This window comes from Amblyomma americanum, chromosome 2, assembly GCF_052857255.1.
Source record: "Amblyomma americanum isolate KBUSLIRL-KWMA chromosome 2, ASM5285725v1, whole genome shotgun sequence".
Lineage (NCBI taxonomy): Eukaryota > Metazoa > Arthropoda > Arachnida > Ixodida > Ixodidae > Amblyomma > Amblyomma americanum.
The window spans coordinates 52,618,618-52,752,484 of NC_135498.1; the positions used below are offsets into that span (position 1 = coordinate 52,618,618).

The following is a 133,867-nucleotide window of genomic DNA, read 5'->3' on the forward strand; positions in this document are numbered from 1 at the left end:
CTAAATCGCGCACAGAGGTCAGCCGACGACGGTACGTTCCTGGGCAAGCTATCCGAGTGGGCCTGCTTGGGTCGAACTGTGAATGGCGAGACTGTGTATTGTGATAGCATTCTCGACTACGCTCGGCTGGTGGCTGTTCTGGGGACGGCCACAATCGTCGTGACAATCATCTTTGTGCTGCTTATCCATGGCTGGGCGAGAAAGGATGACGACGAGGCGTCCAGAAAAAAAGCTCCCGCTGACGCCCCGGCGGACGATGAAGAGAGGACTCCGCTGAGAGCCAGGAATGACGAGGGCGCCGATGATATGGATTACGACTTTAGGGCTGACAAATCCAAACGCCTTCTTGTTGAGTTTCTTAAACGGGACATACGAAGAAAACCACTGTAGGCAGGTGAAATCGCACTTTTGTCTTCCTGTTCATAACCATTAATCACCACCCTGCTTCCGGTATCAGCCCCCAATGAAAGCTAACCACGCTTCTGGACTAGACCTTCCACCTCAGTATAGCGCATAAAAACGATGGCCATGAGCTTCATTGTATGAATGCCGAGGATGAACTGATGTTTCAGTTTGTACTGTGGGCGTAACACGTTTGTTTTGAAGAGCAGAAAGATTTGTCTTTTTTTCTCTCTTCTTCTACTTGCATACACACACAATCGCTTGCGGCGTGCACTGCTCGGGCGGAGCGATGAATAGCGGCACAAAGACCACACATATTCCCTTAGAGTGGTGGCGCCAGCAGGTTACCACCACATGTTCCGCGCGCCTTGTTTGCGTGATTGGAGTCCAGAAACATCCCCGGAGGACGCATTCCGTTTCTTTGGCAAGTCTCTCTTATGACACTATGCCAGGTACAAGCCAAATGGATCTGTGCAGTGCGTGCAACTCACGCTATCTTCAGGCAGGCATGCTCTTGGCTAGTCGGAGCACTGCTATCTCCTTCCGTGTAGAATACCGCGCCGGGATAATAGCTTGCGCCCCGCCGCGGTGGCTCAGTGGTTAGGGCGCTCGACTACTGATCCGGAGTTCCCGGGTTCGAACCCGACCGCGGCGGCTGCGTTTTTGTGGAGGAAAAACGCCAAGGCGCCCGTGTGCTGTGCGATGTCAGTGCACGTTAAAGATCCCCAGGTGGTCGAAATTATTCCGGAGCCCTCCACTACGGCACCTCTTCTTCCTTTCTTCTTTCACTCCCTCCTTTATCCCTTCCCTTACGGCGCGGTTCAGGTGTCCAACGATATATGAGACAGATACTGTGCCAGTTCCTTTCCCCCAAAAACCAATTATTATTATTATTATTAATAGCTTGCATATCGTTACTTGAGCAGAGCCCTTAGGAAGACATAATGGAGACAAGTTTCGCAGCATGAATAAAACCCACGCAGAAGACAAGGAACAAACAAGACAGGACTGTGCTGCACTTCCAACTGATTTTATTTGAAAAGGCTCGACGTTTAAATACATTCAGTTATCATGAGGTGAAACCTAATCACAATCATCCAAAAAAGCCGTTTCATTCTCCAGCAATGACAGTGAAGGCGTGCTGACGCAATTGTCACCGGCTTTCCTAATAAAAAAAGGCTTCGATAATTTCACGCTGAAGCTTGTCCTTGGCGTGACCCAGAAACTGCGCCTTCTTAAACATAGGGTTGCATTTGCACGACCGGGAGTGTACGGCAAGATGGCCGCTGATACCATCTTTTACAAGATTGAAGTGTTCTAGCGCTCTTTCATTAAAACAACGCCCCGTTTGGCCAATGTACACTTTTTTATTCATGCTGCGAAACTTGTCTCCATTATGAACTGCAACCAACTAGCCCAAACCACCGTGTTACCTTAGGAAGAGGTCCCGGCAAACTAAGCAGCATCTGGCCATGCTCTCGCATATCATGAATTTGGTCTGCTCAAGTAACGATAGCAAGCTATATATTATCCCGCCGCGGTATTCTACACGAAAGGAGATAGCAGTGCTCCGACTAGCTAAGAGCATGCCTGCCTGAAGATAGCGTGAGTTGCACGTACTGCACAGATCCATTTGGCTTGTACCTGGCATAGTGCCAAAAGAGAGACTTGCCAAAGAAACGGAATGTGTCCTCCGCGGATGTTTCTGGACCCCAATCACGCAGACAAGGCGCGCGAAACATGTGGTGGTAACCTGCTGGCGCCACCACTCTAAGGGAATCGTCATTTCTCTTAAGAAAAATTTCTTTAAGAATTTAGCAATCGTGCTGCTGTGACAGATATTATGACCCTCGCCAAATTTCGGATGGTTGTTTTAGAGTCGCTGAAAATCCGGTTAGCACTAGTATTAGCTATAGCTAGCGCTATCGCCGCCTCCTCTGCAGTTTCTGAGGAGCGGGTCTTGACTGATCCACAGGTGACCAAGCGTCCCTGCCCGTCCACCACCGAAACTGAAAACGCGGTGCGTCGTCGACAGAGGCCAGCTTCTATTTGCCCTCACTGCAGCCAAAAGCAAAAATGAACACTTGACCTTGGGTGCGTTAAAACTACGAAATTCACTGAAATAAAATCATCATCAAACATTGTTTTTTTTCCTTCTGAGCATTTTGACACATTTGAACCTGCTTTTTCCATTTTTTTCATTTTTTCAATTCTTTTTTTAATCAATTAATTACAATTATTTCATGAACTCATCATCGCCGATCACACACCAATCAATCGTCAATCACTAGAATCACAAATTAATAATAATAATTGGTATTTTGGAGGAAGGAAATGGCGCAGTATCCGTCTCATATATCAGCGGACACCTGAACCGCGCCGTAAGGGAAGGGTTAAAGGAGGGAGTGAAAGAAGAAAGGAAGAAAGAGGTGCCGTAGTGGAGGGCTCCGGAATAATTTCGACCACCTGGGTACCTTTAACGTGCACTGACATCGCACAGCACACGGGCGCCTTAGCGTTTTGCCTCCATAGAAAACGCAGCCGCCGCGGTCGGGTTAGAACCCGGGAACTCCGGATCAGTAGCCGAGCGCCCTCACCACTGAGCCACCGCGGCGGGGCAATCACAAATTACCATGATACCATTTTGATACGATTTTTTATACGCAGCTTCCAATTATTTCCGACATGCGGTGCCGACTACTACTATACGTCGACAGCTTTTCGACCGAACAAGCTGCACACGCTTTCGAGTAAAGTCAGCGCTTTAGATTGCTCCGAACAGCAAAAATAACCGAAAGAAGCACACAAAAATATATCAGGTCAAAAAAAAAAAAACTTCGACGCAAAAATGCGCGCCTTCGGCGCTCTTCCTTAGAACATATGTGCAGACCAATTGTAGCATCGCTTATCGCACAACAGGTATATCTCTCTTAATGGCTGAGGGTTATTGACGGGGCACTGACACAGTCCCTTTCCAGACCTGACATCATTCCGAACGCTCCAATAATATCGTGTATTAGCCCATCTTTATCACGCGCCACTACGCATGCAGTTTTCCATTCGACGAAAGCATCACGACGCGCGTCTAGCATTTGTTCGCCACGTTTCCAGATCCCTGCAGGGAACAGCTCCTCATTTCTGTGCTTCTTGGGTTCTGACGTTTTTTTGTAAACAGACCGAAATTTTGGCGTGCGCGAAAGACAAGATAAAACGCGTAGGTATGGACGCGATCCGAATGACCTCGAGACTGGAAGGGGATTGTGCCAATGCTCCTTCGACAGCTCTCAGACATAAAGAGATAGACCTGTTACAGGATGATAAGCGATGCTGCAGTTGACGTCCTCGTGCGCAGCAGAAAGTTGTCTGGGAGGTGCTTGTTCTTGTAAGAGCCTTTTTTTTTCTGAGGTGCTGCATCCTTCCTGCATGTATTTTTTGCAATTATTCTTATGTTTCGAGGCAATCTACGGTCAGGAAGTGGTTTTTCTATCTTTTTTTTCTTTGAATCTCTTTTTTTACCACACCCAAGATCACGCCTTTCTTTAATTTTTTTTCTGGTTGCTGCAGCCGTATAAATACTACAGCTGGCAGATGCGCTCAGCTGCACCTGATTGTTTCAAACCCTTGCCTGTGTCTGACTTTTGTAATCTTTTGTAGTTTTGTGATTTAAAGACACTGAATTGCACGAGACATTCCGGAATCCGAAATTTCTACTGGTAAAAACTCGCCCTACTCCATTGAGAAAACAAAAAACAAAAAAATTGTCCATTGCGTATAGACAGACACCCATATTGGGCGTTTTTTTTTCGGAAACTGCTCCTTTCTTTTCCGCGCTAATAATAATAATAATAATAGGTTCTTGTGGAAAGGAAATGGCGCAGTATCTGTCTCATATATCATTGGACACCTGAACCGTGCCGTAAGGGAAGGTATAAAGAGGGGCTAAGAGAAGAAAGGAAGAAAGAAGTGCCGTAGTGGGGGCTCCGGATTAATTTCGACCACCTGGGGATCTTTAGCGTGCACTGACATCGCACAGCACACCGACGCCTTAGCGTTTTTTCTGCATAAAAACGCAGCCGCCGCGGTCGGGTTCGAACCCGGGAACTGAGAATTGAGTCCGAGGCTTACAGTGAGAATTTCACTGGCGGCTTCTGATTATTTCATAGCATTCCCAAGAAAAGTACTAATTGCACACAACTTCGAGTAAGGCTCACAGGACTGCCTGAAATGCAAAAGCATTGCATTCTTATAAAAGGCTGAGTACCTCAGCGGTGGCCTATACACGATTTTACCGAGGGCTGCTGGGAGAGGGAGAAAATACTCTCGAACCGCGCGCTTCTCCAGCCTGCCACGGTGGCCAACTGGCTGCGGGCTGTTACATCGCCGGCTCTTACCTTCTCGGCGTAGCTTGTTTACAGATATCCGTACCTTATCGTGATTTTCTCGCCTTTCGCAACTAATGCCGCGATGCCGTACTCGGCGCGAACTTCAACTGGTCAGCACTGCGTAGTCATCGGCTGTGGCAACAACCAGCGTAAAAGGAAAAACATCGCCGATAGCACTTGCGCCAAGCATGCTGTGTCCAGGTCTCAGTGCGGGTGTGACATGTTCATGTTGCACCGACTTCTCGTCGACCCCGAGTTGAATCGTCAGTGGACGTCGCTGGTTAACAGAAAGGACTTTGCCCCGACTACAAACTCGCGCGTCTGTTCTCTGCATTTCGTCGATGGCAAGCGAACGGAGCAAAACCCACTGCCCATGCTGAATCTCGGCTACGAGCGAAAGGCAAGTACAATTATTGTCGTTTTACGTATAGTAAACATGCAATTTGCTTGCTGCAGAGCCTAAATGTTTATTATGCTGCATTTTGCATGCGTAAAAGCACGGACAGCATTTGTCACTTTTTTTTTCCATTGCTTGCTCCATCACCGGGCACGTTTCGCGACAGCGGTGCGATATGCGCTGGTTGGCCGCAGATTGAACTTAAAACGTTGTCGATAACGTAAATGTGCAGCTTTACAACTTCACCACCGCCATATGTGATGTACAGGAGCGCTTTTTGTTTCCGTTAGTAGAAATAATAATCGCTTCAGGTCATCCACGGCCGCAGATGCCTGATGCGCGATGACTGTGGTCCACCACCTGTCAAACGAAAGGTCAGATTGTTGAATCTGTACATGGAAATGCTGGAACTCACGTTACATTTGATGGGAATAACGCGCTGCACACGGAAAAACAACTGAAACGACGGCGCTTGCACAAGCGCCCTCGTTTCAGTTGTCGTTTTTCCTCGTGTAGCGGGTTATTCCCACCAAAGTCCAAGCGCCGTCGTTTCAGTTGCTGTTTTTCCTTGTGTAGCGCGTTATTCCCATCAAATGTACAACCAACTAGCCCACATTGCTGCCTTGCTAGCTGTTGCTCACGTTACACTTGTTTCGCATTTTAGAGACAAGAAAGCCCAAGTGACGAGTCCGAAGCATCTGATGCAGTTCAGCAGACGCCACCGCACAATGTAAGAAATGCGCATTTATTATTTCACAATATTGTTAGCATTTATCGGGCTTCTACAGGAGCGGGCTGAAGTACAGACAGGTGGCAAGGTGTTTCAAAGCAATAAAAACACAGCAGTCTCAAATATTCGGTTCAGACGAATGCACAGCTGTGAAACTCGAGCAAGAAATGAGACTCGTGTACAAAAAATATACAGAACAGCAATTTCACAAACGCGAGTCTTCTAGAAAGATCATACAGTGCAACAAAGGCATCAAGTACCATATCTAGTTATACATTGGTAGGCAGATGGCTTTAGGCACGTATCTATGCTGATGCCACCATGTAAAGCAGAGAAAAGGAATTGTGCAGTGCACTGGCTTTCAGAGCTCATGATTTTGAGTATTGTGCAATTTGTTGCCTAAACAGAGTGTAGCACTGTGAGGGAAATTTTCCCAAAATATTTGAGCATGCAAGAGGTCCTATGCAGAGTGACGTCTGGAGCAACACACTCACGTATAGCACACAAAAGGTGCGAGGCATTTGTCATGTCATTTGCACTGAATCTGTCTCGACAAGCTATGACTGTTCTAGTGAAGCCAGAGTTATTGTACGGAGAAGCTTGTTAAGCATCATCACATGCTAGATAATTTGAGATCAGGGTTATTTGCACTGTTTCATAACATGTCTCATCCAACACAGAAGATTCCACAGCAAGCCTGTCCTCAATCAGCAAACACAGTGTTAGTGTGCATTCACTATTTGATGCTTTGCAATGTGCTGAGAAAGTAGACTCACAGCTAATGTACTTCTCTGTTGGCAGGTTGTTTGTATCGGACATCACTCGGTCAGCCTGCCTTTCAGCCACGGAGTGAGTGTAAGTATGCATGCTCTCATCATTCCTTTGTTGCTGAAGCTAAATTGCAGCCATCTGTTGCACTTTCTTTCACAGGTTATCAGTAATGTTTAAGATGTATTTGCAACCAGCAACAAACTAGATGTAAGCATGCATGCACATACAGGTCCACTACATACTGAAATAGGCCGTTTTTGCCATTCTTGTGTTTGTCTGCCAGCAAGTTGTTAACCCTCATGGCTATAACTATCAAATCTGTATTAATTTCCAAAAACGAGCTTGCTATGCACCAGTAAACTGGATATAAGCTTGCATGCTGTCCGAGCTTCCAGACGGTCGTTTCTGATGTTGCCTCTTTTTTTCTAGCAGGTCTCATTGAAAACTGATGCTGCTTCGTCTCGCCTAGACGCTAGCTTTGAAGAAACAACTGTGAGTGCTCATACAAAGTTCACTTTTCCAACCAAGACAACCTGCATTGCCTTCATGTTTTTCTTTTCCTGCATTTTTCCGACAGATGGCCCCTGACCAACAAAACAGCAGTTTGTCAAGGGAGGAAACAGAAATGAAGGTAATTTATAAGAAAATGGATTCTCAAAACAATATAAAAGATTGTTTATTATTTCAGGTGGAGAAGAAAGACAACTCTACACAGTGGGAATTGGAGGAACCAGTCCCAGACCACACATATGCAGACACAAATGACAGTTCAAACACTCCTCTTACAATGAGAAGCATTCACTTTCAGTACTTAACGCCACAAGACGTACACTTCTACACTGGCCTCCCGTTTGATGCTTTTAATAAGCTCATTCTTTTACTGAGGGCCAATGGCACAAAAGTAGGGGGAATATTGGGTTTAGAACAACAGCTGTTGCTCACACTTATGAGACTAAGACTTGGGCTCCTCTGTGGGGACCTTGCAAGAAGATTCAGCATTTCAATTGCGACAGTGTCAACAATATTCTCAAGTATGATGTCCACCTTAGCTAAAGTAATGGAAGACATAGTGGTGTGGCTGCCTCGGTCAGTAGTTTATGACAGTATGCCGTACACCTTTGTCAAGAATGGCTACGACCGCACAACATGCATATTTGACTGCACAGAGGCGTGGTTGCAAAGACCCAAGAAATTAATGGCAAGGGCACAGAGCTACAGCGCATACAAAGGGTCAAATACTATCAAGTTTTTGACAGTCATAGCGCCCAACGGGCTAATCATGTTTGTATCAGATGTATATGGTGGAAGGGCCTCCGATAAATACATAGTTCGGACATGTGGTGTGGAGGACTATTTACTCCCAGGCGACGAAATTATGGCAGATCGTGGATTTAAGCTTGAGCCACATCTTGAAGCACAAGGAATCCGCATGAATGTACCGGCCTTCACCAGAGGTATGTAGACTGTTCTCTACATTGCAAGCTTTCATGCACCTCTGGGTTTGAAATGCTCATATTTGTTGTCTTTTAGGAAAGAGTCAACTGTCTGAAAAAGAAGTGACAAAAACCAGGCGAATCGCTTCACTGCGCATCCATGTGGAACGCGCTATCAATCGGATAAAGACTTATCGAATTTTTAAGCAGGCTTTGCCTATCAAGTGAAGGAAGCATATCAACACGATTATTTTCGTTTGTGCTGGCCTATGCAATCTGAAGGGCCCTCTGATCAAAGAGCAGCAAGAACAATAAAGGTTCAGCTTCAATCCCAGTACTGTTAGGGCTTGACTCATTTATTTCAAATGCGAACGTGCGATTAACACTCTAAGAAAGCAAAAAATGCAGAACACAGGCATCACTAACAGTGCACTCTATGGCCGCTGCGTCTTCAGGAGACAGCTGTGCAAGGAGGAGGAAGTTCCTGCTGTGCATCATCAGCCTTGGTTATATCCACTGCACCATAAAGGCATCATCCAGCTGAGACTTATGTTATCCTCGTAAATTTAGCAACCAACTCCCTTCACAGCCTAGGCAATATTATGCTCTCAAAAAAGCTTTCAAGATTATTAATGTGGGTTTCCATGAATCCTTCATCTCTCTTGACTGGAATCAATGCTCCCCCTTGGTCTACATGCAAGTATAGGTAGCAAACAGTGCTCCCTACCAGGTTCAGGTGCAGCTGTGCCTGAACTTGGTAGTAGTATTTATGTGCTGCCTTTAGTACACCTGCAGAATCTAAGCAAAAATCTGCCTTGCACTGCCCCTCCTTAATTAATTCGTCCGGATGTACATGCCGCAAGCTATATAGGCATTTAACCTCTAAAAGTGCTGGGGGGTGGCAATCGCAGACAAGCAAACCGTCTGGACTACACCCAAGATACGGATACCTTGGATGAATCATCAAACCGCAATCTTCGAGTCTGCAATTTGTATGCTTTGTTTGAAAAGCAGCAAGAGCACGCTGTTTCGCTAACTGCTCATAATTTATGCCACACTGCACGGCAAGGCTGGTAATGCAGTTGTCATTAAGTATTCTCTTCATTAATGACTCGCAATTCAATCGTTTGGAACGGCAAACATCTTTGAACAATGAAGCAGTTATCCTGCCCTTGCGGTGGGAAAACCACTCGGCACAGTTTCTTTGCTCCCTTGTGGCAGCTTCAATTTTTTTTGCAGAGGTCATGGTAAGGCTGAGCTTATCCACTGCTCGCTCACTTCCAAGCAGCTTTCCGAAGTTGAGGTTGCACAGAGGTCTTTCGAGAGTAATCTCGAAGTCGTCCACTGGTGGCTCCACTTTGTTCAGCTGCCTTTCTTTGCACTTCGGTGACTGGAAGGCAACCTGAAAAAAATGTCTTCATTAGTCTAGTTATAAATTTTTATTAAGGGCAAGGATGTTAAGAAGTCTGACTATAACAGTTTAAGCAACAATAAAAGGGCGGCAACACTGCCTTGTCAGCAAGATTACATTGAGCATGGCTGTGGGTTCAGGTCATTCCTAAAGCTTGCACTCATATTCAAGATAAATGAGTCAAGTTATGTTCATGCATGACAAAGGCTTATGCATTTTTGTCGCTACCTTCTCTGAGTGATGTGTCGCTTGTTGCCTCTGGACACTTGCTGGTGCCTGAGAAGGTTGCTGGATCTCCCTTCTCGTCATCAATGTGTTGTGGAGAAGGGTGCCTGCAAATGAAAAGCATCACCACAATGCCTAACAGCCAATTTCATTCCATGAAAGGCACTCAAACTCGCACCTACATATAGTAGTCAATGTACTACCTACATTTTCAAAAATATGACAGTGCAATCAGGACAAGAGTGAATAAATGGATGGATCAGCCCAGTGTTCACGTGCAACTGCATTCATCAAAAAAGTAGAAAATATGTTCTACAATGAAAATTTTTCATATGTGGCTAGCACATGTGCTCCGAGGAATTGTCAATGCTTGGCAAAGTCTTTCCACAAACTAACATTCAAAGATATAGACCCCTTTTACACTTACACTCTATTTTTCTCCTTACAGTGTTCCATTTCAGTTTATCCTCACAGCACATAACTGCACTGAATATGCAGCTCTAACTAAGAAAGAAATCATCTCTTTCATACGGAACACTGCAAAACGGGACTAAACACATACAGCGGTGAACTTTTTTTTACATTAAACGCAGCATTCATTCTCTCCCAGATACACGTGTCAATAAGCAAATTTTTTTTCTTATGAGCCGGAGTTCTCAAAAATGGCTTCTCTTCCCTTGGAAAGAAATGAAGCTCTCATTATTCGTGTTCTGTGTTACCGACAATACGAAAATTTGTCGTCCAGCCAGCCATTACACAGAATTCAAACAGGTTCATGATTTTTCTCATTCACATATGCTTGCAAACAGATTTTTCTTGGAATGTGAAATATCTTCAAAATGTGACAATTGTTTTCTCCTCTGTCTGCGAAAATGACTGGCTTCCAAAATGAGCTGCATGTGTATTCCATATAAAGTACATAAGCTCTATATCTTAGATCAGTTTTTACTCATGAGTGTCCATGGTCCTCATTGTGCTACTGAACTTCTAGAAACTAATGACTTTGATCACTTGCCACTTCCTTGTTGTAGAGCCTTACTCGTACTATATGCAGCAAGTGACAATGTTATCTGACACTGAATACCAGCAAAGCACACTCATATTACTACACCGGCAACCAGCTTGTTTAATAGATGTGTGTCATCTCAGCAATACTCACCAGGAATATTGAAGAGCTCGCCATAAGGTGACTTCTTGATGTGGTCTGCGAGTTCTTCTTTGCTTGCAAAATGCTTGACCTTTCGGGTCGGCCTTGGGTGCTGCGTGCTTGCGGTGTCCACCGTTGACCTCTTAAGATTGAAGGACATGGAATTGAGAAGGGCCGGCTCAACATTTCTCTTTGTACCCCGATTCCAAGCTGCCGTCTTGTCGGTACATGAGATGCCAGTGATGCCTAGCTGGACGCCCATTTCTAGCTTCCACAACAGGGCACCAATATGGCTACAAACACGTGCTTTTCCAGCCATGCAAGAACAACCAGCAGTCACCACTTGACCATTCTTCCGCACACAGGCCCATGGCGACCATGGTTTTTTGTTTGCTGCCTGAGAGGGTCGCACATCGGCCTTCACATACACAATATCAGCAGCTGCTTCGTGACTCAGCACCCGGGCCACCCAACCGCACTGCAGCTGGTTATAAGAGTCCAGGCTTTTGTACGCCTCTGCCTCTTTAAGATCACAGGCCTTTGATCTAATCAAGTAGCATACAATATGAGCACTTGTTATGCTTGGCCAGGGTTTGGTGTCATCTGTCCACTGCTGCACGAGCAGGGGATGAGCATGGATGTCACCATCTGAAAAAAAAAAGACGGCATGAAAAGGACATTACAATAAAGAAAGATACCTCCAAAGGCCGGCAAAAGTGCATTGGGCGCTACAGCTCTTAAGGAGATATGTACGATCATGAGTTCACTGTAGTGCTGCCATAATATGGATCCCACAGTTGCTTCTGCCTTCTTGAAATTTGAGCAGTGCAAAACAGATGCGATAATGCTGGTTAACTGCCCGAATACAAGGCACACAAGTCCGATCGCAAAGCACATATAATTGCGCAAAATACTCTGACGCAACAGGAGTTGGCGACCTTACACATATTTCGGCAACTGGGCAGACTATCAACTAACACTGCCTCGCACATAATCAAATTGCGCTCTCACGGCTGCGTGCGCTCGTGCAGCCTACGTACGAGGCGTGAAGGGTATACCAATCTCGTTCTTTCCAACTTTCTGTTTCGTGACGCATCGAGCGAGTTCCACATTGCAGTGGTGTGGCTATGTGGGACGCGGCCGACAACGGGAAAGAGCACGCGTACTGACGAAGCTAATTCGAAGAATTTACATGTAGTAGAACGTACGGTACACGTCAGATGCGGCCAAAGACGAACTGTGCGGGATTGCCGGAGCCCTCGCGAGTAATTTCGGAACGCCAGCCCATCGGTGGCAGAAGGCAGCGCAGATCGACGACTCCGCAGTCAGCGGACTGCCGGCCCTTCATTCCGCTGAATGTCAGGTGGCCCGCGGTAACTTACAAAGACTGTAACACGCTACGCAGCCGTTAAAAAACGATATTTATTTGTTTACTACGGTTATTCATTATTTTAGTAGTAAGTAGCACAGACACTCACCTATCGTGATCGTTTGCTCCGTCGATGCAATAACGGGCGGTTGGTTGCCTTGACCACCAGCGCTTCCAGCCGCTTGCGCCTTTCAAAATGCACACGTATACGGCTTCAAGCTCACCACTGCTACGTTTCGGCAGATTTATTTTGCGAGCGGGTGCCGGCAGAACGAGGAGCTGCACTCCAAAACACGCTGAGACGCAACGCAGCCCGAGCAGCCCAAGCCAAAAGTAACAGCCCGTAACGGCAACGCCGCTACGCGGCGCTGGGTTCTAGCAATATGGCAGTCCCCAGGTATCGAAACTGAAATCGTGTATAGTCGTTGAGAATCTGCCTTGCATGCGGGAGGTGCGGGGTTCGATTATTAGTGCCGCCGGGAACCCAGTGGTGATATGATGTCTACAAGCATCCACTCCCGCAGAGGATGTGCGCTGCACTCTGCCTGGGATGTGTGCGGCGGTTCCCGAAAAGGGAGTGAAATTTGGGACATATACTTACTCCATCGAAAGGCATTTGTAACACTCCCATCGTAGAGCACGTACGGGCGTCATTCGCATTTCGCCCTCATCTAAATTGACCCGCCGCGGTGGCTCAGTGGTTAGGACGCTCGGCTGCTGATCCGGAGTTCCCGGGATCGAACCCGACCGCGGCGGCTGCGTTTTTATGGAGGAAAAAACGCTAAGGCGCCCGTGTGCTGTGCGATGTCAGTGCACGTTAAAGATCCCCATGTGGTCGAAATTATTCCGGATCCCTCCACTACGGCACCTCCTTCTTCCTTTCTTCGTTCACTCCCTCTTTTATCCCTTCCCTTACAGCGCGCTTCAGGTGTCCAACGATATATGAGACAGATACTGCGCAATTTCCTTTCCCCAGAAACCAATTACCTTCATCTAAATGCTGGCGGCGTGGAGGGGATTCGATCCCACGACCTACTGCGTCGGAAGGGAATTTCAAAGGGAAAGCGAAGATTGAGAATAAGTGGTGGTGAAGAAGGAATAATAATAATAATAATTGGTTTTTGGGGGGAAAGGAAATGGCGCAGTATCTGTCTCATATATCGTTGGACACCTGAACCGCGCCGTAAGGGAAGAAGGAAAGAAGCGTGCATCGCGTACGACGAGGGCAGCACGCTGGGCATTTTCTTCCGAACCTCTTCTCCCCGCTTCTTCATAGCTGAACTTTGCGGTACGACCGCCGAAGGTGTAGAATGTGTTAGGGCACAGAAGGCTTATCCGGCGAGGTGACTCAGTGGTTAAGGCGCCCGGCTACTGAGCCGGAGTTCCCTGGCTCGAACCATGCCGTGGCGGCCGTGTTTCGATGGAGGCGAAACGCAAACGTGCCCGTGTGCTGTGCGATGTCAGTGCTCGTTAAAGATCCCCATGTGGTCGAAATTATACCGGAGCCATCCACCACGGCACCTCTTTCTTCCTTTGTTCTTTCGCTCCCTCCTTTATCCATTGCCTTACGCCGCGGTTCGGGTGTGCACCGAGATAAGTGAGACAGTTACTGGGCATTTCCTTTCCTAAAAAAAAAATTACAGAAGGCTTCGCCGGGTTCGAACCCGACCGCGGCGGCTGCGTTTTTATGGAGCCGAAACGCAAAGGCGCCCGTGTGCTGTGCGATGTCAGTGCACGTTAAAGATCCCCAGGTGGTCGAAATTATTCCGGAGCCCTCCACTACGGCACCTATTCTTCCTTTCTTCTTTCACTCCGTCCCTTATCCCTTCCCTTACGACGCGGTTCAGGTGTCCAACGATATATGAGACAGATACTGCGCCATTTCCTTTCCCCAAAAACCAATTATTATTATTATTATTAAGGCTTCGCAGTGAACCAGAGCGACGGGGATGCAGTTGGGAACGGCAACGCTCAGCGACCGCGCAGTTCTCTCTCGCTGCCTTTTTAATAATAATAATAATAATAATAATAATTGGTTTTTGGTGGAAAGGAAATGGCGCAGTATCTGTCTCATATATCTTTGGACACGTGAACCGCGCCGTAAGGGTAGGGATAAAGGAGGGAGTGAAAGAAGAAAGGAAGAAAGAGGTGCCGAAGTGGAGGGCTCCGGAATAATTTCGACCACCTGGGGATCTTTAACGTGCACTTACATCGCACAGCACACGGGCGCCTTAGCGTTTTTCCTCCATAAAAACGCAGCCGCCGCGGTCGGGTTCGAACCCGGGAACTCCGGATCAGTAGTCGAGCGCCCTAATCACTGAGCCACCGCGGCGGGGGCTGCCTTTTTCCGCATTCACCCATTCTGGCATGCCACTAAACATGGCCAGAGGATGCAGCAGTGGCACCTTCAGCCTACTCTAACCTAACCTTGCGCCATTGCACTGAAATCACCAGTTCATCCAACGCGGAGCTCAGGATAAGGCTCTATATATGCTGGGGAGCCCAAGGTCGCAGCTTTGACGTCTCATAGGGGAGCCCACATTTTGATGGCTCGTGTACACTCTGAGTTAAAAGGGAGTGTCCTCCACAGGGCACTCCGTTTTATAAAAAAAAAAGGATCGAGTGCTCTAGAGGACAGCTCACTCCCTTTTTAGTACTTTCTGTTTACAGTGTATAGTTAACACACGCAGACACGTCCGCGTGGTCGAAGAGCTCGGCGCCCACTGAAGAAACCGTCGGCAGTGGCGTCCAAGACAGCGTCCTTCACAGCCCATGTATGCGCACTATACGTGGCTCCTGGCGACGTGGAAGCTAATTCACTTTGCTTGCTCACTCGATCATTCAATATGGCGCGACCGCCGCGGCGCGCTTCGTGGCAAGAGGAGAGGGGGGGGGGGGGTGCTGCAGAGGGTGGAAACAGCAGCCCGGGCCTCGATCCGCGCGCGGGGAGACTGCCGCGAACTCCGCGGCCTCAAACAATGCGCGGGAGGAGAGAGGACGCGGAAACGGGCAACGGCCGAGATAGCGCGCATCCTTTTCCTTTGTCCCGAGGTCGTTTCGCATTTTGCCCATCGCAGTCGGGCGGCAGCAGCGGATGTCCGCCGCTGGTATTTTATTTCCACCGACGGCATATAACATGCACACGCGGGCGTTGCCGCAACAGCGACCACTGTCGTAACGACGTTTCTTTGGAGGCGACGCGCACCTTTACGCGAGCGTTCTAACGAAAGTGCCGATTTAAGTGGGGAAGGAGGGGAAGCGGGATAAGCTTAGACATTTTTCAGGTGAAAACTGCATTAACTATAATTTTTTTTCGACACAGGAAGCTCAAGAAATGAATTGAGTAAATACATGCCCAACATTGTTGGACAAAAATTGTGATTATTGCAAAATTGTCAGGTACTTTTATGGAAATATTGGATATAATTATCTAAGGCAAAACAGCGCTAAGTTAACAGCTTTGTGCTAAATTAGAGCTGTTTTTACTTTTTTTAGAGAGTGCTCCACCAACTATTCCCGCAAAATGCACTGTTAAACGAATTTGGAGGTAATGGTCCATTTTTCAGATGTGTAGCAAAATATTTCTTTATTTTCCCATCGTTTCCCTGTCGCTCACATCGAGCAGTTAAGATTGCCATATAGAAAACCAATGGGGAGCGCTTCTGACGATAGCAAGAACGTTAATAGAAAAAAATTCAAGTCTGCCGACTGGAGATCCGCGGATATATAGATTGTTTTGCTGAAATATCGCAATATATGAAAAAAATTGCATTCATAAACGCTTTCTCGCTCAAAAATGCTTTTGTCCAGAATTGTTGAGTGTGAGACGCCTCACTCTCCCACCTCCACTTAGCTGTTCCCCAATCGCGATTGAATCTGGAGTTCAGTAGTGGTGGCTGCAGTGGAAACAGACACCCGATTGAGTGATTTTTTTATTCTTGTTTGATGAATTGCGCAAAATTTCCCAAAATTCTAAAACTTGGATTCTATAAAAAAAATGAGATTTATTACGTCAGGGCATCAGTGGGTGCAGGTGTGATGAAGAATGCAGTAATGATTAAAGGAATGGAAAAAGCTAAGGGGACCATACCTTCATAAAATCAAGTTGGATTCTTACCTGCTGGTTTTTCGGGGTTGACGTATATGAATCAAAGCTTCCCCGTATGACCGCGCGTCTGTGTGAGCCACAGTGCGTTGTACTCTTTACACAGAGTGCAAACAGGCGAAGCGCTCGTGCTGCTGATAACAGTTGCACTCGGGCTTTAAACGAGTTCCTCGAACCGTGCGCAGCTCCGAGTGCGTCGAACCTTCGACCAACATCCGGGGATGCCGCACGCACTGAACAACAAAGAAACGCGTTTAACACACAAACTGCGTGCGCAGTACGTTTGATACAGTTGTTGGACAGATGGATGGGTGGATCAATGAGTGGATGGAAATAACGTCCCCTGCCGCCAAGCTCAGTAATTTCTCCTGTTTCTTCGAACATTCCTTTCAATACTATCTCAGAATTCAACCATGCTTCAATTACACATTCCAAGCGCTTTCAGGACAAACTTGACAACAATCGCATCTACCCGTCTACATATTTTGGGCGAACAATTCTTCAACCGTCTTTTAACGATTGAATCGGGAGAGGATAGGCGCTGGCTTTCTGCCAGCCGCATAACCGTCAGGCCAACACGCGCAATCAACACCAATACTTTCTGATGAAAATGATTATGATTTTTATGACGCAAGGGCATCTGTGGCCAAAGAGCATCATGGCACAGGGTTTTTTTCATCTACTCAAGGTGGGTTTTCATCTACTCAAAGACCCGCTTCTCAAGCATTTCACCCTAAAGAAGCCGAGCACCAGGCCAGGGGAAAGCTTGTACCCATTTTATCACTGGTGGGTATACCCGGCGGCACTGGGGATCGAAACCGGAACTGTATGCCCGAACCTCCATCCCGCATGCGAGGCGGATGCTCAAACAACTAGGGCACCGCTGCGGTATCATGCCAACACTTTCTCTCCTGCCCTTCAGTTCTTCCATGACTTGTCGCTTTCTCATTTCCTTCGTTTGCCCTTCACTCTCCATTCTCAAGCCTACACCACTTCGCACGTATGGAGCCGGTAAACCCAGCCGCGGTCCAAGTTACGAAAGGGCATTTCGATTTTCAAGAAAACCAATGAACAGTGTTGGCGGAATCGGGCATTTCGATCGACAGAAGCAGAATAGTTCGGTGTTTGATTTCATTCTGGCTTCCGAAACATCGAATCACAATATAGCGCTAAAACAGCGCTAAACGAGAGAAACTATAAGCCGGGGTTTAACTTTGTTATACCTAGTGAGACGAGAGAAGCTCAGACCCGCTGCGCCGGCAGGCGGCGAGGCGAGCGGCGCTGCTGTGGCGAGTCACGTGGTATGACGTCATGCCACACCTCCGGTTTAGAGGTCACAGCGCGATGCCAGTGACCTTCAGAGTTGCGGCTAGGAAAGTAAAAGCTTCCGCTCTTTGTAGCGTATTCTGAACTTTTAATAGAGGCTTGTTGCATACCCGACACGTATTAGCATAGACGTATATCAGTTTACCCGACGCCGGCTGCGCACGCGCAGTAGGCATCCGGTAAACCGGTATTCGTCTACGCTAGGGCATCTCCGCTGTACAAGAAGTTTCTCTTCGCCGACGTGATGGAGAAGGCTCCGGCATTTGAAACTGCCGCACATGCGCCATTTTGAGGCCCACCCGGAACTCATCTCCCAATGTCCTGTCAGATGCCGAACTTTTCGAGGTGAGAAGGTGAAGCAAGCAGTGATTCCAAATTTTCGTCCTTTGGCTCCGGCAAGCAGCGAGCGCTGAGTGGTTCATAGCCAGTTGTATATGATGTACTCAGTGCCCTCGGCGGGCCTTTGACCTCTCACATTTCCACAATCCTGATGAGGTTTTCTCTACGAGAGTGAGGGCGACCTTTATTGCAACGTACTGTGCATGAAATTTCGCACTGATTTGCAAGTTTCCAGTGCCTCGTATGGCTCCATTCGTAAAAAGCGACGAACCTCTAATTAAAGCAGATAGACGCGCATGTTCTGATTGCGCTAAAGCATTAACATCCACTAGCATACTGTTCACATGTAAGGAACCCGAGGAGTTCCGGCAACACCACCTAGAAGACGTCTAGGTGGTGTTGGTACAGGACAAGGCAATAGAGGATGTGCCAACTCCCCCTCCCTCCCCGCAAATGACATCCTGGTCGAAATCAAGAGGAATAAATGGGCTTGGGCAGGGCATGTGATGCGAAGGCAAGATAACCACTGGTCCTTAACGGTAACGGAGTAGATTCCAAGAGAAGGCAAGAGTAGCAGGGGGCAGCAGAAGGTTAGGGGGCGGATGAGATTAAGAAATTCGCAGGCATAGGTTTGGCGCAGCTGGCAAAGGACAGGGTTAATTGGGGAGACATGGGAGAGGCCTTTGCCCTGCAGTAGATGTAGTCAGAATCCTCCCTACAAATCAATTAATCCTCTCTCAGAACCCTCATTGGTCAATGAGAATCAATTAATCCTCACTGACTCGCACGTAAATGCGGGAGTTTTCAATTACAACTTACTACGTTGATAGCGAAGCTGTTTCCATATACAGATATATCGCTGTAAAACAGAACGATGTCGCATACAGTACATTGGGAAAGCAATCGATTGCTGAAAGGTATACAGGGGGTCGGACCAATATCGCGTGTGTAATCACACGCACGCTATTGGTCCGACCCCCTGCATATACCCTTCGGCACGCTACCTGAACGGCAAGGTTCCAAGGAATAAAAACACCGCGGACAAAGTAACAGCAGATCGGACCGAAAGTATCCCATAGTAACGGGTGCTATGCCGGTATCATCATCATCGCCTTCGTTGACGTCACCACCGTCATCAGAGTAGAGCTCACTGCAGGACGAAGGCCTCTCCCAGTGACCTCCAGATACTTCTGGTGCTGCTGGCTTGCACCAGCGGGAACCACGTTAATTGTTACAGTAAGTTTTATCATCTAACATTGAAAAAACCAGTCACAGAAGACAAGGGACAAGAGAAGGAGTGTTCACGCCACAACGACTGGACTGTCAACTGAGATTTAGTAGACAAAACATAGTCCGAGCAAGGCCAGCAGAGTATGCGCAACAGCCGCATCGCAACTCACAGCGCGTAGGGCGCACAAGATACACATCTATCGTGACCGCCCTAAAAAAGCGAATTCCTTCTCGAGTAAGCGCACCGAGGTTGTGCTAATGCAATCTTGGCCTGACAAACTGATATGGTATGCTTCCAAGATTTCTCGCTCTTGCTTTCCCTTGCCTCTACCAAGTATCATTACATTGCTGTATATGTATACTAGGTATACTATTTCGCATGTGAGGGGGAACTTGTACACTACCTGATCGACACACGCCGTGAAGCGAAAGAGTATACATAGGCCACATGTGAAAGAGTATACATAGGCCAAACAGGTCGATGTATTAATGACCGGCTGCGTGAGCACCACTCCTCCCTGGGGTCTGATGACGGTGCCTACTTGCCTCGTCATTGCAATGAATGTGGGTGTTATCCACTGTTCAGCAACGTAATGATTCTTGGTAGAGGCAAGGGCAAGCAAGAGCGAGAAATCTTGGAGGCATACCTTATCAGTTTGTCAGGCCAAGATTGCATTAGCACAACCTCGGTGCGCTTACTCGAGAAGGAATTCGCTTTTTTAGGCCGGTCACGATAGATGTGTATCTTGTGCGCCCTACGCGCTGTGAGTTGTGATGCGGCTGTTGCGCATGCTCTGCTGGCCTTGCTCGGACTATGTTTTGTCTAATAAATCTCAGTTGATAGTCCAGTCGTTGTGGCGTGAACAGCCCTTCTCTTGTCCCTTGTCTTTTGTGACTGGTTTTTTTCAAGTTACTATGAACCAACTGGCCCGCATTTCAACCCTTTTTTATCACCTAGTCACTAGTCTTTTTTTCTGGGGGGGGGGGGGGGGGGGGGTAACTTTAACGTCCCAAAGCGACTCAGGCGGAATCAGGCTACGAGGGTCGTCGTAGTGGAGGGCTCCGGATAATTTCGACCACCTGGAGTTCTTTAGAGTGCACTGACGTCGTGCAGTACGCGGGCCTGCAGCATTTCCTCCATCGAAATGCTGCCGCCGCAGCTATAGGGTAGAGCCCGCGTCTTTCGGGTCAGCAATCGAGCATCATAACCACTGAGCCACCACGGCTTTGACTCTCGGCCGCTCCCGATTATCCGGTTTTCTTTTCTTGGCATCCACGCTAACGCTAGGACTTTTCACCGTGTTCACGCAGGTGCCAGCACACCTGCTCTTTCAGCTGCTGCGTACAGGTGCAGAACGCTCGCGCTACCAGTCCCTCCATCTCTGCACACAGCAGTCCAACGAGGTACATGGCGGCGCCCAGGAAGCGCTTATTGGAAAGCTCCGATTCGGCCAGTAACGCACGTCTGAGTCGATCGAGCCGTCCGTATATAAAAAGGTTAAACTCCAGATGGATTGCTCGCTGCTCCTGAAGAACGCGCCCCGCGTGCTTCATGACGCGATGCGGCTCCTTTCGCGGTACACACCGAGTGCTCATTTGCATCGGCGCGCCGCGCGGTCACGGTCTGTCAGCCCTCCCGGAGTTGCAGCGGTGACGGGGAAGGGGGGAGACAGGCTCCGACGACGTCGCACGACCGACACGACGCCGCGACGGGGCGTGCCTCGTCGTCGCTCGGGGATAAGTTCAAATGCAGACGCGCGGGTCGGATATTCGTTCTTCGCATGCCGAGCCAAATATGCACTGGCCGCTGTGCACGGCTGCTGCGGGAGACGTGTGTTCCGAAATATGCGGTGGTGAACGCCGCTTTCGTGGTACGTGTCTGTACACGATGTCCACGCGTTGTTCCCGGGGTATGCACCTTTTGTGGGAAAGACGTCAGCTTTGTACGGGGCAGGTATACGACCGGCGTTCAAGAAGGAACAATTAAACTGTCACTTATTTAGCGGTCTTTATTTTGCTTGAAGACACGAAGACATGCACAGAATAAGGGAGGAAGGAGCCTGCCAGGAACTCCAACTAGAAGGGACACACGGTCTACCTGATGCAGAGAGGAGACGAAGACGATGTATGGAAATAAGTGTAATTTGGCAAATGTGGCATGCATGCAACAGATAGTGACCGTTATATAGCACCAATGGAGGAGCTGCAACTTAGCCCTTGTAAGCTATGAGCAGGGTCACCATCATCATCCCATATATGTAACTATACAGGACAAGGACCCCTCTGACTGATCTCCAATTAACCCTGTCCTGTAGCAGCTGAGACCACCCTATCCCCGTAAACTTCCGAATCTCGTCTGCTCTCAGTCGCACCCTGCTCCATTCACCATCTTTTGGGATCTGCTCTGTTACCCCGTGGCCGTCTACTGTCTGCTGGCATTGTTGTTGTTGCCTTCGTGACATGGCACACATACCCTTTCCGCCCATGCACTTCCTCTTCTTCATTTCATCTCGCATATCATTAACTTCAATCATTAGCCTGGCACCAATTTACCCTGTTCTTTGGGCTCTCCTCGATGAACCCTGGCCAATACCCCGTCGTGGGTATGTGCCATGTGATGAAGGCAACAACAACAACTCATGTTTAACCCATCAGCTCTCTGTGTTTCCTAATGTTGCCCCTATCATTTTCCTTTTTTCGCTGCACTGTTCTCAGTTTCATTCCTGTTTATTACCATGATGTCCAACTTACACTACCTCTTCAGCAGTGTTGTAAGCATGCATACTGCAAGGTAAATACGTCTTTCGGGGGCTGCATCATGCGAACTTCTTGGCATGGCACAGTACCATACCGGACGCTGCAGGCGCATGGATTTTCTTATGCGTTATTTCCATCGTCGCAAAAATTGACCGTCGTATTTTTGAAGCCTGGAGTGGATTCGGAAAGGCCCAAGTGCGACCGCTTCCAAACGCAAGGGCGCATGAGCACTGGCACGTGCAAGCTCGCCTTCGAACGCGTCCGGGGGACCCGGGTTCGAACCTGGCCGCGGCGGCCGGGCTTCGATTGAAGCGAAACGCAAAAGGTGCCCGTATGCTGTGCGATGTCAGCGCACGTTAAAGATTCCCTGGTGCTCTAAATTACTCTGGAGCCTTAAGCTATAGCACCTCTTTCTCTATTTCCCCCTTCTTTCACTCCCACCTTCCTCCCTTCCTTCATGGCACGGTTGAGGTGTTCAGCAAGAAGTGTGGCAGTTACTACGTCTTTCGTTTCCTGCACCAATCATTTTCTAAAACCTGGTGTAGTTTCGATTGATCACTGACCGTTTAAACCTGCACCGATAAGGAGGCGACAATTGATGGATTCTGCCCTTTCGGTTTTCGTGCTGCGAGGTAATTCGACACATATTGGCAACAAAATTGGAGCCCCTTATGCCAACGTTTGCCCTTTCGCGTCACTCTGATTGGTCGCCTGTCACTTTTTGAACTTCTGTGGTGTGACAGAGTAACTACGACGCCTATACTGGTGCTGTTAAGCCTCATACTGAAGTTAATTCTTCTGTACAGTGAGACTGGAAAACTTCGAAATTAGTTTTCAGGCTGGCTCAGTGAGACTGGCGTTCTACTGCTTCGGCGAAGTATTGGAGGGTTCGACATCCGGCCGATTCGGCTTCATTTCGATGCCAGTGAAATGTTGAAGTCCCCTCGTGCTGCGATTTTGGCGGCAGTTAACAGACACTGCATGCGGCTGGTTGAGATCGTTCGGGAACTCTCGACAATGCACGGCGTCCCTCTAATTTATGGCAAGATTTACTGAAAAGATCCAACACATACTTGCTGAATGAATGTGCACAGTGCTTAAAGCCTGGCTCCATCTAAGGAAGGTCTCCGTGATTCGAGAACAGGTGGAGAGGGAAAGGAGAGAGGGAGAAAGCGGCTGGCGGCCGATTTTACACATCGTTTTATGTATACAAAGGGGAGATACGATTTTTAACGGTCGTTGTTTGCTCACATTATCTCACAGACCTGAAACAAGTGATCTCCACGCTCTGCCAGTGTGCTTGTTATTGATGGGTAGCCTTGGAGCTGAGTGGTCAGTTCTGGATTGACTCGTGGTGTGAGGGCACGAGTTTCCCTTTTTCTCCCACCCTCTGTGTAGCGCTGCCAGCTTTGTATTTTTCTCCGTCTAGGGTTTTAGAAAAGGTGTTAATGATTCATACTGGAAATATGGGCGAAATTTTCGAAATGATAGAGAAGAAATGTTCCGACAACCACTGAAAGAATAAAAAATGGTTGCTTGCTTCAAATTCGTGCAGTCTCTATATTCTAATACGGGGTGCCTCGGATCCCTTGTCATTACTGGGGGGGGGAGTCTGAGATCTCTCCGAGATCTCTCCGACTTTAAGCACTTATCGACATTAGGACACGGTTGATTAAACATAACATTGCAAGAGAGCAAAAATTTACAATTCGCGTTGTTTGAAAACGAAATGCTACTGACAAAAGCTTCTTCACGACGTTGTAGGTATTTGTTTTTGCCGCATGCCAAACAGGAAGGAAATAAGGAACATATATTGTAATCCAGTGTAACGTAGCCTCAAACAGACGAGGGAAGCAAATAAAACTGTGAAACAATGGGGTTCAAAACCAGCCAAAATGTGCTGGTTAATTCGCAGAATGTCATAAAAAAATAGACAAAGTAAAAGGCTGGAAGATTGGTGGAGGGAAATAATTGGATTTAGAGACCAGCCGTTCAGCGAGAAAGAGAAGGAAAATGAAACAAAGGTTCAGAACGAAGGAAATTCAGGAATTTATATACTTACTGACAGGTTGATAGCATGTTTCTGACAAAAGGCAAGTTGACAAATGTCAACCAATATTTATTTAGAAGAAGCAGAGCATGCAAAAAGAGGCACGTTTCCATACCCCTTCTACGCGAGACTGTGCGGTACACTGCAGCACGCCTGTAACAATAACAGCAGCTCTAAACAATCCTGCGCCACTTGCGAACGCGCGAAACGGCATGGTGGCGGGCGACACATCAGTGACACTCAACCGCGGCAACGGCTGTCAAGCAAGTGCAGCAGAGGTCACCAGTGCTCCTTCTTCACTGCTCTCTGATGACGCACCGACGGCGATTGGACGCCTGCCCTAAATGAGTGTAGGTGGAACGCGCTCGCCCGACCCGCCCGCGCCAAGAGCGAGGCCGATATTTTTGGAAGGCCCCGCGCCGCGCGCAAGATGTATTTCTTTTTCCTGCGAGGCGGATTTTCGGTCGCTTGCGCGCCGTGTGCACCTCAAGGATCCCCAGCGCGGTGACGTGTCGTGCGCGTTGACACTCGAGCACCCTGCCCGCGAGCGCTCAACCCATTTCTTGCCGCGCCGCCCCTCGGCGCCCGATGAGGGGACGCATCGTCGCGCGTGCAATTAGCAGCTCCTCGCCAGTCAGCGATGGGCATCCATTCGCGCTGGATCGCCGCCCGCGAAGCGGTTCTAACGAGCTCGCACGCGCGTGCGTATTAACGTGCCTTACACGCGTGCATCCACAAACACCTGTGCATCAAGGCTGAGACGCGGCCATTGTTTTGGTGTAACCATACGTTTCGCTATGACCGCACGGTGGTCATGTCGCAGCAAGAAGAAACTGCAGCGAATGTGTGATATCGGGCATTGCTTGATGTTTACCAAAGTTAATTAAGATCACGTTTGCAGTATCGCTTTTGCAGTGCATATCATACACGTCTTACATTTTGTGTGTACACCAGTGCGTGTTTGCATTGATGATTTTTAGTGTTTTATTCTTCTTGCGTGTACTCTCTACTATAGTCTTACAGCGTTCATTTGAAACCGTTGAAGCAGGCGTATTATTATTTCGTCCTTTCTATTCTTCCTGAAACTGAAATTTGTTAAATACCATAGGAACAAAACAAAAAAAACCTGTGTGTGTAAGGGTGGGAATTGTATCGAAAAAGAGTGGGAGAAGAAGGGAAAAAGAGGACTTAATAATAAAAAAGACCTCTTATTTATTGAGACGACGGGAAGATGAAGAGAAGGGAAACGCAAAAATATGTCTAAAAATTTGTCAGGCGACGCGCGTTACGTTAGAGTGTGCGAGAATTTTCGCTTACAGGAGTCTAGATTTGTCTACTTCAAGTGCTCCTTATACTCCCGTCAGCTAGGAAATTATATCCGAAGAATGTTTTAAGAGTACCTGTTTTATTTTAGGTGTTAAAATGCCAGATATTTGCTGTGCGACTTTGTCGGCAGCAGTTGCAAATCTAGCCATTTCAAACTGGGCGCGCAAACTTCGTTAAAAAAAGAGAAAAGAAACCACGAGCCCCATAAATGGCAGCGCCCGCTCCCGCCCGTGTGCGCATGCGCAACCCCCACACCCGCGTTGCTGCTTCCATTTTGTGTGGTTATCAAATCGTAGTCGCCGATTATCGACTTCTACGGACGTACTCGCTATGTTATGCTACTTTTGAGCGTGCGACATCGAAACATCTGACGCCCACGGCCACAACTTTAGCTGAAATGTGAGTAGAAAGCGCGTTCTTAGGCTTTTGCGAGGTGCTTCGTGTGCGGCGGTCCGGCGAGCTAGGGACGACGGGCGCTCAGGTATCGAGCCTGGCTTGCCGCTTCCGATCGTGCGCGTGTTTCTTGATCGGCGTGGCGAGCGTCAATAAACATCTAAAACATGTGCGCGCATACTGAAAATGCGCATTACTTCGCAACTAATCAGTGCACTACTTTGCCGCTCATATCAGCCCCGCACAACTGGGCGTAACTGTTCAGTGGGTCAAGACTACGCTAAGGCGCATCGTCTCAGAAGAAATCGCCGGGCAGAAACACTCCGTGCATTTGATGCTTTAACTGGCGGGTTAAAGCGGGTTAAAACATATGGCTTTTGTGTGCGAGGGCCATCTTATCTGGATCTTCGCAACGTTGAGGCAGCGAATGGGCATCACCGTAACGTAGGCTGTGGCGAAGCTGCTCTTTCTGATCGTTGACATCTCGTGGCGCTTCGCCTTTTAATCGTTATCGCTTTTCCCTGCCAGCTTTGAAAAGTTCTGGAATAAAAGCTGAATGCATAGCTCACAGCAGTACTTGTGAGTGTTATGCCAAGTCATTTCTTTGGCGCCTCGTCGGCACGATACTCGCTCGCACCGTTTACTCAGCGCATTACGCGTGAGCAGAGTCATATCTCTAAATATGCCAACTAGGCGCAGGGGCATTACCTGACCCACCGTGACGCTTCCTTTCCGCCGTTATAACCGTGATAAGCATCTGGACCGCTTAGCGCCAAGAACAGCCCATCTTGCTCGGCACAGTGCAACCAGAAATTAGCAAGCTGTCTGGTGACGGCGACTTGTTTTCATTTGGGAGTGAAAAGAATAAAAAGATTTGAAACACACATTTAGGTAATCTTGAAAGCCGCACTGTCTGGCGGGCATAACCGCGGGTGTGACGGTAGCTCGAAGTCACTGAACAAAATATGCTGTGGCGTTAGCCTTTGCAGAAACAGAACAATATGCAAGGGGCAAGTACTTAGACAAGAGTTCAGTGACTCATAACTTAATTGCCTTCCTATTGTACTTGGAGACACTGCTCAGATAACATTGTGTATTAAAGGGCTCACATGTTCTGAATATCATCTTTTCTTCAGGCACTTTTAGTTTGTGGAAACACAGTGTGGACTTTTCTTTGGACGTTTCTGTAGTGGAGGTTTTGTGCACTGAGAATAGCCCATTTTTGTTGAATTCAGTGTTGCACATGCTGTGAGGATTTGTGACAGTGACAGATTGCTGGCATTGTTGGGCTTCAGATGGCGCATCGGAGCATTGTGCGAACGAGCAAGTTTCGCCACGTGTTTGGCCAGGCACTGAAGAGGGAACAGTGCTATGACAACATCAGGATCACGAAACAGTCATGGGATTCCAACTTCTGTGCGGTCAATCCCAAGTTCCTGGCAATTATCATAGAAGCTGCGGGTGGTGGGGCGTTTATGGTGCTTCCATTAAACAAGGTGAGATGCTGCTTCGCCTACTTTGCTCTTTCCTGGTTATTTGTTTTTTTGCACTATTCATATAAGCCTTTCCTTTCTCAAATCTTACAGTTAGCTGAGCTTGGCTCCCACTGAGTTCCCAATGACGACCTTTTTATGCAGAACATAAGGCAAAGATTTTACGGGAAATATTCTTTAACAACTGACAACAACTCCCCCCATTTTTCATTGTCAGTAAAATTGGACTGGCTGCTTGTGGCTACGTTGCGGTTTGTTTGGTAGCAAAAGACAAATTTACTTAGAAATTTAGAGCCGAAGGTGGAGTATATTTTCCCCCCTACAGTAACTTCTGAAGATGATGACATTGAAAAGATTAGAGACTATGTGATCTGTGGTTTGAAATAGATAGCAGTGGGGTCTAGCCTCAGAGATGTGCATACAAAAAATATATTGATGTCATAGCAGTTTTCCTAGTGAAAACGGTTGGTAAGCGGCATTGACTGTATTTATTTGCTGTTTTCTTTTTGCCTTTTCTAGCTCATAAGAGGTTCATTCTCAGCGAAAGTATCCTATTTGTAATTAGAACATGTTCAATAGAGGCCAGTGTCAGGTTCTCCTTGATGTCTGCCAACACTGTTAAAGCATTTGTCAGCTTTTTTCTTCGTTTTTGTGGTTTGACATATATTCCAGCTGTCTCCCTGTTCATATACCATAGTTCTCACTGTGCTGAAACAGTTCCAGATGTGATACCCGAGAGTTCTTGCATTAACATTTAGATGGCATGTGGTTGAGACATGCTACCTCCTAAGAGAGGAAAAAAAAAAAATTGAAGGCAGGGCAGGATATGAGCAGATAATTGAAATTAAGCTTTTATTGGAGCCTTGACCTCTTATGTAAGTAAGTGCAGAAAGGAGTTTAATTCCCCGCCGTAGAGATGCCTCTGAGAATAAAGGTTATATTAACTTTTGCATGAAGCTTACATAAATTGAAACTGCTGCCTATCTGCACACTGTAAAAGTTAAAAATGGCATGAGACAGTATATTTAGAACAGTAGTGCATATAGATTGCATGTCTTCTTGACTGTATTGATTATATATTATTGTACTGCCCTGTGAGGACCACAATTTGATTTTTATGCCCTGCTCTTATCATAGTTTAAGTTGGACTGATAGTTTTTATAAATAAATAAGGAACACGGAAGACAAATCTCACAAAATAGGGTGTATGGGCCTATTCAGTAGCTAACAATAAAGCATTATTGTCTTAATGGATTCTTTGTTTTTGGTTGTTAACTGTAATGGTGCTGCCTAAAATACAATGTCTTGCTAGCTATAAAAGTGTCGACATTAGTAAAGTTTCAGAGGTCATGTAACGAGTATGACCTGTGCTTTCTTCTGATTGAAACCTGATAAATATATTTATTTGCTTTGTAGATAAGCATATTTTATACTATGCAATGTTTATAAATTCCCCAGGTAATTTATTTAACAGCCTTCACCTATTGGCTTGCGTCATCTACGAAAAAAAAAGGGATGAAGCAGTGTTGCAATTCATTATGTTCACTATATCAAAAAACAACTTGGGGGAGAAAAACTCCAGACATTTCACCTTCCCAAAGGTGAAGAAACGACTATAATAGCTGTGCTGATGTAGAAATGCCGGTCTCTAAGCTTATAAATCTCTGTCTGTGTGTTAACCCATAATCAGAGACTGCGTGCTGATTGTTGATTTTTGATGCATGTGCTGCGTCAGTGTTAAAAGGCAACTTTGGAGGATTCTCGAACATCTTGTGTTTCTATCGCATTGATGTTTCTGGGACGTCCCTGTCTTAGTTGCGATAAAAAGTTTGCAAAATAATGCAGAAAACATTCATAAAAGTAGCAAGAATGAGGAAACGAAAACTGAAACTGGGTTTTGACCTAAGTGTGACGTCACAATAGACTAACAAATGACGTCCCAGACACTATCACAAAGCCTTTCGTTTGTGTGTTGAATGGCTGACTGGCAACTCGTTAAGTGGTAGCTTCAATCGTTACTTGTCTGCGGCGACCAAAAACAAGCTCGAAATTGTTTCATCAAATGCAGAGCAAATATCGACGGACATGCAACCTATGACAGCTCCAATTGAGACCACAGAGTGAGAAATTTTAAAATTCATTTGTGCTGAAACAAAATGTCAGCTAGAAATTTAGCTAAAAGGATCAGAAGACCCTGAAGAACCAACCATGAAAGTTTCTGTAAAATGTGTGGAGGTTAAAAAAACTCTAGAGTTGCCCTTGCAGGGCTAAAAAGTCACTCATTAATGTAGACCTAGGCTGTTTTGCTGAGCAGTGTTTATGGGCCTTTATTTTAAAAGTGGATGTTAGTTCTGTGTTTCAAGGGCACATAATAGCATGCTGTGAAATGTTAGTGCACTCTAGAGAACTCCGTGTGGTTCCCCCCCCCCCCACGGGGAACCCTCCACTACAGCATTCCTCATGGCACACTTGCAGCTTTGGGGTGTTAAATCGTATGTGTCATGCCATTTCAGGGACTTTCATAAGTGTGATAAAAGGTAGAAAATGGTCTGTGATCTGAAAAATTCATGCTTTTTAACTTTGCCTAGCGTAATTTAGCAGCTGCTTTTTTAGTGTTGTCATGTATGTGAGGCAGTTGAGGCTTCTTTCAATTGTGGTGCACTCGAATTTAGCAATTCTGGGTTTTGTTATGCGAAATGGAATTGTTATGCGAAATGGCGAAATTCTGTCGAAAATGAATGCTTGTGGTCATAGTGACTAGAAAACCACTGTACTATTGGCGTAGTGTTTCCTGTGTGCTTTACAGGCAACAGCACCATCTGAACTCATGTTGCTGCATACTTGCATTAATTGTGCTAACTTATGCAAATTGTCTCAGAAAGTTAGTACTCCTGCAGCTGAGAGTGAAGCGCGTTATGTATTTTTCTTCTGGGCATGTGAAGTTTTGGAACGACGATGAACTGCTGTTCTCACAGCTGTTTTTTATTTTAGCATGTAGGATAGCATGAATGAATGGTAGAAACAAGTCTGAATGACCCTTTCTCTGCACAGACGGGTCGAGTGGATGTGAATCAGCCACTGGTTGCTGGGCACAAGGGACCTGTGCTGGATATCGCCTGGTGCCCTTTCAACGACAACATAATTGCCAGTGCTTCAGATGATGCCGTGGTTCGAGTGTGGCAGATCCCCAACTTGGGCCTCGTTCGTCCCCTTGTTGACCCTGTGGTTGAGCTGCCCGGACACGAGCGCCGTGTGGGGCAGATCCTTTGGCACCCATCGGCCAACAATGTCTTGCTCAGTGTTGGTGAGGAGTCAGTTCAGTTGCCCGTGAGGTCTTGACTTTGTAAGGTATAGTGGATGCGCATTAGTTGCAGCTCGTTTGATTCAAACTGATGCTTTAACTTGCCTTTATTCGAATAAAGTTTCAGTTACTTTTGAATTTGAATTATACTGGACTGTGTAATTATATTGTTACGTGGCCCGAAGTCTAGGCAGGCACAAGAACGACCGGAGCACAAGGCACAGATCACAGCGAACACTGAGCGGATAGCGCGCACACACCGGACACTTCCTCCACGTCATCTTTACAAAGATTATCCGTTGAAATATTTATAGTAAACTGTTTTACAGACACTGTAGAAAAACAGCACCGCAGATGTGGCAATGTCTGTAAAAAAAAAAAAAAAAGCTTGGCTGAGAGTGCTGTTTTTATTTTTTGTTTAATTTTCTGTTGCTACCATAAAGTTGCTTTCCATCTGCAAAACAAGTGAGAAATTTGGAGTGCACCCATTGGAGTTGTTATTTCGTCTTGCTTTATGAGCACTGTGATTACAGCTGGTGAATCACTTGATGAGTAACAAGGCTTAATGAAGCTCTCAGCAGAACTCTTTTCAGGACTACTAGGTGTGAACTCAAATTGGGTAAATTGTACTGCAGAGACACTACAGACTTAAACGAGCAAGGGAAGACATAATACTCAGATGCGTGTATCTTTGAATATTATGATTTTCCTTCTCCCTCCTTCTCTTAACTCCTGTAATGTCTCTGCAGTGCATCTTGTCCAAGATCGGCTTTACTATAAGGATAGTGCAAGTTGGGCTAGTTGGCAGCTTTTATGTTGACAAATAGATTATGCATGATGTGTTGTGCAAGAAGGAAAAGGTTGTGCCGTATTCACTGAATTCTGACAGGATATATGTTCAAAAGCTGTAGAGATGGTGACAGTGGCCTTTTTTTTTTTTTAAGTAATGCTATTAGTACAAATTAGCCATCAGAGGTGTTCCCCAGCAGTGTGGAAGGCTTTTGCTAGTTAATGAGTTATGTGGTTCTTGTGTAAAAATGCTGTCAATGTCTTCATGAAAAAAAAAAAAAAAACGCTTTCATTTGCACGTTTTACAGTGCCGAACTAGATTGGGCTAAAATTTTTGACAAATACACCATGCTCTCAGGTGTAGCTTAACTTGTTCACAAATCCTTCTTGTGCACACAGGGGCCGACTGCAAGATCATCATCTGGAATGTGGGCACAGGGGAAATCCTGTCATGTATTGACCACCCAGACATGGTGTTCAGCTGTTGTTGGAACTGGGATGGCAGCCGCATTGTCACCACCTGCAAGGACCGCAAGATTCGTGTCTACAACCCAAGGTCGGGGGAAATAGAAGTGGTAAGGATGGCCTTCAATGTATCCTTACATTTTTAGGCTTGGAAGCAGATAGTCCAATCTGCCATAACACCTTGCCTGCTTTGCCAAAAAATGGATGGCAGTTTAGCATTGCTAAGCACGAAATATTGTGCGAAAGCACTGTTTTCCGCAGATGGACAACACCACCTCATACCTGAAAGCGCTATTGAAGCTGTCCAGTTTTGCGTGCCTTCAACTTTTTATTTGTCAGTGCCAATTTACCCAATGTACGCCAGCGGCCTATGCTCTAGTGCTGTGTTTCTGCAGCAATGTTGTCAATGCCAACATGTATTGCTCTAGTGCCGTGTTTCTTCCACAATGTTATCCACGCCATTGCATGCGGCGCACATCTCTCTGTCACTGCCGCCGTATAGCTCCAAGCGCGAATATTAGTTTGATAGTAGTATTAGTTGATGAAGAAGACGATGTGCAATGCACAGCGCAAGAGTGTGTTGCGGTTTGACACGAGGCATGTTTGGCTGCGGCAATAGCCGTAGTGCTCTCACACAGTGGCCAGCGAAGCTGGTCTGTTCGCACCGCCGCAGATTCGAATCCCATGCGCGGATATTTACTTCATTTATTTTTATTTATTTATTTCACTTGGCGCAAACTTACAAACCCACAAACATTGCAAGATCTTGCTCAGGGTTCACTCATGGGAATAGTGCTTTCGCACTAGAACATGCGAGGGAAATCCCCGGGAATGAGGTGTCGTTAAGGTACTGTACCATATTTACTCGCAATATGAACCGACCCCCTACTTTTTTGGCGTTGAGAATTTATTTTTTTTAACCTCGCATAAAAAAAGTGCACCTGACGTTCAGTGCTACTGTTCAGCATGTTTTCTTCATCTTGCTGCGATTGGGCGGCGCTATCGACTATCACAAAATCATCACATTGTGCCGTGATGTCGTAAACACGTTTTGAAGCGAACGATGCTTAACACCGGCAGCACGAGCACTGGTGACATGGGTACGCAACTTGTTGACTGCACGCTTTTTTTGTTGATGATGGACGGACAGGCGGGCAGGCGGACACGCATTTTTGTTGACGATGGATGGATGGGCGGGCAGGCGGACGCACGCTTTTGTTGAGGACAAAGAGATGGATGGATGGGTGGGCGGCTGTGGATGGACAGGTGGACGGATGCATGCTTTTGTTTATGTGGGATGGGTGGGCGGTGGATGTGAGCTTTTATTGACGGATGGATGTGGACGGACGGAGGTATATGAAATTTCCACTCTTACAAAAAACTTTCTCGAAACTTTTTTTTCCTACGTAATGAACTCTCCCCCAAAATGATGTCAATTTTTGTGAATAAAAAAATAAATGGGTTTATTATGCGAGTAAATACGGTATGTATGAAAGAACCCAACGGTTGTTGAAAACCAAGGAAAGCATAGGGGAATGATTTCTAAAGTGGGTAACTAGTATTCTTCAGACAAAAGATAGAAGTAGAAAAAAAGACCACACGCGGTCGATGGGATCAGAACCTACGACCTCCGCATGTAGTGTATGGTGCCTCTGCCAACTGAGCTATGGCGGTGGCTTTCTAGCCTTCTGCTTTCGAATGTACCTGTGTTGCGTCCAGCCTAACCTTGAAATTGTTCACCAGCGCCAGCTTCAACCATAGTGGTGGGCATGGAGTGTCCTGTCGTACTGCAAGTGCCACGTAGAGTGTGACCGAATGGGGAAGGCAGCAGCTGTGTGAGAATTTTCTTAAAATTTTCCTACCATTGAAACAAAACATTCTGCTCTGCTTTCCTTAGTTTCAATTTTCTAGAATTGAAAGTTTGGCACTAAGGATGAGGACAAAGAACACTTAATACGAGACTGATGCCAACAGCCTGCTGACGTATATTGCCTTTTTAGTGACTTCAGTGGCCGCAGCGCTTTCTTTTCTCCTCTTTGTTTTTTCTTTGTGTGTGTGTGTAATTTCTGATTTTCGTTGCATTTTTCAATTTACCGGGTGGAGCGACAGCGTAACTGTGCTGTCTCTAGTTGTATGGAAAAAAGATTGTTATCGATTTAATCCTCACGTACGTGTCTCTGCTTGATGCGTGCATGCTTGATGAAGTGTCAGATATGTGTAATGCTGTGCATTGAATGCCCTACAGGCATTTTGGTGACACATTAGCTGTACAAAAATGTGTGGCTTGTCAATAAGTGTCGGTAGTCAGTGTCAGTCCTGTGTTGAGTGTCTTTTGTCCCTGCCCTTTGCGCCGAACTTTCAAATCTGGAAAAATGTACCAGGTAGCCCAACTCAAAGCACTTCCGGTTTCAATGACTGTTAGGGTTCTTTCATATGTTGGACAGGGATACGATCACAATTACATAGTGCCTGGGACAGTATACATTGAAGAGGTTAAATTTCATTGCACTCGGTTTCACTTGTGCGCTGTGTCTCTTTCCATGCAGGAGGATTTTGGCCACGAGGGTGCCAAGCCGCAGAAGGCCATCTACCTGAGGGACGGCCTCATCTTCACAACAGGTTTTTCAAGGATGAGCGAAAGGCAGTACGCTCTTCGTGTGGAGGTCAGTAGGTGTAATCAAAGGTTCTAGTTGGGCTCCTCAGTGTTTGTTTGTGTGGGGAACATGTGATCTGTATCGTGATAGTTATAACAACAACATGGCAAATAAAACTAGGACTAGCCATACATTAGTAACTATAATGTGCCTATGTTTGCCTAAGTCACAGGTTACGAGTGATTATTCACTTCCTTTTTCCAGTAGATGAAGTTGGTGAAGGTAAATGAGAGCGTAGTGCAGGAGAGTTGTACAAAGTTAAGCTATCAACTGAAAATGCTCTTTGGGTCTTCTTTCCCATGGGTATTTATTTTATTTAACATACTGTTAGTCCCACTGGAACTCTTACAGGAGTGGATTTAGGAGCAAGGAGATACAAATTAACAAACAATAACACAAAGGCCTGCAATCAGGTTTAAAGAGACAAGATATTAAAGCATTCATAAGCGGTCACATCGAGTGCGGCATATTTGACGGAAGATAGTCGACAACTCTGGTCTTCAAAGCATAAAAGGTTGGGGTGAATTACTTATCTATTGAAAGCTGTACAGCCATTTTAGATACAAGGACTCCTTAGTTAATAAATTTAGTTCCAAAGATGCCCTATCACAATGTTTTCATCTACGAAATCTTTTACTTGTTTCATCTTCACCTTCTGCCAGCACTCTGTTGTTCCAAATGCTGCTTTTTCTTTGCTTGACTAAAGCTTTATGTTATAACATGCTTCAGCACATTGTGAGAGCTTCTGTCTAAAGAAGTTAACTTCCCGAGCTAAAAACAAAATGGCGTTATACTTTGGGACCAATGCAGATGCAGTGGGTGGAATGTGGAAAAATTTTGCTTGGTTGGGATTGATGCAAAATTCTGAAAAGAAAGGCTGAATTTAGGCTTTGGAATTTGGGGGCATTTGTGCTGTTCTTGATAGCGTCACCAGAAGGCGGTAAAGGCCAGTTTAGATGACATGAAATTTTAATACCGATTTCAAATGTGCTCTTAGAGAATTTTGTACCCTCCAAAACTTCGGTTGATGTCTGCAGGTGTGGGTGTCATTTCTGGAGTATTTGAATCTGCAATTTTGTGTTAAGTTGGTTCCGTTTCTTGAGTATTTGTAAGTGGTAGCTATTTCTCAGTTTAACCCGCAGAGAAAATTTGTGCCTTTTCTTGCTTCTGAAGTCGAGAGGAAAGCATAGCGCAAATACGAAAACAGGATGGCAGAAGAGAGGATGTAGGACAAGCGCTAGCTTTCAACCAAACCAGGTTTATCAACTAAAACTATAAGGTTTTTCTACTAAAACTGGTTTTCCTCTTTACTGTGGATCACCAACTCACCCAAACTCATTCTCTTCTCAAGTTGTTTTGGAAAACAGCCGACTTCTTTTATTGCAGTCGGAACTTGCCCAACCAGTAGTCTTGGAGGAGCTGGACACAAGCAACGGCACCCTGCAACCTTTCTACGATCCGGATGTGAATCTGCTTTATCTTGCTGCAAAGGTATGTTTTGCTGTATTAGCTGGTATAAAAAGTGGCATTATTTAACTCTTTAACCACCAACCACGAGCAGTACTCGTCATGGGAGATTGCACCAATATCGCAAGTGACGAGTCAGACTCGTCGAGCTCGATGGTGTGCTGCTCCCATGCCAAAGACAAGGTATGGCCGGCAGTTGCATTATTTGTAATTTTCAACACTAGAGGGTGGTAGTTGTGTATGAAAAAACGCGATTTGCACCTTTAGCGTGCGTCTCAAGCCTGATAATAGCCATTTCATAATGGTGTCACACATGAAAAATGCTGATGGCAGTGATGTCCCGAGAAAAAGGAGCTGCTTCTTGGAGTTGTTCTGACAGCAGTGTCACTGACGATCTATAATTTGTTTTCGACTGTGACTCTGACTTCGTTTGCGAGCTGGAAACTGTTTCAGATGACAACAAAAGCGATGGTGAGGACCATGAATGTGGCAGGCTGCGTAGTCCACGCGCTAACTACTAATGATGAAGTCTTGCTTTTGTTAGGATGAAGCAATGTCTATGCACATTTCAGTATGTTGTAACGCATTACTAAGGCATGCACTGAGGGAAAGCCACCTCAAGAGCAGCTTTTTCTTTTTAAATTTTTGTGTTAATTCTAACCAGAAACCAATGAAGTAATAGATTTTCAAAATGAGAATTGCATAGAAAAAGTTATGACCTCATTAAAAAAAATCGGCGATTTTGGTACGTTTTTGGGGAATTATTTCGGCGGTTGAAGGGTTAAGTCGTTCTTTTAAAGCTGTGCATCTTCGCAGGGAAGCTTGCCTTGACTGCAGCATTAAATGTCTGCCGCCTTCTTAATGCTTGTCTGTGCCGTTGCAGTTGCAACGATTTTAGTGACAGAATGATCACTTATGACAGTCATGGTATTTAATTAATAGAGCTTACTGTTGTGACACATGTTCATAATTCTTCTGTAGCCTACATGCTGTATTACATAGTTAGTGCCCACCATGGAAAGCATGCGACTTCAGTGGACACTTGCTAAATTTGATCGTCTCTTTCACTGTGCATGCTCAAATACAGCAGAGGTATTTATTCGTTCTTTTTTTTTTACTTTCAGTTTTAGGAGGTCCACTGCTCTTTATCTGGTACTGTGCTAGAAGGTCTTAAATTTGTGCCGTTCATTATTAACCATTATTATTAATGCAAACAGACTACTAGAGCTCAAGCTTGAGTCACTGATGAGCTAGGAGCACAGACAAGCAGTGCAAAATGAGAAGTAGTTTTGACTCATTTAAGTTCAGGCGTGCAGCCAGTATTGAGACAGCCTAGATAAGCTTGTCAACTGTTTGGTATGGTTTGAAGAACACACCCTGATTTCTTAACAAGTTGAAGGCATTGTTTCTGTGAATCTGCCATTATGTTGGTGCAAGCTGAATGCTGTGCGTTGATGCTGGCTGAAGCCTGGTGCGCTGGTGCTGAGTGTAACTCCTTGGGTTGCAGGGTGACAGCAACATCCGCTACTTTGAGGTGACGGACGAGCCTCCGTTTGTGCACTACATCAGCACGTACCAGTCGAGTGAACCTCAGAGGGGAATGTGTGCCATGCCCAAGCGTGGTTGTGATGTCCACCAGTGCGAGATTGCCAGGCAGGTTTTCCTTTTATTGCTACTTCTCACTTGGTTTTTTCTCTTTTTGCCATTCTCCTGTCATTGGACTCTTGATTTTTACCGTCATTTGTTTTTTGAATAAATAAATATTCATGTTCTGCTGTTTTTCTATATTGGCGGTGATTAAACTGTATGGAAGTCCTGCCTACTTGCTGGGGATATGGTGGAGGAGGAAGCAGTGGGTGAGGTATGAGACGAACCATAAAGCTGAGCCGGACCATGTCGTACTCAAATAAAAGCACTTGCCAGTTCAGTGTGAACTGCTAATAAAGTGCGTAAGAATGATGAAACAGTCTGACAGCTGACATAATACTTTGAGGTTTGTTCAATACGAAGGTAACGTTGAAATGTTTTGTCATGTAATCTTCTTCCACTGTATGTGAGTCAGTTTGTTTTTCTGATTGTTGTTTCTCTTTCTGCCTTTTGTTTAAAGGGAACAGATGTCTTGGGAAAATGGATTAATTGAGCAGTATTATGGTTTTGTTTGTAGGTAGTGTGTGAATGCAATCATGGCCTCATGCCCTGTAGAATAGATGACAGAAAGGTGACACAAACGTGGCAGTGCATTCATATCCCTAACATGCCTCTAGATGGATGAAAGTGTAAGGGCAAAGCTTCCCGTTAAACATTTACTGTACTTATAATTTGGATTTAATCAGCAAGGTGTTACCTTGCTACAAGGGCATTTTATGTCTTGACTTTTTAACCGTCTGAGTACATTCTGAGTTAACATTCTTAGTACTGATGTTTCCGGTCTGTGTGCCTCCTTTCATAGGTTTTACAAGCTGCACTCTAAAGGCCTTTGTGAAGTGATTTCTTTCACGGTACCACGCAAGGTTAGTACTTGTGCATTCTGGAGAAATTATGTGTGGTTCGCTTACAGTGGGCCTGTTCTGGTTTAAATATGTTCAGTGTGCTTAGAGCACATAGTATGCTTTTCCCCAAGCAACAGCATCCCATCTAAAATGTAGGCACATGCTGCAGTGCAGACTGCTTAACTACCAGTGTACAGGAGTAGATAGTGTGAAATTTTTCTATCCACCTGACCACCTTTCAACAAAAAACTTAATGTTTTGACATATAATTTGACCATCATTTGTAGAGAAAAATACTGTTTAGGGTGTCCTTTCTAGTCTAGCTTGCCAGCTGCCTGGTTAATCCTGCACAATGAGGATATGTGAGAGCATGGAATGAATAAACGAAAAAAAATGGCCGATTTGCACAGTTAGGCCAAAGACGAATTAGGTATGCTAGCACTTCGGTTTTCACTTCGGTTCTGGTGTTCAGATCCATTGTTCACGGATAGGAGTTGTTCGGGTAGTGATTATGGGTTAATGCCCATATGTGCAGAATTGGTCATTCCTACTTTATGTGCATAGATCCCTGGGAGTCCTCATACCACTCCTGCTACAGTGGTGCAGGGGCTTAAGTAATGCGGCATTGCGCTGCGATGGCAGGTGCTGCCATCAGTGGGGCATGTGAGACGCAACCTCTCGTGGCCAATCATTAATTGAACTGCCACCTGTCACGATGGGCAGTGGCAAGAGGGCAACCGCCAGGTGTATATACTTACATACACACCCGGGCAGGTTGCCCATAATCTACTGGGCAGTAGGCAGCCTGCAACAAAGCAGGCTTGAGACGCAGACAGATACGGACTTAACGGCTAAATGCGGAGAATGTCCACTATAAGTGGCACAGCACTAAAAAAAGTGAATTTTTGAGTTGTACCTTTTTATGGGGTGGCCCACAGTGCGAGCAACTTAACCAGCATGTGAAAAGGAGAAGGCAGGGGTTGTTAAGTTAATCTGAAACCACTGGAGCTGGAGCAATTCCTGCCTTTTGAAGAGCGAGCATGCCCAGCTTGATGCTCATGTTTTTGGTCACTTATCGGAGGTTTTAAATTTCATTTCTTTTTTTCTGTAGTCTTTGAATCTCATTTTGTACATTCAGTTAAAGGTTAGCCACCTGGAATGTACACAGACTTTAACCCATATATGCTGAAACTCAGAAATTCGAAAAATATGAAAATATTTTTCGATATAAAATGTTTATTTAACTTCATAATTCAGAATCATCTTTTTATTGGTTGAAATATTTTTCTCAACACCGACTTTTGAGCCATCCTGCAATATAGGATGCTAAGAAAATTTGCTACCTGTTACGTGTAGTAAAGCTTCAGGCATTTGACATCGACTTTAAGGTCATATTTAATATCATGCACTTGGTTACTTTATGACAATGCGCAAAAATTATTTGTTTTTTTGGCAGAATTACAATGTAGTCGATGGGGTCGAATTTCAGTAACGGCGTCCAGAGAACACTGGCGGATCTTTCTGAATGCACACAACACAACCCTTGCACAGGAAAAGTTTAGGTACCCTTGAACCTATGTTAACGGGTGCAAGCTTTTAAACAATAAATTTTTAGAGTTACTGCTCAAAAAAGTTGTGTCCTACATACAGGACGTAGGCATATATGGGTTAAAATGGGATGTTTCATCGAGTGTGGTACTGCCCATATAGCAAATTGTTGTTACTGCTACGTGCTTCATTTGTAATTTATGCTGCAGAAGCACTAAGAAGTGGGAAAGTTTGTATTTTGTTATAAAACCTGTAAAAAAGAGTTGCTTGAGTACCAGAAGCATCAGCAGGGATTGGCTTGTTTGCTTAGTTCAGCCCTTGACCCAGCAGGAGTGCACCTGCTGAGGCTGCCGTACTGCCCTTAATTCTTGACACTGGTGCTTTTTTGACATTTACTGTGACATGTAAAATATATATTCATTGCTACATGTATGCTAAGGAAAGGAGGGCAGAGCCTTGACTACCTGCTCTCATCGGCGGTTTTATTTCTGTCCTAGTATCTTTTTTTTTTTTGTAGGTAACATTAAACAAAGTCATTTTCAGTGTGAATCAGCGAGTATTCCGGCAAAGCATACCGTTGGGCTAGTTGGTGCATAACTGTTGGGAGAAAAGCACGACACAAGATGAGGACGTAAGAAAGGGATGAACGAGACGGGTGCGCTGATTTGCAACTACTGTATATTGTCGCTTATAGGTCTACTTTTTTTTCTAAAAACGGCCATCTGAAATAGGGGGTTGACATATATGTGGAGCCGTGGGTAGTACATGCCTCATGCCGGTACCTGTTCCTGGCAGGACGCATTGAACGCCATGTGTAAAAAAAAAAGTGAAATAGCTTATTTATCTACTGATTGGTTCCGCTACCAAAATTCTAATTGAGTTCCATTTATCCGGGTCGCTTGCCTTGGTGGTCGCTTTCTGTGACAGCGTTAAACAGTGTGAGAGCTGACTTCCGGTATCCCCTGAAGCACGCGTGCATGATCTGAAACCACAGGACTGTTGGCAGTTCGGTTTGTCATCAGTCATTTGCGCACACACAAGTACAGCTGCCGACCGATTTTGCGTACTCGAAGGGACACGAAAAATGGTCCGAATAATCGAACAGTCCGAAAAATCTGTGAAGTACAAAAAAAACACTTTATTGAGATGAAATCGGTTCAAAAATGTCACTGATTTTACCTTGCGGAAAATTTTTCTTGCTGGCGAAGAGTTGCGCCTGTATTTGCGCCAAAGTTGTGCTTTCACTGTACGCGCTAGACAGCAGGGTCGCTGCATTTAGTTGGAATACTTCCCACGCTTCTTTGACGGACCCGGCAGGGCCATGTTGTCCACAACCCGAGTGTGCACCGCACCGCTCGTCAAACACATGCAAAGATAAGGCACTTTTCGTTCAAAGCGGTGGAACAGCCAGACGCAATAACAAAACGGCGAACGGATGTTACTTCGTTAAGGCTGAGTGCCACTCGGTCGACGGGGTCAGAGAAGCCCTAGTGACGAAATGGCAAATGGCGAATGCATGAGACCCGCCGCGCTGGCTCAGTGATTAGGGCGCTCGGCTACTGATCCGGAGCACCCAGGTTGGAACCCGACCGCGGAGGCCGCGTTTCCATGGAAGCGAAACGCAAGTGCTGTGCGATGTCAGTGCATGCACATTAAAGATCCCCGTGTGGTCGAAATTATTCCGGAGCCCTCCATTACGGCACCTCTTTCTTCCTCTCTCAGTCCCTCATTTATCCCTTCCCGCCGAGATGCGAGATAGCTCCTGCACAATTTCCTTCCCCCGACCAATTTTCAACGTATGGAACAAGCAATAACTGCCCGCGACAACGTCGGTGACAAAAGCTACTTGACGGCGATGACAATCTGGCTGCCACCTCGAAGTGTTAGAGACCGCAGGGACCTCTACTGGCAACAATGAGGTACCGAAAGTATGTCAAGCCAATCAAACTGCAGCGTAAATCCACCTCAATCCAAGATGGCTCCTTTTGCGCCGGCGAAAAGCTGATAAAATAAGATGACCGATTTTGGCCCGCAAGCGACTGAAATAAGACTGAAATAAGTCTGAAAAATCGAACTTTCAGACTGTTGGAGTCCGAAATATCCGTCGCGAATATGTATGCGCTTCTATGGGGCGACTGACGGTGCCTCATCGAGGTCCGAAATATCCTGCAAGTCCGAATTACCCGTTGGCTATTGTCTTGAAGGCAGGATGGGGCACCATTTTATTGCCTTTGGTTTCCATTGGCCTCTGACTGCTAGCCTTGCTTTGGGCCCACTGTGGTGTCATCTTGCGAAAGCATGGAAAAGGGGGGAGGGTTGAGTTACAGTTCAACGGTCGGCTTACGCATGGCATTATACTATAATTTATTTGGAAGACGGGCTCGGCAAATCATTGAAAGTGGGATTAATTTCGGACTGTTTGTTTCCTCAGTCTGCTCAACCCAGTACTCTCTTCTCTTTTTGTAAAACCAGCTTCATCTTATCTTTCTGCTGTTCATTGAGGCAGTGCGGATTGAAATCAGACATTTGAATTGTGCACCGACTTTGCTTGTTCTGTGCATTAATCATCTGTCCTTGGTTGCACCTTTGCAGTCGGATCTGTTCCAGCAGGATCTCTACCCCGAGACGCCTGGTGACACACCAGCCATTTCAGCTGAAGAGTGGGCAGAGGGGAAGGATGCTGACCCAGTCCTTGTAAGAATTAATACCCAGCTCAAACAGGCATTTTACTCAAGGTTTCAGTGGGGCAGTGTTGAACTCTGTGTTGTCTTGTTTGTAAAGAGGTGTTAATTTGTCTGGTTTTCCAAAAGGCCTTTTGGCTTGGGGTGGGAAGTCTCATACCTGCTTCCCCTGTATTCCTGTGGAAGATCTTAATGTGAAGCTAATCTGTTGCAGATCAACTTAAAGGAAGGCTACACAGCAAGCACGAAGCAGGACTTTGCGGTCACGAGGAAGCCCAACATTCTGAACAAGATGCCTGAGAAGCAAGCGGCATCTGCCAAGACGAGCGAACATTCGGTGTCCTCTGCAGTGTCTGTGAGTGCACCTTGTGCTGCTTGGGCATTCTCCTGAACTGCGACCCCTGTGGTGTGAATGAATCTGTGCCTTTTTGTGACTGTGAGATTGCTGCATGCTACAAAGCTAGTGAGCCGCACCTGTGAGTATGAGCAAAGCAGGCCATACGAGGTTGACATTCCTCTGCTAGTGTGGGGAGTTCTGCTGACGACTGAAGTTGCTTACTTCATTTCTGCCAGTCCGGTGTGAAACAAATGCCGTGCTGCAAGTGTGGTGTGGCATTTGGAGCATGATGCAGAACAAATGTCAGAACAGATGCATATCCTCATTGTGAGCACACCCCATAGATGTGACATATTGGCGCATTCATAATCTGATCGAGTGTAGGCTACGGCTGCTGTGTTTCGAAGTCAACATGAAGTTATTGCGGTGTTTGGATGTACCTGATAATTAATTATCCTACGCATATAAAGTACAGGGACATCCTCCATTCATATCTGAACAGTGATGGGCGTTCTTTGAAATGGTGGCCTCTTTACAGCTGTCTTATTTTGCAGCTGTTTTTAGTTCCTGGAGCTGAATGCTGCTTTTATTTTTGTCCTCTGCATTAGTCACCATCTGCTCCAAAGGTTAAAGGAAGGAAAGACGCAAATCTCGCGGTGTTTTGCTCTAACTTTGCAGGATTCAAAGCTGGAGGAGCTGCTTGAAGAAATAAAGAAGCTCAAGTCAGTTGTGATAAAGCACGAGAAACGCATCAAAGAGCTTGAGTCCCGCCTAGATGTCGCCAAGCAGGATGCTTCTGCCATCGAGCGCCCCAGCACGCCTCCGACACCTCCACCCGGCGAGCAGAAGCAGAGCAACAACCACGAAGTAGGCATCTAGTTAGGGCCTCTGGCTCACAGTGTTGCATCTGTGTACAAGGTGGCAGCACCGAGTTTTGCTGGTACCTTGGACACGAGCGAGTATAGTGCCTTGTTGGCATAGGTCGAGACGAGCAAGGTGGTGCCGATGAATGTTGCGCTGAGTTGATGATGAAAGTTACTTAGACCCATGACCTCTATATTGAATGGGAAGGAATTGAGCGGCAGAGATAGGCCCGCAAGAGGCTTGCGGCTGTGTAATGTTAAAGACGCGCGTGCCTTATTACTCTCATGAGCATTTGTTTTGCACGGCACAACTGCACCACTGCCGACACCTTTACTCTTTGGAGCAAATGTGGCAGCCCGTGCAACTTGAATCACAGTTGCTGCAGCACAAAGCATGCAGGCAGGTAGGTGGTTAGTGTACCAATGGGTGGTCTACAGTTAAGATGCGCAGATTGGTGTTTACCTTTCGTCACTTGCAAGTGACTGCTCTTCAAGTGGCACCTTAAAAGCCCGTAACAGTGCACTGCTCAGAGGAAAGCTTATGTGCTATCAGTACAAAAGCATGTTCTTTTGCTGATCGTTGTCCACGCAGTGGTACATGTGTGCCTTTTTTTGCCAAAGATTTGCTTTGTAACTTGTGGACGTTAGCATTACATTGCCCTCACTTCATCATCAGTTGGCCACATCTTTGGTTGCCGCCCCTATTTCCTCTTCTTCCAGTTGTTAATGCAACCCTCTCTGCGCTTCAATGTGCCAAGCGCTTTTTATGCTACATTGAGCAGTCCTTGTTGGTGATGCAAGGTGTCTGGTTTTAGCAATAGCACCTGTGAATAGGGTGTTTTTATGCAGTTGTGAAGTTGCAAGTGCCGCTGAAATGTCAGCCAACATTTTGATATGGTGAACCTGTTTTTGTCAAGTTGAGGTTTGATGAGCTTTTATGTGCCTTTGGGTTGAAAGTGCCTTCTCCATCCTCTCCAGGGGTGTCCTATCTTGTGGCATGAGTCAGATAATTTTATTTGTTCTTCTGTTTTGAAGAATACTTTATCACATGGTTTCTGGAAATGATTAAGGAAGACTTCATAGGGCAATCAGAACAGTGGTTTTAAGGTAACAAAGTTGCATTTCTACCATTTTTGGCCTGTGAGTTATGTGTGGTGCAACTCGGGTGAAAATCGTAGCGAAAGTGTATTTGAGCAGCAATTAGGAACCCTAGTGTCTTGAATCTGTGGTTTCCTTCGTTTAGAAACACTGAATGATGGTTAAAAAGCAATGTTTTTTTTAGACAACTTTACTCTTCTCGCACTTTGTGTGATTGCTCGTATGACACATATGTAAAGCTGCCTTTTTCCAAAACTGCCTGCTTGATATTCTTGGCAAAATTTTTAGGTAAAAAATCTCCCTTAGGAATATCATTTAAGTGTATCACAAATCAAATTTCTTCATGAAGTGTGAATGTAAATGAACTGTAACTGAAGTCTCTTTTTGTGCACAGGTCACATTATAACTACAATGCTCAGCTAGTATTCGAATCACTGCCAAAGTGTCGAAGTGTCGGCTATGTCAAGAAGACTGTCTGACACTGCGGAAGTATGGCCATAATAGTATAATGTTTTGGGGAATTATTTCGAGGCCACGTACGATGTTAATAAGCACAGTTTTGTACCTTACTGCAGCACTGACAATGGCAGTGAACATCATAAAAAGTAGTAGTTTGGGCAGTGCAATAATACTAAACAAAGCAGTGCAAACATTTCACCAGACCTGAATTTTTGGGGTTACTTGAAACCAGGTAGAATGACGTGTCCTTAGTATGGCTGTCTGACGTCTACTTGCAGCTTGCTTTACATTTGTCATTATTTTCTGGGCATTCTTTTAATTAAGCTGCTGCTCTGGCCAGAATCATTGCTTCTCAGTTTTCACTCTTCTTTGAGAAACTGGATTGATACAAGATTTCTTGCCAGAGGCTAGGTTTTCTAGACTGTTTTATGGTTCGTATCTTTCCTTTGCATGTGTGCTGAAAAAGGCATTTTAATAACAATATAGCCTTCATATTTCTCTGTTGCATGGTCCCCAAGAGCAGAGATCTTTTACAATTGACTCATTTTTATGCCTGAATTCAGCTTGAACCTTTGTTGTGTGCATTTTTGTTGTTTTAATCGCTATGTGTGCTTCTCTGTGGATGTACAGAAGCAGTGACTGTTAAGGACGTGTTGAAATTTTAAGCCCTGTTGCGTCGAGATAATGTGAAGGCAACCATGCTCAAGTATTTTTGTGTGCCGACTGCAGCATCGCAAATTCTTCTGCTCCCTCTCTCTCAAGCCCACCGTTAACAGGTTTATCAAAGATAGCTCGCTATGATGTGTGCTGTTTTGTTGAAGGGTTTTCTTTTTATTTTTTTTGCTATCACCCCATAGCCCAGGTGCATTCTTAGGCCAGTGTCAATTCACCATCCTCAAACCTGGCACCTTGGAAACAGGTGTATTGCGATTTGCATGCTGCCTCAAGGGCTCTGAACAGCCATGTTCAGCTGTGATACTTCCTTGTGCCTTCATTCTGACGTCTCAAATACTAACAATATGCACAGATATTAGTAACACTGGTACACCCAGTATTTTTCAAGTTGTGATGCATATTGGCTCCTATTCTTGCTCTGGTGCACGACGTGTCTCGGGAACTGCGAATGAGATTAGTCAGTGTAATTGTTTGACACAGTTGAACATTTTGTGCGACTGTAACTTGAGAGTGGATGCACATACTTTTCAGAAATAGGCTGCCTTTGCAAAAGCCTGTCAGCAGTAGCTACTTGAGGCAGAAACTTCGTGGCAGGCTTAGGGATTGCTTGTTAAATACCATCCTGAGTGTATTGTAGCAGAGTGTATAGTTTTTTTTTGTGTGTGAGTGTGCTTTACTATTGCCATGGGAGCCTCCTGGTTGACCGAGGTGTTCCAGTTGTCTTGTAAACTGACAATTTGGTGGAACAGTTTCAGTGCAGACAAATGTCACTGTGCACATACTGCAAACGTTTGTGTTTGGTTTTAGACATTTTTTTCTTGTGTACATGACAGAGTTGCCATTGTTGCTGCGGTGCTTGCTGTTTTTTTTTTGTCCTAGTTTTCTTTTTAATGTGGTAAAAAAGCGACCACGCTTGTCTCCAATTGTTTCGGCAGTATGATTCCTTGCCGAGAGTTATATCATTCACTGTCAGGCTTTTACAAATATTTTTTATTGTATTGAGCTGTGAACTGATGCAGATTTACAGTGATATGCGAACATGGCACGTGCACGTCTTTTTGGGCAAGCTGCATGCTAGTGTCCTATACTTAGTGCAGTGGAGGAAAAGAAATTCAAAGTGCTTCTCGCTATTGTGGAAAATGAACCCACATGCTTGCGGTGGTTGAAGCAAACAGTCCTTCCACCTCTGCACTGAAAACCATGAAGGATTAAGAAGCATGTGTCGATCAATACAAGCATGAATGCGAGGCTTTGTTTTTCACCATTGTCGTAGAGGCAAGTGCCAATTTTTAGTGAGGCTGGCTTATCAAGCTGTTGAGACCTACTTGACAGTCTGGAGTAATTACGCACCTTTTTTCTGAAGTAGCGTGAAGCATTGCAGTTTTATGCTACTATGTGCTAATGTTGTAAACAGTAAGCTGGGTCCTACGTTTCATGCTTTAAAATGTAGTCCTGCAGTTCAGAGTATGGTTCAGAAAAAAAGACAGGTGCTCCAAGAGGACACCAATGCAATTAGTAATGGGTGGATGATTAACCACAGAGGTTCACATTTTTTCCGATGCATAGAAGCACTTCCTTTAGTTTCCCTTCATTACATGCCAGTTCGTGTGGGTTTCCATTGAGCTCAAAATCAGCCCACTCGAAATTCTAGTAGTAGCCCATGTTTTCGTACCTCAGCATTATTAAAGCTTTGATATTCCAAAAGCATGCTTCTACATCTGCTCCTCTTATGTGTGCTTGAATATTTGAGAGACGCACCTTTGAAATATTCAGGCAGGATGTGAAGAGTATGTAGAAATAATGATGGTATGTTAAAATGATCAAATGTAGTTACATATTTGGACTACTATATACCAAAACAAAAGCTTTCATTCATAGTGTTGGCCTCCAAAATGTTTTTGCTATGCTCCCATGGCAATGAGCAGTAGTGGAATGTGCCTGCGGTTGTTGTTGAGCGGTTGTCTTTTTTCTGCTCTTGGTTGTAGGTGGCCTTGTTGGACAAGCTGCTTTGCCAGTTTCTTTTTTTTTTTTTTTGTGTTTGCCAAACATGTATTAGACCCAACAATACACAACCCGATATCTGCACATGCCTAAAGTGCCTCATGCCAACTTGTGGCATTGGTTGTGAACATCCTTATCTTAAGAGTTTGAAATGGCAAACTGGAAAAGAAATTTCAACTCCCGTCTTTCGGTGCTGTAAAATGTTGACTGCTGTGCCAACAAGGGTGATTTTTACTGACTTCTTGAACAGTGCATTAAGCATAAATATTTATTACACAAGTGCCTTTCGTTTATTTTTTATTTTTTTGGAGAGACTGGGTCTGCCATCTAGTCTTGCGAGTGTGCATTGTTCATCCAGAATGAACTCCTGAGGTGTTTTGATTTTTCTTTTATGCCTTTGTACACGCAACTGACTGTGCATAGGATATCGTGAAGCCCTGGCTGATTTCAGTGAAATAAAAATTATACAGTTTTATGACTTTAACCTTAATTCTCAATCTTCACTCAAAGCATTTCACTTATGCATGTGGTGGAAAAGGAGGAGTCATGTGCCTTATTGCGGTGTACATTGTTTCCAGGTCCATGCTGAAAATGCTATGGTTGCCCAAACACTAGTAAACTTCTATTAAGCCATGTGCAGTAATGATGTTTTGATTCGAAGTGAATAGCAGTTTTCTTCGATAACTTCAAAGTGAACGTTTCGAATACTTATGGCGCACAAAAAAGGTAAAAGTTTGAACGGTACAATAAGTGTTTTCAAAATCATAATTTTTGGACACACAAGGCCGTTACGTAAAAAAAAAAAAAAACTGAAGCTGTCTGGACTTCCTACAAAAACAGCCATTGAAAATTGGCGGAGCAGTGCTGACGAATCTGTGGGGTGTGAGACCTATTGTTGGGCCCCCCTTCATTGAGATTGTGTTGTTGCGCAGCTGTTGCTTTCAAGCGGCAACTCCATGACACCTGCTAGGCATACACACCGCGTGCCCGGCGCCACCCCGCGTCTGGCGTTGGAGAGGGGTACCCATTTCCACGTGTCTCGTGCCAACTCCCTTCCGTGTTCGTGCCGTCGCACTTGTTTTACAAATTTCACGCGAAGAGCAGCTGTGGCAGCTGCAGTCAGCTCAAACTCGTTCCGCGTAAGTTGGGGGAGGTGCGCATCCAACGGTTTCAGAGAGTTAGCATAGCGCGATCCGCTCCCCCCGCGGGGAGCCACTGCTCATGCACAGATCGCCCTAAGGATGCCAGAAGGCACCGGCCAGGTTTGCAGGTACAGATGGAAGCCGCGCTTCAGCCTGCTTGCGTCTATTGTCGTGAGCATGTGTAGACCAGCTCCGGCATGTGCGCGAGAGTGCAGGCATCTGGCACAGAGTCAGGGCTGTGGTTGTGTGCGCACCACGGAGTCATCCCAGAGGAGGTACGCTGAACCGAAACCGCACGTAGCAAGAGTTCCAGAAGCATTATCCACTCGAGATGAATACTTCCAAATTTCGAACACTAAACATTCGGATCGAACCAAATGTCGACTACTTTACTATCTGACCGAATATTCAAAATTATCGAATATTCGCACATGCGTGCTTCTAATGTACGAGACAATGCACACTCAGTTATGAACTGCTCGTATTGGGCCAGCTGAATGAACTGAAAGCATACAGTCGTGCTCCGTTAATACGACCCCCGTTAATATCGACGATTCGAATTATGGACAGCTTTTCTGTGGACCAAACATATTCAATGTATTTACGCCTCCGGACAATGGACAAGGCGAAAATGCGCGGAGCCCATTGGGACTCAAGTATTTTTGTCCGGTTAATATGGACAGTGATGAGAACAAAATCGGAGGGCCTCTACCTGTTTTCCACTCCTTGCATTTTGAGTGCAGAACACCAGCAAAAGGCAGTGCGAAGGGCAAATGCCGTCGTAATGGCCTTTTTTTATGTGTGTGGTTTCATGCTTTATTGTGGCAAGGTGCCCGGTCAACGCACCTTACCATTTCCCACATTACATAAATGACTGAAAAACATTCTCTCCGTACGCTGTGCTGCGTTGAAAACCACATTCAGCGGCTGTCAACTGAGCGAGTACAGCGTTCTTGAGATGTGAACAGTCGTAGCAGAAGATACCTCATCACACCAAGAGCCGCCGTCACGTGTCTCATGGGCCCCTAGGGGATTTAAACGTGCTGTAAACCTGCACCGCATGATTTTAAAGATAATGGTGATCAGAATAATATGCCTGAAGCTTCTAAGCTTGCCCAGTTTTAACTTCACTGCCTGTCACAATGCACAGAGGCAACCCGTAATCATAAAGGCTTTTTTTCCCCACTATTTCTTTTTGCTTTTCTATATGATTCGTTATTATGGACGACTCGCTTTATGGACACTTTTCCTCGGGAACCAAAGTGTCTATATTAACGAGGTACGACTGTGCTTCAAATAAACTGGCATCCTTTTTTTTTTTTTCTGCTCTTAATGAACACATCTGAAGCAGGATAATTCCAACACGGCCTTTATTTAATACATGCACTGCTTGTGCAAGTGTGAAACTCTGGTCCTGTACATGAATATGATATTTAAAAGTGATTACATATTTTTTTTGACAAAGCTGTACAACTGGCTACACTGAGAAAAAAAAAAAAAAAACTGCAGCGCAAATGTGCAGCGTTTTTAAATCTGTGGAGAGGTCCAAGTCTCCTCCACTGTCACAAGCCACCATCATCAAGGCTGATGTACACACAATAATACTGAAGAACATAAATGCACAGTGCTTCAGGTATGCACACACAGCTTCTTAGAGCACATACTCATGACATTAGAAAGCTCCAAAACTTTGGGTAAACGACACACATATGAAGTAAACGTGTATTATGAAAAAAATCTTTGGAAATGGGTTACGCTTTCATGAGTACAATGCATAGCCAAAGACTAAATACAGAAGGGCGAACTTCCACTCTGCTGCCCCGAACTAAATTTGGTGCATGTAACTGTACCCACCAGAATTTCAGGGGGCATTCTTGTATCGTGCCAATGACAGTCTAGGTTTCATGCATTGTAAATTTTGGGAAAAGAAGGGTGACGGTGGCCATGCTGCAATCACGGTAAAAAGTGCACAGTTATAAATAAAATAGATAATAAATCTCCAATGCACTAGGTCATAAAATGCAGGCTACATATCTGAAGCTTGTGGAAGTATAGGGATTATCAAATTTCCTGCAACAGTTTTCGGTGGCACAAATGACCACTAGTGTCCGGTATGTAGTGTCGCCCGTGTTAAATAACAATGGTTTTGTCACTAACAGAGTATGGTTTTTAGTCGCCATACCCAGGTGTGCATTCGCTTTGTCATTAATGCACGCCACTGAGAAAATAGTTGTAAACTGTGCTAAAAAGAAGCTGCTCTCCAAGCTGTAATAAATCAGCAAAGATATGTTTCTTCTCTGCTTAATGTTTTTTGTTGCACAAAAGTTCGAGAAAGCGGAAAACCTAAAAAGGGTACTACATCAGCTTAACAAATGAACTTGAAATAATACAAAGAAGTAAGATTAACAAACACTTTCCAACATAAAACCAGCATGGAGGTAAAGTGCAAAAAGTTCCAAGTGGTGTACAAGAGGCCTGATGTCTTGAAAGGAAAAATTGAGGAGCTCTGCAAGCATGTTAAGACACGTACTTGTGCTAGACTCTAGGTACTTTGATAAATATGTGGAGAGCACAAAGGTGTGTGTAACTTTGCATTGCACAAAATTCACCCACTAGTACACAGTTGCATCACCTCTGCCAGCTGCAACAGCCATTGCTGTGCACAGTATCCATATGGTGATGTTTGACCATCTACAAATGTGGAGTGCAAAGCCCTGCTGATCTATGACGCTCACCTGAGCGACATTAAATTCTGAATATGTGGCGAAAAGGAGGCCACATTCACCACAGTTTACCAGATTTGTAGTTTTCATTTCACTCTTAGGGACTAAAAATAACACTGCAGAGCTGAATTCTATTACAATAAAAACAAAGCAGTTTAAAATAAAAAATTTTAAAATGCAGTGCAGTTTAGCTTTTCACTGCACTATTTTTCACCAGCATGCTAAAAATTTGCCACTTTGCAGATGCTACGAACTAGAAGCTAATTCTGACAAGCCTAAACTCCTGAAGCAGTGATTTTTGCTCACTAGAGTAGACTACACATTGCGAAAGTTAACAATAAAATCTTGTCAAGCATGGAAGAGCTGTATCTCAATAATTCTTTAGCACTCAGGTTCAAGAATTTGGCGATGTTGATCATGTTCTAGTGTAACAAGCTGCTCAAGAGCATTTTCATTAGCATTCCGAACATCTTATAAAGTCACAGTTATAAAATAGGCACAGTGTCCAAATCCAAGAAGAATACCAAAGCAAGCAATCTATCAAAAATGCAAGCCTGGTATAGATATTATGCGATCAGCTATTGGTGCCGCTGCTTGTTTAACTTTTTTGTATAGTTGATAGCTTGCATGCAACTGTGATTCATTGCAGGAAGACGGTACCAAGACAGCCTGTACCGTGCACAAATCTGAGACAACTTCGAGCCTGTACTACCCACCACCACGAGGCATACCCTGCAAGGCACCACTGCAAAGCGTGGTCAAGACAGACAATGTGCCCTATGGCGACCACTGCAGAGGTGGTGGCAGCGGCAAGGTGATGCTGTTCTTGCACAGCATGAATCGGGCTTGGAACAATTTTGTGTCCAGACCGCTGGTGCGCAGCAGAGAGCGCGGCACCAAGTCCCAACAGAGTTTGCATGAAGGTACTTCCTAAGGGCATATCATGCGGCAGCGAAAGGTTGACAAGTGCCTTGATTTGATCACCTCAATCTGCTCGACCTCTGCGGTAAATCTTGGAACTAAAGCTTTGGCACCACAGCAAGAAGTGTATAAAGTTATTTTTCTCAACAGCCCCTCAACAGCTATCTTTGTCATCCTGTTCTGAGAAGAGTGACTGTACATAGACACTAAACTTTTGCGTGCGTGTTTTTTTCTTTCGAATGACACTTTCAACATAGTAGTACAATATATGGATGACCCTATGGTATTCCCATGCAACTGCTAAATAATTTCAATTCAATTTCTTCTTGATGCTGGTTCGGTTGCGTTTCAACAACTAAACGATGGCAGTGGTGCGTAAGGTGTGTTTAAGTCATGTAGGGCATGTAAAAAAGTGCAATATAGTCACGGATACACAGTTTTAATTCACTACAATACTTAAGCCAGCCTGCTTCAAGAGCAGGAATGACGACAAACAATGTATCGGCGATTATGTTGCATCTTTTTCGTGCCTCACATGATGCACACACCTTACATTTCGCAGCCATTGTCCAGTTATGATATCGAAACCGTTACAGCATGAGAAAAGAAATTCAATTATCAATTATTTAACAGTCGTAGCTGCCACGAGATGATCCATGTATACTAATGTCTTATGTATCATTATAGAAAAGAAAACTTGCAATTAAAATTAGGTGCTTAGAGTCCTTTAAGGTGGTTGCTCTGGTACAAACAAAGAGGCAGATGGGAATACGATAAGAAAAGTACAGACTAGCCCAAAATCAATCTTTCAGTTGAACTATCACTATCCACTACCATCTGTTAGTATAGCCTACTAGTAGTACCATTCATTCATTACTTTTTGAGCAGCAGCTGCGTGGCACAAGATTTGTGTCTGCATGCTTCTTGCTTTAGTGGCACTGAACGCAGAACCAGGCTATTTGTTCACTGTGCATGCCAAATGTGAACAATGAGGAAAGTTTTACTGGCATAAAGTATAACACAACAAAGAAATACAGCCCTATAACTGGCTAAAACCAATGCTGATAGCTTACGGGCTTCATCTAGATGTTCCTATCCAGTAACTATTAATGCACACACATATATTTGCATGGCTCAGCGAATTTCAAGGTCATTTCACTGACCCGTTACAATGCCCGCTCAGGCATTAAGTTGCTCTGCAGAGGTAGAGATAAATGCATAGTTGACAGACATGACAATCAAGCACACATGACCACCATCATCCCCTCTTGTTGACAATTTGCTGTACATTTATCTGAAAGTACCTGGCCATGCTGCAGTACTGTCGTATCCTACTGCATCAAGTTTCACTCCATGTAGTGACCAAAGGAGTGGTGAAGGTTTATTACCGACAATATGAAGTAGCATTTCTTGCGTGTGCTACTCATAAATATTTAGTTTCGCCACTGCCATTGCAATTACTATCTTGGTAGACAATCCTATTTTATGAAAGATGCTAATAACAGCAACAGTGATGATGTTATAGATAAGAAAGACCTGCTAAGCTTTGGGTAGGCAACATAAATGATGTGAAGGGCACAAATATAAAGCAGACCTTTCATGGAAGTGAACAATGCTTGCAAGAGTTTGCAAGAGACTGGAAGCTCCATTCCTCTTTCTGGTAGTACAGTACACATGAACCAATTGAGCAGCCCAACTTCACATCAAGTCTTGCCATACAAAAATGAAAAGAGAATATAAAGGTCTTTTTTACATAAACTGAACAGCTATAAGTAAAGAAATGGCCATGATGCGATGCCCAGATAACACTTAGCAGGTTGAGATAACCTCCCATAATCAAATAAACATAAGATGATAAGAAATGAGCGTTGCAAATCTAGGCACTCAAGTAGTGGCCTCAAACAACTACACACATTATTATTTCAGGTAATTTCACTTTGATAAAGTCCCACCACTGCCACTTCAGTAAGCTGTGCAAAAGCAAGAATGTAGTTACATCTGGTTACATCTAGAGTTTCGGGATTTAGAAGTACCCAAAATGCAGAAAATGCGATACCAGAAGTGGCAACTTTGGTCACAGGTACATAATCTCATCAGACAGCAGGAGTTCAGTGACAGCATAATCTTACACTACTTACCCATTGAACACAACAGTATACTGTAGCTTGACATGTACACATCACAAATGGACTAGTGGTTTTCACACAAACTGTTAGCAACATAGTTGATACAGAAGCCTCCAGAAGCAATAACAGGCTTCATAAAATATGATGCAGCTGTAACAATGGCAAGAGCTCTTCATGCAACTCACCACAGCTTCACAGGTCCTTTCTAAAAATTGCACCATGGGCAGAAAAATAAATACGACAAGGCATTTACACTGCTGCCCTACATCTTTGAGTGACAATTTAGATTTATAATTTGTTTACAACTCTCAACCACCTCTTGGCAAGACAAGTTTCTTATATACAAGATATGTTACAAGCGCACCACGTATATACGAAATGACAGAAAGGCTACTGTACAATATGAAAGAATAATGTTGCTACTTGAAATTAAACAACGTAGTACACACTACTGTTGTAAGTAAGCATATGGTATCAGAATGCCACCTGCAGCAAATCAGCAATGCGTCCAGTTTCGGAGCATCAGGCTTTCAGAGAGAACCACTTTGCAACCTATACAACACCAGAGATTCGATCCGAACTGAGATAAATTTTCGTAAAAAGGGAAAAGAAGGTCGGCAACTATGAGACAGGACTACACACCATAAGCACATAAGACCTTTACAGCTTTGAATGATGCACTGATTCATGTAAACGCTGGAAAACTAGTCACATAAACTTTTAAAGCCTGAATGCACAATTTGTGATGTTCGACCAGTACTCTTATAATGAAAGCATCACTACACATAGTGTCAGGATGACTGTTAGTGCATCTGCATTGCGAAAATGGGACCAAGAATAAATGGGACCAAGCTTTGAGGTTTAACTGCACTGATGAGGGATAACCCCATCAGAACCGTGCTTGTAGTCAAGCATGTGGTGCCCGCTTCCACAGGGTCGTGTGCAATTACAGTGAACTCAAACGACCGCGTGCCATTTAGTTCCCATTACATTTACATACTTGTGCACATAGAGGCAAAAAGTAGAGCTTGTGTTCAGGCTAGTAGGTTGTGCACCTAACCATGTTGCTCGTCCTTTTTGTGCCTTCCCGACCTGTATTAAGTTGTTACTATGCAGCGCAAGCAAATGCTTCCAACTGAGGCCAACAAAAGGATGCTAGAAGTTACTAGATATTTTCCCCTTTGGCATTGACAAGCAGTGTTTCAACAACACGCATCATTTCCAGGATTTTTTTTTTGGGGGGGGGGGGGGGGGGGGCAGGCACTGTGGCGCCAAGACATCACCAAAAGTACAAAACTCGACTGCATATTTCCTGTTAAAAACCAACATTAATCTTCCTTAAACTAGCAATCACACAGATTCTGATGATTTTTTTTTTATTTTCCTTCCCTGGACAGTATTAAAAGTATATGCTGGTTTTCAGAGACCCACCAAACTATGGTATGTCACAAAAAGAAGGGCTAAAAACAAGCTCAGACTGTCCAAGCTGACCATTTGACTACATATACAGCCTTTCTCAAGGACGTAAAATGCACTTCCTGGTAAATGCTCATTAACCAGGAAACTCTAAACTTAAGAGTTTTGCAACTAAAAAATTTTCATAAACATTGAGGTTAGTGCAAAACAACGAAGGTAAATTAAAACTGTCATACAGTTGCATCAATAAAAATGAACACTGAAGTACCTTGCATGACAGCCAAAAGAAAAGGAGGCCACACACTGAAATGCGACCTGTATGTCCACAACAAACAAAACAGGAACTCGGAGCGTGAACAATGTTAGCCAGTCAAATAACTACCTCATCAGTTGGCCACTTGATCAAGGAAACATTATAGCGACTTTTGTGACCACCAGCATTCATCTGTTCAGGTCATATCTGAGGGTGCTGCACCACCACGCAGTATACCCAAGCCTAGCAAATGCCGACCTGGCAGTAGATGTTTCTGAGCATCTCAAATGGAATGTACATTGCCCCGTGTACTTTCCTCTGGTCACATCATACACCCAAAACTCTCAACATACCTAGTAAGGTTATGCAGTGAGATGCTTTGAATACATGTAAAGTGCACAAATTATCGTTAGCAACACAAAACGTCGTAGAAGACAGAGTTGTGCTTTACACCCATTTCTCATTCCTTTACAACTTCAGCTTGCAAAGAAAAAGGCACACAAAAAGAAGCTCTACAAATAAGTGATGGTACGTTTTATCCATCTCTCCAATACACACTCGCACTGGCACTACCGACCCAAAAACTCTGAATATTGAAACAGCTCCAAAATAACCTTAATCTAATTTAAATTAAGCTTAAAAAAATGGTAGGGTTTTAAAGCAGTTAAACGAAGTAGGACATGAAAAAGCACTTGAGGCAACACCACCTCAAAGGCAGCCACATGAAAGATCTTATCATCAGCTCCTATTGGCAGCTGCCAATAGCAGCTTTTGGCTTGTCTCTTGGCTTTAGCAGAGGCAATAGCGGGTTTTTCAGATTTTCTAGTGAAGTAGTGCTTTCGCACAGCTCCTTTGAGAATCAAGGATCTTGCATTGGCCAGTTCTTACTGGCATGGTAAATAATGGATTTCAAAATAATAAGAGCTCTTGCAAAAACAACAAATGTGAATTGCCAAGTTTTGCTGACAAACTGCTTCATTTATCACTTGTGTAGGCCTACTATAATGTTTAACGCAGTGGCAACAGAGTGGCACATCTAATTATGACACAAGCAAGCCATAACACTTATTTGGCCATGGAATAAAACAAACCTAAGCAAGTAATTACGCCTGCCTTGGGGACGAGGAGTACATATTTAGAAAAAAGACACACGCTCAAATAGCATTGCACACATGCTGCCACAGGCAACTGAAGCTTGTCTTTCGTGATGAGAGGAGAAGCACTCAGGATGAACTCGGGTTACCTGTAGTAGGGCGGACCCCGAGGCAAAAGCGCCTAGAAATGAGAGAATAAAAAAACGATAGCTGTTAACATTTACAGTCCGTCTCAAAAATTTCACAGAATACTATGGTAGAAGAATGAGAAAAAGCACACATGGTCCCACATGCAACAAGACAGTTCAGAAAGGAAGTCATTCTGGGCTTAATGACGATGCATTAAGCAAGGTTTTATGTTCAACACTTACTCCACAATGTCAGGGTAAAATATTGCTTCCATGAACCCACAATACATTGACTAACTGGCCCCTTTCCTGAGCATTCTCCACAATAGTATTTGCACTGCACAGCGGGCATTGACAGCATTTCATTGTAAAATATAGGCACAAGGCAAGAAGAAACAGAGCTGGGTTTGTTTTTTCTGGCTTCAAGAATGAAAACGGCATGATGAACAAAAAAAAATACTTGCTCGAAAATACCCGAGCAGTATTCCATTCAGGTAGGAAGACAAAACTCTATCATCTACATGTCAATGTAAATGGGTATACTACCTCTAAGCAACAGTCAAGAATATTGCAGCTTTTGAAAGCAAGAAATATGAAAGCATTTAAAAATGAAAATGGCTGATATCAACTTACACAAACATTATATTACTGTTTCAGTGTATGACATAAGAACGTAACATAAGAAGGCATTTTTGCCAGAACGCTCTTATACCATTCATGAAACTTTAGTTGATGCTTATGAGCGTCACAGGCAGCCTTTAGAGGCTAGCAGTAGGAAGTGCCACCTGTGGTGTGGTGACTGCTGTTGGTGGGAGGTTTTTCTTCGTGTTTCAATACATCCTGTGCAATTCATTTGCCTCTTGCAGGTAGTGCAGAAGCCTGTCAACCCCTTAATTGTAGACCAATCATCTTCCCAAATTTCAACCCTTTGGGCCTATGTAAGATGGCTTGCACTAATGTCACACTGGCTGCCACACTGGCGGATCAGCAGTGCAGCAAAAGTCTGTTCACTTGTCTAGGGCCACTCAGGCATGAGAGAGTGTGCATTCCCGCACGCCATGCTTCCCTCAAGCCACCTGGCAGCAATAAACTTCCCTGCACAGGAGGGTGGCAAACACAAGCGGCGCATGACTGGGCTTACGCATGACAAGTGCGCAACTTCCGACGCCATGGCAAAGGTAGGGTAGCGAAGCTAGCGAAGGTCTCCGCATTTTTGTGGGTATTGTGGGTTCGGAGGGGGTCAAGAGATAAGGGGGTAACTAACGCGGCGAAGGTCAGAACAACACACAGCACTGTCAGCCAACGAGCATCTTTCCGCGTTGGATGACTTGGTCCAACGAGATGTGTTGGAGCCACTTACACGTTAAACAAATTACAAGTGCTTTCACCCAACGACGCGACTACCAACAGCCACTGCAATAATAGTTTCTGGTGCCGAAGCTAGGAGCAGATTTTCGGAGACCATCAACTGTACCTGAAGACATCCGAGATGGATGCTCTGAAGAAAAAAAATAAAAGCCAACAAGATTCTGGCCAACGAACAAGTACTCAACATAGCAGAGGTAAGCCCCTCACCGAATGTTGCCATGTCCAGACATAGAAGTTAACGCAGTCATAGAAAAAGATGTAGCGAACTCAAACGTATTCTTGAATATGATAACAGTAGTTCTAAGGGTCAAAAATTCTCTGATCAGGCAAACAAGTAAGATACCAATCTGATCATCGTGATGGCTGCCAAGCATATACCTCAAAATATCAAGCTTTCTGAGGTGGGAGCTATCTAAATTCGATGGCAGGAGTAAAAAACCAGCAGTCGTTTTTGCACAATTTGAAATTTTTTTTTTTTTTTGCAAAAACCTGAAGCTATCTGGCACCATACACTTCGACCACCTGAATTCACTGCTCTAAGTAGCTGAAGTTTAGAATGTGTAGTTTAGACAGGTATCATGTAATCAGGAGACTAAGTAGGAAGAAAACGACGAACTCCGACCAAAACACGTTTAGCTATGCGACATCTCGGCGCCGATTCAGCTTGAGCTACTTCATCGGTGACAAGATTGGGACAAGAGAAAGCAGTCGACTGCCAAATTTCCGGGAAGGCCATCGGCATTGTCCAAGCCGCCCAAGTGGGTCGGGTGGAGCAAGTAACTTGCGCATGACACCTGTTCACGTCATGGGGCATGGGGCAGATAACTCTCTTGCAGCATAGCAAAGGCAGAGTAAGAAACCTGGATGTCTGGTGACATTTCCAGGTGTGTTCAGCATGTACCAGGGGCTCTGAAAGCTTTTGCTCTGTCAACGACCTTGGTGTTCTCAAATTTGATGCGGTAGTCAGTACCTGGAACGCTCCTTAAACGCACTGCGCCGTTTTAGTTTTAGTACTTTAGTCCTTTAGTTTTAGTGGATGCCGTTTTAGCTTTAGTGGTGGAGGAGTCTTAAATTTTTGTCTCACCAATATGACATGTGCAATGGAGCAGCCAACACAACAGACTTTGTAAACGATCCCAGGCTTCAGTGCACGGTCTTTCAATTGGCAGTGGCGCTGGCGAGTTTACAGGAGTGAAATCAGTTGTTTGAGGAAACCTTGCATGGTATATTTCTTCAGGATGGAAAAAAAATCACTCACATCCGGGAAGCATTACCTTAGACACATAGGCGTGAATACACAAATGGACAGTGGGGTGGCAAAGGGGGCATTTATCATTCCCCACTGCCTAGAAGACACAAACATGCGCTACCACGAATGAAGGTCACAAGCCCAGACAGCGAACAAAGGCAGTCCTCGCCGCGCCGCCCTGCAGTGCCGTGTCGCTCTTTTTAAAGTGAAAGCTTTACTACGCCAGACAGCGAGCCATTTTGGCTCGTTGCGTGCCGTGGCCGACGAACGACCTTGAGCCGCCGTTGCCTAGCAACGCCGCAGCATTGCTCCAGCAGATGGCGCCACCGCCGCTGCCCACTCCACCAAATGTGCTCCGCTTGGTTAGAGGGAGAGGAATGTCGCCTCGCGGGGGGTATATATAATGCGCTTTGCCTCAGTGTATTGTAGTTATTATGCAAAAGAGACGCAACAACGACAGAACGAAGCGAGGAAGACAAAACACGCTCAAGAGACGCCAGAAGAAGCGCCGCAAGACTCGAGAAACGTCATAACGAAGATGCGGCTAGAAGTCGTGCCATGTCCCGAAGTGGCTCTTCAACTGCGGAAGAGACCGGTTTGAGTTCTCGAGAAAGTGGGAATGAGACGCTGCGTAGACGACGCGCCGAGGAAACGAAGCTTTCGCAATTCAACTAGGGTTAACCAGAGCTAAACCACAGCCATTTCTTTTTAATTTTTCACTTTTATGCAGCTCATTCTCATGCGCTGGCTTTCAATCAAGTCCGCGGAGATGGATTCGCACAATGAGCAGAGGGCCACTGAGCCGCTGCTGCTCAGGTTCTGGGTTTGCAGAAAATTTCACCCATCGCCTGGAAGTGGCTCCAAATTTTGGCCCATAGCAAAATGCACCACGGGTGCGTAATTTCTGATCTACTTTGAGGGCGTTCAAGTTTCAGCGAAAGAGCTTCCAATGCTTGCTTCATCGTCACCCATGCATCAAAACAGCTCACTGAAAGGCTGGTAGGAGTTGTGCAACAGAAAAGGGTGTTGTAGGGTATGTCTCCCATCATTACTGCTCTCAGCAGCTCAGAAATGTAGTTAAGCGCTAGTGCGTAGTACTCCTTGAATCATCGCTTTTCTTGTGTTTCATACTGTTTAAACGAACAATGAGGACAAATCGAAGTTGGCCTGTATTACACCAGCAGGCTATTGTTCAAGTGCCACGTTTCAGCAACAATGTCAACACCAACGTGTTTTGCTCCAGTGCCATGTTTCTGCCAACGCAGGCAGTGCACATCTCTCTGTCAATACCCCCACACAGCTCAAAGAGCGAATCGGGTGTCCACCCACTCGGGGAGCCAGTTATGTGCATTTCTTTTTTTCTCGTGACTGTCTCAAAGGCTTCACGTCTACTTGCGAATTTTGCAGGGCACAAGGCTAATAGCGCTTTTTGCGCACGGAAGGAAGTCAATGAAGATGACGACGTGCAATGCACAGCGTGAAAGTGTGGTCGTTTCACACGAGGCGTGATCGGCTGTGGCGATAGCATAGTGCTCTCGTGCAGTGGCCAGCGAAGTTGATCTGTTCGCGCCGCCGCAGGATCGAAACTCATCCACAGCAATATTTATCTTATTTCTGCAGGTATCTCGCAGGCTTCAGACAAATCCCAGCTTTTTCAGGATTGCTAGTGAAGAAGTGCTTTCGTAATAGCAAAAAAAAGACCCAAAGCTGAAATACAGGTGCCGCCATAATCAGCTGATTTTGCAAGTAAGCTACGTGACCGTGTTTTGAGCATAGATCCCAGAGTCTATGCTATGTCGCCACTCACTTAGAACGGCAGCAACCAAACCTCAGTTTAAACGTCGCATGTGTCAGTCGAGTGGCGAGAAAATTTTAAAATTCAATTTTCTCCGCTTTTGCTGTAGGACAAACATTAACACACCCATGAAGAGCCGGAGAATCAATTTTTATTGAGACCAGAGAGTGGAGCTGTCCTTAAGCGTCCCTTTAAAGGGACACTGAGGAGAAATTGAAGTTGGCTTGTATCCATAGAATACCAGCTCCTGATCACAAAAACGCCACTCTTCCTGAAAACAAAGCTCTTGTAATGTAGAAAATAGCAAGAACCAAAATACAGGTATCGCCGCCACAGGCCAATCTCGCAAGTACAAGCGTGATGACTTCCTAGGACAAGAGGCACCACCATAGAGGAATTTTCCTTACTTCATGGACGTCACGAATCTCTGAGGCTTGCAAAGGAAGGTTGCGCACCGCACCGCTAGCTGCCAGAAATCACGGAGTGTCCGTTTACGTCACGTTTCACGTCACTCCGTTCTGTGTCGTCATAAGAGTTCTCCGTGTCGTCATAAGAGTTCTCGAGTTTGAATTGGAGCGGCGGGAAAAAATTTTTCAACTTCGAATCCAAATTTCTTTGAAATAAATGCATCTTTCGCTCCCGGACAAGCGTCAACAAAGCCATGAAATGCTGAACTATCAGATATTGCTAACAAAAAAATTTTGATATGGTTCTCCTCAGTGTCCCTTTAAAGTGGTAAAACTGGGTACTAGCATAGTTTTACTCATCTGATAATACAAAGTGACAGAACACTGAAGTGGCCACAACCAAGAAACACTGCTGGAATGCATCGCTCTGCTGCCAACTCTTGTCCTTTTAAGTGGGCATACCAGTGGCACTGATAGGCAATGTCTGTTGCCATCGCACGTCGTGTCGCGAGGAGCATAGCCTCCGACAGCCCAACACTCTGAAATGAGAGGCGCTTCGCATTGGGGCATAAATAGAAATCCATTGTTAACCATGCGGTGTTATCGACAGGTCGAGGCAGTGATAAGTTCCAAAATGACACGACTCCCTGCTCACACCAGTAAATTTTCCTTCACGGAATGGAATCTTCATGGAACCTTCCTTCCGAACGCAGCAGAGGAAACGGAGGCGATGCTTTGACTGTCAGGTCGGCTGTTTGGAATTAGTAGGCTATCAAACCTTCCTAACCTTTAATGTTTCTAAGACCCTCCCCCCACCCTTTTAATATGACAGGTAATTGGTGGGCTGATTTGAAGGAAATGCATACCATTAGACTTTCATTCTCTTTTGTATGAGATGACACATGAGATGGCACATTTCTTTACATCGACCTTTATTGTACATTTAGTCGTCTTTGTACTTTTGTACAGTTGACTGCCTTGTGCACTTGGTCTTCTTCTATTCCACATCTCATATCCAGTATCCATCGACACTCCACTCTGGAGATGGCTCGAACGCACTTAAGCACTTCAATGGAAGAGTGCAATCCGGCATGCATACGCCGTTCTGCTACCTCCGCTCCTCTTTTCCTCCTCACACTCCACCTTCCATAGTTGCTCCCTTGGCAACCAGCCTCAGGTTGTGGATTCCTCCGCCTGTGTCAGAACCTTCTTCGTCCACGGTAGCCACCCTCTTGTCAGTTGTTCCCATGGCAGCCACCTTGCAGCCTCTCCCCTACAAGTGGAGAGGGGGATTTCCCTCCACTTTGCCACCTGCCATCCATAGCAGGTGGAGGCTTTAGAGAATACCAGACGCTCGACAGTTTTTCCAGACATGGGGGTTCTAATGCTATCACATTAAAAAGTCCATCAATTCTGAGAGGCCAGACAGTACACAAAAGATGGCCTGTCTTCATAAGCCTGAGATTTGCGAGGCGTGCTGGCATCAACGTGCTCATCAAGTGAAGCCTTCTCAGTAGCCTCTGCAAAAATGTAAAAAACTGCGAAACACCGGAATCATTTTACTGTGTGCCAGGTCAACGCTGCTTATGAGATTTCTTCAAGCTATATGGGTAGGTGGGTAAGTGACCGGCGTTGTGGGAATGCCAGCAATGCTAGATGATGCAGAAAAAGAAATGGAAGGACACCAGCGCTGGTGTGCGCAGATGTGATTCATCCTTTTTTGCCATGCATTGCATTTCTGCTGGTTCCATTCCTCTTCAGGCAGTGTTCCTTGCAGGTGTGTTGCATTTTTAAAACGAAAACATTATACTGCTCATTGGCAGTGAAACCTGGCGTCGGTTTTGACCAGCTGCAGTGGTAAATCCCAGATGACGTCACTGTGGTATTAAAAAAGATAAATAAAAGTCATTCCGAACATGCAGGAACTTTCAGATTGCGAGGCAAGCAAGCAACCCATGCATGCAACAAAGGTGAACCCAGCATATGCGTTGCCTTACAACTGTATGCTAATGAGTAGGTGTGTCATTGGAAAGGAAGAAAGGAAATTAAAAATACTTTTACATTCAAAGCATGCGAGTAGTCTTAGTGCTCTCCCTAATACTTTTCTGTCACCATTAGGAAGGGCCTAAAGCGTTTCCGTGGTTAGAATAGTCATTGCAACTTCTGTAAAGAGAAAGGTGGATTTCTGTGCTAGTGTTGGTTCTGTTAACCTTTTGCAAAAGGAAATCTGATATTCAGGTTTTAATACACAGCCATCTTGTCCCCTGGATGCAGCGTATACTCTATCTTCGAAGCCTCAGCATGACTCTTGGTATGCTAGTACGTCACTTTTTCTTATTTGTTGTTTCTCTTTACCAAGAATTTTCTGATGAGTGCATGCACCTGTTTTTATGTAGGCTGACTTTGGCCACCATGATCAGTGAAAGTGATGGTGATTGCATGTTGGCAGACGTGATGTACCAAACACTAATATCTCAGCCCCCCAGACAGTAATTAGACATTTTCAATACGCAGCAGCATCCATTTCAGTTTCCACATCCAAAGCTGTTACGGCATAGTGATGCACGCCTCGTCAACGAAATATTTAGTGGATTATGGTTCCCACTTGATCCAAGCAATGCAAAACACAGTGGCGCCATCTAGAGATAAAATCTAAAAGCACATCTTCGGCAATGTGAAGAGAAGAGTTGCTTTTCTTCGAAGAGTGCACTAGAGAGAGCGTAAAATTTTTAAAACATAAGCAACACTCGTAAACGAAAAAACACTGTGGATTAAAAACAAATCTGTGATATTTTACAGAGAAGTGGCGGCGTGGTGCACTACGACGATAATGGTGAGGTTTCACTGCAAGATAGGCCTTCAGTTTCCTTTATGAGATTTTCGATGCCAAATTAATATCATAAATCCTTGTTTCTTTGATACTACAGTGCTCAATTTTTGCAATATGAGGCGCAATCTTTTAATTTCCATCACAAACTCGTTGACACATTTTGGTCAGTGGTTGGCCCCTTAAGCGAAGTTACCTCATTTAACCCTTTCACTGTCATTGGTGTGCCTGTGCGTTCTCCACTCTGTGTTCAAAAATGTGCGCTGGACTGCAAAGCTAGTTTGGTGCCACCATCTGTAGCATACAGTCGAGCCCACTTATAACGAACTGTCAGTGACAATAATGTGTATTCCATTCGTTATATCCAAATTTTGCAGTAGGTGGACTCTCCATATTACAGCCAAAAATACTAAGTCCACCAAACGTGCCATTTATTTCTTAAAAAAACTGCATTATGCGCATCTACTTGTTCAAAAGTTGCCGTACTGTGGCTTTTTCCAGGCTCTCCTGGGCGGTCATGATCTCCTCGCCGAGGTCCTTGCTGCCAGCAATCAACTTTAGAGACGAGTGGACGAGATAGAACTAATCGTGATTGAAGCATCCACAGCAGCTGGTGACAGGTCGGTCTCAGTGGTGTGGCCAAAGTTGTCTGTTGTGTATGAGATGAATTGCCATTGCCCTGATGCATGTTTTGATGGTAGCACCGCACTCGTTTGTAATAAGCAAGTGTTCGTTATATCTGTGGCTGTTACAACTGGGCTCGACTGTACTTCTAGAAGCTTGTATTACCATCTCTTTGCTGGATATGTCAGTTGCAGGTTGCAGATCGTGAAGCAACCGTGCCTCCCCCCCCCGCCCCCCTCCCGAATAGGTGTGATTGCTCGGTGCTAACACCACATGCTTAACTTATTAAAGGAGTGGAGGTTTCTCTGTGTGTGAGCACCCCTACGCTTGTAATTCTTTGCTCAAACATTTGTGAGGGTGGTTCTGCCATCTGTTGTAACTTTGTAGAAGTTTTTTTTTTGTCATTCTGTCGTCATTCCTGCTACGGGGCGTCAAGTTTACGGGGCGCGCGTCGCCAATTCCATGGGCTCGCGCACCGCCATTAGCGCTAAGCCATGGTCGTTGCATCACTCTTCCATCTCTCTCTTTCATGCTTCATTTGCAAGTTGCCGTTTTTACTTCGTCCGAACCGCTGAAACTGCTTCCTCCTTGTGGAGGTGTGTCACTCCCAGAAAAGAACCCAACGGTGAAAGGGTTATCAAATGCCTGCAGTGATGGTGCAAATGATGAAAACTTTTCGAAAGATTAAGCAGCTAACATTCTCGTTTACAAGAATCTTATTACTTGATTGTTCTGTATTTACAGAGACCAATATGCTAAGCTCTGTCAAGGACATCATTGACTTCCAGTTGCACTTTCCAATTGGAAAATCCTTGAAACCAATTGAAGCTTTCAAATGGAACCATTTGGAACCAATTGGAACCCAGGAAACCATTGGTCAATGCAACTGGAAGTGAAATTAGAACCTCGGTAACCAGTTGGATGGTCCAAACGGTATGGCAGAACCAACTGCAATGTCCAAATAGGGAAATCAAATGGACTACACAATTGGATGCATGAAACCAACTGACTGACCTATTGGGTCAAACTGGTTCCAATTGGACCCATTAGTTCGTTTTTTTTTTTACTGGGCAGGAAGGACTTATTGGTTTTGATCAGCAAAATGATTGCATACTCTCACTGAGCTAAGTTGTAGAATCCCACGTCATGTTAATCACCATCGCCACACTACGTGAACCCCCACCCCCCTAAAAAAGGCCAAAATCATCATCGCACAAAGTGTAGGTCTTAAAACTCTTCCACGATTCAATTTAACATATTGACGTAAATGTCACTATCCATATTTTAACAATACACATTGCTGACCTAGTTGGTTGACCATGGTTGCAATGAAAAGAAATTCACACCTGTTTTTTCTAACAGTCAGATATAAAAACACAGCACCCATCCCGTCATGTGTGTCTTTGTGTCCGTCCATTAAAGGGCAACTATGGCGATTCAGATGTAAATGGAATGTGTACTGTATGTTCTTCTCGAAGTCAATATTGTGTGTGCTAAGTGAAACGGCTGAGACAGTTTAGTTTTCTAGCAAAAGATTTTAAAAATCGTCCGCATCCTCCTGATTCATGCTTTCAGATAGGCAAGACTTCTGTCAATAGGCATGGAATAAGAAAGGAGATGTCAAGGACTTCAAAAATTACGGCCCCCAACAGCTTAATGTTTGCTGCCTACAAGGTATTTGCTAAGGTGATCGCTAATAGAATAAGGACAAATTTAGACTTCAATCAACCAAATGATCAAACAAGTATTCGTAAAGGCTACTCGACAATAAATCATATTCACACTATCAATCAGGTGATAGAGCCAGACTGTGAAATTCTTCAAATTAGGTGTCTTCTTGTAGGCGGTAGCCCTTGCTTGACCCACTAAGCATGAGTAGGGCCCTACTAACAAAACAGAAATCTTGGCAAAATGTCAGGATGGCTTTGGCAGGTCCATGTTAACTCCTCTAGTTTTGTTCTTAGGAGACCCAAACACTGAATGTGGTCTATGAGTCCCTCAAAAACCCATCATGGGAGGATGACCACTTTAGCCTTTTAAACAGACCGCATAATATGAGCAACTACCTTGCTCAGAGACAAAGTTGGTAGCGTTAATGAAGATTGCTTCAGGGCCCCTTTAAATCATGGTCCTCAGTACTCACCAGTCCAACGATAAAAAACGCCCCCCACTAGTGAAGCATGCGGCAAACAAGGCGGTGCGCAAGCCGGGTTCATCATCAGTCTTGCTGCTTCATGGTTTTGTGTTGCATATGCAAAGTGGGTGAAACCGTTCTGGCCAACTAATTAATAAAAAAATGTCATGACATTGGGCCAGTTGAAAAATATTGAATTTTTTTTTTGGGGGGGGGGGGGGGGGGGGGAATGAAAGGTGCAGTAACTGCCTCACTTCTCAAAGGACACCTCCACTGCACCGTAAGGGAAGGGAAAAAGGAAGGAAGGAGGTGAAAGTTCATGCATGCTTGCAGCAAAAGGCTGTTCTCTAAGTTGGTGCTTTACTCTAACAGCTTTTGTGGTAACTATGCTGTCAGGTGAAACCAGAAAAAACTTTTGTGAAATTTTACTACCACAGTCATTTCGGACACTAGCAACACTGGTTCCTCCTCAAAATTTTAAGGACATGCTGAACATATCCCTTGCATATCCTTAATTCTAACCCGTTAAACCCTCTGAGGGACAGCACTAGGCAGTTCAATATGGCTATACTTAAGTGCACTAACTAAACATTGCTGGTTTATTTTGATAAATGTACCACTGCTTCTGTTTCACAAATGAAGCTGTAGAAATTGGAACACTTGGCATTACAAAACTCTGGAGGTTCTCAGCATAACAATGTTGCAGCATCAATCTAAATAGATGACAGGCATAGATTGGTCCACGAAGGACCCATAGTAATAGCTTAAATTATTTGACAGATTTGGAGATAGTAGTAAGCCAGGCATTTTGATGCGTGCCAAAACCTTTACCCATGATTGAATTAAACATGTCAAATAATTTAAAATTGAATTAATGAACACAAGTTCTGTAATTTGTGCTGCTCTTGCTGCACAGCAGAATGTATTTTTTATTCAGGTACATTTCGCTCTCCTTGGGCACTTCCACATTGATCTTGATTACAGTTGGACCAAAGCCAGACATTGCCCATTTTTCATGCACAGTTGCATGCTTGAGTAAATAAATATAAACACTCCTCAATTTGAGTGCACTTTCTGCACCAGTTCAGGCAGCGCAGCACTTTCGCACTTGATTTGTCAGAGCAGCTAGCGCCACCTGCACTTCAGCACTCGATCTGACGTCGTGTCGCACAAGTTCTGCACTTCTGCACTAGCCTCCCAGCGAGTTCTCTTCCTGTGCAAGTAGTAGTGGAAGGTGCTTGGCGCGCTTGGTAGCAGACAGTTCGACGGTAATGCTTGTTTTAGTGACCCGGCATTGATATGGCTGCATACCAATGCCAGACACGGAAATTGCGCTGTGCCCTCACCAAACAGTTGATATGACATTGCGTGTGCGAGTGTGTGCGTGTCTGTGTACGCGCATGTAAGTAACTGGCTGGCAGACACATTGCATATGGGTTCTCCCCTTTCTGTCTAGCCTCGCACGCGGCGTTGCACCATTTCTCTTTTGTGTGTGCAAAAATTATTACATGCAGCACAATGAAACATTTGTATAAGAGACAGAAGGTGAGATGTTGTTGTTAATACACGAGTAATCACGTTTGTGATGACTCATTGCGACACCATCAGCACCTCTGCTGTACAGTAGCGACTGGCTTTGAGGTCGCCAGACAGTCCATGCCTTTGCCTGCCAGTTAGTTCCGCACCGCCGCCACCATCCGCCGACAGTGAACGCGAGTTGCGGAGTGCAAATAAATCCAAGTTATCAGGCACAACTGTTTTCTGCTGTAATTGGCAGACAACAGCAGACACTTTCCAGATAGAACGGCGACAGCCTGAACCACACATACAGTCTGTCCAAGGTGATCTTGAGCGGCATTCCGAATAACCTATTGAATTCAAAGTCAAAGAATTTCGTTTGTTGCGTCTTCAGAGTACCCGCTGACTCAGCGATAGTCGAACCGCACCAGTTTGCACAATGCAACGGAAAGGGCGGTGTAAAATTCATCATTTTTGAAATTAACAAATTTTATGGCCACTCCACGAGATGTGCCACTTCGAGCAAATGCGCAGCATTCAATACAACTAGCACAATCCCGCGCACATGTTAAACCATTGGCATAGTAGTTTTGTGAACTAGTGCAGAAAGTGCAGCCAAATTGAAGAAACCTATAACCACATGGATTACATGTAATGGAATACTGCTGGTTTTCACACTAGCTAAATGGGACTCGTGCTGGCTATCAGCCATGAGTATAAAAGCACGCACGCTTATCTTTGTACTGTCTTTAGTTTCCACAGTGAAACCTGAAATTTAACTGTATGCCAGAAAAGAAACAACAAAGGCTTCTTAAATGGCACACAGAGCAACAGGCAACATCACTGAGTTGAGAAGACAACAAGACTGCCGACAGACACCTGTTGTGTCGCCATGGCTTGCCCAGGCAGTGGCTGTGGTCCGCTGAGGGGCACGGCGCTTACGAACCGAGGGTTCTGCGGTGCAAAGCCACCCCATGGAAACGGAGGAACGGCGGCAGGTGGCTGCAAGACCGTGCCGGCAACAGGGCGCCCCACGGCCAAGGTGGGACTGCATAACTGCAGCGGAGGTGGTGCTGCCATTCTGCTCTGGAAGCTGGAGGTCTGAACCACACGGAACCCTGGCACTGCCACACACAATTGCTGATTTGGCTGCTGAGACCACTGGACTTCCTGCAGCGTTGTGGCCACGAACAAGAACTGGTGCCATGTTGCTTGTGGGAACCTGTCAGGAAGACACAAATGCGCGGCATAAATGATTTCATATTAACCCACCCTTTTTAGGTGCAAGTTTCTAGTTCACTCTAAGAACTGCTGCATTCTAACGACTGACGAAAAAACAAGACAATGGCATTGGGGATAGAATCCTGATTGGTAGTAAATGTAGTAAATTAGTAAATGCAGTAAATGTAACATTTGTAAATGTAGTAAATTTCCCAGGAAAATGCATTTTCACATGGTTAAAGCATTTTATCTTTAGCGTTCTCTGTCAATTTCTTCCAGTAGGAGTCCAGTATGGTGACGCAAGACAGTGCTGAAGTGTATGTGTGGTGCTCATTGTCTTAAAAACTGATTGCTTATCACATCATTGAGAGTAGATGTAAGCATGAAATATATTGCAGGAATGATGTAGCATTTTTTAGGTTGGCTCACATTTGTACTCGGGTACTGGTAAGGTCTTCTGGCTGCCAAACATGCCCTGCCCCCCCCCCCCCCCCCCCCCCCCCCCCCCCAACTCACTTTTGTTCTTTGTGCTGGGCAATGCGCAACGCCTCCCTGGCTGCTTTCGCGGCTTGAGGAGCCTTCACCATCAGCCACTTTTATTAGATGAACAGCACGCTTGGCATCTGGTGTTACTTTTGTGTGTGCGTCATTGCTTCTGTGTGAAAGGTATACAGTGGAATTTCATTATTTTGAGCTTGCTTAACTGAGACTATCAATTTATTCAAACTGATGCTTTGGCCCCATCAGCCTCAAGTGTACTAAAAGGCTTGGCTTAATTCAAACTCCAATTCAGATACATTTTAACGTGAAAGCGTTAAAGGCCCCACAGAAAATCCGGTGTCGGTGTTGTGAGCGAAAAATTGTGGGCATGGCTCTGGCAGGTGGTCCTCAGAGAGCAACATAGGAGGCTGGTGCACACCTAGGTCATGTGACCTTGCAGCCTCACCACAACCTGCCCACCGGGTAGTAAACAAACTGCCCACCGTGGCAGATGGCAGTTAAATTAATGATTGGTTGCTCAGGAAGAGCAACCTGAGCCGCACAAGGCCCACCGCCGGGAGCATACGTCATTACGTGGCAGTGGTGCATTGCTTAATCACTGCACCGCTGCCCGAGGAGGGGTATGAGGACTCCCAGGGATCTATAAACGTAGAGAATGACCAATTTTTCATATAAGGAAATTAACAAATTACGCTATTGCGTCATACCGTTAAGGCGGAGCTTAAGTGTCCCTTGCAATTTTTTTATTCTCCCTGAGTTCGAATTTTCCAGTGTCGACTGCATAATAATACTGCATTAGGTAGATTGGTGAAACAATATTCTGTCTCTGGCCGATTTCATCTTGGCACTTCACTACCACTCCTACGCTCCCTTTTGTCTCTTGCGGCAACAACCAAGCAATCGTTTATGCGCCCTGCCTGCTCAGCTGAAATTCAAGCAAACAGATGTAGTTGAAGGCCCTTAATGATGCCCAACAGACAACCAGCAATCTTTCACTCGCAAACAATGAAGCATTACCAGCACAACCCTACCAGTGTGGCACGCATGGCGATAGAAAGCTAGTATGACACTTGGAGGGTTATGCATTGGAGCTGCAGAAAGAAAGAAAAAAAAGACAACCCCTGCACAAAGAATCAGCTGCCTTCACATGTGTCCGCTTTACCTTGCCTATTCACTAACCAGGCGACATGTGGCAAACTGCTTTCCATGACAACCTGATACAATACAGACAGACAATTTCTGGATTTGTGCGTTCCTTACAAATGCATACTACATTAAACGTGAGCTATCAAAGGTGTAGCTACAGCAACATTTAGGATGACACCAAAGGCAAGTATGTACAATGTTGGGTTACACTCGTAAATTAATTTTCAGGAACTCTTCCAGTGTTTTGGCTATGCAAAACAATGACCTTCTATTTACTTGAAATATCTTTAGGCCCAAAAGTCATTACAAAAGTGAATGGTTATCATAAAGAAACAATGAAAAATAACAAATACAAAGTAAAAGTATAGAGACTGTTCTTGAATATAAAATTTTGCTAGTTATTAAGGCAGTGTAAACTGTTCTGAAATAAAGAAATATTTAACACTAATTACTAACAGTAACAGAGCAGTCCATATTTGCTAGTAGTGAACATAAACATAAAACAGAAGCAGAGCAGATTGTGGGGTTTTAGCACTCTGAAGCGACTCCTGCTATGACGGATGCCGTAGTGGAGGGCTCTGGATTGATTTAGACCAACAGGTGCTCTTTAATGTGAGCTGACATCACACGGCACATGGGCGTTTTTGTGGTTTGGTTTGGTTTGGTTTATGGGAGTTTAACGTCCCCAAACGACTCAGGCTATGAGGGACGCTGTAGTGAAGGTCTCTGGAAATTTCGGCCACCTGGGGTTCTTTAACGTGTACTGACATTGCACAGTACACGGGCCTCTAGAATTTCGCCTCCATCGAACCTCGACCGCCACGGCCGGGATCGAACCCACGTCTTTCAAGTCAGCAGCCGAGCGCCATAACCACGGAGCCATTCTGCCTCCATCAAAATACGGCTGAAGGAGTCGGGATCGAACCCGTGACCTTGGGATCAGTAGCCGAATGACACAGCTACTAAGCCATTGTGGCCAGTCATAAAAAGAACTTCTCAGTTGTATTACTCCAGATCACTCCCCAGCGCAATGTAGAAGTAACAATGCACATTAAAAAAAACAATAGCCTTCACTGTTCTCAGTGAACCAGAAGCTTACAGTTGGAGAGGGGAAGGCACTCGAAGACAGTGCCAACAAAGAAATGAAAATTCAAAAAACAAACAGCGATAGTCCCCTCAGTTGCCCTGCCTTTTTCATTAAGACACATTCTTGATGTAGTGCACTCCACTGATGCTCCTGACAATGGAACACTAGCTAGAGATGCTGGGCTGCAGCCAAGTGATTTGTGCTTAGCAAAAGAAAGTACTTGTGAGAGCTGACACTTCAAAGCTACTGCGTATGGCAGGTCGTCACAGGCCTAGTCAATGAAATACAACAGTGATGAACAATCACACTAGCTGATGTGGTGAAGCTGTGACAGCAGAAGGCCTTTCACTTTTACTCTTTTGCTGTCTTTTTTTTTTCACTTTACAACAAATGATTTGCCTTTTGACTGGCACAGCATGTTTGTGACAAGAGGCTTTTAAGTTTGCTGCAACTTCGTGCGTGAACTTTAGGTCAATGATGAAGGCTTTGCTTTTGATCATAGACGATTTTACATTGGACTGGTGCAGTGCGTTCCTCTCGACGCTTACACTTCTTTGCCTCAGTGTCCCCTTTTTTAAGTTTGGCATTCTCCTGGCGCCTATGCCTAATCACCACAGCGTTGACCTCTTGGCAGCGTTGGGGAGCGGGACCTCCAGTTTCTTGTTGCCGCCACTGTTCAGTCAGCCGAGTGTGTCGGGCTGCCTTAGTCACTCACCGAAGGACTGGCCGCCACTACTTTCTCGCCTTGCTCTTGTTTCTCCACCCTTTGTTGCTGTTGTCGTGAGAGGGTGGTGACAGGGGAATGGTGGTTGGGTGGTGGATGGCGCATCTGGAGGGTGGAGGTGGGTTGGAAAGGTGGGTGGAGGTGGGCGGGATAAGTCTTTGCTTTCCCATGCCAACACTGGGTTTTTGTGGAATGAGCCTATTACTAATATCACAGTTAAATCTGGCGGGGCTTTGCACCCTTGTAGCTTTGCGCTGTTTTTGTGGGCCCATTGAACCCAGTGTCTGTGATAACATAAATATTGGGCAATATCAGCCTTGGAATCAAAAGAGATTTTTTTTTTCACTGCAGGGTTTTTCTTGTACCAAACCTACTGCCAGACTGCCTGCAAAGTTTGACAGGTGTGACATGGGATATTGTAGCTTAGTAAGTCAGCTTCACCTCAATGAGGCATGCCCTACTAACGGTGGCACAGTAAATTTTTAAAACCATATGCAGTACAACTTAGTGAGCTTTGCAAAATGGAATCTGTTCATATGGTTCCCATGGCAACACCAGGTGCACCTGGTGTTGTCGTAATGTGCCATGGCTCCACCGCCTGCTTTTAGCCTTTGCACTCTTTTCCGGCTTTTCAAAGTTGTGTTTTCTGCAAAAGTAACGTAACTGTCAACACACAATACTAACCTGTCAGTGCGGCGCTATTCACCATATTATTCCCTTTAGTGTTCTTATAATGCAAGCACCACTACCTGCAGCTGCTGAAACTAAAAATTCCACACGAGTTGTGTTCTTGAGATATGATGTCTTGCTCATAAAGAGAATCGAGCATTCAGTTTTTTCATTTTGTGTACATGTGAGCGTGTGCTTGGATCGTGTGTGAGATCAATATGATTAAATCAGTAATTTTTTAAATTTTGTAATTCTCTCATTATATCAAGCTATGTCGGATGTACTGGCACAACTCAGCAAAATGTATTCTTTGAAAACGCCTTTACCGATTTTCTACAGGGAATTTAAACATGCCTCTGATAGTCGGTGCTTTAATCACTGCACTGCTTCAACATCTCTAAAGAAAACAATATGAAACGGGCAGCTCACAGGCAAACGCTAATAGTATGGCTTGTCCCACACTTTCCTTCTTTTGAAACAGCTGATTATTGATATGTTAGAAGAAATAAGGTAATGCTGCTCCTGCTAAGAATATGAACAAAAAAAGTGACAGGACGCTGACTCTTGCAGTACCACCCACTGTGCAACGCAAGATTCAACAATGGCTGTTAAAGAATTGTTATTTCACTATAAGCTGAGGCAGAGAATATAAGAGCACTATGTTAAGGCAGACACTTGGGAAAATTTGTACATATTTACGAATGGATTCACAGCTCAAGACATAGAGTGCTCAATTCACAGTGAGTTGTTCTGTCTGTTCTTTCCTTGTCCCATGTGTTATGCTTTGGATACTCTAGTAAATATGAGAGCGACTTCAAATCTGTATGGTTTTCCACCACGTTTTTCCACATTTGTTTTTCAACTAGCTCTCCTCACTAGTCCATCAATCTAGTTGCCAACGCCAGCGATGACCCTCTCCTCAGGCAGTGCATTTTGCAGCAGGCGTCACAGATGATCTGTGCTACATTCCTCCGCTTTCACCATACTCTCCCTCCTCCTTCAACTGTAACCACAGTCTGGTTATGCTTTCTGATGCTCTCACCATAGCCTCCTCCTTCTACAATAACCCTCCTCCTCTTTCCAGGGTAGCTACCCTCTAGGTGGTTCCTATGGCAACCACCCATCCGCTGCACCTTCTTACGCTCTCACCATACCTCCTCTTTTATAATCTTTTTTTCCAAGGACAATTACTGAATGGAATAAACTTAATAGCGAGACTGTTAATCATAATTCTCTATTGACGTTTGAAAAGTGCCTGCAAATGTTATGAATTTGAGTGTTCATATGCTTGTATTTTTTTTTCCACCCTGCTATGATCTGTACTAGATCGCAGTATCTATAAATAAATAAATAAATAAATAAATAAATAAATAAATAAATAAATAAATAAATAAATAAAACCACCTTTCGTGGATGGTTCCCATGGTAACCAGTAACCACCATCCGGTTACATCTTGCTACACTGTCGCCATACCCTACCCCTTCCAGGGTAACTATCGTCCAGGTGGTTACTGTGTCAACCACCTAACCAGTTTCGCCTTCTTATGCTCTTGCCATACCCTCCTCCTCCCATGGTAACCATGGCAATGCACCCACTAGTTATGCCTACTACAACACGAAAACCAGGAACAAGCGCTTAACAGCTATTGCTGTAAAACCAGCCTATAAGGCATAGTATTGTACCACGCACACTAATGTAAATTTTTGAAGTCCACGAGTTTGAAACTGTGGATACCATACAGTAGCTTGTTTCAGCTCCTATACAGTATCAGTCATGTTCATACCTGTACTGGTTGTGGTCCAGCAGCACTGCTTGCAGGTGGATGCATTGCTGTGGGCAGCCGTGGCAGCAAAGGCCGGTGGGCACTCGTTGTCATAGTCATGGGTCTAAGTGCAGGCACTGCAGTCCTTGACACAGCAGCAGAAGAGTATACCGACATTTGCTGAGGCCTTGGATCGACCACATGCCTGCTGTAGGCAACTGGCCGCTGTTGCTGTTGCTGCTGATGCTGCTGCTGCTGCTGCAGCTGCTGTTGCTGTTGTTGCTGCTGCTGCTGCAGCTGCTGCTGTTGTTGCTGCTGTTGCTGTTGTTGCTGCTTTTGCTGCTGTTGCTGCTGTTGCTGATGTTGTTTCTGTTGCTGATGATGTTGCTGTTGCTGATGCCGAGGCAGCAGCAAAGTCTTGGGAGCTACGCTGTTTGGAATAGTTGCTCTCTGAGCCATAGCTTGCACTGCTGGGGCACTGGCAGGCTGATGTGACACGGGCGGATGGCTTCGTCCAGCAGCCGGGGTGCTCACTGTTGATGCTGCTGGCTTTGTAGTGGGAATGTGTGGCTGGTGCTGGCTGGCCTTGCCTATCTGTATAACTGCCACCTGTTCAGATGTCTTGGTCACAGCCTTATCACCCGCAGGTGCTCTGGGAAGTGCACTCGTTATGCTCAGGCCCGAAGGAACTGCAATTGCACCATCTTTACAGATCAATGCCGTTTCACCTTTAGACACAGTGCTGTCTCCAGCAGACGTGTTCTTGCGCAGCGTGCCATCTGCAGCAGTGTCCTCCTTGCTCAGTTTTTCCTTCTGTTGAACTGGCACCACTGTGAGACCCGTGTTTAGCTGGAGCTTCTGCAGGATGCTGTGTGGGCTAGACTGAACAGAGGAAGCCCGGGGGGTTGAAATGTTTCCACCTGCAACTGGTGAGCTGGTGGTGGTGGTAACAGACGGTGCAGGGGCAGAGGCCGCAGTCACAGGCAAAACAGTCAGACTCACAGGAAGTGCTGTAACCTTGCTGCTGCTGCTGCTGCTGCTGCTGCTGCTGCTCACAGTGGACACGGGCAAGAGTGAGATCTGACAACTGAGGGAAGCTGACGAGGCTGGCAATAAAGGAGTTGTAGTGACACTGGTGGATGTTCCAGCAGCTGTCCTTGAAGGCTGCACTTGTTTGGTGTCAGGTGCAACAGGCTTCTCCCTTGTATCAGCACATGTGCTCGGCACAGCAAAACTCCCGTCTGCAATTTGTTGCAACTCTCTCAGTAACATGGAGAGAGGATGGTTAGTGCTTTGCTTACGCAGAGGTTGATCATGGTGCATTTGCCTCTGCGTGACAGGCTGCAAGTTCCTGTAAAAAAAAAAAAAGAGTGATGAATTAATTAACCAGGTACAAGCAATTAAATACATTTTAGATTTTCCTACCACTTCAGTTTAGCTAAGTATTGAATGTTTAATGTGCTACTGTGCATGCATGCCCAAGCTGCACAATCGCCTCCAGTGTGCTAAAGGAGGCTTAATATAATTCATTTTGCAAGTGCCCACCCAGCGTCTATTTTGGCAACTATTCTTTATGAATGACTCGTATGCCTAATGTGCGCAACCTACTTAAAATAACAATACAAAGGAGAAGAAGCAAGTAAACCGTATTTCTTACAACCACAAAAATCAAGGCACGAATGTACGAAAATTTGGAACAAAAGAAAGGGCTGCACTACTGAGCCTGAGCTTCACCACTCTATAGACTAGCACTGCCATCAGTGTGATGCAATATGTAAGATCATGAACTTCACTCCTCTGCCCCCCATTTATGCGACGTTGGACTCGGACCAGATAATTTTGCGATCGCAGTGCATTGCATTTCCAATTTTTTTCCTTTCTGAAGCACCATTTTCTGTTGGTTACATATTAATGACACTGTCAGTCACAAATGCCTTTTGAAGCCTATATGCTACAAGATACGCACATGCAAATTATACAACCAAGTTAGCTTCCTCTCTTCAGTTGCAGCGGTTGATTAAAATAAAAGAGGCTGCATGTTTTCATCCAAAGCCCTTTATGTATTAGTATCACGAAAACCATTTCATGCATTTTTGCTTGCAGTTGGGATTTATTCTCCTTCCTTTTTGCACTTATCATCAGAAATCAAAATGTGATGCAATAGAAAGCTTAAATTGATGTCCAATGTTTCAGAAATCATACATATTTCGTGCCACCTTCAGCATTTGATCAAATAAAAGTCATTATGAGTACAAATCAGCATACACAGTGCCTGAATCCTCTACACGCATCTCACATGCCATACTATCGCACTCAACATAACCTGCAATGCGTCCAGAGTGAATCAATTGAGGTTTCCGCTTCATAGCAAGTCAATGTGCAATCACACACAGCACTGAAATTTCACAAATCTTCAGCATACTTTGCTCATTGCACTGACAGCTAAGTGCATAAATTTGCAATAACTGCTGGGTTTGCACTCCTTTGGGAACTGAGCTCATACCAAATGTTGTGTGCTGCAGCTGATATTCAGTGTGATTTAGACGTGTCATGTAGTCAATTCGTTATGCACATGAAAGTTGCCAGGTTTCATACGCTTTCTTTTTGCGCTGCGCTGCACTGTATTAAAGGCAGGAAACCATAATAAGACTGCTTTTTTACATCATTAAGGCATATTTAAATGAGACATCACTGTACAGGAGAGGCGTGCCACTTAATAACAATATAACCAAACACCGATCAATAGGTCCTGCCCAAACTACACAGCGCTGAATCTACAGATGATAAAGGTAAACATAACTAGAATTAATTTATGACAAACAATTACACGCATGAACACAGCAAGAAAAGTTCCTTTTATTAAAGGATCCTCAAAAACGCAAATAGCAGTACCGGCTACACCAGCAGAAAGCCAAAGATAGTAGTGATGCCTGAAGTTTACACGTGCGATTAAGTATTGCTGAAAAATTTTGTTTGTTTTTCATGTTATTTTATTCATTAGTGCCGACAGCCACCTTAGCATTTTGTCTGCCAAGTAAGATGCGACCAGTTCGCTATGGAACCACTGCGACCGTGCGCACCAGCTTCTATGATGTCTGAGATTGTTTTTTGTAAGAAGCTAAAGCCTTATGCCGAACATTCACTTTGAGACTTTGAAACTGAGCCTAAATAAAAGAAAACGCAGGTGCTTCCCCTGTTGTGTTCTGATAAAACGTTTGCATGCAAAGCACTTTCTATGAAAACTTTTGGCTACGCATTCATACTGTGAAGGTGACACAGAATCAAACAATAAAAGGTGAACATCATTGCGACATTCTCTATGGATGACTAGTAGAGAAGCATTACAACTTTGGCATTTTCAGCAATGTGCTAATCAATGAATAGATGATAAATGATAAGGAGCAACAGCTAGGAAACTTCACAGAAATCCTTTTTACCTAACAATATTCATGTAGTTAAAAATTTATCTCATTTTCATACTGTACCCTTACATAAGGCTTCAATATATAATTCAGTAAATGGTTAACAAATAAATAACTAATCTAGCTTCATTAAGTGGTGACTAAGCACTATAACAGATGTTAAACTATTACATTCTGCTTGAACTGCATAGACATTCATTCCATGGCTCAATCCCATATCATGGTCAGAACAGCTCCTCAGGAGTCTAAACAGTACACAGCAGAAAGCAACAAAGGCTGAAGGCAAGGTATGATAATTCATACTTTGCATTCTTTCCAGAAACAGCCCCACAGGAACAAAATAGATTAAACGGGACAACTGTGATCAGGGGGACATTTGTCAAGGAATGGCTAGAAAAATAAAAAAAAGGCTAATTTCACCATGGAGCACGAAAACAACACCATAAATGGGGAACAAGACTCCAATGCTATTTTAATTCCCTAACACTTCATAACTAGCTGCTGACTGACAATCGCATCAGCCGTATCTACTGCATTATTCAGTATGATCACGCTCTTGAATTTTCACCATTTCCTTGTCAAGAACTCTTCACAGGAAGTATATAAAGCATGCTCTATTGTTCTAGATTCAGTTTGTGACAGACCACTTGGATTATGTACAAAACAGTCCTATAATAGATGCCTTATGTGTGTTAATACCACAATGCATCATACTGGCCAAAACAATCAGCAGATATAAATCTCAGATAACTATAACAAATATATGAGCGCCTGCATCAGTTCAAATTAATTGGAGTCTACAGTGTGATGCTGTCCTAACCCTTTTGCACTAACTTGTACTCTGGACACAAGTTGCAGTAGACCTATGATGGGCAAGGGCAATAGTTACCAGCTAAACTATCTATTTCAAAGGTGGCACAGAATAAGATAATAAAATTGTAACAAAGTGCTTGAATTCCTTTGACATTATTGGTCTTCTCACAAAGAAAACCTGAATACAAAAGAGGAGATAAAAATAAATGTACGTCTTGTGCATCTTAATGAAATCAAAATGATAGGCAGAGCAACAAACTATACTTACGACACCACAGCAGTCCTCGGCTTGGGCTGCACTTTCTGGAGGCCGCACGTTGGCAGCTGCATCAAAGATGCCTTGTCACGCTGAAGACTGTCCCGGCTCTCCAGGTTTGTATGGACCGCCGATGTGACTGCTATCCTGCCAGTCTGAATGACTGACAATCCCAGCGATGACCTTTTTTCATTAGCCTGCGACACTGGTGGCACTATGGTAACGACACCTTGGCCCCCAGTATATCCACGTCCTCTTCTATTGGCAACAGCCACCAAGTGCCTCCAGGTTGTCCTTGCACGATTGGCTGATGGGTCGCAAGCTGGTTTCCAGCGCTTCTCATCAGCATTATGTGCATTCAAACCAACACGCTGCTCAGGACAGAGTGTCCCCTGTGAAGCTTTGTGCTCAACAGAAGGTACTTCATGGGCAATGCTAGTCTTTTGGGGCGGGACTCTGCTGGGACCATCATTCACTCCAGCCGACAGGCGTCGCATAAGTGCTCTAGTGGCACTGTTTGGCTCCTTCACCTCTTTTCCAGGGGTTCGATGATTGCTGAAAACCTGCGATGCATTGTCGATGCCCAGAAGAGCACAAAACCCATTTTCTACGGAGAAAACTCTGTTCAGTTGTTCAGGGTGAAACAGCAGTGCTTTCAACTGACCAAAGATCTTCTTGAGCACCATGCCCTTCTCCTGCAGTGCTGTGACAAGCATGGCTCTAGATGCTTCCTCCATCAGGTCCAGGCTTGTCAAGCATTTTTCCAAGTGGCCCAAGTACTCCTGAACACAAGCAAGGATAGCTTCAGCCTCTACATCCCAACTTTCCAAGATGGTCATATTGGCAAACAGGTCGAGTTCTTTGGCTGCTGCCATGCACACCCCTGTCATGCTTGAGACCACAGCCACATCCTCTTTGTTCACAGGACTGACAACATAGCAGTCCACATCATCATTTGTAAGATCCACAACATCCACAGTGCGTGCAGTTTTGACGTCTTGTTCGTCTGTCGATGAATCAGGTGGCACAATAGTCCTTATACACTGACTGGCTTCTTCAGTCACTACTAAGTCTGAAACAACTGCATCATCTGTTATGTCAATAATGTTTATAGGAGATGTGGTTGGCTTTGGCTTATTAACACAGCCCTTATCTGGTAAACTGCACTCTGTATGCGGGCTTTCATCGTCAAGTACTTCGGCCATGATCGCCTGCGCTGCAGTTTCCTCAGGCTGGGGAGATACATCTTTGGTTTCTGTGGCAACTAATGGCAAATTACAAGCCATTACTTCTAGTCTCATGTCGTCAACATAATCATTGCCAGAGTTGCTCTCTTCTTTCGACAGTACTTCATTTTCAGCACACACTTCAGATACAATATGCTGTAATGCAGTGAAGCACTCCTGCAGCACATTTCCATGGCTAGAAGCTTCAGCTGCTGTCACAGCTGAGACCTCCACTTCACCAGAGTTCGCCACTTTCGTTTCGTCCTCCTGTGACTCATCAATCTCAGTGTCTGAGCTTGTGCAGTTGGTGGCGTCAATCTCCGTCCTCTGAGAACCATCACTTTCAAGGTCTACATCATCACTTGAATCGTATGACTCTGTGTCCTGGCTCACAGATGAACCACCACAGCTGCTCGCTTCTTTAATAGTTGACCCCTCTGACACACTGACTGCTTCACCTTTCATTTCTTCACTCGACTGGCTCACAAGATCTCTAAGCCAGGCTTCAACATTGTCTTTAATCTCAGTGTCCTGCTCAACAATCACAGCTTCTGTATTAGTGGCACCAATTTCTTCACAATGCAAGCTTGTGTCAGTTGCCTTTCCAGATGATGAAACGATCTCATACTTCTCTGATGGCTGTTTGGTACTACCCTCTTGAGCACATTCCTTGATAACGAGGCCTTCATTATTACTGTCCGCAGCATTTGGTGGTGGGTCGGAAGATACCGCTTCTTTGGAAACCTTGCGTATCTTGATTTTTTGCAATACTCTGTTGGATCCAGGAGCCCCCTCTTCTTTGTTCGTTCTGATCTTAACCTTCATTCTAGGCTTTACTTTGACCTTGACTTTCAAACTTTCAGTTGTAGCCACTGCTTCTTTAGCATGAGGTGGCTGCAAAGACACAGTTCTGTTGTACATTGGCAGTGACATTGGGAGATGAGGCGGGGACACAGGGATGTGGTTGCCAGTCTCCCGTGCCGCTGGGGACGCCGATGCCCCATCACTTTCTTTGCACTCCTCATCTTTGTCTTTCAGCTTGCGGTGCTTGAATGAGTTTGTGTGTTGCGAAGACTTCTTTCTTTTGGTTTGGCTGTAGACTTGCGCGATTTCATCAGGCAGCCTCTCAACCATGATGAGCAAATGCCGCTCGTCAGTGGACATGTTCTGCATAAATAGCGGGAATGCAATTTCCACACATGCATAGCGAAACTTAAAATCAACACAAATTGAAAATCCGTTAAAAGCACAAGCTGCTTAGGCATATTTATGAGCATAGTGAACAACAATGCACAATGCATGCAATAAACAACACAAAGAACAAGTTGTTGCGCGTTTCCTAACGCCAATTTCAAAACTATGCATAACCCACTTTATTTATTCTTCGCAAATTTCGGTAACCGAGATTATGAATGCACCATCCTCTATTTCAATGGCATGATAGTGATTTTGCAACATTGTACTTTGAAGGTACAAACGCAGGAAAGTCAATAACACGCGCGTAAGAAAAAAGCGGACTACCTCGCTGAGTGGAATGGAGGTGCATTTTCAATAATCAGCAAACATACTCTTTATTTTTTTGCTCCATTGGTCTTGTTCTTGAAACGAACGGTCACAGCAGAGAAATTTCATTATCTTGTAAGCAAGCCAGTGTCGACACCTCTATTCCGAGCATCGGCCAATTCGTGTTAGGTATAAAAATCACAGCTTACATTCTTCCAGTAAAATAGTATGGAGTCGCGTTTACCCCTCTTCAGAGAAAAACCACTCTCCAGTGTTCATACTCCTCTTTTCGGTGCAATAAAATAAGAGCATATTAAATACTTTCACTTTGTTCGTCGGTAAAAACAAACTTCAGGGCGCGCACAACGAGCGGGAAAGACAAGTTCACAGACGCACGTCTCTAGTATATGGTACCAGAATCAGAGCATGTAAATGTGGCAATACAAGTCGTGCAGTTCTGAATGATAAAGCGCAATACCTTTGTAGAAAACAGTTCGTTCCCACGGCTAAAACTAATTCAAGCTGCAATCCGATGACAGAAAAACTGGATTGCCAACCGACTGGATTCACAAACGTTGGATTTGTTGCGCAAACACGTTGCGAACTTGTTATACCTGCAGCGCCAATGTGCTCAAAATAGTTCTGTCTGCTTCTGTCGCTTATTTCTGCTCTAATACCGTCTAAGTTGTTTACCGACTTCTGTAAAGTCTTTTGAGCTCGAACTTTGGAATTTTTAAAGTTCTGTAGAGAGCGAATAAAGAACGTGACGTAATTTATGACGTCATCCTGCGCGCATCCATGAGTGCATCCTGATGAAAGAAAAGACCAAAATAACGCCGAGGGGGGCCAACTTTGCGGAGCCCCAGTGAAATGTCTGGGAAGCCAAATTTCACCATCGACGATGCCTTTGAGCCAGACGACGACGACATCGTCCGCACGTATGGTTCTACAACTGAGAGCACACCGCTGAAACCAAGGCAAGACATGACGGCCCCCGACAGCGTTGCCGTCCGGGTCGAAGAACCCAAGGACCGAAACAATCGCAGTGGCTGCGGCAAACCTCTCAGGCTGAAGCTTCCCGAGGATGTGAGTCATCGGCACTGACAAATGATTTGGACTGCCTTTAATGACAGCCGACTCACGCATCTGTATACGCGACGTAACGTATGTACTATCCGTTCGCTATCAACTTGCAGAACCTGTCAAAGGATAGTGACTCCTTGATCCAGTGTGACCCGAACTGCCACAAGTACGACGCCCGAGATGGGTACGTAGTTCCCTGGTGGCTTTGCTCGCTTACCTAATGCGAAATATTTTTTTTTGTTGACTTGCTGTTACGGACAGGTGGTGGACGCACCCAAAAGTGCGCGAGAACTGGAAAGTGATGTTGGCCGCCTTTGGTCTGTTGCTCACTGGCCTAGGTGAGTTTACACGTGCTATCTCGTGCAGAACTTTTCCCGCGTATTGAGATTTTAATCTTACTTGGCAGCTAATTAGATACTCAATTAGCTGGGCTTAACTTTTTCAGCTGATTTAAAGAGCTAGTCGGGTCACTAGGTCACGACGATCATACCACGTTTATCATAAATTCTTGCGTTCTTGAAGACGTATTTTATTTGAACTGCTGCCGAAGTGCCATATCTGTGCCATGACGACGTCGTGGATGGCGCGACATTTTTTTATTATTATTATTATTGAAACTGTCGACATATACGATGGGGGTTTTAGTAGTAGTGCTAGTAGTTATGCACAAAACCAGCATTATGACATTTCAGTAAGCACTCTTGTGGGGGTAGAATTGTTCCGAGGTATGACAAAAAAAAAAAAAACGTATGTCACAGTTACAAAGGTTAGAAATGGAATAGCATCATAGCTATACATCTACATGAAATTGCTTAATACAGTGTCACTAATTCCAATCACTGTAGTGATTGCTTGGCTTTTGTCACTGAAAAATCTTTCTATGTTCTAAGTATTTCATGTTAAAAACAACGTTCACATACAAGATGCTGCAAACGACTTAGTTTTCACGTTTTCCACGAGTCACGTCTAACTTGCGATAAATTGGTAACCCAAATAGTTTAGCCGAGATGTGCACTTATAATTCTGCTCAAGACTGTATCTGAGATCAGCTTTTGTGTAGGCAAAATATTTCATGCAGATGAAGCCGAATTCATGCTTACTGGAAGACATTAATGTCACATATTTACACAATACTTGCTGAAACGTCCATTTTGCACGGTATCTGTGTACCGTTCAAATTCACAGTACACATCTTTTAGCCATATGCTGCATGAATGGGCTTCATCATTCTTGTTCTGATATCCGTTTTATATGCACTGCACTTTGTCTTTGCTCCAACACAATGTGTATGTGTGCAAGGTACTACTCGTAATACATTCCCCTTTGGTGCCCTTGAAATGGTGATGTTCAGTAGGAAGAGGGAAGCACTGAAGGGTCTGCTACTCAGACCTCACAAAATATTGAGCAAAAAAAAAAAAAACAGTTGTTCATAGTAGCAACTGTAAATTCTACTCTGTTCACCATGATGCGAATTTGGCTTTTGCCATGCAGTCATTTGCAAGGTACATGGTGGTGTGAATTTCCTTTTATACTCTCTGCAGGCCTCATTGCCACTGGGATAGTGGTGCAGATTTTGCCAAGGGTTGGTGAGTGAATGCCGCAGTGTGCATGGATTTGCAGTTGTTTGCTGTGATCTTGTGAGGCTATCAAGAGATGTGCCACAATAGCACTGACATGGTTGCATTGCCTTTGCAGGTGTTCAGGGTCTGGTCTTTTTTATTGCTGGTGCCATCTGTTTCATTCCTGGAGGCAAGTTGGCTTTTGATTTGAGCTCAACAGGCTAACACAAACTTTCTGGGTTTTAGATATTAATGTAAATACAGTCTCACTTCCTGCCCTGCTGTTACTTGTGCAGTCTTGATCAAAAGACTTCAGGGCAGAAAGGTTACTTTCGAGTGGTGTAGTTAGGAAGTTACAGTAAATCTGAAGTTGCAAATCTTTGCAGAGGGACGAAGATTCTTGTCTTCACCCCTCCAAAATTTTCGAGCTTCAGGGCTTCCATGCATTTCCGACTATACTGCCCAAAAACTAGCCCTGTGGCCTCAAGATTTTTTACCAAGGATGTACTTTTATGACATGAATGAGTATTTCTTGGCTGAATATCTTTCACTTTCTTTTTCTATTTTTTTTTAACCAACAAGTTGGATTTGTCTCATAACTTTCGGTGGTGTGTTACCCCGTGCACAAAGTGCATGACACAGACTCTGAATCTAGCACTGGGCGTACGTGAGCTATGTAGCACAAGACGAGGAGCGAAATGATAAAAATGGGTATTTTTCTGTACCTCATCACAGGACTAGTTCTTTTATTGCCATAGCTGTGTGGGGACTCTTTGGTACAAACAGCCTTGCTGTTGGTGCAGTGTATTGTAACTAAAAGCTTCCCACATTATTCTGTTAGCTAAAGCTAATCTTGTTCAGATAAGGAGTGTGAGCTGTAAAGGACATGTGGACTAGAGACTGTGTGCTTGCAAAAATGTGCCTTCTGTAGTTGTCTTTTTTTGTGTGTGTGTGGCAATTTCTTTTTGTGGTCCTAACATGTCTTTGTGCACCTTTCTTAACAGCGTACCATGTGGTGTATGTATACTGTGCTGTGAAGGGGTGCCGTGGCTATGATTTCTACAATCTACCACTCTTCAACTAGACTGTGATTGGAGGTGTGCCGCAAGCGGTGACCCGTGTTGACCAAAGTGGACCAGACTGTTCGCTGTGCTGTGGAACACCGTCCGCTGTTCTCCTCGCTCTGTTGTTTCCTCCATTTTTGGAGACAGCGTGAAGACGAGCACGAGTGAAATGCCGAAGAGTTTCAAGCCAAAGGAACTGTATCGCGTGTGTGTTTCAGTGTTGAGGGTATTTATTACAAGTTGAATAGGGTACTCTGAATATCATGTCACTGTCGGGGAAAAGCCAATGGAACAAGATTTTGAGTGACTTGCTATACTGTGTTGCACACAAAGATCAGGCCGACAGTAGTACCCATGGTTCCTAGCATCGTGGATCACTGCACCCTTGAACATTCTCGCTTCATGTGTGATGTACTATTGTCTTTATTGGAGTTCTTTTGATGCAGCTACTAATACGCCTTAAGACAGTTGTTCATTCGAGTTGTGCAAATTTAGTTCAAGAGCCAAGAACCTCCTGCTGCAAAAGGAGCTGGTGAAATGTGTTGGGGTTTGTTTTGTGTCAATGGCACGCTAGTGGCAGTGGGTACTTTTTGCAGCTAATTCATGATGTTGTGGAGCAACTCTGCTGCAGCTTAGCTGGTATTCGCAGAGTCCATGCTTGAGCATGAATTCCTGTCATGTATAGCTATCCTTACTGTTGCCGTTATCTAAAAACACAGCAGCTATGACCCCAGCCTTGCAGTCTATAGTGACCACCTGTTTGTTTTACCCACTGCCAAACAACTGGCGTAGCCTTAACCACTTCTTGTGCTAAGCCGACGTGGTGAATGCCTTGGGTCTCCGAACCCCTTAGACTGCTTTACACACTCCAACTGATAATACTCCCAGCTGCACAGTTACATTTAAATGCAGCACACCACTTTGAAGCAGAAGAACGTTCTGCAGGAATTGCACTGTGTTTGTTGCATCCATCATTTACTTTCGTCATGTTGTGGTAGCAGTGCTGTAATTAGCAGTGTGCCCCATGCCAGAAGTAGGCTGATCTGTGTAAGCTGCATTGGCTGCAGCTGGGACAAAAAAAAAAAAGCCATCTGGAAAATAGTGTTGGTGCAATTTCGTACATACTTATTGCACCACAATGTTGCAGGGCCAGGTGTTTTTGCTGGAGAGTTCTGGTTGTGTGCCAACATTTACCTCCTCAGTGTTCCTGGGCTGACAGTTATGTAGCTGCCTAACATCCACAGCATGGGTAGTGCTGCCATTTATACAAGTTTTCTTCGTAATTTGTATATACTTGAATGGTGTGTGGTAGTTTTATCAGGTGTGTGGTAGATTTATCAGAGTACTACATCTGCCCATACTATTGTCCTACAATTGCGTCAGTCTAGTCTTACCTCAGTTGCAACCTATGTACCGTGGTTTTAAGGTTTCACATCTTGTGTTGCCACACCATCTGGCACAGTATGCATGCTCCTGCTTTCGTGCTCGATATATTTAGAGCAAGTCCTTGTATAGAGGGCAAGAGTTCGCATCCTAGTATCATGCAATGTTTACAACTTTTATAACATTTTAAAGTGGAAAATTAAGATGCAGCAGGTGGTGCACTCGTGTCATCCCTGAGCCTAGTTTCATTTCTGAAATGAAGGTGTGGGAGCCGCTTTAAAATCAAGTGCAATTTCCACACATAGTTTTATCATCCTAAGAGTGATGGCTATTAAGCTGTCTGACAAGTTTACTTTTACACCTGGTTTGCATTTGTAATTTTTCTCTATAAATTTACTTATATTTAGTGCTGCTGTGTAGGGAAGCACTGTGTTATGTGTTCTATGCCCTTTTACACCATATGGCTGGGACAGTGAATGCTGGGCTATTAGATGAAGGAATTCAGAGCCACTTTTATTTTTGTGTGCATCTATGTCTGCTCTGTACATTGCAGTGTGAAGTTTTCAGGCCGCTTCACACCTGAGCGTTATTCGAAGCATGCGCACACTGTGTGCCAGCCACTCACATTATACGTCCCTAAATGGAGAGCAGTAGTTACTCTATCAGATGGTGAGTGGATGCTTTGTTTGCGGCAGCCTTATGAAGTCTTATACACTCCTCTTGAGACTCTTTTAAAAAAATCACTTGAACTTGGAGACTTCCTTGTGGCCAAATATCACAGAGTCTGGTGCATTCCAGTCGTATTATTTTAATAAAAATGCTCACTGTTCTTCAGACCGCAAAGTTTATTGAACTTGCTTCACATGCAATAAGTCACTTGTCTAGCGGCCCAAACACGATGTCGACAACTAGAGGTTCAGCCGGGTAAGTATGTGGACGGTAAATGAACGCATTGGTCAAATAGTCGCAGGTCTGGAGGGGTCGGCATTGCTGTGCAGCTGCCTTGTGCCATACCATGTAAAATGGAATATGAGCTTGTGGATTCCATTCTGAGCAGCATAGTTTATCTGGTCATTTGCAAGTCGTTTTGAATTGGATGCCAAAACGAAATGCACGGCAAGAGATGCTGTGTGTTTTTTTTGCCCTGTGTGCATGCAGAGCCTATCGAATGTCGGCTTGCACTGTTCCAAAAGGTGCACCAGGCGCTCGCATGTCAACGGAGACTGTCGCCTTAAATCTGCGAATTTGGCATTCCTTGCTGCCATTCCTCTAAATGGTTCAAAAGCCATAATTTGGGCGAAGTGCTGTTGGCAGCCTTGCTGTCCCGATAACCCTGCACACTGCCAAAATCCTGAACGATGCTGTTGGGAAACTTCTCGTTTTGTTGCATCGCAGTCGCCACCGTGTATGGGGCCGACAGAGCTGACGGGAGCTTTTGGCAAGCCACTCTTGAACAAGCTGCTGTGGGCTTCCCTTAGCACATGGTTTTTCACAATGGCAACGCAACCGCGTCATCATTATCTATGTGCACACAGTAAGGGCACAGAAAGACTCTTTCCATTTAACTACCGCACCAGCCATGGTGACCATCCCAGAAACCACATGATATCTGCTGTGTATTACATGTCGCGCCAGAGTTCGTTTCGTCCTCTCAATTTGTGCTAGGATATCGTTAACTTGAGTTTGTTTCCCAATTCGTGCTGGTCTCTATCGTTCTTGTCACCCCTGCTGTCTGTATTCCTTTCCGCAGCTCGCTACACTGTACTCAGTTCAGTTTCAAGCCTTTTGCTAGCCTCCATGTTTCGGCCTTATAGGTGAATACTGGCATACACTTTTTTTAATGGATATTGGTAAACCTTCTGTCCAAAAAAGGCTCTCAAGGTCTACATCAATTAGCGACCATTCAGATATTGCTATGGCACTGCCAGCGAACATGTACTCTTTATTTTTAATGCCAGTCCTGTCGTGCGTTTCGCAGTGGGATCCTTTTGGATGGCCCTGTTCATTTACTCACTGCCATGCAGCAGAATTTAGAGAGTTGTAGCAAACATCAAGCTGCAGTTAGAGGGCACTTGCCCACGAGCTGATGAAAAAGAGCTTAAGCAATCCGAACAGAACAAATGCTCTAGCAGAGGGAAAAGACACTTGCCAGAGACGCATGGACTCTCTGTGTACAAGTAGGAACTTGATAAAGGAAGAGGCAGATGCCACAAGTGTTGACCAGCAGCTTGGGCATAAGCACTCGTATAGCCTGCTTTTTCGTCATTTAAAACTTTGCACTGTTTTCATTTTGCTGTGGCTGGTCCAATTCAAAATCTTGTCGTTATTGACACCGCGGGTATCAATGCCAGAAATTCTGACTCTGAAAAGAGTGAGCAAAATACAGTGGCAATATCGGCGAAAATAAAATCTGAACTTTATTTTCCAACATGCAAAGTAATTGCAACCTAGTCACAATTACACACTATGCGTCAAAAAGAGCAGTATGCTATAAAATGAGCTCTCAATTTAGCTTTGGTATGTGCATGTGACAAGTACAGCTGCCCATAAATTTTTGGAACCCAGGAACCTGAAAAAGCAAACTTTCCTAGCGGTCAAAGCATGTACTGAGTTAAGGTTGCATTAGGCACTGCATATCTGGGCAATAAAAAAATTTAGCTTTCTTGCAGTCTCTGTTTTTGAAAGCTTATGCCAGCACTTGTGTAGCAGCTACAAATTAAAAGTGATAAAAATCAAGGATAAAAATTTGATTATTCCTGGGATATCCGGTAGAAGCTGTGACACACAGTGAGCAGGAATGGATCTGGAAATCCTGGAAAAAAAACAGCGAGCAGCAAGTAAAAGGATTAAGGAAGGCAGTTATTACGTCAACTCCTGTAAACCAAGCACTCCTGTAATTTGGAGGCTTTTGACAACAATAAATTCGGTTTAAAATGAGCCAACATTTGTGAACTAGCCAAAGGATTGCTCCGACTCTAACAGCCATTTCCAAAATGAAGCATGGCCTTCCAACACAGCAAAAAGTGCTAATTTAAACTAGTGAGAAGTTGGAACTTACGGCACTCGAGAAATATTAAAGGTAAAAGTAGGCACAGAACTAGTCTAATATGTACTTCAAAATCTCGCAACGCAATGTTTCCTCCACTAGCCTATGCTGGCACACAGGCAATGGGTGCGGATCATGCAGGGGCTAGGGAGAGAACACAATCGCCTATTCCAACACCTGCACGACAGCATGAAGGTTGTGGTTACATTTTGCCTTGCTTGTGTTTGCTTTCTTTGCTAAAGAAATTTTAACAATTCGGACTTCGTGCTGCAGAAGCTGCACAAACCATTTTGGTAACTGCACATGTCAGCCTTGTGGTACCCACAGTGAAAACAAAATTGCTTGGCTGATTCACTTTTTCACATTCTTCCTGGTTTTCCACAAAGCTAAGCACTGCACTTGGTTAGCTTAGACAGCACTCGCTAGCAGCAGCTAATGTATCCAGTGACAACAGAGACATGGGTGATTGCACTGCTGAAGCCTTCCCTGATGCTTTCCAACTGTCTTGAGCAACTCAATGTGGGAAATGCGACATCCGGTAAGTGTACACAACACTTTCATTCCGACAATCACAAATCAACTATGGTAACTGGCAGGGACAATGTGATGGTGCGCTATTGCAAAGCTAAGGTAATGCTGCATTTCAGATGAAATAGAAGCAAAAAGATGCAGTGCATCATCTGCTGTGCTAGATGAAATCACAGGCAGGTGTGCCTTTAACGGAGTCGCATATGCCACCAGACAGACACACCCAACCCCCCAGTCTTTCGAGCACAGTTGCCCTCATGCCCACGAAAACCACATAACCAGAGAAAAAGACACACTCCACCACACTGTAACTGCTATGACATGTGCACCAAACATCTCTCAAGAGCAAATATAGTCACACAATTCCGAGGACAAAAAAAAATGTATTAATGCAGCCATTAAAGGACCACCTGCCTTGAAACAGCCCAGCATATACCTCGTTGCAGAGAACAAGAAAGCATGAAGTGCTTTGCATTTGTTAACATAGCACCATCATAAACGGTGCAAGAATTTTGCAGTACAGCCGCACCTAATGCCAAGTGAAATTTGGTTTGGTTTATGGGGGTGTAATGTCCCAAAGCGACTCAGGCTATGAGAGACGCCGTAGTGAAGGGCTCCGGAAATTTCGACCACCTGGGGTTCTTTAACGTGCACTGACATCGCACAGTACACGGGCCTCTAGAATTTCGCCTTCATCGAAATTCGACCGCCGCGGCCGGGATCGAACCCGCGTCTTTCGGGCCAGCAGCCGAGCGCCATAACCACTCGGCCACCGCGGCGGCCCCCCAAGTGAAATGCTTTAGCCATGCCATATTTGACATACTTATATGTACTCTGCAAGAGCTTTTCTTGGCAATGAATGGAAGGCTACAGGGGGGAGCATCTGTAGCTTTGTCATTCCACCAAATAGTTTGGCTGCACAACAGCGCGCCTGGCACACTGCTCTCCTTGTGGCAACTTCATTCCATCACTGAAGCAGCTGGCGCTATCTATTGAAGCTTCTTGTAACTAGACGTGCCAAACAAGTTACAAGCGTTTTTAAGAGTGCAGGTGCACAGTTCGACGAGGTCCATCTTGGCGGGAAAAAATATACTGAGAAACTGTAGACCTTTTGAGCCTTTCCCATCAATCAACTAACAACCTCATATGGTACTTCTTGAAGCAATTTTAAATTCTAATTCAAGCTGCCTCAGAAATCCAAAAGTTCGAGGTACAGAGACTTATCAAATCTGAGGTATTTTTACGAAGTAATTGGTGCAACTGTGTAACTCTTTTTTTCTACGTAACTAGTGGTCGAAATGGCTTGAAAGTGATGTCATGAAGTTCCTAGAAACATCCTGGAGGCAATTTTGCCATTTGTACGTGTGTGACACATGCATGAAGCTGTGCATTATAAAGGGTTAAATTATGAATGCAGCAGCCGACCGATTTTTCGGACACTAGTAATTCAACTTCTGCGCTATTTCGGACTTCGTTGAGGAAACATCACACACCTTATAGGAACGTGTTCATATTCACAACCAATATTTCGGCCAATATTTCGGACTCTATGGAGTCCAAAAATTCAACTTTTTGGACTGGAGTAGATGTCAGCAATACTGTAGTGCTCATTTCTCAAACGAAAATCTGCCTTTTCGGCCAAATAGAGATGCGGGCAGCCATCGAGGTGTCCTAAAGAACAACATATGAGCTAGGGCACGTGATCGCACCGAAAACGGGACAGCTGCAGCTTCCGCCATGGACCGACGACGCCCATAGTGTGGGGCAAATGGAGAATGGGGGGTTCAGTCGGAGGCAGTCGATTCCAGTGGCTCCTTTTCATGGATTCCCTCCCTCAGTCTTCGCGACCGTCGTTGCTAATAAAAGCAGATGTTCTTGCTTTGTGCACATTGTGACGCGCCAGCACCGTGACCTGTAGCTGCATCGCACATTCTGGTATTAGAGACGTGAGGTGGTGCAGACTTGATGAAAACACGACTATAGGTCAAATACAATCTAATATCACTTGCAGACGGTGCATGGGAAACATAGAAGTTCGCAATTTTTAAAGCCAGTTTCCTGCAAAGTCATCCTTTTTTAAGTTCACGAGTTCTTTGGACTGTGATTATTTGGACGATTTTTCAGGTCCCTTGAAGTCCGAAAAATAAGGCAGCGACTGTACTAGCAATACAATATGTTTTGTGAGAAACTAATGCAGTAGAATCTCGCTCACACGAATCTCAAGGGGTCACAAAAAATATTTGTATCGTCCAAAACAAAAAAAAATTGTGTGCAGAAGTTACGGACATCTGCTTTCAGTTGACGGGGTTTACTTATGGCTGTGCGACATCGCTGACTTGCGATTTTGGCTCTGTGCTGGTCGCACGCCACTGCTCACAACTAAAAAATTTATGTGCAGAAGTTACAGACATCTGTTTTCGGCTGACGGGGTTTACACCATGCAAGATTGCTGACTTGTGATGCTGGCTCTGTGTTGGTCGCATGCCACTGCTCAAAACTAGCAGTGCCTGCCGTGCGACTGGTGGTCCTAGCATTGGTGATGTACAGGCAGCAAGTGCCTGGTGCTCAATGGTGCGGTTGCGTTTTGCGCATTCGTATCATCCGCAGTTGGGTGGGGGGCTGTTCATAACACCTGAATTTTGGCCACCTGCGGACAATGTACTCTGGCCAGGGCATTTTACGAACTCGTATCAAGTGGGATTGGTATCAGTACAATCACGACAATATGAACACGGCTCATACAAATTTCGGGTTGATATGAATTCGTAAAATACCCTAGTGGAGTGCGTTGAGTAGAATGTGCCGAATTTCGGATGTTCCGAACACTCTCCCGCACCACTACAGATGGCATGAAAGCATGAACTGCGACTGCACCCTCAAGCACTAAGTGCTGCCCATACATCGTCGGTGTCATGATCACTAATGGTGCGGCACACGGCCTGTATTGCCTCGCACATCTCCAACTCTGTGACCACTCGTCGCGCTGCACACACAGGGTGCAGTGAATGGCAGTGCACGACCTGCACACTGTCGAATTCGCCATCGCCAGTCGTTGCTGTATGCAATGAGAGCAGTGCGCTGTTCCCGTGCGGTTGTGAATAAATCCCGTGCACCATAAACAGATACGCATGAATGCATTTCCTGTGCTTTTGCATAATGGATCTTGTTCGTTTTGGATGATATGAAATCTTAGATGATACGAGTTTCTTCGAGACTCTGCAAGGTTTGTATCATCAAGATTCTACTGTAACTGCAAGCAGACTAAAGATTCCATTGCATAGGAGAAGGGGGCATGTTCCGGCTCCGTAGCTCCCGCTCCATTGCCAGAAAAAGTTATTGTAAATTATGGTACACACCTGTTAGCACTACAGAAGAGGTGCTTCTGCATGCCTAAATACAACAGAATGAGTTTATACTCTGTAGGCTACTACTGGCTTGGCTCCAGCACAGTAAACCTTTTTCAGTGGGACAGCCAAGAACACAAAAAGAATCAAAGTTCTACTATAAACTTGCTTTGCATTTACCAAATTCTATCCTATGAACCAGTAATGTGTGGTTTTAAGCTGCCATTCATTATGCACTTCATCAATTTTTGATTCATTCATTATTTTAACCAGTTTCACACTCACTGCCAATTTCTCCAACCAACCCTTTGTGCTGTGGTCCTCTAATAGGCATAAGAATCTTATCCATTAACCGTGGACTGGGACACAGATGTCAGCCCAAATTTACTTGTGACTGCGAACATTTAAAATTTGCCAGAAAGAGCCTTGGATGGCAGCCTAAGCGATAAACACTAGCTGGAAAACAGCATGCATGTCAGTAGTCTGGGCAATGCTTATCCAGCTCAGCAAGGTTCTGCACAGTTTGTTTTTCTGTTTGAGATACACTTTGAAGTTTCAGCTTGCTTTTGTTTGTGCAACTTTACTGATGCAATTTTGAGGTTGGTTGCGTAGTTCTGTAGGTACATTTCCCCTTCTTTTTCCCCATTTAAATCACCACTGCCGAATTATATGCACTTTCAAGGTCTCGACCTCTCCAAGAAAAGAGGCCCTGATTTTACTGCAAACGTTGTGAATTTTGTGTCCAGGTATTCGGAAATTTCATACTAAAACAGTGTGAGTGGGACTGGGTGAACATACGTGCTAAGCGTCAGTGTAGTCACGTGCACTCTCGTCGGTTACTCCCTGTGCTTGGAGCTCGGCAAAGAGGTTCTCCAGGTAGGAAGGGTCAGGGTAACCGTGCCCCGTGTGATTAGTCCCAAACTCAGTCTTGTGATGAATCTCATTCCACGTCACAGTGTCCTGCTCCCCGGTTGTGGTTGACTGGCCAATGGTGAAGATTAGCCTTCGGTTCCAGGCCTCCACCAGTAGCTTCAGTGCCTGTCAGGAACCCATCATCCAATATGTGAAACAACCGAAACAAGTTATTCCTTCACAATGGACAGCCTGACAATAGTGACAGCAGAGAGCAGAAAGCTGACATGGCGTTCCACCTCTCCTTCCCTCACATTTTTTCATTTTTCTAAGCCAATGCTGCCGACGCAAAACGCCACAAAACCAAGAAACGTGCCCTTAAAGGAATACTGCATTAAATGGCGACTTTCTGTAAAATAGCCGTAATTGTATTCAGAAGATGTGATTATCTTCAAGTATTGTTGCGCAGATGGTGTTATTTTGTAGGTTTTGTGCGCACGCGCCGGTTGCCGCACGCCTAGGTGGGACGCATGTGTGAGGTCACACGTCTTGCGGCAGCCTGCGCCCGTCACACCGAGCTGTCATCAGTTCAGCTGTCGCGCCTGGAAGTTCACAGTTGGCGGCATGGAAACATGAAACAGATCGACAATGGGACATACCTCACGTAAGCAGCGCAAAAAGCGGAGTGAGTGCTCGACGTATAAAAGCAGCCAACTTGATCGCATCGGCACAATGAAAAGTATGCAGCACGCAGTTTTTGTGACTGGAGCATAGCTACTACGCTGCCAGACTTGCGCGTGTAACTCTCAACAACGGGATCTGGCACGCAATTCTCGCGGCATTGGCCTCGTTAGTAAATTGTCAACACTTACTTTCTGATGGTCTTGGGCATGAGCAAAGAAGTTCTTCGCTCAATTATCTTATACTTGCGCATGCTGGCATTAAAACACTATTACAGGGTATATTTACTTTTTTGCCCATTCAAGCATACATATATATTCCCAGCGGGCAGTTTGTTTGGTGAATGTACAGCAAATTCGGAATAAGGGAGACAAGTGTGTTTAAAATGTGTACTATATATCTGTTCTGCGTCACATCCGAGATGATTTTCCGTCGGAGGTTCTTTGAATCAGCGAAAAAACTGGAACCAGTGAAAATACTTCCAAGATGTCTCTTGACAAGGAAAATAAACATGTAACAAATGCTACTGCATTTTTAGCCTTCATATCCTCTGTAATTACGCGCACTACCACGTGCTACAGAGTGCGCATTTTTTGCCGTAAATTCCCCATTCTTTATAAGTGACCTGTTATTTTAATGTAGTTTAGGTCCCCTTTTTGCTAAAGCATGGCTGTCATGCTTTTGGTCTTGGGCTTTCTGGGAATATTGCCGCCTAGTCTTGTGAGGTGGTGCACAGCTGACCTGGAAAACAACAATGCAGCACTTGCACTATCGTTGATCGACCGCCATTACTGCTATATCAAGGACAGCAACAACAACTGTTTCCTCCTGCCTGGCTCCAAGTCTTCAAGAACGTCTCCATCACAAGTACTATATGTGACATTATTCGTGGAAAAGCGTCAGGTTTGAAGCGCTGTCATTTCAATGATGTGGATTCGGAACAGAGAAAGATTTATATCTTAGTCGCTGTCGAGAAGGCTAGTTGCACCACACGGATCCATTCTTCAGAGCTTAGCATCTTTTGGGAAGGCATGACATGGCTCATCCCTTCTCCCGCTACACTACTGTTACAACCTTAAGCAGAATACTTTGGCACCCCCACCCTTTGCTGGACTGCCAGCCGCGTGGATCAAATTCAAGCTCAAAGGGCTCCGGACACAAGCGGCGGCACTTGCAGCGCGTCCCCTATGTGGCGTGTAGCGTCCACGCAGCTGCTGCAGGTGCACGCCGCGCATGGCCGGCCGGGCATGGAGGCAGGGATACGCGTCACGTCACATCTTCCAAGGAGCAGTAGTTCGAGGTGCCGCCGACAGGTGCACCATTTTAAGGAAAAAATGTGGGAAAAAGTGCCTTCCGCTGGCTTCGTGCAAAAAACGATGCGGTTTCAGTCGGCTTAGGAACTTCAGCTGTCATTCCAGTAGGAAATTAGACCGCCTAAAATTTAATGCAGTATCCTTTTAAGCAATACTGCACTAAAATATTTGTGAACATTCACAGCGCAGTGGAAAACATTTACGCCAAGAACACATAACACATATACTTATGTTCTGTGCTTTGGTCCATTTGTCCATGGTTTCCTAGGAATGTTCACATCGAATACAGGAAACATGAATACTGAAAGGGGATCAGTAATGGATATAAGCATTACTATGGTTTTTTATAAATTCATGCTCACATGCCGAATTCCCAGCACTGGTTTGCCCCCAATGTAGAATCAAGCATTGTGCTATCAATCTGGCGTGCCGACTAAAGCTGCTAAAACAGGTGTAGAAACCTCCACTATCAGCATGAAATTTTACATGACTGCATACATCAGTCAAGAGGCACTTCAAAGGCTCTGGAATGTGGTTGGAGAGCTCGGCTGCTGAGCCCCGCGATGCAGGCTAAATACCAGCCACGGCGATTTTGTTTCAATGCAGGTGAAATACAGAAAATGCCTGTGCGATGTCATCGCATATTAAAGGGTCCCAGGTGGTCGAAATTAATTCGGAGCCCCCCCACTATGGCAGCCCCTTTCACTCTTTGCTTTTTCGCTCCCTCCATCACATCCTCCCTCACAGTAGAGTTCAGGTGCTCACCAACAAGTGGGACAGCTACTGCATCTTTTCATTTCCTCAAAACCAACTTTCAAATGAAATGCATAGAAGCCACTACTAACATGCTACAGTGGAGTTTCAGCTGCACTGGCACCTTAGGTGCACATGCACAGGATGCCACCTTACCCTCCGCCCCTGCTCAGTGTTCGGCAGGTATCCGTGCCTAGGGAATCCCCTTGCAGAGTACGGCATCCCAGGATGTGGATGTTCAGGTCCTTGGATTCCCGCAGGGATGTGGTATGTGATTTGGATGGTACCAGAGCCCTCGTGGCCAGCCAGTGAGAATGGTAGTGCCTGATAGCTCATGATACCAGGAGGCTGGTTGCCATGTTTCACCCCATAAATCACCTTGCACACTGGGCACTGCAGGTAGCACGCCTGCAACAGCAGCACAGGATGTGTGCACTCAGCAAGGACTGAAGTAAGGACAAAAGGCATGCTGCACTAACCTGAAAGTAGTGCTAAATAAAAAAAATTTATCGTGTTTTACAATGTTCAAAACCCTTTGAGTGTAATTTAATACCGCTACGTTTCCGCCTTTCTCCCTACTGGTGTCGCTGATGTATGTTCAAAAATGCATGCCAAAATGCAAAACTGGTGTGCCACGGGCGGTCCCATCATCTAGCTTGTACTTTCATGTCACCATGTGTTTTCTTTGCGAGTTGAGGTGCGCCGAGCAACCGCGGTCAGCAGTGGCTGCATTTGTGAGTGCTAAAAGCCCTACGCTTGCAATCTTCCATTCCATTTGCATTCGCTTTGTACCTTCTTACTATGTGCCCATCCTGTAAAAATCCCAATGGGATTGACAGTATCTGAAATAAATAAATAAATAAATAAAACATTCACTAGGATGGTTCTGCCACCTGTTGTAACTTTCTAGAAGTTTTTTTTTTTTTCATTCTCGCCGTGTCTTCTACATCATGTCTCGTGCAGGGAGCACACACCACTGCCTCGCTTGCCGAGCGAGGTAACTGCACTCTTCTATCTCTTGTTTCATCTTCCTTTCACAAGTTGTCAATTTTGTTTTGAACCCCTGATATCGTAGAAAAAAGAAACGACACCGGGGGAAAAAACCCGACAGTGAAAGGATTAAGTGAAATTACTTTTAAGCACAAGAGCTTGCTTCCATGAGAAACATGCGTGGCTGGTTGCTAGATATTGCCTGAATGTTAGTAGTGCACATGTGAAAGCACAAGTAATGACCTAAATGGTGCCTGCAAGAGCTGAATTATTGCTAAGCGACCTCCTCAAGCTAGTCCATGCATTAAGTTGTACCGTGTCACTGAAGCACACAGTGAAGCACGTCTTTCAGTACACAAAGCTGTGACTTATCAATGTCAAGTACTCATATTTTGGCACAAGTGTCAAGCCACGAATCGTGCAGGTGCAATCCGCCTATTTTACGAGGCTGGCCACAAGAAACATTGCCAAATGATGGGACATACTTCCACTGAGCAGACAATGAAAAGCAAGTTTCATATATCGAGACCACAGCACCAGCTCACCATTGGGTTGCTTTCGTACAAGGCTGCCAGGCAAGCATAATGAAAGTGATGCCTGCATTGAGAGAGGCACACCACTTCTCCACTGCCATTGTAGGATGAGCAGGACACTAGTGGCTGGCAACAAATGCTGCAATCCTCCTGGGAACAGGCACATAAAAACGAAGCAAAACATTAGTCATAATCAAAACAAATAAGTAGCAAGACAGCTGGAGAATACTGTGTTATTTGTCATTCTTTTTAACCACAGACTCTCAAACTAGGAGACAAGCTTGGAACCAGAGGGCCCCATTCATTAGCCAAGAGCACATCCTATTTTCACAACTATAAATCATCTGCCATTATTTAAGAGAGCATGTAAGCCACTTTATGTCAGTCCTCATCAGTGCATTCCCGCAGACATATCCTAACAGAAAATATATTCCAACATTACTATGTAGCATTCTTCTGAACATCATGGACAGGTGTAATAAGATGACATTAGACGTAAGCTTCTACTCTGTCTATACTTTTATTAAGGCAGTGCTTTTGCACATGCAAAATACTTGTAAAGCTAAATCTAAGCAGGTGTGCAATGCTACAGGTTTTGACAACAGATATAGATAATATAACCCCTTGCAAAAAAAAGCATATTTTTATTAGTTTAAAGAGTATATAGACTACAGGAAAAGCAGTGCCTTGCTGTACCACGGCATCTAGCATCACGCTAATGTAAGACATTAGACGCTGGACAAGCGATGCATCCGTTTTATTTTTTCGAGGCACATCATTCAATGATCCACACTACTTGCTAAAGTGATGCTGATGCTGTAGTGACTCCATAAAGTGACTTCTTAAAATGACTTTTTCAATCTTTAGACAGCATATAATGCTGAACAGTTCTTTTTGTAATGTGCCAGTAGCAAAAATGCACAACTGTTAAATGACTGTGTGGGCATGCTGCAAGTAAATGAAGTATGCGTACACTTCCTGCAATTTTAATGCGACAGCATTAAGGGTTCCATTCAGCAGGAAAACCGCTGTTTGGCGATCGTGTGTCGAGAAAATCAGGACTGGTCGTGAGGGTCGTGACATCACAATCACATGACCTCTCATGGGTAATTCAAACACCCCACAATGATCAAATGGTACAACAGTGATGATATCACTACACAATTCCTCATTGGTCTACAGGGTCGTGACACCCCTCCACCACCACTACGTAGTGCCTCTGAAGAAAGAAAAGCAATTTCGCTAAAAAGAAAAATGGTCCAGCCGGTACTTGAAATGCCACCTCTTGAGCCCCGAGCCAAATGCACTAACCCTCGACCACTGAGGAACGTTGATTCAGTGCGAGAGTTTAGGGGCTGTGTGCAACCACCTCATACTGCATAGTTATCAAACAATTTTAAAATAAAAAAGAACAGTCAGTGTCTGCGAAGTGATATGCAAAGAGGACCCAAGCTGCTGAACGGATCCATTAACGCTATGGCGTCATACCGCCAAGGTGAAGCTTCAGTGTCTCATGAATTTCTTTTCTCTTAGAAAAAACACATTACATACAAGTGTCCACACTGAACTCCTCCAATATACTGCTTCCATGAAATAGGTACTATGTAGGCAAGCTGCATGCAAGCACTGATCTGAGAACATAAGTGGAATTAAAGAAATGTGAAAATGAAATTGGTGAACAAACTTAAACTGAAATTAATGAATAAAATTGAGCTGGGCTCCAGGAATAGAAGTTGCAGGCACAACTTACTGCTGGAATTGTCCCAGTGACATCAGCTGTGTGGCCTGCGAGGAACTCCTGGGTTTCAGGAGGGTCTGAATGAAAATGCAAAGTAACTACAGAATCAGACACATTACTTTCTCTGGTGCTACTTTCTCTGCACCACAAACAACGCAAAAGTCCGCAAAACATGGCATTACAAACGCTTGGAACTAATCGCAAGTTATACAAAACGTGCCTTCAATTCAGACACTAAAGCTGCTGAACAAAGGCACTTGACATCTTGAGCGCTCAGGTATCATACGTAGCTCCCAGCAGTTCTTCCTCCTCGCATTCAAATGCTAAGTGCCAGTAAAAGCAGACGTGCAGAAGCAGGCGCAGCACGATGTTAAGCACTTCATCTTTAACAAAGGTAGCGACCAGTTCACTCTCTCAGGCCTGCAATCAAAGATGAGCTATACAGCAGAACCTCGTTAATACGAAGCTCGCCGGACCGCATATTTAGTCGAAAACGGAACCCGACGAAAATGGCGAGCTCGAAACATTGTTCACCCGCGCGCAGCACTTCAGAGTCGCTATCATTGCACTCAACAAAGCCGCGCTCGGCGATCAAAGACCGACTGCTGGTGCGGAGGCGTCATGACTCGTAGTGGTCGCCGCGTCACTGCTGGTCGCCAAAATTTCGGTCACGCCACTTCCGACGTCCGCAGAACGTGGTCGCGCATCTCTCTTGATGTAACTCAGCGGCAGAGCTCTTCGCCGTTCGCGTGATTTTGCACAACGCCGTTCTTGGCGCGCGCGAAAGCGGTGGCCAAGCGCCAAGGTCGGTCATTCAGGTTAGTGACGTGACGCAGCTCTAGAGGACGCGCAGAAGAGCTGGCGACATGAGCACATTACGGTTAACGCGACAAGATTGCGCGCGGCACATCCGGTTTTCGACGAGTTCGGTGCAGCGCGCAGCGTGCATGAAATAGAAACTACCGCTAATTCGGCGTCGGCGCAGTCGAAGCGTTGGACGCCGCCGAACACTCGCTTATCTCTTGCAGCCGCCCTCCGTCGGCGCACGGCAATAATTGTGGCTCAGCTAAAGCCTGTCGACAGCCCCCCCCCCCCCCCCCCCCCCCCAACTTCCCCGTGCACTTTCGTAGCTATTCTTTCTTCAGACGCAACAACTCTGGCGGCCGCCGAAAACGCAGGGTCACGCTTTGTCCAGCTCTCTGCGCGTCGGAGTGTGCTTCAGCAAACTGCTTGCTCGAATTATTCGACAACAGTTGCGTTGAAATTACAGGACCATGGAATTCTATGAATTATCCGGGTTTTCCAATTAGCCGACGTCAAATTATCGAGGTTTTAAATGGGCACCCAGCATGCCAATGGCTGCTCCCTCGGCCACTCTTTTTTCAGCTGCAGATGACTTGTCTTCAGTGGCAGACACCATCTAGGCTATTACCACCACCACGTACCCTGTCTATACTGAAGGACATTCTGTACGGACATGCCGAAAAACTGGCGTTGCGCATGCAGCAGGCCTGACGCCCACAGTGTAGCACCTTATTGAAACAGTTCGGGCTTACACCAATCAGCTTTCATTCATTAGGGCTACAGTAGGATACAACTTTGAAAAACAGCAGTTCGTAACATTGGGCCACGGTTCGCTCGTCCCGTATTACTCCGCAGGCGGAATAGTGAAAGAAATCAGCTTTTTAATGTTTGGCTGTATCAAACAATTTACATGTCAAAGTTCGAGAGCTCAAAGCTCTTTTTTCTTGTGATAAGCTTCTTGTTTAGGTAACGAGAAACACTCCAGCAGCGGACTACTTTTTCGTCGTGAAGGATTTCTGTGCGCGGCGGCTGAATGTGGGCGGAGCTTCACTGCAGACTTCACTGCAGGAGTTGTATCCGATTGCAGTTCTTAGCGTTCAGCCGCCAAATACAACCAGTTACGATGCATTTGTGGTTCCTTTCTTCAGAGCCAACACACTTTACAATTGTCACTGAGTACCGTCAACTGTGTGTCATGAACATCGCAGAACTCTGGATTTTTTTTTTTTTACCAGATATTCCAAGATTTACTAGAAGAGGTTATAGCACTCAACAGGTGCTGCACTCCCGAAGCTGCACTACTATGCCAAGAACAGATTACCGTACTTATACTCGCGTAATTTTCACTTTGTTTCTTTAAATTAAGGCTTCAAAAACAGGGGTGCGCAGATTACGCCAAAATTTTCTGAACACGTCCTAAAAAACATTACAAAAGTCGTATCGTGCAATATATACTGTATATTGCTGCCTATAACGTAGACACCCCTCCATCTCGCACTCCACGCTGGGCAAAAAAAAAAATAAAGTTGACCCCCTCCCGGCCCGCATGACGCCGCGTGCGCAGCTCAGAGCAATGATACAGTCGCGAAACCAGCAGTCAGTGGGAGACAAAGGAGGTAACAGGCAGTGCATGCGGCCCGGCTGACTGACGGAAAACCGAACAGCAAACAGTTCGCTGGTTTCGGATTTGGGCGCGCGTGCAACTGTTCGCCCGGAAAAACGACCGCCGGCGTGAGCGAGCCGGGTAAACGGCGCACAATTCGTGCCCTCGCCACTCGCTCCTTTCTCAAAAACACGGCGACGCGGCCGCGCCCATCTCACTGGTGCTATGTCATGCTGCATGCCAACTACATAACAGAGAAAACTGCGAGCCAACTTTCACAATGAATATCTTGAATCTCGCACTTCCTTCAAAGGTCATGCGGAAGGATCTTTAAAAACAACTTCCACAGACTATGCATTATAAGCACTTGCCAGTAATTAAATGACAATTACAGTTTCAAGAAAATTATCTACGCACCTTATGTCTGCTTGGCAACAATACAGCTGTGAGGATGAAACTTGCACTGTGCTACAGCTTATCTAGAATCTAATCACAGATAACCACCGTGTTCAGTTCTTAAAGGTAAACTAAAGAGGAATCTGAAGTCGTCTTTTTACCCCGAGAACTCGATCTATACGTTCCGAGCATTTTTAGAAACTTCGAATTATTGTCCTGTGTGGCCAATTTCTCTAATTTAAATCGGATTAGGCATCCCGGCTCCCGCCTTCTTTTTTTTAACTGAACGCCGAAGGTATTAAGAGTCAACTAACGGGTGGAGTGCTTTTAAGCCAGTGCCATGGCAGCTTGCCGCTCTGCCATCGGCGGAGTGATAAGTAAATCAAAGAGTCCATGCGTATTTTTATTTTGGTCGGCCTAATTTGCGGCTATGTTGTCTGAAACTGAAACTATTTATTCACAGAAACCTAAAAAACAAAATAAAAGTTAAAGCGAAGCCGCCATGGGACTGGCTGAAAGGTACTCCACGCATTGGTTGACTCCTCCTACCTTCAGTGTTGAGTTCAAAAAAAGGCGGGGAGCCGGGCCGTTTAATCAGATTTAAATTAGGGAAATTGGCTGCACAGGACAATGTCAGGACTCGGTAGAACCCCGAGGATGCTGAAGGTAAAACAGTTTACTGGTTAACCAGAAAACGTCCCTGCACACTTCAGCTTCTTCTTCCTCTTGCCTCGCGCTCGTAGACCAAGTCTTCATCTTTGGCGTCTTCTTGCATGTGGCAACAATAATTCAAAGTTTCCAAGAATGCTCGGAACGTGTAGACCGAGTTCCCACGGTAAAGCCGAGTTCAGATTCCTTTTAAGCGCACCTTTAACATTTTGTGACCATGACTTTCTTGGTGCCTTCAATTTTGGTGATTGCATACCTTGTGAAAAGCAATCTGTCCATGAATTGTTGGGCAGTTTAATGTCGTCAAGAGCAGCAAGGCCCTCTGTCTTCAAGTTTTTGGTTTCTGATGCGCCTTCTGATGTGCAGGGAACTCCGAAGGAATTAACAGCATGTTTGCTCCTCCTTCCTCTACGTTTCTTTGGCAAACTGAAAAAGAGATACATACACTCATGCCATCAAAAATGCATGTGTATACATTACATTAATATATACATATATATATTACAGTTTAATGCACACCGCTTCATGATTTCGCACTTCAGAAATGTCTCACTACTTGCTATTGGACAGTCAAATCTACAGCAATCACAGTTCATTAATAGGATTGGGACACTAGTCAAGCTGACATCTTATCATATGATTTAGTTCGGTCCAGCCAGAGAGGACAAACACACTGAATGTAAAATGAAGTAAGGCAGCCTGGCATACACAACAGTTAATGAACACAATGGAGTCCAATAGTACAGGAAAGCCCCTACAAATGCATACTGATGAGTCGTAATTAAAAATGGGGTGAGGCTATGCTGGTTCAATGCAGTAGCTCTTTTCATTGATAGAAATGATGCAGCTACAAAATTTAGAACACAGACGGCAGTACCATAGTTACAGACTGTATTTACCATGGCTCGTTCAGTCATTAATTTTAAATGGTCACATGTTACTGAGGGTTGTCATGAAAGAGTACCAACCATAGTACAAGCAAAGTGAGGGTGTGAATTTTTCATGTGGTGCACTCATACTGTTCTCATTCACATTGCTATCACTTGGCTAAAGAACAACAGGCAATATAAGCTAACAATATTTACGAGCCAGACTAATTGTAACGTATTATTCATCACTCTTGGACAAACGTTAAGGTGGTTATACTCTTCACATCCAAGTTATGACCATGGCTGAAAGGGCCTCCGATATCTTCCCATTTTTGCTCCTATTGCATTTTTGCACTCCTATTTTTGCTCCGACAAGTACATCTTAATCCACTGAATGTATGCGGTGGCAAACATTTCAAACAATTCTGACATCATTTGTAGCAGTCAGTCTTGGTTTGAACTGCTAGTAGAGTTGACTTTGTACAGAGTTCACAATCACTCAGTAGCCTTCGATGTCATATTCTTTTGCATAACATGTGCATGGCTTTTGACTAGCTACCTTCCTCTAGCAGGGTATACCTGATATAGGCCAAGACAGAGCTATGCTGTTTTGAAGCCTTCTGTACAGTTGGCTCGTCACACAGCCTCAAATTAAATCTATTTTAGGCAACAGTTTATGTACAATGAAGACACCAATATGTACAGTTATATTTATCATGACCTCTAAAATTATGCTTCTAACCTGCTTATTTATTGTACTTCGTAGCACTTAAAGCAAGCTCCAACATATGATTCCAAATAGGCAGAAACACTGTGCAGAAACTATTTTTAGCAAGCACATCCCTTTTTCAGCACAGCCAGGCTTAGCGTGCATCATAAAATGACCTTGTACCATACATTAGCTAGAGGTCAAAAAAGAGTGTGACTGCACATGGCAAACAAATTGTGGCAACCTTGCTCAAATATGCTGTTTTGGAGCTGGCATTATTGAATGAATGCCACAGGGGCGAATGCTGCTTTAGTGACATTTCCACCTTGACCAAAACTGAACACACACCTTATTGAAATCACTGTGACCTCAGGAGAATCATCCTCAGTCTTGGGGGGGATTAATGCTGTTGGATCAGGTTTCCTGATGGGTGGTGGAAGAGGACGATAAAGTTACCGAGGCACTCCATGAACGAAGAGTAGCTAAGGCAGAATTTGGACAAACAAAGCACAGAATGTTCTGTCTTATGAGAGTGCCTGAATGAACACTGGCCATGAGGAGATATCATAACTCCATCTGTTAAGAGTGCCAATTTGATGCAGTTGCCTATGTAGAATCATGTAATGTCTACCTAATGCCAATGTTTCTTTTCCCGCTAAACGGTGCACAGTTTGGGGCACTTGAAGTAATTTTCATGTGATTGCAGCTTTTGATGCCAATAGGACTGCTGCCCATCATGACAAAAAATACCAGCAACAATTTAATAGCACTAATCTACTGAACTTAGAATCTGATAGACTTACACAAAATTTGTGCCATAAAGATATGCTTTACCTATTTTTTTTTCCATCATATTCAAATGGTCTCGCAAAGACCCAGTGGCATATGAAGTAACGTGAAACCACACTCAACTGAAATATGTATCCGACAGTTGCTAAGGAGAATTTTCAATCTGCCTCCCTCAACACATGATAGGACAGTGAAGCATCTGCATCCCACTATCTTATAAAAGGTTAACTGACACAGGTGACACGGATAACTGATAGCTGTGTTAAGAGCACAGAGGTAGCCTGCGCTTTACTGCATGAAAATTATCATGAACAGATGATCGAAAGAATAATACAGTATGGCACTTGCATTGTGCCCTCTGTGCTACAACTTGCGTTGAAAGATCTAAATCGAAAACAACAGAAATGAGAGCGTAACCTTTCGGGAACATTCAAGTCAACACCAGGACAAGTGACAGCATCACACGTCAGGGGGTAGTTTTTTCCTTCGACCCTCCGAATGATTCGACGGAAGCCACTGAAATTGTTTCTTTGATGCATGGCTGGGAATTCCACAGTGTAAATGCACTCAGGATAGTGCTCCTGCAGGTTGATCATGGTTAGCCCCTGGACACAATAAATACAGCATGTAAGGACTCTCCGAGTTTGTTCATCTAAGGCAAGTGTGAAACAATGATGAAAGTTTCAGCAGTGCTTTCTACTTTTTTTCAAGGCACAGTTACTCGCATGACTGACAAGCGGAGCAATGCACAAGCAGCACGAGTTCCTCCGTGGGAGCTATTGCTTTTTGCCACGGTGTGCTTTTTTACGCCATTTGAAGTACGGATGTTGCAAGAGCTTCTGCTCGACGGTTATGAACGCCGCAAAAACGCGGGCAACCAGTGCGCTATTGACTATTGTTGATGTCTGCATTATTGCGTCATAATGTCAACATTACAGTTAGGTACCAAAAGCAGACGCCCGACCAACCGCGCTTTAAAACTGAAGCCAGCCTGTAGTGAACGCTCAATTAGCAACGTTAACTGAGCTCTGACGCTACTTCCTGCGCCTTTACGAAAAGAGAACAAAGACGGCAAGACAGAGCAAGAAAAGCTCTGGAGAGATCGCAAAGAACACGACTTCAACCAATTCGATTTCAGTTACCTGTTCCTTAGCTTTTTCAATGAGACAGGAAAGCTGGACGCTGTAAGGGTACCATTTGCCACCGTTCGTTCTCCATTCCCAGTGCACACCTTTCGCGGGAGCGCTGTCGAGAGGGTAAAGATTTCTCCGAACCGGAGAAGCAGCGCCTGCGATGTCATAATTCACACTTAGAAATGGTATCTGACAAGCATGTCTGAAGCATCGCAAAACACACGGCCAAACAGGATAGGCGAAACGCACGCTGGTATTTCAGCACGTGCACTGCTGGCATAAAAACGTGTACTTACAGTGATCATGAACGTTGCCAAAGACTTGCTGCATAGTCACTATATCTACGAAGTGTGCCTTCACGTCATTGTCCGGTATGTCAACCGGCACTTTTGTTTCTGCCTTGGATTCACCCTTTATCCTGGCCTGTTCCAGTTTTTCGCAAGTGTCCGGCGGGTACGCGATCCATGTTCCCGTGAAACGGACATATTCCCAAACAGCTACGGATGACGTGGCAGCACAAGCCATAATCCAATATTCACGGTCGTTCCTTGGCAGCTCAATAAAATCGTCTAAAAAGACAGGCTCTATTCACATGGCAAAGACACATCAAGCTATCGACCGGCCCACTGCCGCTGCCGCCTTTACTTTTGTTTACTTACAAGGCTAACGTTGATGTCGGTGCTAGTGCGGCTGACAAAGTAGGAAGAGTCCATCGTGAGCAAGGAGGAGGAGGAGAAATACTTGTTGGAACCACGTGATTACAAGCGGTTCTATTTTGGTGAGAAAAATTTGCAGCTAACGAGATCTCGTTCGAGTGGTCGTGCGGGTGGCAGGCCTCCATGGTGGCAGGCGTGGCAGGACTCCAATGGTCATGGCTGCGCGACGAACTTGCTGGACGAGCGCTTCTTGTCCCGCCAGGGTATAGCCGGACAGCTGTACCTCCCAAGCTCCCAACCATCGAGGGCAAAAAGCATGGAGGAAGCATGGCCCAGCACATAGCACATGGCTAGCAGGCTAGCACCCCTAAGAAAGAGATACTTTTTGCAGCTCCGCTTGGGAGGGGGCTGAAGTGGCGGTCAGATTGTCTTCTTGCTTTTGTCCGTCGTCTGGATCGTGCTGTACCACCCACAACGAGCTTTTCTACATCGCCGGTTTTCAAGCTGGTCATTGCGTGAATGGTGCTCGTAGTGATCTGTGCACTTGGTGACAGTTTGTAAATGATTGCGCGCCGGTCTGCAGTTACACAGTTTGCTCTATTGTACTACGTCGAAACCGTGCACGTATATGGGGGCCTTAGTACTCCACGCTATAACTGGGCAATTTTAGTATGACGAAGCCAGACTCATGCTGGCTGACCACGACAGTATCGTATGTACATAGTGTTTTGTGTGTTTTTTGTTGAGTTTTTTTGGTTAAATGTTATGAGCCAAAGCCAGGCAATAAAGAAAAAAAAATGTCTGGGTGTGAAGGCACTCATCCACTGTGCGGTAGGTGGTCAGTCATGGCTGCCGGTGGATTGCGGGACCCCTTAGTAGTTACCCGAGTGCTCAGGAAAGGGCACAAAGGTCGGGGTCTGAAGGGCCATCTACGAAAGGTGCGATGCCTCCGTGGAGGGTCAAATGCCAGTCGGCGTTCCAGCGCAATCCGCGATTTTTTTTTTATTGGAACAAATTCTGACCGGGAACACATCTCGAATGGGTGCCACCCAGGTTGGCAGAGTATGGAATTATAATCAAAACCAATTATGATGTCCCATGACCACGACCTTAGTCTGTAGCATGTCATAGTAGTCCTGCCTCAGAAAATGATGGCATGCCCCAGATGCGAGATGATGTTGCGAGATGATTTTCAGCCTTCGTCATTTTAATACTCGCCTTAGTCGTAGTTGCTTCAAGATCCGTGCCGGTCTGCAGCTATGCAGTTTGCTCAGTTGTGCTACGTCGAGACCTTGCACGTATATGAGGCGCATTAGTACCACATGCTGTCACAGGGCACGCACTCAGCAACTGTGCGGTAGGTGGTCAATCATGGCTGCCGGTGGATTGCGGGACCCCCTTAGTAGTTACCCGAGTGCTCAGGAAAGGGCACAAAGGTCGGGGTCTGAAGGGCCCTCTACGAAAGGTGCGACGCCTCCGTGGAGGGTCAAATGCCAGACGGCGTTCCAGCGCGGTCCACTCAAATTTTTTTTCTTGGAGCAAAATCTGTGTTGAAACGCATCTCGAATGGATGCCACCCAGGTTGGCAGAATATGAATGAAAAAGAAAGGCCAATTAGAATGCCCGATGAGCCCGGCCATTACACCAATGGCCATTGTGTCTGTAGAGTACCATAGAGGTCCGGCCTCAGAAGATGAAGGCACAACCCACATGCGGGATGTTTTGCGAGATTATTCTCAGCCTTCTTCATTTTGTTCCTCGCGTTACTCATAGTTGCTTCAAGATTCGTGCCGGTCTGCAGTTATACAGTTTGCTCAGTTATGCTACGTCGAGACCTTGCACGTATATGAGGTGCCTTAGTACCACATGATATCACCGGGCAAATGGCTGGGTGTGAACGCACTCAGCAACTGTGCGGTAGGTGGTCAGTCATGGCTGCCGGTGGATTGCGGGACCCCCTTAGTAGTTACCCTAGTGCTCAGGAAAGGGCACAAAGGTCGGGGTCTGAAGGGCCCTCGACGAAAGGTGCGATGCCTCCGTGGAGGGTCAAATGCCAGTCGGCGTTCCAGCGCAATCCGCGATTTTTTTTTCTTGGAACAAATTCTGACCGGGAACACATCTCGAATGGGTGCCACCCAGGTTGGCAGAGTATGGAATTATAATCTTTTTTTTCTTTATTACCGGTAAACAATACATAAAAATCTCTAGCCACACTTTGGCCGAGACAATGGGTTAAAACTTTTTCATGTTAATCAGTTCATCCATAACTGCCACCCAGTCCGGCGGCTGGGGTTGACTGCGGAGAACATCTCTCAGGAAAACTGCACTTTCTATAAAGTTTTCTCTCACTGGTCACACATTTGCGTCGGCGTGCCTGGCCGCCATTCTCGTTTTCCAGATGCTGTGGAGGCCCAGTAGCATAAACATGTCGTAAGGAACCTCCTCACTTTCTATAGGTAGACACCGGATGCCATAAGGAGTTACAGGTAGTTCTTTCTTCAATGTTCTTTGCAAGATGTCCCAGTGGAAAACCGGGTCCCAGCAGTCGATAAACACATGTTCGATGGTCTCGGGTTTTTTGCAGAGTATGCAGTCGGTGGTCCAGGGCACAAAAATGCCTTTATCGTTTAGCCATGTTTTCACCGGAAGGGTACCGGTATGAAGTTTAAAGAAAAAGGATTTGACAGTCGGTCTTACCGGCATCTTCTTAACTCGCTTTAACACATCTTTGCCTGGGCCTCCGCAGCAAAAGGAACGGTATAAGGGAGCAGGTATAAATATATCTAGCAAATCTTTGTACAGTTTTTTCCTGGGTACAGCAGATAGATACTGTGTAGAAAAGTGAGCGCTCAAAGTGCGAAAGGCTGCCACAACTTCACGCAAAAAACCTGTTACAGCACGCTTCGTGGCCGGGTAACTGGACACAACAAATTCCGGCAACACGTTGCCTAAGCGCACCTGCAACATTGTGCGCAACAAGGGATCGGTTTGATCACGTAGAAACAAAAATCTTGAGACAACTTGCTTCAGAAACAAATTAGAAAGACCAAGGCCGCCCCTTTTGACCGGAAGGAACAGATTAACTCGACTTGTTCGCTCCCAATTTGAGCTCCAAATAAAGACAGCAAACACTCTATGCAGCTTCTGCAGGTTTGCTCGGGTAATGAGCACGAACTGCAATATATACCAAATTCTGGCTATTAAAAATACATTGCACACACTTGCGCGCGCGAAAACAGAAAGGTCACGTCCTTTCCAGCCATCCGCCTTTCTCCTTGCACTCTGCGTAATCTCACCCCACAACTCCGTACTGCTTTTATAGTGCTCCAAGGAATTATAATCAAAAGCCAATTATGATGTCCCATGACCCCAGCCATTAGTCTGTAGCATGTCATAGTAGTCCTGCCTCAGAAAATGATGGTATGCCCCAGATGCGAGATGATTTTCAGCCTTCGTCATTTTAATACTCGCCTTAGTCGTAGTTGCTTCAAGATCCGTGCCGGTCTGCAGCTATGCAGTTTGCTCAGTTGTGCTACGTCGAGACCTTGCACGTATATGAGGTGCATTAGTACCACATGCCATCACCGGGCAAATGGCTGGGTGTGAACGCACTCAGCAACTGTGCGGTAGGTGGTCAGTCATGGCTGCCGGTGGATTGCGGGACCCCCTTAGTAGTTACCCGAGTGCTCAGGAAAGGGCACAAAGGTCGGGGTCTGAAGGGCCCTCCACGAAAGGTGCGATGCCTCCGTGGAGGGTCAAATGCCAGTCGGCGTTCCAGCGCAATCCGCGAATTTTTTTTTTCTTGGAACAAATTCTGACCGGGAACACATCTCGAATGGGTGCCACCCAGGTTGGCAGAGTATGGAATTATAATCAAAAGCCAATTATGATGTTCCATGACCCCAGCCATTAGTCTGTAGCATGTCATAGTAGTCCTGCCTCAGAAAATGATGGTATGCCCCAGATGCGAGATGATTTTCAGCCTTCGTCATTTTAATACTCGCCTTAGTCGTAGTTGCTTCAAGATCCGTGCCGGTCTGCAGCTATGCAGTTTTCTCAGTTGTGCTACGTCGAGACCTTGCACGTATATGAGGTGCATTAGTACCACATGCTATCACCGGGCAAATGGCTGGGTGTGAACGCACTCAGCAACTGTGCGGTAGGTGGTCAGTCATGGCTGCTGGTGGATTGCGGGACCCCCTTAGTAGTTACCCGAGTGCTCAGGAAAGGGCACAAAGGTCGGGGTCTGAAGGGCCCTCCACGAAAGGTGCGATGCCTCCGTGGAGGGTCAAATGCCAATCGGCGTTCCAGCGCAATCCGCGAATTTTTTTTTTTCTTGGAACAAATTCTGACCGGGAACACATCTCGAATGGGTGCCACCCAGGTTGGCAGAGTATGGAATTATAATCAAAAGCCAATTATGATGTTCCATGACCCCAGCCATTAGTCTGTAGCATGTCATAGTAGTCCTGCCTCAGAAAATGATGGTATGCCCCAGATGCGAGATGATTTTCAGCCTTCGTCATTTTAATACTCGCCTTAGTCGTAGTTGCTTCAAGATCCGTTCCGGTCTGCAGCTATGCAGTTTGCTCAGTTGTGCTACGTCGAGACCTTGCACGTATATGAGGTGCATTAGTACCACATGCTATCACCGGGCAAATGGCTGGGTGTGAACGCACTCAGCAACTGTGCGGTAGGTGGTCAGTCATGGCTTCCGGTGGATTGCGGGACCCCCTTAGTAGTTACCCGAGTGCTCAGGAAAGGGCACAAAGGTCGGGGTCTGAAGGGCCCTCCACGAAAGGTGCGATGCCTCTGTGGAGGGTCAAATGCCAGTCGGCGTTCCAGCGCAATCCGCGAATTTTTTTTTTTCTTGGAACAAATTCTGACCGGGAACACATCTCGAATGGGTGCCACCCAGGTTGGCAGAGTATGGAATTATAATCAAAAGCCAATTATGATGTTCCATGACCCCAGCCATTAGTCTGTAGCATGTCATAGTAGTCCTGCCTCAGAAAATGATGGTATGCCCCAGATGCGAGATGATTTTCAGCCTTCGTCATTTTAATACTCGCCTTAGTCGTAGTTGCTTCAAGATCCGTGCCGGTCTGCAGCTATGCAGTTTTCTCAGTTGTGCTACGTCGAGACCTTGCACGTATATGAGGTGCATTAGTACCACATGCTATCACCGGGCAAATGGCTGGGTGTGAACGCACTCAGCAACTGTGCGGTAGGTGGTCAGTCATGGCTGCTGGTGGATTGCGGGACCCCCTTAGTAGTTACCCGAGTGCTCAGGAAAGGGCACAAAGGTCGGGGTCTGAAGGGCCCTCCACGAAAGGTGCGATGCCTCCGTGGAGGGTCAAATGCCAATCGGCGTTCCAGCGCAATCCGCGAATTTTTTTTTTCTTGGAACAAATTCTGACCGGGAACACATCTCGAATGGGTGCCACCCAGGTTGGCAGAGTATGGAATTATAATCAAAAGCCAATTATGATGTTCCATGACCCCAGCCATTAGTCTGTAGCATGTCATAGTAGTCCTGCCTCAGAAAATGATGGTATGCCCCAGATGCGAGATGATTTTCAGCCTTCGTCATTTTAATACTCGCCTTAGTCGTAGTTGCTTCAAGATCCGTTCCGGTCTGCAGCTATGCAGTTTGCTCAGTTGTGCTACGTCGAGACCTTGCACGTATATGAGGTGCATTAGTACCACATGCTATCACCGGGCAAATGGCTGGGTGTGAACGCACTCAGCAACTGTGCGGTAGGTGGTCAGTCATGGCTTCCGGTGGATTGCGGGACCCCCTTAGTAGTTACCCGAGTGCTCAGGAAAGGGCACAAAGGTCGGGGTCTGAAGGGCCCTCCACGAAAGGTGCGATGCCTCTGTGGAGGGTCAAATGCCAGTCGGCGTTCCAGCGCAATCCGCGAATTTTTTTTTTTCTTGGAACAAATTCTGACCGGGAACACATCTCGAATGGGTGCCACCCAGGTTGGCAGAGTATGGAATTATAATCAAAAGCCAATTATGATGTTCCATGACCCCAGCCATTAGTCTGTAGCATGTCATAGTAGTCCTGCCTCAGAAAATGATGGTATGCCCCAGATGCGAGATGATTTTCAGCCTTCGTCATTTTAATACTCGCCTTAGTCGTAGTTGCTTCAAGATCCGTTCCGGTCTGCAGCTATGCAGTTTGCTCAGTTGTGCTACGTCGAGACCTTGCACGTATATGAGGTGCATTAGTACCACATGCTATCACCGGGCAAATGGCTGGGTGTGAACGCACTCAGCAACTGTGCGGTAGGTGGTCAGTCATGGCTGCCGGTGGATTGCGGGACCCCCTTAGTAGTTACCCGAGTGCTCAGGAAAGGGCACAAAGGTCGGGGTCTGAAGGGCCCTCTACGAAAGGTGCGACGCCTCCGTGGAGGGTCAAATGCCAGACGGCGTTCCAGCGCGGTCCACTCAAATTTTTTTTCTTGGAACAAAATCTGTGTTGAAACGCATCTCGAATGGATGCCACCCAGGTTGGCAGAATATGAATGAAAAAGAAAGGCCTATTAGAATGTCCGATGAGCCCGGCCATTACACCAATGGCCATTGTGTCTGTAGAGTACCATAGAGGTCCGGCCTCAGAAGATGAAGGCACAACCCACATGCGGGATGTTTTGCGAGATTATTCTCAGCCTTCTTCCTTTTGTTCCACGCGTTACTCATAGTTGCTTCAAGATTCGTGCCGGTCTGCAGTTATACAGTTTGCTCAGTTATGCTAAGTCGAGATCTTGCACGTATATGAGGTGCCTTAGTACCACATGCTATCACCGGGCAAATGGCTGGGTGTGAACGCACTCAGCAACTGTGCGGTAGGTGGTCAGTCATGGCTGCCGGTGGATTGCGGGACCCCCTTAGTAGTTAGCCGAGTGCTCAGGAAAGGGCGCGAAGGTCGGGGTCTGAAGGGCCCTCCACGAAAGGTGCGATGCCTCCGTAGAGGGTCAAATGCCAATCGGCGTTCCAGCGCAATCCGCGAATTTTTTTTTTCTTGGAACAAATTCTGACCGGGAACACATCTCGAATGGGTGCCACCCAGGTTGGCAGAGTATGGAATTATAATCAAAAGCCAATTATGATGTTCCATGACCCCAGCCATTAGTCTGTAGCATGTCATAGTAGTCCTGCCTCAGAAAATGATGGTATGCCCCAGATGCGAGATGATTTTCAGCCTTCGTCATTTTAATACGCGCCTTAGTCGTAGTTGCTTCAAGATCCGTGCCGGTCTGCAGCTATGCAGTTTGCTCAGTTGTGCTACGTCGAGACCTTGCACGTATATGAGGTGCATTAGTACCACATGCTATCACCGGGCAAATGGCTGGGTGCGAACGCACTCAGCAACTGTGCGGTAGGTGGTCAGTCATGGCTGCCGGTGGATTGCGGGACCCCCTTAGTAGTTACCCGAGTGCTCAGGAAAGGGCACGAAGGTCGGGGTCTGAAGGGCCCTCCACGAAAGGTGCGATGCCTCCGTAGAGGGTCAAATGCCAATCGGCGTTCCAGCGTAATCCGCGAATTTTTTTCTTCTTGGAACAAATTCTGACCGGGAACACATCTCGAATGGGTGCCACCCAGGTTGGCAGAGTATGGAATTATAATCAAAAGCCAATTATGATGTTCCATGACCCCAGCCCTTAGTCTGTAGCATGTCATAGTAGTCCTGCCTCAGAAAATGATGGTATGCCCCAGATGCGAGATGATTTTCAGCCTTCGTCATTTTAATACTCGCCTTAGTCGTAGTTGCTTCAAGATCCGTGCCGGTCTGCAGCTATGCAGTTTGCTCAGTTGTGCTACGTCGAGACCTTGCACGTATATGAGGTGCATTAGTACCACATGCTATCACCGGGCAAATGGCTGGGTGCGAACGCACTCAGCGACTGTGCGGTAGGTGGTCAGTCATGGCTGCCGGTGGATTGCGGGACCCCCTTAGTAGTTACCCGAGTGCTCAGGAAAGGGCACGAAGGTCGGGGTCTGAAGGGCCCTCCACGAAAGGTGCGATGCCTCCGTAGAGGGTCAAATGCCAATCGGCGTTCCAGCGTAATCCGCGAATTTTTTTCTTCTTGGAACAAATTCTGACCGGGAACACATCTCGAATGGGTGCCACCCAGGTTGGCAGAGTATGGAATTATAATCAAAAGCCAATTATGATGTTCCATGACCCCAGCCATTAGTCTGTAGCATGTCATAGTAGTCCTGCCTCAGAAAATGATGGTATGCCCCAGATGCGAGATGATTTTCAGCCTTCGTCATTTTAATACTCGCCTTAGTCGTAGTTGCTTCAGGATCCGTGCCGGTCTGCAGCTATGCAGTTTGCTCAGTTGTGCTACGTCGAGACCTTGCACGTATATGAGGTGCATTAGTACCACATGCTACGAGGTAAAACATATGTCTTTTACCGACCACAGCTTAGTTACGTTTACCCTGGGGAACAAAGACAAGAAATCTCGTTTCTCGTGGGACCTGTGGAAGTTTAACGCACAATTACTCGAGGATGAACGCTTTGACATTAAAGTTAATGAATGCATTAAAGCATTGCTATCAGCAGAGCCTGGGAACAGGGTAATTAGGTGGAAAGATTTCAAAGAACAAGTGAAAATAAACGCGATTGAAAGGGCAAGCATCATATGCCACGATAAACGTGTTAAAGAAAAAGAACTACATTGCCAACTTGACTTGCTCGTAAGCCTGGAAAGTTCCCAGCCGGGAAGATATAAGAAAGAAATAAGAGATACAAAAAGTAAACTTGAGATTATCGAAAAAGACAAGTATACAGCTGCCATGATACGGGCCCGTGCTGAACGTCTCTGGCTTGACCAAGTGACGAAAAGAAGTACGCGACTCAGAACGAAGTAAGACAAATCAGGTACAGAAACGAGGTAACGAATGATAGCAAAGTGATTCAGTTGGCGTTTGTTGAGCAGTATCGGGAATTGCTTGGGCGGCGACGGCTTGAAGAGGGGTTTGCAAACACGTTCTTGTCCCGTATGCCAAAACTAGGAGACGATATAAAACAAGGGCTGGAGGTACCAATCAGCGTAAGCGAAGTGGGAAGAGCAATCGAAGAGCTGAGTGCCGGAAAATCTCCCGGTCCTGACGGCTTAGGTAGTGAATTTTATAAGAAGTTCAAAGCCGAACTCACCCAAGCTCTCCACTGCGTCTTCACCGAAATTTATGAGACAAAGAAAATGCCACCATCATTTAAAACAGCACACGTGGTTTTAATACCCAAGAGTGAGGACCAGGCTAAACTTCTGTCCGTTGGGGCTTATCGGCCGATAAGCCTAACCAACGTTGACTATAAAGTGTTTATGAAGATTCTTGCCAACAGACTGCAAAAGGTCATAAAGGACCTTGTAGGGCCCCACCAAACGTGCGGTATTAAAGGTCGCACCATTGGAACAAATGTGCACATTACTAGAACTGTTCTTGAATGCTGCGATGCCTTCGGGGGCCGAGTTACCATGATACAGCTTGACCTTGCAAAGGCCTTCGATCGAGTGTCGCACGACATTCTTTTCGCCATTCTAGAATATGCCAACGTCGGCTCTGTGATAATACAAGGTGTACAGATGGCGTACGACAACTGTGTTACCCGAATTATAGTGAACAAACAGCTGACTGAACCTGTACCTGTGTGTTCTTCGGTCAGGCAGGGTTGCCCGCTCTCGCCTTTGCTCTTTGCGATCTACCTTGAGCCTTTTCTGTTATCACTGTTGCACAACGATGGGATCTGCGGTTTCACTCTTCTGTCGGCGCAAGTAAAAGTGCTTGCTTACGCTGATGATATTGCTGTTTTTTGCGCGGATCAAGAAAGCGTTAAAGAAGTTGTGAAAGTCGCGGGGGAATATTGCAAAAAGACTGGGTCCGAAATTAACTGGGATAAGTGCATAGGTTTTTGGCACGGTGATTGGGACAGCACACCTGCCGTGTTTGCTAACATGAAATGGACGACCGCCCCTGCGAAGTACTTGGGGGTACCCTTGGAGCACTATAAAAGCAGTACGGAGTTGTGGGGTGAGATAACGCAGAGTGCAAGGAGAAAAGCGGATGGCTGGAAAGGACGTGACCTTTCTGTTTTCGCGCGCGCAAGTGTGTGCAATGTATTTTTAATAGCCAGAATTTGGTATATATTGCAGTTCGTGCTCATTACCCGAGCAAACCTGCAGAAGCTGCATAGAGTGTTTGCTGTCTTTATTTGGAACTCAAATTGGGAGCGAACAAGTCGAGTTAATCTGTTCCTTCCGGTCAAAAGGGGCGGCCTTGGTCTTTCTAATTTGTTTCTGAAGCAAGTTGTCTCAAGATTTTTGTTTCTACGTGATCAAACCGATCCCTTGTTGCGCACAATGTTGCAGGTGCGCTTAGGCAACGTGTTGCCGGAATTTGTTGTGTCCAGTTACCCGGCCACGAAGCGTGCTGTAACAGGTTTTTTGCGTGAAGTTGTGGCAGCCTTTCGCACTTTGAGCGCTCACTTTTCTACACAGTATCTATCTGCTGTACCCAGGAAAAAACTGTACAAAGATTTGCTAGATATATTTATACCTGCTCCCTTATACCGTTCCTTTTGCTGCGGAGGCCCAGGCAAAGATGTGTTAAAGCGAGTTAAGAAGATGCCGGTAAGACCGACTGTCAAATCCTTTTTCTTTAAACTTCATACCGGTACCCTTCCGGTGAAAACATGGCTAAACGATAAAGGCATTTTTGTGCCCTGGACCACCGACTGCATACTCTGCAAAAAACCCGAGACCATCGAACATGTGTTTATCGACTGCTGGGACCCGGTTTTCCACTGGGACATCTTGCAAAGAACATTGAAGAAAGAACTACCTGTAACTCCTTATGGCATCCGGTGTCTACCTATAGAAAGTGAGGAGGTTCCTTACGACATGTTTATGCTACTGGGCCTCCACAGCATCTGGAAAACGAGAATGGCGGCCAGGCACGCCGACGCAAATGTGTGACCAGTGAGAGAAAACTTTATAGAAAGTGCAGTTTTCCTGAGAGATGTTCTCCGCAGTCAACCCCAACCGCCGGACTGGGTGGCAGTTATGGATGAACTGATTAACATGAAAAAGTTTTAACCCATTGTCTCGGCCAAAGTGTGGCTAGAGATTTTTATGTATTGTTTACCGGTAATAAAGAAAAAAAAAACCGGGCAAATGGCTGGGTGTGAACGCACTCAGCAACTGTGCGGTAGGTGGTCAGTCATGGCTGCCGGTGGATTGCGGGACCCCCTTAGTAGTTACCCGAGTGCTCAGGAAAGGGCACGAAGGTCGGGGTCTGAAGGGCCCTCCACGAAAGGTGCGATGCCTCCGTAGAGGGTCAAATGCCAATCGGCGTTCCAGCGCAATCCGCGAATTTTTTTTTTCTTAGAACAAATTCTGACCGGGAACACATCTCGAGTGGGTGCCACCCAGGTTGGCAGAGTATGGAATTATAATCAAAAGCCAATTATGATGTCCCATGACCCCAGCCATTAGTCTGTAGCATGTCATAGTAGTCCTGCCTCAGAAAATGATGGTATGCCCCAGATGCGAGATGATTTTCAGCCTTCGTCATTTTAACACTCGCCTTAGTCGTAGTTGCTTCAAGATCCGTGCCGGTCTGCAGCTATGCAGTTTGCTCAGTTGTGCTACGTCGAGACCTTGCACGTATATGAGGCGCATTAGTACCACATGCTATCACCGGGCAAATGGCTGGGTGTGAACGCACTCATCAACTGTGCGGTAGGTGGTCAGTCATGGCTGCCGGTGGATTGCGGGACCCCCTTAGTAGTTACCCGAGTGCTCAGGAAAGGGCACAAAGGTCGGGGTCTGAAGGGCCCTCCACGAAAGGTGCGATGCCTCCGTAGAGTGTCAAATGCCAGTCGGTGTTCCAGCGCAATCCGCGGATTTTTTTTTCTTGGAACAAATTCTGACCGGGAACACATCTCGAATGGGTGCCACCCAGGTTGGCAGAGTATGGAATTATAATCAAAAGCCAATTATGATGTTCCATGACCCCAGCCATTAGTCTGTAGCATGTCATAGTAGTCCTGCCTCAGAAAATGATGGTATGCCCCAGATGCGAGATGATTTTCAGCCTTCGTCATTTTAACACTCGCCTTAGTCGTAGTTGCTTCAAGATCCGTGCCGGTCTGCAGCTATGCAGTTTGCTCAGTTGTGCTACGTCGAGACCTTGCACGTATATGAGGCGCATTAGTACCACATGCTATCACCGGGCAAATGGCTGGGTGTGAACGCACTCATCAACTGTGCGGTAGGTGGTCAGTCATGGCTGCCGGTGGATTGCGGGACCCCCTTAGTAGTTACCCGAGTGCTCAGGAAAGGGCACGAAGGTCGGGGTCTGAAGGGCCCTCCACGAAAGGTGCGATGCCTCCGTAGAGGGTCAAATGCCAATCGGCGTTCCAGCGCAATCCGCGAATTTTTTTTTTCTTGGAACAAATTCTGACAGGGAACACATCTCGAATGGGTGCCACCCAGGTTGGCAGAGTATGGAATTATAATCAAAAGCCAATTATGATGTTCCATGACCCCAGCCATTAGTCTGTAGCATGTCATAGTAGTCCTGCCTCAGAAAATGATGGTATGCCCCAGATGCGAGATGATTTTCAGCCTTCGTCATTTTAACACTCGCCTTAGTCGTAGTTGCTTCAAGATCCGTGCCGGTCTGCAGCTATGCAGTTTGCTCAGTTGTGCTACGTCGAGACCTTGCACGTATATGAGGTGCATTAGTACCACATGCTATCACCGGGCAAATGGCTGGGTGTGAACGCACTCAGCAACTGTGCGGTAGGTGGTCAGTCATGGCTGCCGGTGGATTGCGGGACCCCCTTAGTAGTTACCCGAGTGCTCAGGAAAGGGCACAAAGGTCGGGGTCTGAAGGGCCCTCCACGAAAGGTGCGATGCCTCCGTAGAGTGTCAAATGCCAGTCGGCGTTCCAGCGCAATCCGCGAATTTTTTTTTTCTTGGAACAAATTCTGACCGGGAACACATCTCGAATGGGTGCCACCCAGGTTGGCAGAGTATGGAATTATAATCAAAAGCCAATTATGATGTTCCATGACCCCAGCCATTAGTCTGTAGCATGTCATAGTAGTCCTGCCTCAGAAAATGATGGTATGCCCCAGATGCGAGATGATTTTCAGCCTTCGTCATTTTAATACTCGCCTTAGTCGTAGTTGCTTCAAGATCCGTGCCGGTCTGCAGCTATGCAGTTTGCTCAGTTGTGCTACGTCGAGACCTTGCACGTATATGAGGCGCATTAGTACCACATGCTATCACCGGGCAAATGGCTGGGTGTGAACGCACTCAGCAACTGTGCGGTAGGTGGTCAGTCATGGCTGCCGGTGGATTGCGGGACCCCCTTAGTAGTTACCCGAGTGCTCAGGAAAGGGCACAAAGGTCGGGGTCTGAAGGGCCCTCCACGAAAGGTGCGATGCCTCCGTAGAGTGTCAAATGCCAGTCGGTGTTCCAGCGCAATCCGCGGATTTTTTTTTCTTGGAACAAATTCTGACCGGGAACACATCTCGAATGGGTGCCACCCAGGTTGGCAGAGTATGGAATTATAATCAAAAGCCAACTATAATGCCCCATGAGCACGGCCTCTACGCCCGTGGCCTTTGAGTCTGTAGCATGCCTTAGTGGTCCTTCATCAGAAGATGATGGCACGCCCCAGATTCGAGATGATGTTGTTGTTGTTGTCTTCGTGACATTGTTGTTGTTGTTGTTGTTGTTAGCCTATCAAAAGATGGCCGTGACGTTGCTGTTCCGAGATGATTCTCAGCCTTCGTCATTTTCTTCCTCGCCTTACATCCTGTTTTGCGCCCGGCTACACAAGTGGCAACAAAAACGACGCCACCGATTATCATTTTTTCATACCCCCTCGCAGTGACAGCCAGTTTAAAAGGTGGGAGCAGATATTGCGTCGCAAAAACTGCTTTCTCGCAAGTCTAACGTATCTGAGCCCCATTTTCAGGATGACGATATTATCAAGGACTTAAGCACGCTGTAAAGGGTCAAGAGGTGCAAATTCCTCTCCGGAACTGCGCGCTGTCGTTCCTGGACAAGTATTCCGGAACGAATCTCAAAACCAAAAAACGTGAAACGCAGGCGAAAGTGACCAAAAAACGTGCTTTTATGCAGGCTTAAATGTCCGGAGGTCCTTGCATAGACAGTACATACTATGTTGTCTTCAAGCGCATCTTCAAGCGGTTCATTAGGCACTCATTCCGAATGAGTTGGTGCCGCTTTCCTGCTCGGCTGAGACCAGTATTACGTCTGCATCAACGCTTGGTTGCCTGGCGACTATGACGCTACCCTCTATGGACGGGCGACATGAAGATATATGCACGATTAAATAACATGGCTCTGTCCAGCTGGCCCTAAATCGGGAGTTTTACTTCCCCTTGATAAACAAAAGGAACCACTCACGGTGACCACTGCCTAATTCCGAAGTTAATGAAATTTTGTGTAGTAAGACCTCTACGTAAGAAAGGATAAAAAAATTCACTAGAAAACTGCAGGCCAATAGCAATCCTATCTACTCTTGCTTGCATACTAGAGAAGATTGTTTACAAGACTATGATTAGCTTCTGCAAAAGGTTTGATTATTGAATCCAGCCCAGTATGGGTTTCAGAGTGGGTCAAGTACAATACATATTTTAGAAGATTTTAATGACTTCATTTGCAATGCAATAGATAAAAATAACATAGTCCTTAGCCTTTTCATCGATCTACAAAAGACATTCGATACGATAGACCACAAGTTCTCTCATTAAAACGGTGTAATTTTGGTTTTCGGGGTATATTCCAGTCATTTTTTTAACGCTTACTTCCCCGATCGTGCTCAGTGTGTTTGTGCTGCCAACTCATTCCGTTCAATGCCTGACTTGAAACACGGGGTTCCACGGGGCTCAGTCCCTGGCCCTTTGCTGTTCAATATTTACGTAAATGATCGGGGTTATCTTCCTCTGATATCAAACATTTATTTGAATCCGGACGATACAGCTCTTGCTCTTCCTAGTGCGAGGTATGATGAAGCAGCGCACATTATTCAACAAGATATAGCTCTCATTTTAGACTGGTTTGCTACGAATATAATGTTTGTAAGCGCATCAAAGACAAAGCTGCTGTTTCTGTTCTTCACACAAAAACCTAACTGTCAACGAATCCATTTATCTACATGGCATTTGCCGCCCGTTGCAATTATCGAAAACTGTCAAATGTCTTGGTTTGATTTTTCGACGAAACCTTATCCTGTCGTGAACACAGTGATGAAGTAGCAAAACGGTTACCACTTGTCTGCGCACAACTGTATACATTAAGACCTTCATGTAATCTGCCAGTGAGGAAAATGGTGTACAAATACCAGGGCGAACTTGTCATAAAATGATATTACAATTTACAGGCTTGCTTCTGCATGCAAATTAAGTTTACTAAATCGCATCATTCATAAAGTATGCAATAGTCTTACTTACGACACCCAATATCAAGGAGAAAATTTCTTCAATGTCATGCGCAGATTAGACATATTCTTTTTACTCGAGAGCAGTGCGTGTTCAATATCTTGGGCAAAAATTATTTTTCTTTCGCTTTCAAGGCTGATTCATTAAAACGCGTGATCTTCGGTGGACAGAGCGTTACGGGCTACCCCGAATTTTTACGAAATACTGCAGAAGGACTCGAAGATTTTATATACTGTTTTACTTCAACCAGCTTGTGTACGATTTGAACTTTGCATGGACTCTATTTTTTCAAAGTGACCATTTGTTAAAGTTGTTTTACGACGATGTCTAGCAACGATGTCTGATTATAGCAAGCAAAGTCATATTGAAGTCTCTTGTTTTCTGTTTAGATCCTTTTCTTTTTCTCTCGGGAAGTTGAACACGCGCGTTTTCTTTTTTCCACTTCTCGATAAGCGTCTTTCTTGGTTAATATGCTCCGTACAAGAGTGCATTTTTCGCGGATTCTTCCTTTCTTCTTTCACTCCCTCCTTTAACCCTTCCGTTACGGCGCGGTACAGGTGTCCAACGATATATGAGACAGATACCGCGCCATTTCCTTTCCCAAAAAAAACACATTATTATTATTATTATTATTATTATTATTATTATTATTATTATTATTATTATTATTATTATTATTATTATTATTATTATTATTATTATTATTATTATTCGCTGCCATCTCAAAACGGCCTTTTGATAAAGTTGTTTTGCAGCGTCGCTGGACTGCCCAGCTTCTCACACAATTAAGCGACCCACGCTTATGCGAGCTGGACACAAATTGTATGTTATGTGAATGAAAAACTAATTATTTATTTATTGTAGCCAGAGCTACACTACGCCAGCCGGTTCTCCTCTTCAGCATGGTCGCATTTTCGGCCTGGTTGCGCCTCGGCCGTGGTCGCACCGACCTTGAGCCGTTGCCTAGCAACCGCCGCAGCTGGCGAACATCACCGCTCGGCGCTCCATCTAGCATGACGTCACAGCACCACGTGACGTGACTTGTGGAGCAGACGCCGCTCGCCTCGCCAGTTGTGCGCATGCGTAGTAGAGGGAGAGGGGCTGTCGCATTGTGTATATACAACGGTACGGCGTAGCGGGAGGCGAGCCGCAGCGTTTGTTCGGCGTCGTGTCAGCGTCTCGCCTACTGACGTCGTCGCGCGGAGCCCTCAGGAGAGGGCGGCCAAACGCATGAGGGTATTACGAACTGGCGTTCCCAGACGGGGTTGGGGAAACGTCGCGGGTAAAGCTCCTCAATTATCTCTTGTCTGTAGCTAATCGTCCCATTCAGCGGTGACGGGAACCTTATGCAGGGGCGAGGGGGACAACAGCAAGGGTACAGAAGGGGTGCTGCTGCCTTCGCACACAAACGAGCAGCGGCTTTTGGTCCCCACCAATCCCCACCTACGAGGCAATTCCGACGCCGACGCTGAGATCTGGTCTCGCGAGATATCTGCGTCTCCCCCCGTCGCCTCGCTCCAAGCGCCGAATTTTCGCCTCCTGCGACTCCAGTAGCCGAGACGCTGACTCCGAAGAAACGCTGCCTTGTGCTTCGGCCGTAGCCCCGCCGCGGTGGCTCAGTGGTTAGGGCGCTCGACTACTGATCCGGAGTTCCCGGGTTCGAACCCGACCGCGGCGGCTGCGTTTTTATGGAGGAAAAACGCTAAGGCGCCCGTGTGCTGTGCGATGTCAGTGCACGTTAAAGATCCCCAGGTGGTCGAAATTATTCCGGAGCCCTCCACTACGGACCTATTTGTTCCTCTCTTCTTTCACTCCCTCCTTTATTCCTTCCCTTACGGCGCGGTTCAGGTGTCCAACGATATATGAGACAGATACTGCGCCATTCCCTTTCCACCAAAAACCAATTATTATTATTATTATTATTATTCGGCCGTCATGGAGAACTGACCACCAAGGCGTATTCTTTGGGATAAAGTTGCAACCATTGCTTAACCATGTGTCTTTCTCCAAGCATAGACAGAGATTAGCCAAGTAAATCATCAGTAGCATTACATTGCTTAACCACAGCCAATTTTTTATTTATTTATTTACTTACTTACATTGGCCGTAGGCTTTCGCTGTGCCACATGGACGCCAAAATGGCGGCCACCGAGGCTTGAGTCAGCTTGAGGGCATGCCCCCTATAACGACGATGATGACGCTATAATCTGCTGAAGCCATTGCTGACACTCCGTGATCATTCTTCCATTCGCATCAGCGCGCATAGCCTGCGGAGAAATCATATCATGTCTGCTGTTTTTCGGTCGCTTGGTTATTCTATATTGTTTATTTTTTTCTGAATCTCCGAAACTTGGCTTGGAACCCCTGACAGGGACTTGCATGGCTTCCATTCTCATCAAGCGGAATACCGTCACCGCGCCTGGGATTTTCACGGTGATTCAGCCATTTTTATTTCACCTACATATTGAAGAAATTTCGGGTTTCACGTTTATAGTGTGTGCATGTCAGTGACATCAAAGTTTATGTATTGTGAACTATATATTAACAAGTGACTGATTTTTATAGCAGCTCTTGCAATCTGAGCAGACCCGCTTGTTGACAATTGACGAAATACCCACACTAGGGAATCGGCGAATAATCGCGGTGTGCGTGTGGCATGACTTCTTTATTTATTTGGTTATTTATTTATTAATGCGAAAGCATTACTAGGCTTTGTCTCGTGTTTCGTGTCCGCAAAACTTCTCCGCACAATTACGTCGATCTGTGAAGATAAATGTGCAAAAGTTTGATTGTGTTAGATAGTGCGTGATGAGATCTCGCTGTGGGAAATACTTAGTTTATGAGTTCTAATTAGTTAAACATGAAAATTACACTTAGACGTCACAGTAGACACGGACGCCGACATAAGACCTGGACGTCAGCCGATGACATCATAGAATGTGTACTGGCGTCTTGGAAAAAAACCCGAGTTCTAGAAAGTTCCATGACGTCACATCTGCTGATAACAGCAAGATAACCACTGGTCCATAAGGTTAACGGCATGGATTCCAAGAGAGAGAGAGGGTTTATTGATAGAAAAGGCAGAGAGGTTGGCCTGAGAAATAAATATCTGGACTGCTACTCTGCTCTGGGGAACGGGAAGAGGAGATAAAAGAAGGTCACGATGGGGGACGATGACGATGGGAGGAGGCAGATGAAAAACTACTTTAAAAAAAAAAACAAGGCACACTTTCTGACATCACAAACGCGAGACAAGGTCCGTGTCGCTCAAAAAGCGTGAGAGCGCTCGCGTTGCCTTTACAGTTCTAAAACTATCTGGCCAAGCGCCGAGGATCAAATCCTCAGAGAGGAGCGATGTGTCCATAGACTTCAGAGCAGATGCGAGTATGAGTCTTTCACGTGCATACGCTGGACACGCCACTAAAACATGTTCTTAGTCTCTAGCACGCCACATGTGGTACATTCCGGGGAGTCCGCTTGTCCTATTAAGTGCAAGTATTTGCGCGTGAATGCCACGTTTAAACGTAGTCTACGGATAACACATGCAATAGGGCGAGGTATTCCGCGAGGAACTGAAAAGGTCATCGTCGGATCTAGCCGTTTAAGGCGGATGTGGCGGGTGTCTGGCAGGGCCCAGTACCTAGCCGTCGCCCTCCTCATCAATTCCGAAAGGAGACAAGTTATGGATTCCAAGAGAAGGCAAGTGTATAAGTGTGTAAGTGTATTAACCTCATCCGCCCACCCAACTTGCTGCCGCCCCCTTATGGATTCCAAGAGAAGGCAAGTGTATAAGGGGGCGGCAGCAAGTTTGGTGGGCGGATGAGGTTAATAAGTTTGCGGGAAAACGGTGGGCGCAGCTAGCAAAGGACAGGGTTAATTGGAGAGACATCGGAGAGGCCTTTGCCCTGCAGTGGGCGTAGTCAGGCTGATGATGATGATGACTGCAGTCCCTACGGAGTGGACATATACGAAACACCGTAGATGCAAACAAAATTGGAGGATGCTTAAGCTTCGTCTTTGAGTGGGACGCGACAGCGTGTTGCAGGCTGCCAAGGAGTCCACGGAACGCCATCGCCCGTTGGGCGCGACGCCCCCGTTGGACAAAACGCTCGGAGTCTATAGGAGGCCTCCCAGAACACAGCCGCTGCTCCACACTAGCACTCGCAGACGGCTGCGGTTCCATCACACCTGATCAGGAACGAACAACACTACTCCGATGCAGATGGATGGATAAGGCTGAACCCTTTAAATCGGGCGGTGGTTCAAGCCCCCTAGCCATGAAGGTCATCTATGCGCGCGCCATCTGCCGGGCAAGTGCCGTGCATGGCGAAGGTGGGTTTCAGTTGGTCCCATACGATAGCGCTACGACTGCCCACCATGTAAGGTCCCTCTATAATATTATTGAGGGACTTTACCACCATGCCCAGAGGAAATTTACCGGAAACACATGGTACTCGCTTAATTCGGACATCTGTAATTTACATGCTCATTACTCACGTACGCCTCAGTACAGATCTCGGAGATACGCTTATAAGAAACCCGTCAATACCAGCTGTTGGGCGAGTCCCGTATATTGCGCTTTTATGGATCACCACGAAACCCGTGCATTCAATATAGACACGCCTTTATTCATGTCCAACCGTCGAGCCGTCGTGGCGGAGTGGAAGCGTCCGCGTCTCAAACGCCAAAGGCCCTGACTTGACTCCCGGCCTTGACCCAGGTTTTTTTATTCATTGAGTGTGCGTGCTCTCCGCAGCCCCTGAATATTGCCGACGCGCTGTGCCGACAACTACTACTACGCCGACGGCTTTTCGACCGAACGAGCTGTATACGCTGTAGCGCAAAAACCACAAGGCATGACAGCAAAAATTAAAACACCAAAGCTGAAAGCATCGAAAACACTGCACAAACTGGGTGCGTGGGGAACAGTAAGTAAAGAAATAGTTTATCATCTAGTTGGTGGCATGCATAAATCTGTCTATTGGGAAGGAATGCACTGGAGCGGGCAATGTATTCCAATGTTCAATGGTAGGCGGAAAGAAAATTTATTCAAACTCACTGGTGCGAGCAAAGTAGGGTGAGTGATTAAGATCATGATAACTTCTTGTTGACGATGGTATGGCATTCGTGATGTACAGTCTTTGCCAAAAGTAACCGGGTACAGGTGATTTGTTTCTTAGCCGCCTAGCGAAGCACTTATGGCAGCCCTTATTAAGCTCTGAATCTGTGTAAAGTAAGGCGAGCCCTTGTTCTCACGTTTTGACACCTGTCGATCTTTAGGGGTACCGTAAAGGCTTCGTTATAAGGTTGAGAAGCAAAAACCTGCCGCTCAGTTACTTTTGGCAAATGGGGCAACTGTGCAATTGAGAGTCTGCAGTACGAATGAACGACACAGCGTAAAAATTTTAACGATTCCAGTTGCCGACGAGTGGCGAGGGCAGTTAACTGTAATGATTCGAGGGAAGAAAAGAGCTGGAACTCATGGCGATTACATATGAAGCGATTTGTTTTCTTTTGGATGGCCTCATGCAGTTTTCTGAATGCCTGTTAGCTCGTAAGGGTTCCACACAAAACAACCATAGTCAAGATCTGTACACTAGCAAGCTGGTTTCCTTCGGAACTTGGCAATCATAATCACCATCGTCATCTTCACAAGGAAAAGGAAGTTGAGACCAGGAGAGCACGTTCCCCTCCCCGGCGCTGTCTTTCCCGACGCATCGCTCGACATTCCACGAAAAATGGCGAAGCGGTTGAGGTCCCCGAGCACGACGAGCGACGACAGCGGCGGTGAGTAGAACTAACTCTAAGACGTGCACGCGTGAGGACCGAAACATGAGTTCAGTGAAAAGTGGAGTGGCGCTTCACCACATGCCAGCTTTCTAAGCACACGATGCATTCAGGTCTTACTGTCACCCCACTTGGCAAAGAAATGTTCACACGACAGCGTTTTATGACCACATATAGATCGAGTGGTGCTGTAAGAAATGGAGAGCTTGCTTGCACTCCTGGAGCTCTGTGCCCCTATTTAAACCACACTCAAAACTCGAATACGCCCGTATGGGAGTAAAAGAGGTGTAGACTCCCTTTTATTAAAGGGGGTGTGCTAGAGGACAGCTTACTCCCCTTTATGCTCCGTTCTGTTTAGAGTGATGCATGTAGCTTGGCTTCTGCGTTTGCAGCGACATCCTGCACTCGTGAAACTGTAGCGCTGTAATATTTTATGGGAAAAATAAACCGGAAGGTCATTTTGTGCAGCTACCAATAAGCGAGAATCTTGAAGCTAAAGCTTCATTAGGTAAGGCAGATTTCGCCATGCGTTGCTGGTTGACCTTCAAGTGAGCCAGAGGCCAAGTGTGGCTATAGGCCTTACAATATGTGGTCCATCGTGGTGTCGCACCACTTGACCTGTGACCTTTGACTTTTCTATTCGTCGGTAGAGGGCGGTAAAATAGGCCGCAGCGTTCATTGGGTGACCGACCTCTCGCGATGAACCATTAACTGCCACCTGCCAAGGTGGTAGGGTGAGAGCGCTGCCTATCCAGTGTGCGGAACGCACTCAACGTTACAGACGCAAGCCGCGTCTGCTTGCCCGATACACCACAGCTTTCGCTCTCTAACCAGGTTAAGCAGTAGTTGAACCGCAGCTAATTTTTCCAGTGTTAGTCCTGGCGACTGAAAAACGCCGGGTCACATTACGTTGGGTCGCCTTCAAGCGTAAGCGGCTACAGTTTTCGCACTGTTGTTAGGTTGTTAGTGGCTATTTATTAATAAAATAACAATGGAAGGAAAAGATGTTTCTAGCCGCGGCATCTGCCATCGAAACCTGAAGCACCTGAGCTGTGGCTGGCGGGAATAAAAGGAGAGGAAGAGGGAAAGAAATTGGGGGGCGATATTAAGAAAGGATAGGGGTAGGGGGTAACATTCGCACTGTTATTAGTGGCACGGGCAGGGACACTTTATTTTTCGTTCTTTTTATCGTTCCACAATAATTTTTTTGTTTTTGTTTTACAGAATTGGGAGACACGTCAGTGTTCGGTACATCGGCGTTTGGCACGTCGGCGTTCGGCGTATTCGATGGAGACAGCAGCGTCATCAGTCTCTGCCTGGACGACACCGATGTCAACATGTGAGCTCACCCATGCGGACGACTGTACAGTACCACTCGCCCTGCATCAGCGATACGATCAGAAGGGGGATTATATAGCCCGAACAGCAGACGCACATACTTTTCTTGGATGTGACCACTCAGCCACTGTGGCGGCTTAGTTTCTTTGCTTACTGGATGCATTGCTAGAAATATAATGGTGCACCGTGTAATTTGAACAATCATAAAAAGGCTGCATAGATGTATTTCAAGTTGCATGCAAAGGCAGCGGAGAAATTAAGTTGTTTCGCTAATGCTGCGTTCTATGAACTTATGAAATGTACATATCCGCACACGCCTGTTATTGCTTTGATGATTGGGAAAGCAGTTAAACAAACCTCACAATCATACTTCTCGTACCACTAGGGCTTTCTTTGGTGGAGCCGTCAACTCGTTATTTCTCTCTCTCTCTCTGCCATATCGTAGCAAAACTCCGCAAACGGAAGACTGTGAATAAATGTTTTTCGACCATATATGGTCCAGAGTTGATGAAAAGTTCGAGCAGTGAACTCCCGTCAGCGCGAGCGAGCGCAGACGACCGAATAGTCACAATTGTATGC

The 133,867-nt window shown here is 45.5% G+C and overlaps 7 protein-coding genes across 10 annotated transcripts in view; 4 read left to right on the forward strand and 3 right to left on the reverse strand.

Annotated features, from left to right (window-relative positions):
- Window positions 1-5,536: 5,536 nt before the first annotated feature.
- LOC144121249 (uncharacterized) lies at window positions 5,537-8,352 on the forward strand. The gene is made up of 7 exons (XM_077654360.1): window positions 5,537-5,555; window positions 5,846-5,911; window positions 6,713-6,766; window positions 7,115-7,174; window positions 7,260-7,313; window positions 7,371-8,136; window positions 8,213-8,352. Exons 5-7 carry the CDS (start codon window positions 7,260-7,262, stop codon window positions 8,341-8,343), a joined length of 951 nt encoding a protein of 316 aa, XP_077510486.1. The 5' UTR covers window positions 5,537-5,555; window positions 5,846-5,911; window positions 6,713-6,766; window positions 7,115-7,174; the 3' UTR covers window positions 8,344-8,352.
- A 346-nt stretch (window positions 8,353-8,698) lies between these two features.
- Window positions 8,699-12,535, reverse strand: LOC144121248 (uncharacterized). Its single transcript, XM_077654359.1, has 4 exons — window positions 12,377-12,535; window positions 10,911-11,546; window positions 9,755-9,858; window positions 8,699-9,517 (listed from the first exon to the last, which is right to left on the reverse strand). The coding sequence occupies exons 2-4, from the start codon at window positions 11,215-11,217 to the stop codon at window positions 8,699-8,701; spliced, it is 1,230 nt and encodes a 409-aa protein (XP_077510485.1). The 5' UTR covers window positions 11,218-11,546; window positions 12,377-12,535.
- Window positions 12,536-25,651: 13,116 nt separating this feature from the next.
- coro (protein coronin) lies at window positions 25,652-53,046 on the forward strand. The gene is made up of 12 exons (XM_077654363.1): window positions 25,652-25,799; window positions 27,089-27,289; window positions 30,338-30,590; window positions 31,776-31,951; window positions 34,388-34,504; window positions 35,882-35,986; window positions 37,470-37,615; window positions 38,412-38,472; window positions 42,592-42,693; window positions 42,895-43,035; window positions 43,696-43,884; window positions 52,628-53,046. Exons 2-12 carry the CDS (start codon window positions 27,089-27,091, stop codon window positions 52,910-52,912), a joined length of 1,776 nt encoding a protein of 591 aa, XP_077510489.1. The 5' UTR covers window positions 25,652-25,799; the 3' UTR covers window positions 52,913-53,046.
- A 3,216-nt stretch (window positions 53,047-56,262) lies between these two features.
- LOC144121250 (uncharacterized) lies at window positions 56,263-84,731 on the reverse strand. Of its 2 annotated transcripts, XM_077654361.1 has the most exons (6): window positions 84,648-84,724; window positions 81,453-83,833; window positions 76,971-78,300; window positions 74,509-74,622; window positions 70,718-71,060; window positions 56,263-57,969 (listed from the first exon to the last, which is right to left on the reverse strand). In XM_077654361.1, exons 2-6 carry the CDS (start codon window positions 83,828-83,830, stop codon window positions 57,830-57,832), a joined length of 4,305 nt encoding a protein of 1,434 aa, XP_077510487.1. In that variant the 5' UTR covers window positions 83,831-83,833; window positions 84,648-84,724; the 3' UTR covers window positions 56,263-57,829. The 2 variants fall into 2 exon arrangements, with proteins under 2 accessions (XP_077510487.1, XP_077510488.1); XM_077654362.1 differs by lacking the exon at window positions 74,509-74,622 and having other exon boundaries at window positions 84,648-84,731.
- A 218-nt stretch (window positions 84,732-84,949) lies between these two features.
- On the forward strand, window positions 84,950-90,098 carry LOC144121253 (transmembrane protein 134). Of its 2 annotated transcripts, XM_077654366.1 has the most exons (6): window positions 84,950-85,255; window positions 85,366-85,436; window positions 85,514-85,590; window positions 86,794-86,838; window positions 86,948-87,001; window positions 87,816-90,096. In XM_077654366.1, exons 1-6 carry the CDS (start codon window positions 85,040-85,042, stop codon window positions 87,893-87,895), a joined length of 543 nt encoding a protein of 180 aa, XP_077510492.1. In that variant the 5' UTR covers window positions 84,950-85,039; the 3' UTR covers window positions 87,896-90,096. The 2 variants fall into 2 exon arrangements, with proteins under 2 accessions (XP_077510492.1, XP_077510493.1); XM_077654367.1 differs by lacking the exon at window positions 86,794-86,838 and having other exon boundaries at window positions 87,816-90,098.
- Window positions 90,099-91,652: 1,554 nt separating this feature from the next.
- dx (deltex E3 ubiquitin ligase) lies at window positions 91,653-110,691 on the reverse strand. Of its 2 annotated transcripts, XM_077654364.1 has the most exons (10): window positions 110,305-110,666; window positions 110,018-110,163; window positions 109,293-109,480; window positions 108,435-108,509; window positions 106,765-106,934; window positions 103,049-103,113; window positions 101,311-101,448; window positions 99,932-100,183; window positions 96,975-97,214; window positions 91,653-92,070 (listed from the first exon to the last, which is right to left on the reverse strand). In XM_077654364.1, the coding sequence occupies exons 1-9, from the start codon at window positions 110,531-110,533 to the stop codon at window positions 96,978-96,980; spliced, it is 1,500 nt and encodes a 499-aa protein (XP_077510490.1). In that variant the 5' UTR covers window positions 110,534-110,666; the 3' UTR covers window positions 91,653-92,070; window positions 96,975-96,977. The 2 variants fall into 2 exon arrangements, with proteins under 2 accessions (XP_077510490.1, XP_077510491.1); XM_077654365.1 differs by lacking the exon at window positions 108,435-108,509 and having other exon boundaries at window positions 110,305-110,691.
- Window positions 110,692-131,869: 21,178 nt separating this feature from the next.
- LOC144119687 (uncharacterized) overlaps window positions 131,870-133,867 on the forward strand; it is a 16,102-nt gene continuing 14,104 nt past the window's right edge. Inside the window, exons 1-2 of the mRNA XM_077652253.1 lie at window positions 131,870-131,950; window positions 133,175-133,289. Of these exons, the coding sequence (XP_077508379.1) occupies window positions 131,902-131,950; window positions 133,175-133,289 (164 nt within the window). The 5' untranslated portion in view covers window positions 131,870-131,901. The remainder of the gene's footprint in view (window positions 131,951-133,174; window positions 133,290-133,867) is intronic.

What these genes read in the sequence shown, in the direction of transcription:
- LOC144121249 (XM_077654360.1), top strand. Translation starts at nt 7,260, where the DNA reads ATGGCCCCTGACCAACAAAACAGCAGTTTGTCAAGGGAGGAAACAGAA. An exon ending in GGGAGGAAACAGAAATGAAG is followed by an intron (nt 7,314 to 7,370) that starts GTAATTTATAAG and finishes TTATTATTTCAG; the next exon opens with GTGGAGAAGAAAGACAACTC. An exon ending in TGTACCGGCCTTCACCAGAG is followed by an intron (nt 8,137 to 8,212) that starts GTATGTAGACTG and finishes GTTGTCTTTTAG; the next exon opens with GAAAGAGTCAACTGTCTGAA.
- LOC144121248 (XM_077654359.1), bottom strand. Translation starts at nt 11,217, where the DNA reads ATGGCTGGAAAAGCACGTGTTTGTAGCCATATTGGTGCCCTGTTGTGG. An exon ending in CGAGCTCTTCAATATTCCTG is followed by an intron (nt 9,859 to 10,910) that starts GTGAGTATTGCT and finishes TTTCATTTGCAG; the next exon opens with GCACCCTTCTCCACAACACA. An exon ending in CGACACATCACTCAGAGAAG is followed by an intron (nt 9,518 to 9,754) that starts GTAGCGACAAAA and finishes CATTTTTTTCAG; the next exon opens with GTTGCCTTCCAGTCACCGAA.
- coro (XM_077654363.1), top strand. Translation starts at nt 27,089, where the DNA reads ATGGCGCATCGGAGCATTGTGCGAACGAGCAAGTTTCGCCACGTGTTT. An exon ending in CAATGTCTTGCTCAGTGTTG is followed by an intron (nt 30,591 to 31,775) that starts GTGAGGAGTCAG and finishes TTGTGCACACAG; the next exon opens with GGGCCGACTGCAAGATCATC. An exon ending in AGCAGAGCAACAACCACGAA is followed by an intron (nt 43,885 to 52,627) that starts GTAGGCATCTAG and finishes GATTCATTGCAG; the next exon opens with GAAGACGGTACCAAGACAGC.
- LOC144121250 (XM_077654361.1), bottom strand. Translation starts at nt 83,830, where the DNA reads ATGTCCACTGACGAGCGGCATTTGCTCATCATGGTTGAGAGGCTGCCT. An exon ending in CCGAGGACTGCTGTGGTGTC is followed by an intron (nt 78,301 to 81,452) that starts GTAAGTATAGTT and finishes TTTTTTTTACAG; the next exon opens with GAACTTGCAGCCTGTCACGC. An exon ending in AAGCCATGGCGACACAACAG is followed by an intron (nt 57,970 to 70,717) that starts GTGTCTGTCGGC and finishes TCTCATTTCTAG; the next exon opens with GCGCTTTTGCCTCGGGGTCC.
- LOC144121253 (XM_077654366.1), top strand. Translation starts at nt 85,040, where the DNA reads ATGTCTGGGAAGCCAAATTTCACCATCGACGATGCCTTTGAGCCAGAC. An exon ending in GGCTGAAGCTTCCCGAGGAT is followed by an intron (nt 85,256 to 85,365) that starts GTGAGTCATCGG and finishes ATCAACTTGCAG; the next exon opens with AACCTGTCAAAGGATAGTGA. An exon ending in GCAGATTTTGCCAAGGGTTG is followed by an intron (nt 86,839 to 86,947) that starts GTGAGTGAATGC and finishes TTGCCTTTGCAG; the next exon opens with GTGTTCAGGGTCTGGTCTTT.
- dx (XM_077654364.1), bottom strand. Translation starts at nt 110,533, where the DNA reads ATGGCTTGTGCTGCCACGTCATCCGTAGCTGTTTGGGAATATGTCCGT. An exon ending in GACTTGAATGTTCCCGAAAG is followed by an intron (nt 108,510 to 109,292) that starts GTTACGCTCTCA and finishes ACCACCCATCAG; the next exon opens with GAAACCTGATCCAACAGCAT. An exon ending in TGTACGAAAGCAACCCAATG is followed by an intron (nt 100,184 to 101,310) that starts GTGAGCTGGTGC and finishes CTGCTGTTGCAG; the next exon opens with GCGTGCTACCTGCAGTGCCC.